This window comes from Bombus pascuorum, chromosome 3, assembly GCF_905332965.1.
Source record: "Bombus pascuorum chromosome 3, iyBomPasc1.1, whole genome shotgun sequence".
NCBI classification, from domain to species: domain Eukaryota; kingdom Metazoa; phylum Arthropoda; class Insecta; order Hymenoptera; family Apidae; genus Bombus; species Bombus pascuorum.
Genome location: NC_083490.1, coordinates 13,325,272 through 13,443,380, shown reverse-complemented (window position 1 = coordinate 13,443,380; position 118,109 = coordinate 13,325,272). Strand labels below are relative to the sequence as shown.

The 118,109-nt window shown below is 33.9% G+C and overlaps 6 protein-coding genes, 1 long non-coding RNA gene and 2 other non-coding genes across 18 annotated transcripts in view; 4 read left to right on the top strand and 5 right to left on the bottom strand.

Annotated features, from left to right (window-relative positions):
• Positions 1–1,050: 1,050 nt before the first annotated feature.
• Positions 1,051–43,160, bottom strand: LOC132905065 (beta-3 adrenergic receptor-like). 3 transcript variants are annotated; one of them, XM_060956012.1, is made up of 10 exons: positions 43,056–43,160; positions 18,316–18,561; positions 15,669–15,865; positions 13,706–13,843; positions 11,359–11,665; positions 9,752–10,000; positions 8,410–8,641; positions 8,072–8,305; positions 7,336–7,616; positions 1,051–3,717 (listed from the first exon to the last, which is right to left on the bottom strand). In XM_060956012.1, exons 2-10 carry the CDS (start codon positions 18,415–18,417, stop codon positions 3,430–3,432), a joined length of 2,028 nt encoding a protein of 675 aa, XP_060811995.1. In that variant the 5' UTR covers positions 18,418–18,561; positions 43,056–43,160; the 3' UTR covers positions 1,051–3,429. The 3 variants fall into 3 exon arrangements, with proteins under 3 accessions (XP_060811995.1, XP_060811994.1, XP_060811996.1); XM_060956011.1 differs by lacking the exon at positions 43,056–43,160 and adding an exon at positions 20,864–21,007; XM_060956013.1 differs by lacking the exons at positions 13,706–13,843; positions 43,056–43,160 and adding an exon at positions 20,864–21,008.
• A 16,819-nt stretch (positions 43,161–59,979) lies between these two features.
• Positions 59,980–63,989, top strand: LOC132905073 (uncharacterized). Its single transcript, XR_009657731.1, has 4 exons — positions 59,980–60,224; positions 61,378–61,491; positions 62,987–63,103; positions 63,756–63,989. It is a non-coding gene; the product is annotated as an uncharacterized LOC132905073 (long non-coding RNA).
• Positions 63,990–86,696: 22,707 nt separating this feature from the next.
• On the bottom strand, positions 86,697–88,901 carry LOC132905686 (SREBP regulating gene protein). 2 transcript variants are annotated; one of them, XM_060957239.1, is made up of 5 exons: positions 88,721–88,901; positions 88,290–88,478; positions 87,928–88,173; positions 87,638–87,853; positions 86,697–87,546 (listed from the first exon to the last, which is right to left on the bottom strand). In XM_060957239.1, exons 2-5 carry the CDS (start codon positions 88,395–88,397, stop codon positions 87,127–87,129), a joined length of 990 nt encoding a protein of 329 aa, XP_060813222.1. In that variant the 5' UTR covers positions 88,398–88,478; positions 88,721–88,901; the 3' UTR covers positions 86,697–87,126. The 2 variants fall into 2 exon arrangements, with proteins under 2 accessions (XP_060813222.1, XP_060813223.1); XM_060957240.1 differs by lacking the exon at positions 88,721–88,901 and having other exon boundaries at positions 87,928–88,197; positions 88,290–88,424.
• Positions 88,902–90,774: 1,873 nt separating this feature from the next.
• On the top strand, positions 90,775–107,325 carry LOC132905062 (uncharacterized). Of its 4 annotated transcripts, none has more exons than XM_060955993.1 (4): positions 90,958–91,032; positions 99,052–99,334; positions 99,595–99,713; positions 102,522–107,325. In XM_060955993.1, exons 2-4 carry the CDS (start codon positions 99,227–99,229, stop codon positions 107,113–107,115), a joined length of 4,821 nt encoding a protein of 1,606 aa, XP_060811976.1. In that variant the 5' UTR covers positions 90,958–91,032; positions 99,052–99,226; the 3' UTR covers positions 107,116–107,325. The 4 variants fall into 4 exon arrangements, with proteins under 4 accessions (XP_060811974.1, XP_060811976.1, XP_060811975.1 ...); XM_060955992.1 differs by lacking the exon at positions 90,958–91,032 and adding an exon at positions 98,522–98,831 and having other exon boundaries at positions 98,914–99,334; XM_060955991.1 differs by lacking the exon at positions 99,052–99,334 and having other exon boundaries at positions 90,775–91,032.
• Positions 107,326–107,386: 61 nt separating this feature from the next.
• On the bottom strand, positions 107,387–108,219 carry LOC132905069 (cytochrome c oxidase subunit 6A, mitochondrial-like). Its single transcript, XM_060956021.1, has 3 exons — positions 108,047–108,219; positions 107,662–107,813; positions 107,387–107,559 (listed from the first exon to the last, which is right to left on the bottom strand). Exons 1-3 carry the CDS (start codon positions 108,147–108,149, stop codon positions 107,476–107,478), a joined length of 339 nt encoding a protein of 112 aa, XP_060812004.1. The 5' UTR covers positions 108,150–108,219; the 3' UTR covers positions 107,387–107,475.
• A 127-nt stretch (positions 108,220–108,346) lies between these two features.
• The window catches only part of LOC132905067 (serine/threonine-protein kinase S6KL), a 68,073-nt gene continuing 58,310 nt past the window's right edge, over positions 108,347–118,109 (top strand). Inside the window, exons 1-8 of one of the 4 annotated variants that reach the window (XM_060956016.1) lie at positions 108,347–108,451; positions 109,538–109,599; positions 109,752–109,846; positions 109,915–110,182; positions 110,282–110,366; positions 110,436–110,543; positions 110,621–110,779; positions 110,857–110,945. In XM_060956016.1, coding sequence (XP_060811999.1) covers positions 109,543–109,599; positions 109,752–109,846; positions 109,915–110,182; positions 110,282–110,366; positions 110,436–110,543; positions 110,621–110,779; positions 110,857–110,945 — 861 coding nt within the window. In that variant the 5' untranslated portion in view covers positions 108,347–108,451; positions 109,538–109,542. Of the gene's footprint in view, positions 108,452–109,414; positions 109,600–109,751; positions 109,847–109,914; positions 110,183–110,281; positions 110,367–110,435; positions 110,544–110,620; positions 110,780–110,856; positions 110,946–118,109 lie in introns of those variants that run through there. The other 3 variants (XM_060956018.1, XM_060956017.1, XM_060956015.1) reach the window with 3 other exon arrangements.
• Positions 111,237–111,308, top strand: Trnaw-cca (transfer RNA tryptophan (anticodon CCA)). The gene has a single exon. It is a non-coding gene; the product is annotated as a tRNA-Trp (tRNA).
• Positions 111,847–111,920, bottom strand: Trnan-guu (transfer RNA asparagine (anticodon GUU)). Its single transcript has one exon. It is a non-coding gene; the product is annotated as a tRNA-Asn (tRNA).
• The window catches only part of LOC132905066 (neurofilament heavy polypeptide-like), a 7,190-nt gene continuing 3,536 nt past the window's right edge, over positions 114,456–118,109 (bottom strand). Inside the window, exons 2-3 of the mRNA XM_060956014.1 lie at positions 115,675–116,237; positions 114,456–115,571 (exon numbers count right to left, since the gene is read on the bottom strand). Of these exons, the coding sequence (XP_060811997.1) occupies positions 114,711–115,571; positions 115,675–116,229 (1,416 nt within the window). The 5' untranslated portion in view covers positions 116,230–116,237 and the 3' untranslated portion in view covers positions 114,456–114,710. The remainder of the gene's footprint in view (positions 115,572–115,674; positions 116,238–118,109) is intronic.

Below are 118,109 nucleotides of genomic sequence, written 5' to 3'. Positions count from 1 at the left end.
CGCGATGAGAAAACATGCCTCTTTCGACTCTGAAAGATGTGCGTGGGACAAAACGATATAATTCTCCTCGAAATTAAAATATTCATCAAAGAAAATTTCATAATAAAAATATTCCCTTGTACATGTTTGTCGTTTTTTCGGAAAACGAAAGAACACTCCTAGCATCTTTAACTTCTGTTCTGATTTTGAATATTTTCTTTTTTTTTTTTTGTATTTATTGAAACAATTATCGTTATGGTTACTGGAAATAATAATTACGGAAATAGATTAATACTTTGAAATGCATCCTCGAGTTCTTTATCGAGAAAATCATGAATTTACTTAATCTAAATTTATCTAATGCTCCAAAATAAGTAGACATAGAACATTTTTCAAAATACCCATTCCATCCTGTTATGAATCTCGCTTCTGACCATTAGATTATCTAAAACTTTGAAAAGTTTGACACCGTTTTTATCGTCAGCTCCTCAATTATTCACGAAATAAATACTTTGAGGAAGGAAGAATAATTTTGTAGTGTTTCGTGGTAGAAGATCTGGCACTTAAAATTCATTTTGTGACCTGTTTGATCGAATAAACAAGTTTCGAAAGTTAGTCCCAGTGGCCGCTGGCATGAAACGGAGGTGATCTTGTAAACAACCTTTGCTAAAATGTATTACAAGTTGGTCAACCGACCAACTTCGGCACGTTGCTCTAATAATGATTCGAAAAATGTTACGTTTAATGGTATCGTTGAGTGCCTTATTAAATGACGAACTGTAACATTCTGCACAATGGTGCCGTTGCTATTGAAGTATTTGCTAATAACATCCAATCAATTTTTTCTTTTCTTTAACAAGCAGATAAAGATGAGATAAAGGAGAAGGGTGAACTGATGGAAATAATGAAGATGGAAATAATTGTTATTAATAATCATTTTTAGGATATTTACTAATGATAGTTTGACTCAGTTTGGCTTATTCCATTATTCTCTGACTTATTATAATTTAGTATTCAGTAATTTTTGATGCTATGCTATGAATCTAAAGAGGAAATAATTACGTAAGACTATTATCTTTTTTAGAACATTTTTTGGTTTTATTTGCACTAACGACGTACACTCAAACATCATTTAAATCGCGATATTTTAACACCATTAACATTAATGTCACACGCGGTACCCGACTAAGTTCTTCACGCCGGAATGATAAAATATTTGTGCTCTATGTTGAGATCAACAAATGACGAGATCGTTTCATTAACTTCTAATTGACAAATTCGAAAGCAAATAGTCCAAGTACTCGCAACATGAATTCACTGCGCTCGTTACGTAATCTTACATCGTGACTGTGCACGCTGTAAATCGAAAAAATTGAGCACAATATAGTAAATTTCTGATGATCAAAATTCGCAGAATCATATCTATCGTATGCAACCTTGTCATATTTTTCTTCGAAAACAATGCTAAAAAAACATTTCAATTGAAACCATTAAAACAACTTCTAGAGGAAATTTCATGAATATGTTGCAAATTAATCGTTAGTCGAACAACATTTGTTTTCTAAATTTTTCGTAACATTCTCTTAGAGTTTAAAAAACGATAAATAATCTTCTTTTTTCCATTTCAACGATTCTTAAAAATTAGAACATTTGAACTTGACATTGTTCATACACTCGCACACGCTCTCATACATACGCGTCAATCATGCATCGTCTACAAAATTCAAAACATCAATTCCAATAACCACCAACATTAATATCGGTTAATTTTTAGGTGATTGTTGCTACACCTAATTGCGAATAAATCCACCGTGCCTGTGTAAACACAGTGGTTGGCCACGATTGTACAAACTTGCTAGTAAAAAGTGTTCGTTCTGTCACTCTTTATTAACGTGTATCTGCTCGTCCACGTGATTGTATTAACTATCTTGATTGTAGTAACTATCGTTTAGTATCAGTGAACTTACAACGGCCGTCTATGTTAATTGCTTCGTGCATCAGTGATCAAATTTCTTTAATATGTTCCTCTCGTTAGCTTGCTCGTTTCCATTCGTGCACGATTTCGTTTGAATTTTAACACGTTTCCTTCTTCGTGTTAAAGTTTCGTTCCACATTTTTAAAATTTCTTAATGAGACGACTATTAAAATATACACATAGCTTCTAAAATATATAGTAATTTGCAAAACATAGACGTTTGAACATTGCCATAGAACAGTTGAAATACACTTAGATTAATATGATTATAAAATTATAAAAGTAGATATAAAATTGAAAAATTGACTTCGCAACAGATTATTGTGTTTATGTCATTTATAGAAATTATAATGTTCAAGTTTTCGCCAAAAATTTTTTCAACTGTATGTTTTAAAAGTTAACAAAAATTCGTTATGCTTTTCAACATTCTACCCGTCAATATCTCTGAAGAGATAAGACGCAACCGTCATACACGTTAGACTGCATAGATAAACGTTAATTTCTTACATTTATTCATCTTATCATCCACAACAGACGGTAAAGCAACTTTCGTCAATATTTAATATTTGCTCCTTCAAATTTTTGTCTTTTACGAATCCATTAATTAGGAACATCAGCAAAAGCGGTGAGGGAAATTATTGCCCGTTATATCGCGAAATTACCACGATAGTAATTCGTACAATTCGTCGAAACGACAAAACGATTCACGTGTCCCAAGTCGACTGATTTCTTACGATATTTCATAGATTTCATCGAGTGTTTTACTATTAAAAGAACTTTCTCGGGTATCGTGATCGTTTGTTACCACTACTTTTTCGCGAAATCTCTGATAGCGAGGGTGATTGCCAAGAAATCCACCGCGAAACTTTCGTCGCGAGATATTACCCGCGAGGTGACGAAGAAAATTATTATTATACAATGAGCTCTTTCGCGCGCGCAAGCTTTTTTCTGTGAGAGTCGCGCGATGCCCGTACGAGGATGATCAACTTTCTTTCCCTCGAACTTTCTACGAAAGGACAAGTTTTTCATTATGGTTGGCGTATAATGTAGATATTCGATCGGGTTTTCTTATTCCAGCGTGACCGCAATGGCCGCAAGAAATCCACGGTTTCCTCGTTAACGCTGCTGTGACTTGTCAGTGAAAGTAGAAAAATATAATTTCAGGATATGTCGACACATTGCAGGTGATATCGAGCATACGGGGACACGATCAGGTTCATCGCCGCTGTTCTTCCTGAATTGAACGCGGACAATCGATCAAAAGTCTCAAAGAACTCGATTCTTTAAAAAGTAACAATTGCTTGCGGTTGTTAATGGGTCGATAACAAATCTCATCCAGCGATCTTGTTTCATCAAGTCGCCTCGAAAAAATTTCCATCGCGTTAAAAAATTACAGTGTCGAACAATAAATTACGGGAAGAAAATGATAATAAATTAGGAACGATGAAAAAGGTACGTTGATCGATTAATCGAACTTAGGATGATGAGGTGAGAAGGGGCCTTCGTTGCGCGGTCTCCTTGCAATTCTGAGGAACATCCGGTTTGCGAATCGTTTTCGATTTCCGCCTCAATTGCTTGCACTTTTCTGCGTCTGCTTCCTCCTCGATCTTCTCGAAATTATCCTCTTCTATGCTCTTGTCCACCATTTCCTTCGATTCGATCTCGTCGACGCTGCTCCAACTGTTGTCGCTCTCGCTGTGCTGTCCCTCCTTCTTGTTGCCATTTATTTTTTCTTTCTCTTTCTCCCGATAGCCACCATTTTCCTGCACATATTATTCGTTACAGTTAGGGTTGCCAATTATAAAATGACTAACGTAGGATAGAGACCATGGAAACTCTGAACTTCTCCGCCTGAAAACCAGACTCTTCTAATTTGTGGATTATGTACAAGATATTAGGTTGTCCGAAAAGTGTCCTTCTTTTATAAACTCGTCTTTTACAACGATGCAACTTTATACAAACATGAAACGTAATCTATCGAACGTTGTGATCTTTATTTTGATAGAACAAAATGGATCATACGTGATTCGATAAAATAATATAAAACGGAAAATGTTATGCATCCATTATTTTCTTATAAAACGAAAGAAACTTTTTGGACAACCTAATATCATTAGGTACAAGATAAAAATTCTGTAGATTGTACATTGAAACCGAATAACTCTGCGTTTGCATTTAGACAGCTTCTGTTGCGTCTAATGCGAACGTAACATTAGAAAATCACTTCTGGAAAAACAAATACATCGCTACCCAGTATATTAGTATAGGCGCTCTGACGTATGACAGATCACCGCTCATATAACATGATAATATAAATGATCGGAGAAAATCAGGAAATCCCCGCGAACGTCCTCAAACGCCTTAAAAACAAAAACAAATCTAGGAAAACCCTGACGGATGGCAACCCTAGTTACAGTGAACATGATGCAATCAGCTATTATACTCTGGAATCGTCTTATGCGAATTGCATTTCCTTATCATGACTTGCCGTATTCTCGAATTATAGACTACACGTGTGTAGCACGATCGTCTTAACACTTACACTATACTTATCTGCTAAAAATTACATGCATGACATGCTTTGAACTATACACGGTGTCTCGATTTAACCAAAGGCAACGAAATATCTCAGAAACTAAGATTTATCGGAAGAAATGCTTTAAACAAAAATTATAGAGTTTGGAAGGAGACATTTCTTGTCGACCTTTGTTGAAGTGATCATCACTTCTGAGAAAATTCTACATCTGGTCTTCGGTTTCTCAAGCGTCTAAGGTCATCGATAGCGCATAGACAAAAGAATGCGTCGAGGAAAGACGATAAGCGGTACACGTGCGACGTTGGTTTCGGCAGTTGTTTTTAGTCTCAGGGTAACGTTGCTAGCGAGAGGATCTGGATCGGCTTACATAGTACCACATATTTTGTAATTTACTATTCACAATATATATACTTTCAATACCTTGCAGTTTGCCCACGCATTTCTTTAATTCCATCCACTGAATAACCTTAACAACCTTGTCTTGGGTCAAGGTCGTTCAGCTGTATCACGGTCAGCTTAGTTTTCCTAAACGGAAACCTCCATCTTTTATTGTGGATTTTGATCATACGACAAACATCAAATACTTCTCGTTCTTATAGATTTTTCGATATGACCTTCTCTTCTAGATATTTGATTTGCAGATTAACCTTCGCTCGGCCAATCGTCTAGCGCATAAATACAGCGTCTATTCCGAGTATGCAAAGAAATTGCTATTTATGCAGAAATGTTTGCTATAGCATCCACAATCTGGATTTAATGTGCTTGTTTATTTTTATGCTAAATTCTGAGAATTCAATTGAGGTAAGAGGAAAGAATAAACGTAAGTGACATATCGACACTCAGTACGAGAGCACATGAACTGCAGTGAGACAATGCAACTTAGTACGACACGCTCGCAGCTCACGTTGAGACTCTATTTCCAAGAATTAGCGGGAATATTCTGAAGCAAAATTCGGCAACAGGTAAAATGGACGAAAGTCGGAACGTTAAAGCGGAACTTCTGTACCTCGCTAAAGCGAGACTTTTGTATCTTATCTTGCCGCGTGGACGCACAGACATTATTCCATCGCTCTATAGTTGAAACAGGAGAGTAGGAGAAGCGAGAGAACTTTTATTGTCGTTACTTCGAGACAACTATCAAGAGATCTGCTTAGACACTATATTTGTTCCTCGAGGGATATTGAAATCATACGTTGGCTAAATCAATGAACGAGGTTTGCGTACAAGAACAAACAGTCAACTACCGGTGATATACGAGCAAGTTACTATTATACTTGTAAAACGGCGAATTATACTCCAAATGATGTAGTAGATATTCTACTGATTCCCGGAGAATGTCATGGAAATTACCGACATGTTTTCTATTTTCATGAGCAATGTCCTAACCGTCACGTCGGCATTCAAATGCTCAGCAGATAATAAATATTGAAAGGAGATTTCAATCGTTCATTACGTCGTAAGAGAAACGGAGAAATGAAATACAAAATGACCCTAGAATTTTAACCGTATTGAGAATGGTTCATTTGAACCCAGATCGAATGAACCATTCTCAATGGATCAAAATCCAGGCATCGAATGCAACACATTCAACATCATGTTTACCGGGTCAACCTCATACAGTTGAACGATAGAGACTACAGATTAAGAATTCGATTTTGTAGATGGGCACTTGATAATTTAGAACAGACAACCAAATTCCTTTGGAATCTTCAACGACGAAGCGACCTTTCATAGCAATGGGTGTCTCAATTGACAAAATTGTCATTATTAGTCACTTGTACATCCATATTGATCCTGACATGTACTCAATTAACATCGCTGTAGCTTACATGTTTAGGTTGGAATATTGAATGGTCAAGTTATCGAATCGCATTTTTTGGATGAGCTATTAACGGTCCAATTTATTTAGATTTTCTGCGAAACTTTTCACCAGGATATATCTTGACGCTTCCACAAGATATTTTGTTAGTGTCTCCATAAGATTAGGATATTCCTTGGTGTGAAATAAGTTCATGAATAAGGACCAGTTTTGTGGCCTCTGAGTTTATCGGATTTTAATCCGCTTAATTTTTACTTATGGACTATGTGAAAAGTGCTATGTAAGAGAATATCGTGAAAATGTAACACACACAAGAAGATGTATTTAAATTAATACGAATTGCATTTTATTAGTTAGTTATCATCACCAGTTACACAGTTTTCTCTGATACTTTCGTAATCGTATGGCCCAAATTGAAAACAAAAATGTTTTGAATAATTCAAGTTGATCTTGATTTTGAAAATCTCATTTCCAAAATCAAATAGCTGAAAAGCAGAAGGCCAAGTCGAAAAATTAATAAGAACAAAAAATGTTTATTTTTGTTCTTCTTTTTATTTTTGGCAATAATCTTAATTTCTAAAATACTTAACACTAGGAATACCACAGCAGTCAAAACGATTGGTTCTACAATTTTATAAATGTGTCAACCCTCGTTTAAGGATCATGGTCCCAGATGGATTAATAATACCAAAAATGTACTACATAACGTGGAATTGCTTCTGTAAGAAAATAATAAATCAATAAATATAAAAATATTCTATTATTACGTATTTTTTGAAGACCAATCATTTTGACTACTTTTGGTAGAAATAGCTTCGTGCTAACTGTTGGTAGTTCTACTGTTAAACGTTCTTCTCGTCACGTTGTCTGTTTGTCACATCGTTAAACCAACAAAAAGTTGTCTGTAATTCATCGATTAACATGCTATAGATACAATTCTTAAGGCTGGGAATCGTTTGCATACAGGTCATTGTAACGTATAGAGATTTTTCAAGTCGGTCTTGGTGTCGTACATCGAACACTTACCATCGCGACCTGCTTGCTGGGCATTGTGGTGGTGGTTGTGGTAGCCGTAGTGTCCGTTGTATCGCTGCTCTCGCTGTTATTGCTCGGTCTGGCGCCAACTAGAAGTGGTCCTTCCTCTAAATTTTTTCCCCGTACAAATCTTCTCGACGCAGGCCACATGTCCGATGCGCTTTTTACATTGGCCTTGACTAGTTTTTGCGCGACACCCGTCGTCCACACGCTCGCCTCGCTGCTTCCCGTGCTGCTATCGCTTCCGGTGCTGCAATGTCGCCATCTCCGTTCTAGGAAACGGGTTCAAAGATCCAGTACCAAATTGTTGAATAATTTATTTTACGTGAAAATTAATCCTTCCAAACATGAATTTTTTAAGTTATGAGAGTAATTATTTTTATTCATTAGTAATAACGATATAACAGTTTTGTAAAGGAGATGTAATGTACTCAAATGTCAGACCAGTTTTACAGAAGATAAATATATTTATCTTTTGGTTAATTAATAGCTTATAAAAGTTCGATCGACATGGAGCATGAAAGGATTATCAAACTTTCTATAGCTAATTTCTAATTTCGTATAACAGTAGTTTTTTCATATCAAATCCATCAAATCAAGCATTCTTAAAAAATGTAAATAGTTCGCAAAGTATTCGAATATTTGTTTGGAAGCAATTTTTTACGAAGCCTGAATGAAATAAAAAGAATAATTTCAATAGAACAGCAAATAAAAGAATAATATATACTGTCGCATGGAAGAGCGTTGGCCAGAATAGGTTTCCTCAACAATGGACTTCCTCCATCTTGGCTATCCTCGCTGTAAGCTCTCGTTATAAGAATCCTTGGACTTCTTCTTGGTGTTTCATTCATTGCTATAGAACAACCAGCGCTCACATCAACTCCAATAAAATCGCTTCTGTAATGAGGACCCATCAGACTGGCTGCGCTCGCGCTCGACCTAACTAATTTACTGCTTTCACCTATACGCATAATGTATAATTATACGTTTCGAAAAGAAAGCAGAGAAGAATTTTATAATCGGAAATCGTAAGCCAAAAATCACATTTAAGTTTGTACTATTAACCTGATTCGGAAGTGGGTACACGAAGTGTATTGCACGAGGCGGCAGGTTGCAATCTGCTTCGATGAAAGCCGAGATTATTGCTGTCGAAACTGTTTCCGGTTCTGCAGGATCCCAACGCCAGCAAGGCTTCGCTGAGTCTTCGTTGCAATGGCGGGAATGGGAAGAAAGAGCCAGTTCCGCTACCGGACGGTCTTCGCGATCCTGCTACGCTCGGTGTCCTCGCTTGAATCTCCTGAATTAGAATCCATTGTCAGCAGCGATCGTTTCCGAATATTAAATTCGGGGAAAAAGAATTTATGGATGACTTGGATTATTCGTTCGCTAAACAGAAGAGATTGAAAAGAAAAATTGAAAGAAAAGACCGTCTTTTACGCTACGGTATTGGAGTATATTGCTCTCTGTAGTTAAAATGTCTTATGCTACATTTTTTTATATTTCAAGATATGTTGAAATATATTTAAAATTCTCCGCGTCTTTTATCTTCCAAATTACATGCTGAGTAAATTATGAAAAGTTGGAAATTAATAGTGGGAAACGATTGAAAAATCTTCTTCTATTCGTATACAATAAATATTCATAGAAATACTTGAGAATCGGTGAAATACGATTTTCCGAAGGTAGTCAGATTGAATAAATCTTCTACTACTGTTACTTTGAATAATTCTCTTATCATTCATTATGAAGGAGAAAGTTAGGAAAAGGTTGAATAATTCTAAGAACTTTTTCTACAAAGTGGAATTTCAAACTTATTAATCTATTGTATTAAAAAGATGTGCATTTTTTCATCATAAAATATCATGGAAGAGAAGATTACAATAGATTCTCTGTAGCAAAGTTATGAAATGAAGTTTTACTGACCTCCAAGGGGATTATATTTGCATAGATTTACTATGATAGAATCTCGAACATTCGTTGATCGACTGTGATCCTTTTGGCCATCATATGTACCGCAAGAAATGTTTCTTTAGAAAGAAAAATTCATTGAAAGTGACTTGAACAACGGCACATACATATCTGGCAGCTATTTAATTGAGTCAATAATTATATAGAAAATGTTATTTCTTACACAATTACGTCGAGTAACAGTAGTCTCTAAGCATGTAAATTGAATCTACCGATACATTTTAGAGTACGAATTCGCTGTACTTTATAATATTTCTTCCATTCTACTTTCTTCAAATTTTCTATGGTCAGATATTTTCACGATCCACTATATTTAGGTACATATTAAAAATTGATAGTTCTAATGTCTAAAATATCTCAAAATAAATATAAAAAGAAAAAAATTTTTTAGAAAAATTCCAAACTAACTGCAAAATTATTTCAAATCATTGATTATTACTTGTTGAAGTTCCGACTTGGTCGCCTTCTTCCGCCAATAATTCTGCACCGATCGTCTAAATGTCTGTGATTTCAAGCCGTAGAGAAGACCGTTGATGGGTGGAGAACAAGCGAGTAGAAGCGAGGCCAACGAAGCAAGTTTGGGATGATCGTAGGAATGCGGCTGATTACCGACGTCGCAAACTTCCCAAAGAATCAGACCGCAGTATGGGAAATAAAGCAAATATAGAGAACCAACCAGTTGCATTACCTAGAAATTCAATATAGCATCGTCGCTATACTCTGTATGGAATAATTTAAATTACAATTTAATTGTGTATCGTTAAACGAATGGGACATTAGCAAATGAAAGGAACTCGTTAAATAGAATTACGTTATTAGTTCGTGATATTGATTGCCAAAGAGTTATTATGGAGGAAAATCAACGCGAGGACAACAGATCGTCGTTATATCGGACAGACAAATTGCGTCATTAAAAAGTACGCGGCAGATAATTGAATGTAAAACTGAACTAAACACACAAGAATTGCCTGGAAGCGATTTTATTGTTCGGTAGAAATTCAATTTCTAGCGGGATTTTGATTTACGTCTTTCAACAAAGCTTTTGATTTAAACTCTACCGGATAATCGATTGGAAATGATTACAATTTTGATTCAACTTTTTGTCAATGGATTTTCCTTTGAACGAAGCTTAATCGACGAAAATCAATTAGAGATTCGTGGAATTGGATATTTTACGTGGATATTAATTAGTTTGAAATATTTAGACGAAATACATAATGCTTATTGTTCCTTGTTTTATGTAATGTTTAATAGCGTTTACACTACGTCAATAAAATCCCTACGAAATCGTTTACATTGAACAGATGCATCAGTATTTGGTCGATCAAATATTTATGCTACTATAAAATTTAACGTTTAAAGGTTGAAAAGCTGTGCAACGGTTGCAATGTTATGAAGCACATATACAAAGGAAGAAATTTAAAATCCTAAAATTGTACTTTTATTTCAGTCTATAATTAAATATGTATGTACATTTCTTAAGTATGTATATTTCTGCATATTATGTGTATTCTATACATTTTTACGCTTTTAAATTTCGCATAAAATGCAGTCTTCCGGCAAAAAAAATCCGTAATATCTTAAAATCAATGCAATTTAAAAGAAATTTGTGAAACGACGCAGAACGGAGCATCGATTCTGAAAAAAAATTTATCAGAATTATACAAAATTTTACAAACTCTAAACATAGCAGGAGCCACAAAAACCATCGAAAATTCTTGACGTAACCTTCAATCTGAAGCTGAACTAGTTAAAAAATTTGATCCGATACTATATATATGTCTTTAATCATCGACGGATCAAATGCCAAATATTAACTGTAAAAGCAACGCATATATCAAATTCAAAGACCTTTCCTCAAAGAGATTTCCTCAAACACACCGTACGTGTCTCCACGAAATTACTGAGATCGTTTCCTTGCTCGAACACGGTTTGCCGTTTGAAATTGTCCACATGACATCATATTATGTCTATCCCGCTGACATCACGCGATGCGAAAATTATGCAGTGCAAACAGAAATTACGCTGATCTCTGGATGTACAAACCGTTTTGGCCGCGCTATGAAAGCGAGGTGGGCTGACGACCGAAGGTGCCGTGACAGTTGGTACGAAAAACGGATTTCGCTGGTGGGTGATGGTCGCTTGGGCGCTCAGAGTGACTTCGTAAATTGCGCTAGCGATTCGATGCCGGTGATAACGCGCTATGCCAAGCACACGCAAATTGCAGATAGTGACGAGGATAGCGGGCAGCGCCAGCCCCAGAATCGCGTAAACAGCCCCGTAAAGCGCCGCCGCTAAGCCCCACGAATCGTTGCTAAAATCTGGTGCGCAGCAGCCCAATCCTGGACTGTATCTGTGGCAACAATCAGCAGGTTGTGACCTTTTTTTGTCATCCGTCTGTATCGTTGTTCTGCTTATTTTTGAGGACCGTTTAGATTGGAGTATTTGGGATAGGGTAGTGATAATAGGAATACAAAACGTCTCGTGTAACTGGTTTAAGCTATATGAAGATCGCGGGAGAAAAACATGATAAGTACAGGTGTTGCGACCGTTCGCGGAGAGACGCGGTCGCGAGGAAACGCGTCAGCGAAAGTCGTAAATTCTCGCTACGATTCGGCTAATCGACGCCGCGAAATGGTCGCTCCCCGCGTTTCGTTTAGGATAACCGGGGTGATTTACTGAATGCAACTTATTCTACGATTGTAGAATAAATATATATTTGTATCACAATAACACTTACAGTTTATATAAGGTGTCGGTTTAAATAGTATCGGAAGTTACCGCTAGAATGTTCGAGTTATATCTTATACAATGTGACTGATTTGGACGCGACCGTACAGAGAGTTTTCGACTGCGACTGATCGGTTAGAATGTTAGATTGCGACTTTACGATGCTTCTCAGTGAGTTCGTTGGACTGAGCGATTGTGGTAGACGTGTTGATTGAATTGACGACGAAGACGAACTGACTTGCTAGTGACGATGCTGTGTCGGAGGTGAGCTAAGGATGGGTGTGTCTAACGCACGGAATCATCTGATTTGTTGATGACAGTTTTTGGTTGGAGAAGTGAGGGTAATAGAAATTGTTTCTCTTGGTTAGTAAGACTATCGATGGACTAGGAAGGGTATTAGCCAACCTTGATGGAAAGTTGGGAGTAGGAGGCATCGCACGTGTGAACACTTAGCGTTCACGTGTTTTCCAGACGCTAACCAGAAACCTTAGAAAACGCTTTCGTGGAAAAGCCCTTGGTTGCAATGAAAGACTTTCGCCAGAGTTTTCTGAGATTTATAGTCAGGCTGCGAGTGTTTTCAAGAGTACGCGATAAGGATGTGCGGACATCTGGCTGCCATCCGTCCGCGATGTGAGGTCCGGCTCAGGTAGAGAGTCGGCCGACGTAACAACAGGCTTGTTCCAAGCAGCGGTTTTTTCGTGTTTAATCTCTACCGCGTTATTTAAGGTATTTGAATATTATTAATACTATTAAACTAAGAAGAAAGAAATTATTTCATGCGATAAAAATTTAAAGAATATGGAATTTATTCTAACTTTCCAGTCGTATTACGTGCATTATGTTCCGATTATTCGACGGTGAAACTATTTTTCTTTTTGCAGGATCTTGAGCAATTTTAAAATGAATCTAATTAGTCCCAACCTTGACACAGTAACGAGCGCAAATAACGCGGATGAAATATTGCTTCGAATAAAGAAATCGAAACTCTATTAGGACTGCATTGAACATTCATCACGCAAAGACTGGCTGGAGAAAAAAACTATCTTCAATTTCTTAATGCTACTAACAAAACTTAGCATCCTTTACGTAAGAAAGAAATGAACGAAGACCCATATAGTTACAAAAGATACATTGAAAATAGAATAAATTGAACAAATTGAACATCGGTGTTTTCTTGTATGGTGATTTATCAACTAATTATATTAATGAACTGACAAGTTACAAGATATAGGCTTTCTATAAATTTACAATGTTAAGATAAATATCATAATCTATTGACTTTGTAAAGCTTACATAAAGTGACTACAACAAGTACTAGCTTGTACACTTTACTTTGAAATGAAGTTTCTTTTTGGTCAAATTTTATACTTCATTTTCATTGTATCAAGTTTTTATCGTCATGTGAAAATACTACCAAGTGCTATGAAATTTAATATATTCGGATCTAATTAATTAGTATGTAAATGTTATAATAAACACACTGATGTATCGATACCATTTTTAGCCATTGTATAGAACTTTCTCTGTTTTATTATGCACTCGCCGTAATTTATCGGCGCAGGTAACTTGCAACTTGTAATTAGTATGTTAATTTCATTAATAACATTAGTTGAATCGTGTAAGAGGATCCAGATTTCGACCAGTTGTCAAACAACAAACGAACCTGTAAGGCGGTACCAGACCCCAGAAGGGCAGCACGCATAAGAACAGAGCCCCTGTCCAAGATGCAGCTAGACCAACCGCAACGCGTCGTGGTGACACTAATGCGGCGTAATGTAGCGGTGCAGCGATCGCGTAATATCTGCACAAAGAATCCCCGCTATTATGGTGTTCAATTGTCACAACTTTAATTATCAAACTCCAGAAAGAAAATTCCTCAACGACGTTCGAAATCGAATCTTTTTATGGCCCTGTCTCCCATTTCATGCGACCGCTTTCAAATGATCACCCTGGAATCGTTGGAATGTAACGTGCATGAGTGAATAATGAAAAAGTGGGTGGCTGAGTCGAGATTGGAGAGGAAAGGTCACGCCACTGTCAAAAAGGAATGCGACAGTTTAAATTCGTATCGGCCATGAATAAAATATCGAACGCGTTCGATCGGTCAGGAATCCGGCTAGCCACGATATTTTCAAGTAGAAGAACTACGCGTGTCTCCTTGTATTTTTATCCTTAACCTTTCGTCATTCCGAAGTTTCTCCTTTGCCTCCCGAACGTGACAAATATTTGTATGTGAACACGTGACTTCAGATCACGTGCAATTCCTTCCTCTTCTAAGTTATATTAAAGTGGTTAAGGATGTTATAATTATACTAACGGTTAAAAGTATCCGGATATTTGTTTGTTTTATCCGATTGATTATTATACTCGAGGTAAAGTAGTAAGATCGTAAAAGTTATGACTTGTATCTCGTCAATTCGGAAATATTTGTTGCTGAACTATTGGAAAGGCGAGAGTGATTTGTTGTTTATACTAAGGGCACGCTATTCATAGAGTATCAGAAAGGAAATTAAAATGATAAATTCTTTCATTGTTTATAACCGTGTATCGAATCCTATAACCACCGTATTAAATCTATTCGTGAAATATTCTTCGCGTAATTTAATAACACCATCTCTTGTATCCTCGACATTTTTATTACGTACTAACAACTTTGCTGACGCTGATAGCAGGAGTAAAATGGCACGATAAAACGTCCCGTACCATGTTCATTATCGATAAACGAGACGCGATGAGATATTATGACATTTACACGTTCTTACGATATGTAATTTGAAGGAGCATCGGCCCTTCTCTCCCTCTGGAATCGTAGATATGAACAGCAATGACGGGATGGTATGCCGAAGGGTTTCTGATTGAATCGAAGATCTGGTGTTGGTTGACGGCCAAAGAGATATCGGGGCTGAATGCTGGGTGCCTCTATTGACATCTTACGTTGAAAAGCTTGGCAGCTTTGTGCTACGTAAGGCTCGTTGAACGTCACCGTGGCACCGAATCGAACTCGATTTTTGTATCGCTTACTATGGGAGAACCAGGGATTTCCAACTCGATGGCCTCCCCGCTTTATGGATGAAGATACATAGATGCTTTTCGAATGCTGATTGATGCGATCCAACGAAATGATTTATTAAATATGTGTATTTGTTGACTATTGTCTCCTTTAAGTAACTTAATTATGGCAATGTGTCAGAATATATTCTCTACATTATCGCGATATAATTTATTGAACATTTAAATTTGTAATCTTTGTTCGCTTATTGTAGACGTTATTTTAATTTTATCATTGTTGTTATTTTTACATAATATCTTATTGTGTCTTTAACACGATTAAATAAAATTAAAATTTGACACAAACGACCAAACTGGACAAATGAAAGATAATATTTTTCCACAATATGGGATTGAAAAATATCATTTTCGTACTTTGAAGTGCTATAAATATAGAACAGCTTTCGAAATTTTATCGGAAATGTTTGTATGAAATTCCCACTACATATAAATCGAATATGAGTCAGTGTATCAGAAATTCACCAAAAAATTCGACGATAAAAGAATTCGATTTCGAATACGAGTTTAATAAAAATAGAACATTTTGAAGAGAGAAAAAGAGTATGTAAAAGGCTTACCTGTCACAGTTCAATCCAGTGACAGTCCAAAGGGCGACTGGATGTAAAAGAGTCAAAAGAAAACCGTGTAAGACACACCAGGTGCCGGCGATTGGCCAGGAACCAGTAGTAAAGATCAGTAATATCAGGCACACAGCCGCCTCCACTGCACCCAAGTGTATCAGCAACAAAGTATTGGCGGTTTGTTGCTGCTGCGTCTGCGGACATCGGTTAACTTGTTAAATAAACTTTCCTATGGCGATCAAAAGTTCCTGTACACCGTGCAATCTTAATTTCCAGCTGGGATCTTGTAATTTAAACTTCTCGCTGTTTGCACGCGATCCCTCTGCCTCGTTCTTAAACGTTACTTCTCGTCGACTTCTTTACACCATACTATACAAAACAACTACAAATGGATAAAAGATAAATTTGCACATCGTTGGTTTTATTTTGGTATTTATGTATTAAACAATCTATCAGCTATTAAACTTTCTTAATTGAATTAGAAAATATTAATCGTAAAAGTCGAATATAAAAGTTAGTCAAGAGAGTATTATCGACATATAGGAGTGCCTGTAAACATTATTTCATCTTATTTTTAGCATATAAAACATAAAATATAGAATAGAGAATACGTAATATTGAAAAAGAGAAAATCATATCAAATATATTAGAATATTTAATATAGGAAGAATTTTCCAGAATATAAAATGCAGAAAGAATGTTCGAATATCTAATACTCTTTTACAATGATATTTCTACGTCAAACATCAGTGAAACTATAATTTCATAAGCAACGAACTTTTATCTAATCCTTTTATTAAACTCGTAGTCGATCGAAGATATACTTTTCAATAGCAAAGGTATTTTATTTGCCATATACCGGACGTATTTGCGCGAAACAATATTGCAAGTCTGACAAGGAACTTCACAAAGCAAAGGAGCGCATTTTATGCGACCTAGTTCGCTGGCTGCCATTCGACGTGTCCACCTTCAATATTATATCGAAAAGCATGCGATCTTTTCTAACCACTGCGCAACCTTGTGTTGTTCAAACTGCCACGGTCAGCCAGTGGCACCCACTGAAATGGATCGCGTAAAAGCACAAGGCTATTTCCAGCGTGGCCACTTTCCTTCCGCGGGTTTCATTCCTTCGTTGAGAAATATGTCATACTTGCGAAAGGAGTGGCTCTCTTTCTCTACCCAAAAGGAAACTGCTTTAAAAGACGGGATTAGCCACCATCTCGCGTTGCTCGAAGCTCGCACAAGATCTCTCTGTCGAAACCTCTCAACTCCGTATTAATTTCTACAATGTGCGAAAGAAATTTTATAATATAAAAAAAGATCTTGGAAAAATCTGCAAGGGCATGAAGCCTACAACCGTTTTATATCCTTTCATAATTTTGAAATAATAAGTTTTACCATACGATGACATTATTTACTGGTCGAGATCAGGATTTGAAACTAATTTTCTTCCATAATTTTGTATCGAAAATTACGATTGCTACTTGATGTTTTATATATTTTTTAGTAATACAATTTAGAACAGATCACACAAAATTAAATCAAATGCCTTAGACAAATATACGTTATGTGTATATGTATCCTAAATTGCAACAAATTTTGTACTGTTAGATCATACTTTAATACTAATGGTTCTTTTATAAAGCATAACTTAACAAATTTTAATCAGATATCCGTGATTACTGGTTCGTGATGAATCTTTGATTATTACTAGATTTAAGGATTTTTAATTACTAGGATCACGAAAAGTTTATCGAAACAAATAACAGATTCCGCAATGTCTTGGCTCTTTGGCAAAATTAATTAAACGCTTATTCGCATGAACGTTTGCGAGGGGACTATAACAATAGTGACCCCTAACTGGATCAAGACGCATTCAAACATAGTAGATAGCGCGCAATCTGTTTAACAACCCAACATGTATTCCTAACCGATACCCATAATTGCTTCGATTCTATTCGGGAGTTGCCAATTCATTCAGGATCCAGACACTTTTCTAATTCAATCAGAAATTCATCGACTCTTTACCTAAACATGATTCCAACGTTTATTAAGGCTGAAAGCTAATGACTTTTCATCGATTTATCGTCTAGCTTTTCGTACGCTATCAAACTTCATTGTATGTCTCCTGTCGCCGATAACACGGCCATCGAAGAAGACTGATAGCCTGAATAATTCCTGCAGTGTCAGTGATCTATTGTCCGCAAACAACCATCCTTTCACCCGTTAAGAATATTCCCAGTTGGAAATACTATACAAATTTAAATTCTTCGATTCCTTAAACGATGCAATTTAGCTGATTTAATTATTCTCCTATATTCCTCCAACAATTTTACACACGAATAAATTGACAGCATAAAATACAATTTTGCTAATATCTATACGAATTTTCTCTTTCTCGGAAAGTCGAGTTCGAAAAGTCTATAAATATAATTCAATAGATTTTGGTAATTAATTTAAAGATCGTTTATCATTTGAACCAAAGAAATATTGTTTATCTAGTCAATTTTTTTCTTCAAAAAGAATTAAAATTTACAACTGACATAGTACATCGAACCAATTAATGATAATAAAAATATAATCTCTCAAAAAGGCTGTCAATTACATGTCGACGAATTATCCATCAGTCAGAACAGTTATTTACCTGTTTGCCCAGTCCAAGAACCACGAGTAGCACAAAACCATTGAGAATAAGACCCAGAGCAGAAACGAAGACGAGAGGCACGCCGAAGGCCCAAGGGACCATTCCTCTTCCCACGCGTGATTTATTCGTCCTCGAAGATGGTTAGCTCCGAGAAGTGGAAGCGGATCTCGGCGATCGTTGTTGCTCAGGTGTCGAACCTTTGTTTAACGATCCACGGCATCATGATGGTGGATGCATCTCAAACATCTGCAACGATAGCCACATATAGATCAATTCATCGAGATAACCGAATTAAAGCGCGTTAATTTCATACGGCTGCCACTCAGACCGGTTTCGAACATGAACAATAACGATTTAGTTATCGTAGATGGCTAATGTTATATCTGTGCAGGATGGTAATTTTAGTGGGAAAGTCGAAACCGAATCGCGTATGATATTACCGAACAACGTGCGCAAATGCGCATCGACTTTTTGGAACTAATTTCGAGGCTAATGGTAATTATTCGATGCTTTGTTTGATGTTGAAATTGCGATTGCGTTTTGCTCGTATTGTTTCTGCAGGATACAGGAGTAACATGTGCTTACGCTGTTATCATCAATCAACGATGTTTGCGCGTATGAAACGATATTGGATATGCTGGCCTTCTTCGATTGAGAATCTTTATAAACGATTCTTAGAATCGTATTAATTTCAAATATAAAGTAGAAGCTCGATTATACCAGAATTATACCACAAGCTCGAATATACCACATTGTTTAATAGAAAACTTAAGGATCGTACCTTGTAAGGATGATTACTAAACAAGAATAGAAAGTGAAAGAAATTATTATATTCTTATTCCGCTCCTGTTTAATATTTATAAAACATCCAAGATAAATGATCTTCTCCCATATGAAAATAAAATGATTCGATTACATCTGAACAATACGTATTATGATTAGCGTGAATAATCAACGTTCTACTGTATTATAACATCTGAAGAGAATTTCATACGGAAGTCAAAACGTCTTTTACAACTGTTATCACGTTCCTACCACGACGTCGTATCGATTCATAAGCTAGGTATCGGTTTGGTCAAGGCCGTTACATCAGGACACGAAAGGTCATCGGTTGTGTGGTAAGGTTCTCGATTCACCGCCAAATATGTCAATTAGCGATGCCCGTTACCACGGAGATATATTGAATAATACATCAGTTGTTGTAGAAACGAATATAGTAACGATTCACTTCCGATTAACATGGAATATTGCATTTTAATCCGGATCGTTACATTCGAACGGTATAATGAAATAGGATACAGAACGTCGTGTACCACTTGGAATTCTCGATAGAATAACGTAAAAACTTAATCACATATGGAGATGTAATATCAAGTTCAGGAAATACGAATCAAAGTTTAAATAGCAAAATATAGAAAATGATCACGAAATTTCTATGAATTCGTTGGTTGCAAACCCCTGGAGGTTCAAGTTCGAGGAAAGGAGCAGGTACTTCTTGTACTCTGACTGCTTTTCCTCTTCTCAGAGATCGTTCATCTTATAAATACAGTTAAAAAATTCAATTCAATTCAGAATATTCTGTTTACTCTTAAAATTTACTTCCAACTCTAAATTGGAAAATCCAAATTTACGTTAAAAAGTTCAAATTGTGATTTAAATAAAACAAATTCTAGTTCTAATTGGTAGGCATTAGCTCGCGCATCATGTCGTATTAAGCGTATATACAGATTGTCGCATCACGTGTACAATATTTGTGAATCTTTGATAACGCTTCAATTTTAAACCATCGTGAAGTATCATCGTTAGCGTTTCAAACTAATGGAATTAGAAATAGAGCCGCTAATAACGGTTTGTCAAAGCGTAGGACTAACAAGTTTTAAGGCTGTCAGGACAAGGATGGGGAGCACGTGAATAACATGGTACAAACACGCTCGATGTACGGTATGATAAGTGCTACTAGTGAAAATTACAACTGACGGCTCAAGGTAATGCAAATGCCGGCTAATCCGCTAATGTCTCCTCGCTGAACGACGCGAGTAAGACACGTTCGCGATAAATCCTGTCAATTGAAAACATTATTATGTACACACCTCGTGTCGGCATTCGTTCAAACAGTTTTTGTTTAAACTTTTGATCACAAAACAAATATATCTAGCATTATATTTATAATAATACAGTTTAAATCTATTCGGCTAATTTCATACTTCGGAAAGAGATTTTATAGAAAAAACTTACGAAAGTAAATAAACGTAATTGTGTAATTACAGAGTAATCCTAGTATAATTACTCATCTCGAACGACGTTCTGCAATTGTTAGAATTTCTATAGAAAAAAAAAATTTAATATCATCTGTCTACTTTAAACAAAAACATTTCTGATTACAAGCCGGCGTTAAATAATCGGTTCGTATTAATCCAAATTTTTGCACATTGGATCGCATTGGTTCAAATCGAACCACGAGATTACAAAAGTTCAAACGAAACCATGCATCACTAGATAAGATACGAAATATAAAATAAACGTACAAATCTGAAAAGAAAATACTTACGAGTATAAATGTGTATGGTTTCTGGAAAGCTTGATACAGAATCAGATCTTATAGAAGACAGTCAATCACGTAGGACGATTGTTTGACAGACTGTGAGTGAGACATGCGTGATATAGGGAGGCGAATGAAGAACAACGAGTCGGAACGAGAACAGATTTCATCGAATTATATATATAATGATGCGTTCCCCTTGTGAATATTGTTTTCCAGATCACGAGCAGCTAGTCGACAGTATAATTTGGTTATACCACCATTCAAGCAGTTCCATTATCGACCATTAGCCGGTTTCAACCTTTATACCGAGACAACTCACGGTACTGTCTACTTCAATCGTTTAGTTCCTTGTTTCAGCAGTCTCGATATTTAATGTACTATACTCGTGCAAAAAGAGGATAAACATGTTCAGTCGTCTACATGCATGTAAAGAATCGTGTGTTGCGAGTCGTTGCTATTATCGTTCAAAAGTTTCTTAATTAATCGGAAAACCAGTGAGAATACAGTAAAAATTCGTGTAAAATTAAATTACCACTGGGATGTTTTATTTGAAGCTTACGATATTTATCGATAATGGAACCTTTGCATTTTACAAATTATGGAAATTTACTTAAATCTTCTATTGAAGATATACAAGATTTATCGATACTTAGGCTTTATATATTGAGTTGCCCGGAAAGTTTGTCTCGATTTTTAAGGAATTTGGTCGACACGAAAGATCATATTGAAAAGTTTTTCGCCAAAAGCCTGAGAGTTTCTGGAAGGATGGAATATTCAAGTTGCGTAAAAGATGGAGAAAGGTTGTAGGACAAAATGGCACCTATATTATTCAATAAATGTATATGAAATCGAAATGTAAATCGGAACGAATTTTCCAGGCGATCCAATATTTTGGAAACTTGCATAGTAAATATGGAAATTCACGCGAACTGTTAATTTCTAAAAATCGAAATTTTCGAAATTGAAAATCCTGTAGATCATTAGTGATATGAACGGCGAATAGATCAATTAAGTAAATGAAGTGAGTTAATGTAAATTAATTACGTTAAAAGAATAACGTGATAACGATGTCATTTAACGATTGAGCTTATAATTAGATGGCCGGGTTTGAATGTTTTATAGAAACATAAAGTACTTATTAAATTTGTCTCTCGCTAATGTTCCCGTCTCGCCATCGTGTTAGCAATTATTTACTCTACTTTCAGCCATTTCGATTCTTATACCATAAAATATTACTCCATTTTTACGGAATTCTGTCCGACTGTTTGCTTAAATAAAATAACGCCATGTAATATAGGTTACTTTTAAAAGATGCAATAAAATTATAAGTCTCAAAGAGATCAATTTGTCAAAGATAAACGGAATCTTAAACGTCGGATTTACGAGAAAATCCGCGAAAAGCTGTGAAGTCACGCGACATTAATCGCCTTTCGTTTTCGTATTCAACATTTTCCTCGCAAAGTAACGCCGTTCCTTTCGTGGAATTGGAAAATCGAGATTTTCATACGAACGAGCGAACAGTGAAAAGAGGCGCGCCTGAAAAAGACTTCTCTTCCATTTTTCGATAGTCGTCCACCGCTTTGAGTTTCTTTCAGCAGCAATGGTAGGAATTTCTTATTTTTTCTTTTCGTTAAAAATACATAAAGTCAAAAAAACTGCATACATTTAAAATAATCGTCAAAAAAATTCTACGTAGGATGAAATTTTTTAGATTCCAGCGTTAGGTTAATATTAAACGTTTTTTACGGTTCTCTATTAAGAGTCTGCTTCAAGCTAGTTTTTTGATAAGATAGGATAGAACGATAAAATTCACAGTTTCACGAAATTACACAAGATGCGTTCGCATCGAAGATTTTTCTTGGTCGATGTGAATTAAAAGAATTCGATTTCCATAAAATTGACTGTGTTAATAAGATGTATACGCAAAGTGCTCGAAGCAGAAACGAATGATGCGTTCGCCTCGTTTTGCGATTCTATTGACGAAAGCTCGTTAATGCTTCTCGCGCAGTATAAATATCTTGCTGTGCTTTCAGACAGAGAATGAGAAAACAGAGATTTAAACGCAGCGAACGTTTCCATTTTAATGGACCATCTATAATATTGTAATGCACGGAGTTCTTATCAATCTGAAGCTAATTTTTCCTGTTGAAAGTTAATTTATCTTAAAAATATGAAAATATAAAGAAGTCGTTTCTGTTACATATCTACATATTTACATATTTCTGTTACATATTTTTATATCCTTATCCTTTGATGCTGTTTATTCGATATATTAATGTTACTGATAAATAATTTATTAGATAATGCAGGCGTCCTTTGGTTCACAAAAAGGATTAAGAATCCGTGAAATATAGAAATTCATACCAAAGTAATAAATATCATTACTTTTGCAAAATTTGATTCCATTATTTAATTCATTTAAATTTAGTTCACTTTGTATTTTGAAGATACCTGAATTGTTAAAGAAAAGTTAATATCTTCTGTTAACATTCTAGTGATAGTAATAGTTATAAAAATAATACACAACAAATATCCAGAAAATTTTTACGTCATTCTTAAATTTCTAGATTTAAACATTAGATTCAATTAGAATTAAACATACGATAAACACTTATTATTCAAGTTATAGTACCACGCCAGAATAATTTAATAATTCTCAATGAGAATGGATTGTAAAATTCTTAAATTTCAAATATGTACTGTATATTGTATAATGAATGTATGTACATGTTGTATAAGATGATACATGTTGAATAAGTTCAATTAATTTGTTAATGGGTATAAGTAATGGACTAGAATGAACTATGTATATTAATATACATATACAATAATATATAACGGATAATGTTTATCGATAAAATCTGTATGTTATAAAACAGACGCTGAGGAATACAATCAATCGGGATAGCTAGGAAAATATTGTTTCTGCCTGTCACGTATATTGTTTATGATTTTATTAATTATTATAAGTTGTACAAGAACTTTCATGACTGACTGTATATCACTTGACCTGAAGTCTGAAGAAGACAAACAAAATTGAAAACAAAATGAAATAATACACGACGCAAATGATTAAATTGTTGTATTTGATACTGACTTAGCATTAGAACATAATCCTGCAATGGATTATCCCTGAATATATAATATGTATGTGCATACATGTTTCAACATATGCTAGAACGAACAGATGCTATAACAAGGTTCTAGAAGCAATTACATACATACGTTCGTTCCTGCGCGCACACACACACACACACAAACCCATGTGCCACTGTACTACATTCTCCAACCATTAAAATCTTCTGAAAATCGTATTTCGTCGATTATGCTATTCCACGTGTAACAAATATCGAGTCATTTAGAATTTGTTGAAAACAATTATAATCGGCGAATAGGGAAGACAAATAAGAGCATGATAGCGTTGCTTGTTGAAAGTTTTCTCATTGAAGCTTCTTTTCACCCCGCGGTAAGCCAGCGAGCGGAAACCAGAGGAACGAAAGTGAAGCTACGCTACATGGTAACCACCACACATAACGAGGAATCCGAGTTTGCGACTATACAGGATATAATTTCGAAACTACAGCCAGCTACGTTTCCTTCCTACGAATTTCCCAGCGTTAGGCTTTCATCTGTTTATTCGGAAACTGAGGGAAGTTTAGAAATAAACTATGGGATAGGGACTCGTTTCGAACAGAACGTGGACAAATTTTTGGGGGTTTTCTGCAGACAATGATTATGATTCTCTTCCCCAGTGGCTGCTATCCTTGGACTGGGATATTATGAGGTCAAATAAAATAGGAAGAAATAGGAAGAGAAATAGATTTTTGTTGATCCACAATCAGTGTGAATTGGTATACGAGCATGGGATTTTGAAGAAACAGAAATGCTTTTTTTTTTAGTAATATCAATATGCGTTCAATATTAAATATAGTATAATAAGTATAAATATTTACATTTATAATTAATATAGAATTTTAATTTAATTAAATTAAATAAATTTAAATTTAAATTAAACAGAATTATAATTAAATATAGAATAATATTAAATATAAATGAATTTCTGCTTTTTATTTGAATTGAAAAATTCTTCCACAGCGTAACTTTATATATTCCGAGGAATCTAAAAGTTACAATTGACAGAAAAAAATTAGGCAAAGCATAACATCTAAAAGAATTATAATCACGATTATATCTTTTCATCTAGGTAACTGCACTTTTCATCAATTTTGAATAAACGAGCATTAATTTCTGATCCCTTAGAACGTAATATCACTCAGAATATTGCGTTTCTCTTGCATTCTTTTTCAAATAACAATTTCATGTTGCATCATTTTTGAAGCGAATTTCATATCATACAATTTACGAAACGCAGAGACTCGTTGAAAAATGCAATATCGGTAAACAGAATATTATCCATTGCTACTGCCATGTGTATGACAAAACAAATTGAAGCACTAGGTGACGAAATAATAATTTACATTTGAAACCGATATCCAATGTTATTTTATTTTATTTTATTTGTATTACCATTTAACGCAAAATTCACACCGATACGTTTAAATCGATAAATCGTTTTTAACAGATATTTAACTAATATTTAAATTACAAAAATAATATAATACTTCAGATACGTTGTAATAAAGAGAATCGTTCCAAATAATTTTGCTGTTATAAATTTATATTTAACGCACATTAACCGTGAATCATTACTTAACAAGTGTCGAAATATTTTATAAAACAATTAAACTAATTTAAAAAGCTGCAGAAAGATTGAGAGAAGTTTTTATCGGCTAGAAAAGTTTCCTTTCACATTCAATCGATTCACGTTATCAGCATCGAACAAATATTTCCTAAAGCGAGAACAGCGGCCCATACGCTCCAGTAGCACCTTCCTATCGATCTTCCACGACGTTCCTCCGCCTTCGATTACACCCTTTCGTCTCGCCGTGCAAAGTGTTTCATGCAACAAGTACTCTAACGATAAATGACACTCGACCAAGGTTTTGAGTATTCCAATAAGACTTTCCACGTTCTCCCGAGAGAGCGAAACTCCCTTCAACCGCCACTCTTCAACCTTTTCCGCTCGACTAACAAAGTAAACGGCTTTACCATCGATTTCCTATGGCGATTTTACTTGACAAATCGGTTTAGTCAAAAGTCTGAAAAAACTAAAAAGATTTACAAGAATCGTCTTTTCATGGTAACTCTGTACCATTAGGGCGTTGATGGATTTTTTCCACGTCTTCTCCATTTGCTAAAGTAAGAGCAAAATTGGAATTTAACCGATTGTAACAAACATGAGTAATAATTTATGTTAATAATAATTAATAATTGTCAGTAGTTTCAGTAAAATAAAACCTATCTTCGTTATTCCTTCTTTACAAAAAACATCGGAAGAAACGAATTTCTACTATTTAATAGCAGACGAAAAATGTATCTTTCGTCCTCAAGGGAATTCGGTTTTTGAGAAATTGATTTCATAAATTCGTTCAAATATCGTTAATAGCTTGTAAATCGTCTCACGGACCACAGGTTAGCCATGGTTTGCGGCAAGGACTTGAAGCCTCGGTGAGAACGAGCCAAATCCTGTTACGAGGCAGCGTTCCACTTTATTAGCCGGCACGGGGACGTCGATCGAACGGAAAATGGCAGAATGCAGCGAGTTATTGCACATCTGCTCGTATGGTGTCCCTTAAAATTCTGAAATGGAAACTGATCGAATAGGCAGACGCGCGACCTATTGAAATATGCATGACGACGTAAACTGTTGCCAGCTTGGAATTCATCCGCCTTCCTATCGCATATCGTTACATATTCCACGCCTCTGCAAAATTGATGAAATTTCAAAGTCTCGTTATGCACGTGTAAACTCGAATGACCACGGAAATGTAGCCTACGACCGGCTATCAAAGTTATTTTAGGTATGCAGTTTTACCACAGCTAATTATTCAAATCTTAAACGGCTGTGAAGCTCGTCAAAAGTTATAGTTTGCCAAATGTCATGCCGGACAAATTGTAAAGCAAAAAGTAAAATAAAATAAAATTTATAGATTAGGGAGCATGGAATAAGTGATCTTTTGTTTAGGCGAAAATTTAGGGGAGAAACCTACCGCCTGAAATGCCATTTTGAACGAAGTTGACCCTTTACACCTCGAACGACGCTTTCATTGCTCACTGTTCTCCAACGAGTAGTCATCTGAGTCGTGTGCTTCCGTGTAAGATTGAGAATATCGACATGTATCATAGGTCATAGGATGGTTTATTGATTTACGTTTGTGAATGAGGGTGGAAACAACGGTGAAGCTTTAAGAGACGAACTGAGATGAATATAACATGAATGTATTGAGAAAGTGATAGAGTAAATTTGGTTTCAAAAGGTAAATAGGATTAAACATGTAAATCTACTGTAATGATAACACTATAGCGTTTTAAATGCGTGATTAGTGTAGTAAACGCTATTTAACCAATAAATTCTGCAGATTTTCATCTTCTTTACATAAGAAGTTACTCCAATTAAGTGCTCACAGAAAACGTAGGATTAAAAAATCTTTCAACTTGTCGTATCGTATAACGAAGTTTTATCATCTGTATCGTCTTATCCATGCGACAGGCCGTGAGAGCTCGTCTGATACTTTGAGTAGTTTACGTATAATCACACATTAAGTAGCTATTCACGAGTTTCAATTTAAACTCACGATGGAACTACGTAAAGTAAAAGCACCCTATTAATAATACATTAACAGCCCCGCGAGAGATCTCCCTCCAATTCAATTTGTCTCCAGAAGACGATCTCTTCTACATTTATATAATTCGCTTAAATAAAACAAAAGAAAAATGGGGAGAAAGAAAAATAAGTATTAGGACGGAAAACTGTGTAAATAAGTGAGGTGAATTAAACGTGTAGATTGTTTGATAAGAAACGAGTAGATGAATTTGTAATAGTCAGTTGTATTAAAATCAGTATAAGTGCAAGAGATAGTATATTCCAAATAATCGTCGCTCGCTCGATGCTATTATGCCGATCGCAGAAAGAATAACCATAATAATCTAGGGATCACGTTCATACATTTATATCAACGGACGTTACAACAAAATGTTGAAGTGATCGCCACTTCTGAGAAAACTCTACATCTGGTCTTCGGTTTCTCAAGTGCTAAGGATATCGATAGCGCTTAGACAAAAGAAGGCGTCGATGACAGACCATAAGCGGTACACGTGCAACGTTGGTTTCGGCGGTTTTTTTAGTCTCAGGGTAACATTAGCTAGCGAGAGGATCTGGATCAGCTTACATTGTATTTCACATTTTGTAATTTACTATTCACAATATATATACTTTCAATACCTTGCAGTTTGCCCACGCATTTCTTTAATTCCATCCACTGAATAACCTTAACACAAAAAGTTAACCTTTTTCTGTAACTGCGGCTGAAGATTACAAGAAACGGCAGTAACAATCTGTCCAGAGTTCGTTCGCCTCTGGACCTTGTAAACCAAAACAATTGTTAGTATTAAAGGTACAATAATATGACTCTCTCTCTCGGATTCGAATTTTCCGTTGACTTTTTCTACGTTCATGTGCCGCTCCTGTTTGGACCTATGAGATTCAACTATGGGGAACAGCAAGTAATTCCAACATAGAAATTCTCCAACGATTCCAATCAAAAACTCTAAGATCCTTAATAGATGCACCTTGGTATGTTACCCCATGTTATCCCACAGTTAAAGGAGAAATATCCAAATTCAGTAACAGATATAATGTAAGAGTTAAGAACCACCAAAACCCAATTACTTGACACGACGGATCAGATTCGCAGACTAAAAAGACATTGCCTTTTAGATTTAAGCATTACATTCAACTAGAATCAAACATACTATAAATTCTTATAATCCAAGTTACAGTACCACTCCAAAATAATTTAGTTATAATTCTCTTGAGAATTGATTGTAAATAGTCTACTAAATAAAAAAAAAAAAATGTGGCGCTACATAAGTTATGACTATACTGCGGATTTTGATGTATTTATAGAAACTTTGAAGATGCAGAATCGCGCAGAATGTACATATTATGAAAACATACGTCAAATATCCGAAGTGTTTTCATAACATAACATAATTTTCTACTAAATTCCACTATTTACATAATATTCTGAAAAATTTGTATGAAGATCCACGGTTTGGTACGACTGACCCAAAAAACGAAACAGATAAATAAACGGTGTATTTATTTTAAAAAAATCACCGCATTAATTTCTGCGCCTAATAATGAACAAATGGAAGCGTCGGAAAAAACCAAAATTTCCCTCGATACACTTTTATCGATACAATAGGCAATAAGGGCATCGTCTATTTATATCTATTTTATACCTATTTTTTGTTGCTCACTTTGTCGCCAGTCAAATCTATATTTGCCACTCCTTAAATTCGTCCTGTAACGACAGCGCGTGATTAATCGCAATTGAACGAACAGACTGGAGTGAAAAAATATCAGGAGAAGGAGGAGGGAAGACAGACCCTCGCGTGTATGAACGATGAGATTCTTGTACGAAGTTAGCGGAGTAAAAAAAGAGAGAGAAAGGAAAAAGAAAATAAACGGCAAACGAGGGTCGAGCTGGCATTATCGAGGATCGTGCACGCAACTCGCGTGATCGTAACGAAGAAGGGGTGAGTTAACGCGAGGAATCCCAGTTAATGCAAAGAAATAGACAGGACGAGTCTTTTCGTCAGACGATTGACATCGATCCATGAAAATGGAACGCGTCAGCGGTAAATACGAAATTCCTAATACGTCGCTCGTAACTCGTGACCCAGAAATTGGTATCGGGAGCGTGTCATACACGCAATGTGACCCTGAATACTTGCGAGACGATTCAAGATAAGTTCCATTAATAGCCGTGCTAATAAGAAGGTTGACGTAGTTGGAATCTTTCACAATCAGATATAATCGTGTAAGTTGGGATTTATTTCCAGGTGATTGTTGTGTTGCGTTATTTTGAACTTCCTTTTACGATATTGAGTACATTGTGAATGTAATTTGTGAGATTTTATTTCTGCAATAGTTTACGAACGAAACATGACTAAAGAATGATGGAATTGATAGAATGGACGAAGATTAATCATAATATGCAACGTTTTGGAAAAGTCTGCGCTAATTTTTGTAGTAAAATAGAAAAGACAAATGGCACATTTTCGTGAATTTTCAGGAGTTGGTAAAGATAACAGAAAAATTTCGATGTCTATTTGCATAACTTTCTATGATAAGAAAGAATCTCGTTCTTTACAGGAGGTTCATTTACATAAACGTTCTGTACACCAGTCTATTTAATTTAATTTAAATTAAACCCACTTTCTGTGTACTATTTTATTACAATCTTCGAAATAAATTTATTCTTCAACTTTTAACAAAAGATAAGCATATAAATCGTAAGCAATGCGTATAAATCAAATTTCACTTCTCTAAAAAAAAAAAAGAATACCTCGAGATCTAAACTAATACGTTCAATTGTAAAAGAGGCTAAACCCTGTCGATGTGAAATGGCTGAAAAATTAATAATTTCCTGTTTTAAATTGATTTACATTTTTTTATTTGTTCCGCCACTCTTCTAACTAACCGATGACGTGCGTATACATTATACGTAGCTAGAAAAATTTACCGAATGTCCAGCTGGATAAATTGTAAAGTACAAATTAAATAATAAAAAAAAAAAGGAAAAACATTATACGTACATGTGTGTGCGTCAACCACCAAAACACTATAATTACTCAACTACTCGACACGTCGGAACAGATCCGCAGGCTAAAAAGACATTACACCTTAGACCTAAGCACTAGATTCAAATAGAATCAAACATATTATAAATACTTATTAATCATGTCATAGTACCACGTCAGATAAATTTACTTAAAATTCTCTAACGAGAATTGATTGTAAAATAAACGCAAATAAAATTTAAAAAAAAATGTGTGTGCATACTATTCAAGATTCGTCGCAAGATCATTGGAACCTGAGAAAGTTGGCCGGATGAAATGGTGAGAAGATAGGTCAAAGACCAATCCGAGGGGAAGCAAGATACGCGTGCACCGATGTGGAAAATGTCTCCTCTTCCGACTCCTACAATATTATCTCTTAAAGTGATGTTCTCCTCCCGAAATTCAGAGATAGATCGAAAACCACGACGTGCAACGTATTTTCAATGAAAATAGATCAAAATTCGAAAAGCCACGTTTCATCGTGTCGTCCTGTGAGGCGATTTTTATTAGCGAATTTCTGGTGGACCGCCAACATGCTGAAAAATCCAAATCAAATTCAAAATCCAATGGACGACAAAGGTTTCCGTTGCTCGTAAACGTGACGCAATTAACGAAATGGAAATTCAATCGAAAAAAAATTATCAGTTGAGATTAAATTAACGTCGAAAAAGCTTCATAACGTAATATTCCGTTGTGGAAATTTGTTGAGGCAACTCAATTGGTAATGAAGTTTAAAGTTACAGAACGTCATTAATGTTGAATTAGTGCGGAAACCTTTGAGTTGACAGAAGCTACTGATGTAGTAATTGTAGTTATAGAAGTTTCAGATCGGTATACATAACTAGCTTAAAATAAGTATTCGAGACGTATTTCCCCTCGTTTTCTCCTTCTAGAGAATCGTTTGAAACATAGGGTGTCCTGAATCGATGATATAACCGATAAGAAGAAAGTAATTCTAATTAAAAGATAAATCGGGGAACATAGAATAAAATATTTTCACGCGACACCCTCTTTTTTTTTAAAAAAGTGGCTTTAGACGCTAATCTCGAATATTTGTACATATTTTAACTCTCTTGCGACCTTTGAACCTTTTACGTCACAATCTCGATTTCGTTTTAATTGAGAAAAAAAATTTTAATGTTTTAGGAGATCTTTAGCGTAAGATTGAGGAAGGAAATTACGAAATATATTTAGAATGAATTTCCTCAGAAAACAAAATCTCGTATGAGAACGCTTTATTCGTAACATAATGTAATATAATATAGTGACTTTATTTATTTGGTAGATTTATTCACAGTGATGAGACAAGAAACTATGATTATTTAATTAGAGCTACTTCTTAATGTAGTAATGTAATAGAACTGAAACAATTTAATTGGTATAAGTAATTAACTTCTGAATGACAACTCACAACTCGCAACTCATGACTAACTCGCAATTTACCAAATGTCCAGCTGGACAAATTGTAAAGTACAAATTAAATAAAAAAAAAAAAAAAAAAAAAAAAAATAGAAAAATGACCAACTCACGGCAATCGACAACCAACAACTTGCAACTGTCTACTCACAACTCGTGACTAACTCCTAATTCATGATTTACTACAATTGATTAACTCTCTCCACCAAAACATTTTTTTCTATCAGTTTAGTATTCCTACCACGCACACGTGTTTCGTAGCTGTCGTCGATCCTTTTTCAAGTACCTATTTTTCTAAAGGGCTACGGGCATATTGCTGGGCCGCATGGCCCATTAGGACTTCGCAAGATTTCTGGTTCGTTTGCACTTTTTCCACGATACTACAATAATAAAACAATAATAGTATAACAGCTTATGTAGGTGTTCAACGACACTTCCTGGGAGCTGCTCAATATCACTACCTAGGCCAAAGTATTCAATGACACTTCGAGAACCGAGGTGGTCCACGACACTTCCTGGGTCGTGAACTTCAGCTGGAAATTTCTTGGCAACGACGAGAACGACGGCGATTTAGTCTACAACGTGCCTTTAACGTAATGACCCTTCGGCCGTGTTGAAGCGATCACTTCTAAGAAAACTCTACATCTGGTCTTCGGTTTTCTCAAGCGCTGAGGCCATCGATAGCGCATAGACAAAAGAATGCGTCGATGACAGACCATAAGTGGTACACGTGCGACGGGCTTCAGGGTTCTTTTAGGTAACATTGCTAGCGTGCGGATCTGGACCAGCTTACATTGTATTCCACACTTTGTACTTTGATATTCACATTATATATATGTCGGGTTGGCGTTAGGGGCGTGTAACGAGTCTTCGCCGGTGTTGTTCATTGTTGTTGCACAAACGTTTATTACACTGATGTAGTTGGTACAAGATTGACAAGCGGCCGCGGTAACTAGACGCTAATGACAATGACCCTAGGTTCGATATGGCGAATCCACGGTCCACGGGATAACGAATATACTTTGCTTCGTAGTCTAAGTCGGACTCGTCTTACTACTCGTGATACAAGGATCGCTTGATTAGCTCTTTGCTAAGACGTAGATTATTCACCGATCGTACAAACACACTAGGCGTATGGCTAATGAGACTGCCAGAAAGAGAATGACTTTCCGTCACGACGACGCTACAGAGGAAAACTATGATGGGATGTACCTAAGGGCACGAGATCATCGGATTCGTCAAAGAAAGCCTCCGCACGGAGGGTGAGGGAAATAGACGTTGCTGTTAATTGGTTAATTTATATGTTGGCGGTTAGAAAAGGATGCTAGCCGCCCTTGATAGAGAGTTCCTAGCAGGAAGCGTCGTACGTGAGCAAATCAGATCTCCCATATCTTCCTGCAATAGATAACAGATTTACGGGCTGATAGAATAAAGACTGTTTGTCAATCTGAAGGACTTTAGTTAACTAAGTCCTAAGATTTGTAGCGGTTCCTCAGGCTATCTGAACATAAACTGTGAATGATGCATCGGCATCTGGCGATCATCTTACCCAAAGAATGGGGTCTGTGTGTGGCGAGCCGCGGGGCCGTTGGAATGTCTTATTGTCAAGTGTCGGCACTGCCAATTCTTTAAAGGAAAGCTATGTAATTTCATATCTCTGTTAGGTGGAACGTTCATCCCGTGACCGTGGCTACGCTTCGGCGACCGGTTGTCGCTTCGAGCCTAAGCTCATTGTCTCAAGTTTCGAATGACTGTGTTTGGGTTATTTCGTAAATGCTACGGTATTGAGGTTTTCCAAGTAACTCCAACGGGGGGCCCGGTGTCCTTTCATCTCCGACATATATATATATATATATATATATATATATATATACTAACAATACCTTACAATTTATCCACGCGTTTCTTTGATTTCACATACATCAAATAACCTTAACAGGCCGTGTCATCAAGTTCACCCTGGCGACGACGGCATCATCCGACTCGAATGACCAAAATGTTAGACCGTTCGTGAAGAGACGCGATCGCAAGGAAGCGCGTCAACAGGAGTCGCAAATTTCCGTTTACAATAATCGACGCCACGAAATGATCGATCCCCTATTTCGTTTAGGATAACAAAGGTGATTGAATTGACTATAACACTGAGTAACAGGTTATAGTCATTCACAGTTTATTCCAAAAACTTGTAGACAAGATAGTTACACTCTGTGCGTATAGATATAAGTTGAATAGGTGACTGATCTAAGGGTGGAAACTCGGTCAAGCGATGTTTACTGTTCTAAAGATGGAAAATCAATCTAGAGATGTTGACTGATCTAAGGATGTAAAACGAGTGAAGTTCGGTGACGATGCTGTAGCGGAAGAAAGCTAGTGATGGGTGTGTCTAGCGCAAGGGACCGTTTCGGATTTAGCCGCCCCCGAGAGGAAGTTGCTAGCGGGAGACACCAAACGTGAGAAAAACCATCTTTCCCGTATTTTCCCGAAGTAGACAATAAATTTAAGGAGTACTTGAAACAAAAGATACTTGTTTGGTCTGAAGGACCTTAACTGTAAAAATGCTAAGATTCATGGTGGGTCCTTAAGACTATAGAGGGTACGCAACAAGGGTGTGTAGACATCTGGCTGCCATATTGACCGCGATGTGGGGCCTGGTTAATGTACAGAGTTACCAGACGTAACAGTAGGTATCATGCTTGTCGATCAAGTTCATTCAATTTTTTTTTTTTTTTTTTTTAATTTATTTTGGTTTTTACAATTTGTCCTGAAGGACATTAGGTAAAGTATTATATCTTATTTATTGGTAAAAAAAAAAATAAAAATAAAATATAGCATGTGGGTGGCTACCCCGAGCGGGGTGCCATCTTCGTGTTTGCTAGGTTATATCTTTTATGAGTTCATTCAATTGTACCACGTATTACACAACACTTTGTATGTATACAATGAACATTATGGAATAAAGTAAACCGATTACAGCGTGCAAATTAGAGTGCAACAGAAACGAGGACAAAAATCGTACGAGCATGTATTCATAAGTAGGTATTTCACATCCTTTAATTTGGCTTGCGGTAGAAACCATTGTCCACACGTGGCCATGCATTCTAATCGCGATCCTCCGGTTCCATCGAGCAATGTAATTAGCCGGGAAAATTCAAGCCATTAACGTATCGTCGTGAAAAAAGGACGAATAAAGCTGCTGAAGATGGGAAAAAAGAGGGAATAATCTTGCTGGAAGTGACGAGCGATGAGATAGAGAGGGTAATAGAGCTGAGAAGCGTTGGAATTGTTCGAACGAACATCCTCTTAAGTAGCCATTTAAAGTCCGCGTTCCGACCACGTGAAATCTCTTTGACTCTCTTGCTCGTCGAAATTTTGTCGCGTTAAAACGGTCACGTTGTGCCAACAACGGTGAAATATTACCACTTCCGAGTCCCGACGAGCTTAGAATGGAATACTATACCGTGGACTAAGTAACTGTGCTTAAATTACACCACGCTAGTTGCTACAAAATGGAAAACTTTCGTCGTAATATTCTTAAGAGGCAATCGCGACACGTACAACGTTTGTCAAAGTAAATTGTACCTCTGGTAAACTTAATGGACTATTGGTCTGTGTTTTCTTGACAGACACCCTGCTGCGAAATAACTACTGCTCACTATGTGCTTTCGAGTGGTTTTTTCAATGGCACATTCTTGAAAAGATGCGTGACAGATCCTGAATCGAGAATATGGCATATGTCGTTTTGTAAGTCAATGAATACTATTTTCTATGGGAAATCTGTTTTTTCTCTACTTTTGTATTTTGCTTTTCTTCTCCTGTTCTCTTTTTTTGTAACCAATGATGTTTGGTATATGTCTAAACTATGTCTATACTGTATGGGACAAGCTATAGATCTGTGTATTCTCTATAAAAAAAGGTATTAAGACACTTAGATCAGAGTTTCCTTTTTTTTTTTTTTTTTTACTTATTTAATTCGTACTTTACAATTTGTCCAACTGGATATTTGGTAAATTTTTCTAGCTTTATTGCTAATTAACATATGTGTTACGTCGCGCGAGATGGTCCGTGTAACGTCCTTCTCGGTCTGGCCGCCGGGGCCTGCCCTTCGTTGCACTGACCCGCAGTGGACCCGGGGAGCCACCATAGGCCGAGTCTTTTTGGCTTAACTTCTATTCACGTGGGTGTTTTCGGTTTATGGGTGGTCCTTTGAGCGGTCCTTGGGTTTGTTGCACGCTCTTGCTGGTTGCGGAGGGGACGGATGTGCCCCGCGAGATAGCTGGTTTTTCCCGGGAGCAAGGACGCCCATGAACCGCATCTGCGGGAGGCTTTTTCCTCGTATTTTGTTTATTAGCATTAACTGTAGTCGGTGGGCATCGCGGATCGTTGCTCTCACTTTTCTGCCGAGGGGTGTGAACGGTGAATCCGCGTTCTTGGTTCGAGGGGGGTACACCCACATCGGGCTTTCCTCCTGAATGGTGCGGGATGGGTCTGTTACTGCTCTTACACACCTCGGATAGTCAACTCTACTGTTCTTTCGCTCATCGGACAGTCAAGTCTGCTATTCTAACAAGTTCTCGGCATTCAACGCGCCAACTCTATCAACCCTCGGGTCAATCATTTTACTTTTCGACACGACGAAGACAAATCATTTCTGTCTACGTTCTAAGTGTTGTAATTTGGTGTAAACATATTTATATTATATAACTGTAGACTACAGTTGTATTAAACAACAAACACCCCTATTATCCCAAAAGAAATAAGGGGATCGCCCTGCTCGTGGTGTCGATTTGTATAACCGTAACGGGAATTTACGACTCCCGTTGACGCGCTACAACGCGATTGCGTCTCCCCGCGACTGGACGAAAATACAATATGGATGGCTACCCCCAGCGGGATACCATCTTCGAGTTTGTCTATTTTACTTCTTTAGTGAGGTCAGTGGAGTGTTTTCTTTTTAGTCTTTTTTTTACATGGGTTTTGCTCGCTTTAGCAGCCAACTGGTTTGAATGTATTGCCATTTCCCTTGTATTTTTTTTTGGTATCTGCCGATTTCTTCTTTGATCATTGGTAAGATCAAAGATTTACCATCCAAATCGGTGGGCTGCTGAAACGAGCACAACTCTCATAAAAAGAAAACTAAAGGGAAAACACCCCACTGCCTTCACTAAAGAAATAAAATAGACAAGTTCAAAGATGGTATCCCACTGGGGGTAGCCATCCACATGTTAATTAGCAATAAAGTTAGAAAAATTTACCGAATATCCAGTTGGACAAATTGTAAAGTACAAATTGAATAATAAAAAAAAATAACTTATCGTATGTATGAGAAACAAAGACAGACAACGCAGTACTTCTACACTCAACATTCACAGATTTAAATATTTATTTTATTTATTTTAAGCTAAGTACTTTCATCATATCAGTATTTTAACACGCACTCTCATAACGTGTGACTAAATGTTAAAAATATTGATTTCCATAAACAGTTTCCGACCTTGATATTCGCGATTGTTGAAGTGATCGTCACTTCTGAGAAAACTCTACATCTGGTCTTCGGTTTCTCAAGCGTCTAAGGTCATCGATAGCGCGTAGACAAAAGAATGCGTCGAGGAAAGACGATAAGCGGTACACGTGCGACGTTGGTTTCGGCAGTTGTTTTTAGTTTCAGGGTAACGTTGCTAGCGAGAGGATCTGGATCGGCTTACATAGTACCACATATTTTGTAATTTACTATTCACAATATATATACTTTCAATACCTTGCAGTTTGCCCACGCATTTCTTTAATTCCATCCACTGAATAACCTTAACAGCGATGAACCAATATATTAAGAAAATGTTCATAGCACATACGCCCACACATTTAAGATGATTTCCATTTCATTTTGAATTTAACTTAAACACGCAAAGTAAAATTACATTATACAAGGCCATATTAAAATCTGTTTGGACCTATGGAATCCAACTATGGCGAACAGCAAGTAATTCCAACATAGAAATTCTTCAACTAATAGATGCACCTTGGCACGTTACCAACGAAACGATACATCACGACTTCAAGATACCCACAGTCAAAGAAGAATTATCCAAATTTAGCAATAGACACAGCACAAGAGTTAACAACCACCAAAACCCTCTAATTACTCAACTACTCGACACGTCGGAACAGATCCGCAGGCTAAAAAGACATTACACCTTAGACCTAAGCACTAAATTCAAATAGAATCAAACATACTATAAACACTTATTAATCGTGTCATAGCACCACGTCAGATAAATTTACTTAAAATTCTCTAACGAGAATTGATTGTAAAATAAACGCAAATAAAAAAAAATTTTTGAATTTATCTTATTTTGCTTGAAAGGAAAAAAGTTTCCTGACAAAAAAAATAAGAATATTCTTGTTTACACGTAAACAGTTATTTCAATTGTATATCGATATTTTCTGTATAAAAATATGTACGTAATAAATTTTTATTACAAATCAGAAAGCAAAATACGACTAAATAAATGTGTAGAATTATAAGGTACTAAAAAAATACGCGGTGGCGGCTTTACATAACTGAGGCACAAAGCGGATGCGCGTAAAAGGACAGAACAAAACAAGAAAAGGAAGTATAATGAAATGAACAATGGTGGCTCTTTTCTCCCTCTTTCTCTGTATCAACCGATATGGACACTACATTCAATAGTCCAAGTAAGGGCATTGACTTTTATGCTATTCCAGAGTATCTTCAAAGAAAAATTGGTCAAATCACTTATGTTCACTGTATCTAGTTATCTTATATTTTATTTTAAATAGAAATTGCAAAGCTTTTAGAATTTTTTTTCTTGCGATGGTGAAAAATATATAGATGCTTTTGTGTACAGATGTTTTTAGTGAAATCGAAACAGGATTTTTAGTATATTAGTGAAAATAGATTGCTCCAGCTATGATCGCTATAAATTAAAATTTATGTTATACATCTGTAGTACTAGCGTTAACATTTAACCAGATTTTTCACTTTTCTTCATTTTCTCTATCTTCACTGAAAAAAGAAAACTGTAACCGTGTCTATTTTTACATAGATCTACAGCCGATCTATATCTATATATGTACGTACATCGACGTAAGCAAAAAAATACAATCGACGTAACCGCAGGGTCGACACGGTGCGCAATTACCGTGGAATCCGGAAATTTTAATTAAATCGACACGGAAATCGTTGGTGAAACGAACATTCTAACAACTCGGTAAAAGTAATTTTCTCTCGATAGCAGATAGACGGTACATTTCTGTGAGTGAAAATCATCGTTAACATTTAACGTGTATTATAACATGTAACGTGTAATTAAGTGCTTGAAGATTTCTTTCAATAAAATAAAATATAATAAGTATAGATGAAAGAAGCACAAAAATTATTAACATGTTTTTATTTAACTGAAAAGATATTACGATTGATCGCGAATAATTTGTTATACGTGGTGATGTGGTAACGAGAAAAATTTTAAATGAACTGTCCTCGATGACAAGCCTTATCAATAACAGCTCTCGTGAAAACCGACGCTTTTTATCTCCGTACAAATTTTTGTTCATATGGCGCTGAATTTGTTACAAACCACGTATTTTTTATTTTTACTTTTAACCGCTACAAGAGCTCGTAAAGATAAAAATAGCATGTTTCAACAGGAAAAAGAAACTGATAAGTCTTCCTATAATATATATGAAAGAAGACTTATCAGTATTATATATATATATCTTTTTTTATTAAAATCCTCTTTCTTCCGTCGAACTTTTCGCTGGTGAAACAACGTTTGAACTTTAACGATTTACAACTTCTAAGGAACAAATCTTTTACAATAGCTTCGCGATTGATTCCTTGAAAGAAAGTACATGAAATTGATACTCTGGAGCACGGGAGGGTTGAAGGTTACTCTCTGTCTACATATAAATTAAAAAAAAATTAACTTTTCGCATGTCTTCTTGTCCTCAGTCTCAGTTTTAATTAAGAATTAAGTTAAAAATGAATTGAAATTATAGAGGTGCAGTTTTAAAATCCAGTATATTGACAACCAATTTTGTACACAAACACGCAAAGAAAAACTCAATTTCGAACAAAGTTTATAATTAACAATACAAATATGGACTGATTATAAATAGATAACGACGAATTGAAAATCATTTATGTACTAGAATTATTCACGTCGCATGCTCGCACGTGAAGCTCAATTAATAGCTCAATTAGTATAAATCATCCTTCTAAAGTTTTTTCTCCTTTTTTCTTTTTTTTTTTATTATTTAATTTATAATTTACAATTTGTCCAGTTGGACATTTGATAAATTCCTTCTAACGTTTCGTAAAAATTCCATCCGGTTATCAAGTTGACACGGTTCGTTCGCACGGCGTTTTATTTTGCTTCGTTCGTTTAATGTTTAACGAAATAATGAAAGAGAAAAAAAGATAGGGGAAGGAAGAATGAATCTGAATAAAAGTATCGATAATTGCGATTGTTAAAACAAAACCAACAGAGTGGAAATGGATTACGTAAGAAATAAACCAGTTCAATTAATATAGCTCGTCGATTAAATTTACTTTTATTGAATTGGCAGAGGAATATTTAAGCGCGTATCAAACGTATTCGACCTGGTAACCTTTTGGCCGATTTCGTGACGTTGCTCCTCCAATAACAAATGACCGAAAGTTATCAAATCAGAAAGGCAAATTGCCAGGTAATAAGAAAACTCCACTTATCTTCGTGGATGTCGATACATAATCTTTTTTGAGGAGAAATAAAATCCACCACCTGACGATTGAATTTCCATATACAGTGGTTCACCAGAGTATTCGAACACCTGCCACAGAATTATTTTATGAATACGTTACGTGCATTACACGAAAGTTTTTTAGATTTCCTCGGCACTCTAATGAACACGAAACACAACTAGAATGGAAATTTACCGAATGTTCAGCTGAAAAAATTGTAATGTACAAATTAAATAATAAAAAAAAAATAAACTATAATGGTAAAATTTGAAACCAGTCCGAAAGAGTACAGAAGTTACAAGACGTTTACTACAAACAGACCTTTAGAGTACTATAGCTCTTAGCAAAAGCAAGAATAACATTTGCATGATTTTAAACAAAAAGTAATCGCTAATAATTCTGGCAGTTGAATGCAACTTTAAAATAAAGAAAAGAGAAAAAACAAATCTTTGCAAGGTGGGCTTCTAATAAATATCATGTACATATAACTTCCATATACATTGTCAGATTCGTTTGGAGTTTTGCCAATGTAATAAAACTAACTTTCATTTATGGTGCTAATTGTTTTTCTTTTTTTTTTATTATTTAATTTGTACTTTACAATTTGTCCAGTTAGACATTCGGTAAATTGTTCTAACTTAATTGATAAATAACATGTGGATGACTACCCCCAGCGGGATATCTTCTTCGAGTTTGACTATTATGGTGCTAATGAAATTGCAAAATGTTTTGTATAATATATGCATAAAAGGTTCCTAATTTCTAGAAGTGTTCGAATAGTCACTGGTGTAGATACATACGTTAACATGTCATATCTTATCATCCAGTTTCTATATTTGCTATATCTTCATTTTCAATATTTCAATATTAAAAAGTCAATATTTACTGTATTGACTTTTCACAGAACGAAATACATATAAATGACATATCATCTGTTATTTATGTATTCGTATCAATTGAGTATATTTAATCGCTGCACTCTTGCCTTTTGTTGTTATATTAATTAGCTTATTAACGGGTTATTAACTTGTCACTTTTATTGCTAATATTGCCTGTTAATTAACGTGAAACATGTGAATTATATTTATCGATTCATTAATCGTTTCGTTTTTCCTTTTTACGCCAGTTAGCCTTTCTGAGAATTTTTGTTTATTATTTATTTAATTTGTATTTTACAATTTGTCCAGCTGGACATCCTTCTGAGAATGCAGCAATCATTTGTCGTCTCCATGAGGACAATTGGAGACTCATTATGGGAATATTAATGATGGTAAATGTTTCCCATATTTCCTTTAATAACAATTAAAATTAATCCAGCAGAAGCTCGATTATCAGAATACCAATTGTAGAATATCAATTAACGGAAAAGGGAATGGCCCTCGTGAAAAAATATATTTATCTTCCTTTATTTTATACGAATAATCGAATAATTAAATTCCTACTGTACTAATAATATTTAGGAGGCGTTATCGATTGGTTTATTATATGAAAATGTGAGCGAGTGAAATTTTTTTATTTGAAATTTCATATCCGTGTTCGTTATGTTACGAAGATTCTCGGTTACACATCAAATAATCGCTCTTGTACATCGTTCAATAAACAAGCTGCAATTTCGTCGAAATTAAATATGAAACGGGTCCGACAAAAAAATGTTGAGATATTTCATTTATGAAGCTTTTTAAATGAGTATGTAGTATCCCACTAGTATAATAATTTCTGTCCTTTTACCGCGAAACCGTAGAATCGTGGATAACAAATTTGTTTCATTTTGCACGAATCAAAAAATTTTTCTACAGAAAAGCGCGCGAGTAAAATCAACTTTACCTCCATCCTTTACGTCGGTGCGACGTATCGTTAAACAAATACCCACAGGTCAATCGGAAATATCTATCTTTATAATGTAAATATTAAACATCTTTTTCATTTTTTTCAAACAGGAGTGCAATATTATTTGTTACTAGAAGCAAATAAGCAGAAGAAAGCAGTTTATAACATAAATATTAAATATCTGCTTATCTTCATCATATCAAAATTAATTATTTTTTTTTTATTTCTCCGTAGGCTCCGTTATTATGTGTTATTTAAAAAAGAAGCAAATAAATCAAACGGATTTGTAATATCAATAAAAATATTTTTCGTGTTTATGATATAAAAATAAAATAAACAAAAAATTATTCGCTATTGAAAAGAAACTAGCAAACAGTAACAAACTTTTTCCATTTGTATTTCCATAATAATCACGATATTTGTTTTTCTATCTCAATTTACTCATAAACTATCCGATTTTTCGCTCACCATTGTGTCCAAAATAAAGACATACTCTCAGTTCCATTGTGTCCTTTCATCGGAGTATCGAATCCGCGTGACGTTTACAGTTTTCACTCATCGTCTCTGTTGAGAATGAAAAAAAAGAGGATATTAACAGAAAAGCCATCATCCATTCTATACACATTTATTCATCTCTGTTTCACGATTATCGAAACATTGTTAGCCGATTTCAAACGAATCATCCTCATCATTATTTATATTATTCTTCAAATTTAAATTTCCTTTAAATAACAATTTTTTTACCTCCATTCTTTTCAAGCATATGAAAGTTATGGTTCATTTTTAAAAAAATTTTTTTCTGGACTTTTTCCCAGACTCGATTAATGGAGTTATGAATAAAAAACGACGGCTTAATTGCGTAATAGCCTTTTCGAGGATGAAGTTACCATGAAATACAGGTCGAATTTGTTTCATGAATAAACTTCTATTGAGATTTATTCGGATCATCGCGCGTCTTCATTTCCTTTATCTCCTCGCCTTGTCACCGTGTCCATTTCATCCTGTTTGATTCAGCTCTGATCGATTCCAGGGATTTTAGTTCAGGCAAGTGAATCGATTCGTGACTTTCCTTCTCGTTCATTTCGAAATACGACGTCATAAGGAGGAGGAAAGTCGAAAAGAAAGAAAGACGCATGATCTGCGAATAAAATTTTCCATCAGAGGATTTTTCCTATCAGCCGACGTGTCTTTCATGTAGATATTAAAGTAGGGGATAACTTGTGAATAAAAGGGGGAAACCGTTGGAGATTAATGGACTGGAACTGGAGGATGTTTTTTTCAATTATCCTTACATCGTCGAAGAAATAAAGGTATCCCTGAAATTGGTGGGTTCGTTTTATATGAGCTGTTTTGGAAGAAATTTTGTACTTGATGCAAATGGTATAAATTGTTCAATTAATAAGAAAAAGGACGAAGAACAGATATAATCGACTGATTTCCTTTGAGTCTATAGCCTACAGTATTTGTAGAAAAATAAAAGTTGAAGACGAATAAAGAAACTTGATAGGAGCAGGAATTCTAATTCCTGGATCGTCGAGCGCCACAAGCTCCTCTTAGCAAGCGAAAGTTCAAAAGCTGAAAGCTGGAATCTTGCTTAAATTCATTGTTGTCGATGGAGCGGATAAAACTATTATTATATAATCATGGAGGAAGCTTTTGAAAGTTCTAGCGCTTGAAGGTTTGAAGTCGTATCTGCTGTGTATTAACGCGATAAACTTTCTTAACTAAAGTTGCGAGTAAAGTTAAGGAAATTCTGAAAATTGTACGTGAAAAGGTCCCAATCATTTTTATCGCTCAAGTAATATCACATCAATGGTAAAATACGAGTTTTGACATAACGAGATCGTAAAAGTCAAAGTAATTAAACTTTAGATTTCGTGACAAGGAGAGAATTGGTAGGAATATAGGTATGTAATTGTACTTTCCGAAATCTTGGTTAGAGCTGTTAACAAGAAATTTTTAATACGAAGTTTTAGTACGTTTTTTTATATATTAAAATAAAAATTTATATTTATATTCGAATATTGTGTAATTACGACTACAGACAAGTTGGATTGAACAATCAATTACACAAGGTATTTGATTTGTATAAAAAGAAATAATCCATTATATAAATTATGTAACTCCAATGAATTTAAAACAGAATGCAATGTAGAAATATATCCTACAAACTCTAAGACACGATCTGTTAGTGCCGCTACTCGGTGCTTTAATTTACGACCTCGTTATATCATGGATCGTATTAATTATATGAGCAACGATACAGAAGTCTCATTTGAATTTTTTCCTTTATGTCTCTCGTTAATGCTTTATTGCAACCGGTAGAAAATTAAAATCTGTATTTTTGATAAGTTTAGACACAATATTATTTACCATCTAGTTCTTTTAATTCTACTAGTCCTATGTTGGTTATTAAAAAGTGACGTCAATCATTTTTCATATTAAAGTGAAGATTCCATAGAGGATTAGAAAATAGATTAAAATATTTTTTAAAATCTATCGAACTAAAGAGAATTACTACTGATACTTATAGATATTATTGAGATATTAAATATAGATATTTATACATATATATAGAGACAGACTAGATATATAGATATTAATTTGGAATTAATGGAAAAATTAACAAGAGTATAGAATTGCAATTGAAAAAATGAAACAAATATTTAGTCTATTTAGGTATATTGTTTATCGTCACCTGTGGGCAAGTTTGTTTTCGTAACGTGAAAGTTATGTGACTGGATTTGTTTCGGTAAATATAACACGATAATAAAGTGAAGAAAAGTACGTGGAGACGAGCTTATGTATCCTGCGAGAAGGATTATGTTTCAGCGCATCTCTCAAAGTAGAAACAGTTAATCTTCATAGATATTACAATATCCAATTAATAAAAAGAATCGTAAAAATTAAGTCTTTCTCAAGTCCTCTCGACTCATCACGCGTGATAACGATATTTTATCAACTTTCCTATCCTTCTTACTTTTACAGCCCATTCGTTACTTCTCTTGCATGAGATCTTCTTCGTGCGACGTACGATGAAACAAAAATGAGAAAACTCAGGAAATAAAGGACACGGTCGAGTTTTGAAATTAATCCTCGCTGTCCCGCGAGATGAATTAGAGAGAGAGGGAGATCGATCGGTCTCAAGTTTCGATACATACACCGTCGGATGGACTATTATATATTACACGTCAGCTACCATACATTGGCGTTGTTAATAGATTTTAATTAATGCCGTTTCTCGGCCAGGTGCACACTGGTCGAATCGCTTAACTACAACATGTTCTCTCACCACCGCCACTACGACTGACTGCGTAAATAATAGAACGAGCCTTTGTCAGGAAAAAGCCTAAGCCACGATACCTCAGACCACCACGAATTATTCACTTTATTCGATATATTTGATCTCCGTAAATAGTCCACGAACGGTATATCGCGAGAATATCGTCAAAATATTCCAACGTAAAATTAGCAAACCTCTTCAGGTCGATATTTCTAGATGGAGAAATAAAGATGCTTCATTATTCTCTAATGAAACGACCAAAAATACATTGATCTTACTAAATAATCGAGTAGCAATATTTAAAGCTTCGTGATAAAAGAAAAGAGGATAACTCATAAATACATGTCTTGTGTATGTGATGATCAGAGATGAAACCATCATACCAATTAGGAATTAAATAGGAAATAAATATTGAGATGTATTTTCATGCAGATATAATAAAAGCCATATTTTGATAATTCTTTATATAAAAGTTACACTCGAAATTAATCACTTGGCATAATATTAAGAAATAAACAAAGTTTTTTTTTTATGAAAATTTTTTTTATTTTATTTTGGTTTTTTACAATTTGTCCTTATGGACATTTGGTAAAGTGTTATATCTTATTAGTGAAAAAAAAATAAAATAAAAATAAATATAGCATGTGGGTGGCTACCCCCAGCGGGGTTAAATAAACAAAGTACATAAAAATTGAGGTTCTTGTGTTCTGGATTGTGTAAAGAATCTATATGCATTCCTCAACACGTATTTATTATTATTATTATTATTATTTAATTTATACTTTACAATTTGTCTAGCTAGACATTTGGTAAATTACACTTGAATGTGGTAAGAACTAAGATCAACCACGCGTTATGTCAAAAGTGTTTGATGAAAATTATGAAAAATGTTTCATAATTATTCATATTAAATATATGTATATAATATTATTGTATTATATATATACCTAACTCCCAATTAAAATGTGACAATTTTTCGTAATGATTTTCCTAGTACTTATGAACGGCAGTGTATATATATTCTCCATAAACTAAATGGTGTGTTAATGGAACTCGTCTTACAGCTTTTACGCGGCTTCATTGGAAAATCTGAGGACCGGAAACATTGTTTCGACGTGGAAGGCCTGATCGAACTTCTCGATATTCGTCGAGCTGTGCGACGAAACGCGATCAGACTACTTTTGGAAACTATCAAACGATTACGAGCAAGCGGGAAAACACCTAAGGAAAGACCTAAACAATCGTAAAACTATTATCGTTATGGCAGTTCAGTAACAACCACCAATGGGGTATCTCTCTACGGGCTATATTTTCACTTTTAATGGGACGAAAGACTTTCCGACTAGATACGTGTGCGAATTGCCGTATTGAGAGTTTTACATTTTACGCGAATCGGTGCCCACGCTCGATTCCGCTCGTTTCCGTTCGATGAGGGAGGCTCTCGAGCAATGACGCGTAACGAGCCATCATAAACGTTTAGAATTTTCTCGAAACAAATCGACCTTCCAGCTTCTACGTTCCGGTTTTCCCCGTTTGCTCGTATGACTGTGCACTTACGAAAATTGATTTTCTTCTATGTATGCAAAGAGTAGAAGAAATATTTGCATTTATAGCCTTTTACGGAACGATTCATGATTTTTTTTCTATGACAAAATATTTTTATCGGAAAACGTTTCAAACACTTTTGACATAACGCGTGGTTGCTATGTCAAATATAAAACGGATATCGATAAGTGTTCGAAATTTTTGTTGGATTTTTTGAAAGCACAGAAATGTAAAAAATGGTTCAATCTGCCTAAGGAGAGTCTTTTTTAAACACTTTTTTTTTGATAATTGAAGATTGCGTTTAATTTAAAGAGAAAAATTTGTGCATCGATGAATTAGGTGGTACGATAATTCTAAAATAGTACAATTAAAAATTTTCTCAATTTAGATCGTTTCCTTTTAAACTGTCCTTCTCTATTTCTCTCCTACTTTTCTGCATTTTATAGATCATAAATTAGAGGGGAATGTTTTTCATAGGTACTTAAATATTTCAAGCAAATGAAATAATAACTTTAACGATAGGAGATAGAAGACTATATTTACTAGCGAACGGTAAAGACAAATGGGACAAATAGCAAAGAATTGAAGCATATGGCGTGATCGTAAAAGTGGGTTATTTGTGGCGTGATTTGCAGTCGTGGAGAAGTAGCCTCGGCTAGCCAAGATCTCCTACCCTCGCTATAATTGTTCAAGTGTCAAAATCATTTTTACTTTTGTTCCGCTTGGCACGTTTTCCGTTTCATAAACCTTTCCGATGTATATCTCTAGGTTACAACCTTACTCGCATCAAAATTGTAAAATCAATCAATGATACTCGAAATTTATTAAGCTATAAATTAACTAAAAAACAGCAGGAACAACGTACGAACAAACATAATAAATTTTCAAAAATTCCACCACATTACTTCGTCTTATGATCTCACAAAGACATGAAAGTTATTGCTGTCATAATTCATTGTAAGGAAACACGATCAAGATTTTTATTTCTCGCTAACGGATACCACTATTCGCTCATCTATTTTTATAATTCCTTCAACCCCTCCGAATGCTCGTTATTGCTCGTTTGCAACGACGCACTTGGACATCATTAGTGAGTTAGAAAAAGCGTAAAGGCCAGTCGAGTTTCTTTTTCTCTGTCCAAACGTCTTTCTATCATTATATTGCAATATATTTACCAAATGTCCAGCTGGACAAATTGTAAAGTACAAATTAAATAATTAAAAAAAATATATTGTAATATTATATTATAGTGTCTAATTTTCTAAGATACTTGCTAACTCATACACGTATAAACCGCATCAAAATTCATCAATCAAAGTGGATCAAATATTTTTTCAAACTCTACTTCCTCTAAAAGTGATGAACGCTTACGCGTATCTTTCCATTCAATAGCGAAACTGTGTAAAAATTGAACAAACCGATTCTTAAAAGTTACTTGCATCAAAAATCAATTACTTTGTTGTGTTTTCTTTCCGATTGACATTAAAAAAAAAAAAAAAAATAGCAGAATCTCCAACAAAAATGTTATCGGTCGTCTTGCACGAGCAGGTTTTTCGAATTTCAGAATCTACTTTTACAAGAAATCGATTGCTTGTGTTCCTTTCAACCGAACTGGACACGTATTTCTTTTCCTTTTTTTTCCAGGACAAAGGGACAAACGTTTTTAACAGAAACGAATGCCAACTACAGACGCACTCTGCGGTTTCCAATCGAAATGTCTTTCGATACGGTTAAAGCTGTGGCGTTTCGATGATGCAACCTTGAGACATGCGCGCCATTGAACGCGAAACGATTGCAATTTGACACGTTCGTCCTTGGAGGGATGCAAATCAGAATTTCGTCCATCGTCCCTGTCCCTTGTCCGCTCGATAAATCTCGAAGATTATTTTTCTCCGCCTCCCCTAAGTGAATTTTTCAAGGTCCGCCTCCGTTCGAGCCAGACACCTCAAGGCCACACGAATCACACAATCTGCTCGCATAGTCGGTGACTCGGTAATTCGCACGAACGCTTTCTTTGATCTAGATTAGACAGCGATACAGATGTTGGTAAAATTAGGGATATTAGATGGCGATTAATGGGCGAGATGCAAAGATACTTTTAGGTGCGAGGAAATACTTTGATAATAATCCCGAAGATATCAGATTTTCTCAACCTCTATCTTGAGTTTTTTACGTCTTTTTTTTTAATTATCTTATATTACATATATTGTATTGATTGTAATGGATTATAAGTTAGAAACCACGTTTATGTATATCCATAAATATATGCAGAGTATGGATGGAGAAAGATAATAAAATAAATATGTCATATCGTGTTAATTATTTTTTAAATAAGTTTGTGTATAGAACTTCTAAAAAAATTCGGAAGTTTTGTAAATGTCTGTCTTTTCTTGTCAAAATTGTTAGATAGACAAACTCGAGGATGGTATCCCGCTGGGGGTAGCCAATCACATGTTAATTAGCAATAAAGTTGGAAAATGTCCCGAATGTCCAGTTGGACAAATTGTAAAGTACAAATTAAATACAAATTAAATACAAATAAAATTAAAAAAAAAATTGTTACATCTCAAGCAGTGTGGTGAAAGTGTTTTCAAGAGTTGACTACAAGAGTTATCTCTTAGCGAAATCTCGGTCTCCTGCAAAAGTATCCAGTTACTCCTCAATTAAATTCTACACCGTTGCTAGTCGACGTTGTTACGAAGTAGATTGAAGAGGATTTTTGTCACTAACGAGAAAGCTTAGCTTGATTACGAGCTTTAGCACTTCCTAGCTCATTAACAACATTATTTCAATAAAACGTACAGAGAAGATCTATTTCTTGTTATCGATATAAATAACATAACAAAGATATTTTTCTTTTTTCCATATTAATACAATTTCCAATATCTGTTACAATTTATTAGTTTCTAGGAGCAACGTAATATCCTCAACATTCTTAGCATGTTTTACGTAGACGTTTTAATAGTAGCATAATTCAATAAATAAATCGAAGAGCCGAGTTCCAATAGAAATGTATTCTTTTAAATTTTGCCAATTACGTCATTTATTGCTCGCTGGCTATAGACTTACAAATTTCCAGGGAAAAGTAAATGGTAAAAAAAGAACTACAAAAGTGGATTTATTTGCAATTTACTTTACAATAGCTCTGAAAGCAAAAATAAATTAATCTAGCGTTTCTAACTTTTTCACCTTTTTCAACTTCTTAACTATGTAAGCGAGAGGGAAATATATAAATATATAAAAATATACGACAATGTTTCTCTTTAAAGCGCTGTTTTCCCTGTTAATTACACTTTCACTTCGATTCATTCGTCAGGCCGACAGATATACTTACATAGAAAGATCTTCCCATAGAAGTTAGGAAAGTTATCTCGGTTAATTTTCTCCGGTTAAAGTTTCGCTGCCTCAGGGAACGATCAAACTTCTCCTTGGGGATACCATCGACATCCTTTCATCTTACCAAATCCTTTGGATTAAACTTATTTCTTACGCTAAATATTTGCGGAATATGCTGCTATATGGAATTTCTACATTAGAATTATTAACCTACATTACGAATGAATATAATCATCAAAATCAATAACTTCTGCTGATTCATTGTATTTTACGATAAGATGTCCAAAATAAACTTCTTTTTATACACGTTAACATGTTTGCTACGGATTCGATTTTTATTTTCTGCATTACTGTATGCTAATGAAAAAATGTTATACGATACCTCTTTTTATATAATTTTGATTTATATATATATAGATCAAAATTATAGTGATTTTTATTTAGATGGATGTACTTATTTACAGTGATTTAAACAGAGAACTATGACTATTTAATTAGAACTTGATGTAGTAATGTGATACAACTAAAGACAACTAACTTTTTTTTTTAAATTGGAATTTACAATTTGTCCAGCTGGACATTTGATAAATTTTTCTAATTTAATTGCTAAATAACAATTCTGGATGACTACCCCCAGCGGAATACCATCTTCGAGTTTAACTATTTTATTTCTTTAGTGAGGTCAGTGGGGTGTTGTGTTTTTAGTCTTCTTTCTACGAGAGTTTTGCTCGCTTCAGCAACCAGCTGGTTTGGATATTTTTTTTTTTTTTTTATTTGGAAGAATTTTAGAAACGATCAATTGTCATTGAGAATTATAAGTAAATTATTCTAGCATGGTACTATGTCGTGTAGGTTTGGATATGTTGCCGTTCTTTCCTTGTATTTTTTGCATTTTCTTCTTTGACCGTTGGTATCACTAAATTTGTTCAGCTACTCAACTTACAACTAACAACTCATAACTCATAAGTAACGATTAACTTGTAGCTTACTCGTAGCTGTAACTAGTCGCAACTCACTCATAATTCCTGATAAAGAGTTAGTCAGATATCTGGGCATGACTCTGGACAGAAGATTGACATGGAAACAACATATCTTAGATAAAACCAAACAACTCAAAGCAAAATTTAAAAAATTCTACTGGCTCGTTGACAGACGCTCCAAGTTAAACATGCAGAGTAAAATAAAGCTATATAAAGCCTGTTTGGATCTATGGACAGATCTATGGGAACAGCAAGTAATTCTAACATAGAAATTCTGCAAACCTTAAAGCCTAATAGATCCCTAATAGATGCACCTTGGCACGTCACCAACGAAACGATACATCATGACTTCAAGATACCCACAGTCAAAGAAGAAATATCAAAATTCAGCAATAAACATAGCACAAGAGTTAACAACCACCAAAACCCTCTAATTACTCAACTACTCGACATGTCGGAACAGACCCGCAGGTTAAAAAGACATTACTAAGCACTAGATTCAAATAGAATCAAGCATATTATAAACACTTATTATGTCATAGTACCACGTCAGATCGCGGGGGGATCTGGTGTGTCGCCTCAGCGGTTCCCGGGCACCCCTCGATCGCAAGAGGGACGGTCATCGTGGAGGTTTTAGTCTGTTGGAGTCCGACACTATCACGCCGCTCTTCCCCCTAGAAGTGGCGGGTGTCCGTGCGGATTTCCTCCACGAAAAAAAAAAAAAAAAAAAAAAAAAAGAAAAACCTCGTAATTCCTACTACGACTATTGGAAATTGACCACTCTCTCCACCAAGACGTCCTTTTTTTTACCAGATCTTTCAGTACTCCTACCACAGCTATGGATGACCCAAAAAATCGTCACGGACATCTTTTTTAATTGTCCAATGTCCTAAAGGTTCACGGACATCTTTTTTAATTGCCCAATGTCCTAAAGGGCCACGGACATATGGTCCATCGCAATTTCCCATCATTTCCGGCCCAACTAAGCTAGAAAAATTTTCCGAATGTCCAGCTAGACAAATTGTAAAGTACAAATTAAATAATAATAAAAAAAATTTTTGCGGTCCGTAAGTACTTTCATTGTTTTTTATCTATGGTTCATCGGGATTTTCCTAAGGATTTTTCTACGATGCTACATATATATATGTCGGAGATGAAAGGACACCGGAGCCTTTTTTTCAGACTGATTGGGAAAGTCCCCAATACTTTAATCCAGACTTTTTATTATAGCCGTACTTAAACAATAAAACTGAGAAATAGCTGTTTATGAGTTAAGTCAATTATGATTATCCGAGATTTACGATAGTGGCCTTGGGCTCGAAGTGACATAATGGGTCACTGAACATAGCCACGGTCACGGGAGGGACGTGTACCTAACAGAGATATAAAATAATTAAATAACTCTCCTTAAAACAGGGATGACCTTGACCTGAGGGATACAGAGGGATACGGAGAGGAGTGTATAAGGGCAGTTGCACTTGGACTGGCTCTGTCCGAGCCAGTCCAATCCGATAAGTTCGACTAGCCCAGTGAACACATCGAGTTCCTAATCGCAATCGTTATCCCGTTGACCGTGTATTCGTTATCGAACCTAAACTCATCGTCACCGACATCTCAATTATTCACTCACCGATATCACTTGTTAACCTTTGCAATACATTCGCTTTAATCAATATCATCTGGTATACAACAATGATGGACAACTCGCAGAAAGATTCATTACACGCCCCGTTTTCCAAAGACGACCCGACATATATATCGCTCGAATCCTGTTACTAAAAAAATAAAAAACAACTGTATAAATTTCAACTCTCCTTTAATATGTGGCGGCATTCGATGACGGAACTTCCCGACAATTTCGCGATACAAAGTGCTATATCATCAAAGTGTAAGGCCGACATGCTTAATGTACCATCGAAATCCCTATGGTTCTTCCGCCGAATATTCGGAAGAATGCATACGCGGCAACGGTCGCAGACATCCAACAAACGCGTGCGTAGTGGGGATATCGAGGGGCAACAAAGAAAAGAATCCGTTTCGAAGAGCGAAGTACGAAGGGTCTAGCGTAACAGTGAAGGAAACACATTGCAGAAGAGTGATTGTTGATCGTTGATCGTTCATCGTTCATCGTTCATCGTTCATCGTTCATCGTTCATCATCGTTCATCGTTCATCGTTCATCGTTCATCGTTCATCATCGTTCATCGTTCATCGTTCATCATCGTTCATCGTTCATCATCGTTCATCGTTCATCATCGTTCATCGTTCATCGTTCATCATCGTTCATCGTTCATCATCGTTCATCGTTCATCGTTCATCATCGTTCATCGTTCATCGTTCATCATCGTTCATCGTTCATCATCGTTCATCGTTCATCATCGTTCATCGTTCATCATCGTTCATCGTTCATCATCGTTCATCGTTCATCGTTCATCGTTCATCGTTCATCGTTCATCGTTGATTGTTGATTGTTGACTGTTACATAAACTTTTTTGTTGAACATTAAGTGTATTTCTTGGGCACTTACACCTTAAACCACCTCAGATACTTAAGATGCTCCGCAAATGAATCATTTTTTAACAATTTTACCCTTAGCATTCTTTCATCGAAGATAATAAAAGAATTTGATAAAAAAAATTAAAACACATAAAAAGAGAAATAACACAATATTGAAATATACATACATCGATGTATTTATGAAAGAAATATCTTAAAAACATAATCGGCCTTGAACCATTCCACCGACAATATTATTTTCTAATTAAAATCAGGAAAGACGCGTGATTTGCTCCACTTACGTGCACCATTTCGTATAAAGTTGATACATCAGAATGAAATTCAATGCGAATAGTAACGAAGCACTCATCCCAAAGAAAAGCACGAAAGCAATTTCTGAACGTTGAAAACGATTGGGGGAAAGACGCTGAGAGCCAAGATCATTAGAATAGTTGGAATGTTAACGAATACGTTCGCACTTTCCAACTGCGAAACAGTTTCGCAATGTCGTTCCGAGAACGACGTGGTGTACTGTAGAGAATTTCCGTGAATGTTGCACAATCGAAACTCGGTGTACATTTCACAGCGAGCGAATCGGACAGAATATCGGAATATTTGTGACAGAGAAGAAAGGATTGATAAATTTATTTCTGGGCACAGCTCTATTCTTCGGAAAGCATACGAGAAAGAAGCACACCTACACTTCCAATACGAATAATTCCAGGCAACATTTAACGTTATACTTAGCTATTTGCGCTCATGTCTTGTAATAAGTTTACGCGGGATGAAGCTTTTGGAAGATTATTTCACAACTCAACCAAGTTCAGATTTCGTTTGTGCTGACAATTTGACAATTTTTCAAGAATTTTTTTTATAAAAATTTGCCTGATTTCAGTAACTAATATACATTCCCCTTTGTAAATATATTAGGATAAGCAAAACTTTATCCTTGAATTTCCTGCGAATTTCTATTGTCATTGAAAAACGATGTCAAGCATTTGATATAAACGTTTATGTAATATAATAGAGACATTGATAAGTTTGCTGGAATTTTTCCAAATTTTTCGAAGGTCTAGAACAGTGAAAAAATTAAACTTGAATATAAACGATTCAGTTTGCTTGCGTAATATGAAGAAATGTTTAGCTACGGTGTTACATAATTCGATGTTACTAAGACCACATTGATGTTAAAATACTACACGCAAAATTGCAACCAGTAGGGATCGCAATTAACCTTTTCAATTTTATGGACGCTTATATGCATCAAGCCAGATTTATTCTCTTCGCCTATAAACACATATATGAGCCAGAAAAAATTGCTGTAGCTGTAGCCTATATAAAGTCTTATATACGCTCAACGAAGTTTATGATGATTTTCTTCCAGCCAAAATGTGCCGCAGCTTTGAAAGCTCAATATAAATTCTTATAAAGGCGTCAAAATCATGTTCACGATAATGCGTGACACAAAAAACGCTTTTACTTTAACCAACGTAAAACTATTGACTTTTTTTATATATTACGATAGTTTTCGACTCGTATAATCGAAAAATGCAAGTTTTAACTTTAAGACTCTCGCTTTAAGCTACGACTTTAAGACAAATGAGCATTTTTAGCGAGTTTTACATGTTATTTTGACGCCATACTAATCGGCAATAGTACGTCCCCAAAAATAAAATTTAATCCGAAAAACCAACCATATTGAAAGAACTACGAGGTGTCTCGTTCTTTTTCTCCTTCGTTTCTCTAATTCGATAAATCATATCTATTCATTTGCCTTATCTTTCCACGTTGGCAAATTCCTTCATTAAAAAAATTTGCCAAATGTCCAGCAAATTAAATAATAAAAAAGCGAATTTCTTCAATTTCCAAATTTCATCATGCGAAAAATATCATGTACGACGCTGAACGAAAAATCTGACAGTCGAATGACAATTCCACGAGCAATCCGTCGGAATGGAGAAACGTTCGTATCTTTTGGAAAATAAATTGCGGCGACGAAATCGTTCGCCATAAGCGCACTGAATGAAAAGGATGTCGCTCGACAGTGTCGCGAGAAAAACGAGCTCAAGGTTAAAACTGCTCGACCGTATACACGGTGTTACGAGCCTTTGCGGCAGCTCGTATCGATCGTAGTGCCGATCGACATGCGATAGCGAGGAAAATCGAACGGAGGTCCTGTCACGGTGAAAGTAACCTCAGCTCACGACGACAAATCACGTTACTCGCGGCCTCCTTCCCAGTTTTCCGCATATCGTGCTACCACCCCTTTTTACAGGCTTTTCTCCTTCGTCCATTATCGAGACAAACCGTCTAGTCGATCTTGATATGACGGATCAGCGCTACACCAGACATCCGACCATGTTGTAAGCAGTTTTCCCCCTTTTCTGCTTGTCTGCGTGTACGCGTTTTAAGGATCATCCTTTCATCTTCCACAATTTTTTCAGGAAATTTTAAAAAGGATTTTCGGGTTAGGATGTCTTGGACGATTCAGGGAATCACGAGGAGAATTATCAGTTATTTTGCTGATGAATATTTCAGAGGAACATCAGGTTCGCTTTAGTTGCTGACGCTTACTGAAAATATTACTTTATCGATAAAGCACTTATGGAATAGTTGGCAAAGACAAAGGCAAATTATGCAAATGTTTCTATAAGTGTCCAAATACTTTCACGAGTCGCTGTATGTAGCAGGAGATAAAGTATTGTACAGTTTTACAGTACAGAAGTAATGTATTTTACAGTTTTAGAACATAGAATTAAGGAAATCAATATTTCCTATATCTTCTATATATTTCAATATATTTAACTCTGTACAGTACATAGGTACTTATAGTAATATCTTTTTTTTTGTTTTTGAAGTAGTTTACAATCAATTCTCTTTGAGAATTGTAAGTAAATTATTCTGGCATGGTACTATAACGTGAATAATAAGTGATTATGGTATGGTTGATTCTAGCTGAATCTAATGCTTCAATCTAGAGAGTAATGTCTTTTTAGCCTGCGGATCTAATCCGTCGTGTCAAGTAATTGAGTAACTAATGGATAGTAATGTAAAACATTACGGTTTAGCCGAAGCAAAAGTTGCTAAAACTTAGTACTATTAATTAATGTGCCCAATTAATTGCAGGCGATTATTAGTTAAAAAGGGAAACCCATAAAATATTAACTGCAACACAGAACATTATTTAATGATACTAAATAACGTACGAATATTTTTGTCGCAGTAATATCTTGCTATTGAATCATCTCTCATTATATATAAGTTACCACACAGTATATCTAATACGTACAGGAACACATACTTGGATATATAGTAATATAGAAAATCTTTCTCTTTTTATTTTTATATTCCAACCGTACGAGTATACGACCTAAAAAAGTCTTTCTACGAAAAAGTTTATGACCGCATGGAAAATATGATTATGCCGTAATCTTTGATATAACGTGTGATAACAATTGAACTTCAAGTTCCATTAGCTTGCCCATAAAATTTGTCGCCTCGATGAGCTTTTATCTAAACAGCAAATGCCTAGGACACCTGACAATCAACACGAGTTCCTCTATGTAGATCGCTTGGAAATTAACTATATTTGACTTACACGATATAATATAACAGAACTCTAGCAAGGTAGGCTAAAGTAGGATCCTTTAGCTGATCCTCTTAAGTGACCTACTACTGCGCACGTGTATCGCATTTGTTACCGAGTTCCGTCGTCTGAATATCGCGAAAGACATTTTCGGGAGACTCTTATCCAAATGATGTTGAGTCGAAGCGATGGAAGTATAATGGATTTTGATAATATATAGGATGTTTCACGCAAATAGGACAAATCATAGATTTAAAATAATGGTAGATAGGATAGAAGATTTTATTAGACACAATGAAATGATTTCAAATGACGTATATTGTGTGGGACACGTGTTTGTTTAAGAATTTTGCGCGTTTTAAAGATCCAAAAGTTATTCCCACTGTTAACAGATTTATGTATCTTTTATACACTTTATGCGACTTTTTTATTCTACATAGAAAGGTATTAATAAGAAAACATATAAAACACATCAGTATATAAGAATAATGTAAAAAATACATAGAGAAATATGTGCATAGTTACATTTGAAAAAATGTTATCAGGTCTTCATTGATATACGAGACTCAACATCTTTTTAAAATTTTTGTTTTTATTTGGAAGAATTTTACAATCAATTTTCATTGAGAATGATAAGTAAATTATTCTGGCGTGGTACTATAACGTGAATAATAAATGTTTATCGTATGTTTGATTCTAGCTGAATCTAATGTTTAAATCTAATTTTTTTTAAATAACCAAAGCCTTTTTAATCTTGAGTATTTCTGTTTAATTTCCTTTAGAATCTTACATTTCCTTTCACTATATCTTTCCCAGTTGAACCAAATACAAGACAATTAAGTTAGAAAAATTTACCAAATATCCAGCTGGTCAAATTATAAAGTACAAATTAAATAATAAAAAAAAAAAAAGAAAAAAAAATACAAGACAGAATATGCCATCTGTTACCAGAAACGTCACGAACCTTTCAAACGGTCTAACAGTATATAGTTTTATCACACATATAACTCTAGGATAGTAAAACTACAGTTACTATGATAGTAAACTAGTCATATTAAAAAGATACCTCAAAATGTGCCAATATAAAAATTTATTGAAAGTTCAAAGAATTTTTCCCATTTATGAAAGGTTTCATACATAGGATCAAAATTGATCTATAAAAGAAAGTTTTAAAAAAAAAGAATAAACACATGCAAGATGTCTATTGAACATAAATTCTATTATTAATCTCGTGTTAGTAGGACAAAGTCGTTCATGACATAGAAAGGCAAAGATTTTTTTTTTTATTTAATTTGTACTTTACAATTTGTCCAGCTGGACATTCGGTAAATTTTTCTAGCTTTATTGTTAATTAACAGGTAGATGGCTACCACCAGAGATACCATCTTCGAGTTTATCTATTTTATTTCTTTAATAAGGTCAGTGGGGTGTTTTCTCCTTAGCCTTCTTAAGGAGCAAGATATCATAGAATAATTTTGAAATCGGGTCCCAAATGTCTATTTTGGGAATAGTTAAATCACATGCAAAGTTTATATCGACCTTATAAGTATAATAAAGCAGCCATAAAGCAGATAAGTTGTCGTATAAACATCGTAAACGGACCAAATAATTACGTATACAATTGCTTCATGTGTATATTGCTTTATGATAGAAGCTTTCGTTATAATAAATTGAGAATTCCAAATGATAACCGCGGGGTGCAATTCATCCAAATAAATCGTATATTTTAGAATTACTTACATTAGAAAACCCGTACGTGCTGTGGACTAGTCGCCAAAATTCGTCGACCAAATTCGACAATTAGAAAGTTTTTTTTTTTGTTTTTATTATTTAATTTGTACTTCACAATTTGTTCAGCTGGACATTCGGTAAATGACTAGAAAGTTGTCAGTAAAATAGATATCGTCGAACAGAATGGATATGGAGAAAACTGTTATAATCACAAAGTAGCTTTAAAAAAATAAAGAAGAAAAGAAGAAAATATTTGTCGCATGTCCTATTAAAAGAACGCCGTACAAAAAGAACGTTCGCCATACCTTTTAACAACGTTAGAAAAAAAGAAAATAAATTCTTCAACTTGACAAGAATGTCGATTAAATCATTCGACGAACTATTAGGCGTAATAAAAGTATCGATAACAGACACAGATAAGAATATGAGATCTTTGCCAACTGGTCGACTATGTATAAAATTGTGTCTGGTCTGCAAAAGAGTTGCTTGTCGTGTGAATTTCCTTGATCGCCACGATCAAATGCGTACGGTCTGATATATTTTCTTGAACCCCATCGGTGGGAATTGATCGACAGTGCGTACAGGTTCTAAAGGCATTAAAATTTAACGGAGAGTTTGTGGGAGAACGAGAGAATATTTGACTATTATCAGATAAGACAGAAATTTCAACTTTTGCACGAGGTAAAACTAAAATAATATTATATGTTAAAATATAAATACTAGAAAATATATGATCTATAAACTCAGAGTAAGTACGAGACGCTTTTAGGCGTCGCATAAACATCGCAGAAACATAAAAAGAGAAGCATATTTATTGCCTGTGAAAAGTAAAACTGTTGTTATCATACAAATTCTACAAATGTCTTAATAGTCCAAGATTTCGAGTTGCTATTTTTATTTTGGAACAAAGACCTCGTCTCCTCCTAAGAATACACACCGTTTCCTACGTGACAGTAGAAAATAAAAAATTTGATATATATAACGTAGGTATTGTATTTATAATTATAAGAGACATTTTTGTAAAAAAGCAAGAATCGTTAAGAACGCTCCTGCCATCGTGAAATTTATTAAATGTATAAACGTCTACATCAAAGTCTACGTCTATTGTTTTTAATAATCTAATTTCTTACGATAATTCGTGTAAATTCTTTATCTTCATCCAAAGCTATTAGAAATGTCTTCTTCGACAATATTACTTATCATTCCGAGAATCGTACAAAAGATACGAAATCTAAACTTTGGAAGCTCAAACCACAAAATAAAATGAACAAATTCGCTTTCAAATTCAACGCGATAAATTGTAAAAAACTGTATACCATTCGTAACTACGCTACGAGCACGTACAATTTCACCTAGTTCATCAGACAAAAGACCGTCTAAATTAAAAGCACTAAATCCACTTTTCGCGCTTGTATCCACGTGCACGGGTTAAAACTGCTATTCGCGTGGCGACGAAAGAAAATAAAACTTTCAGAATGTCCGTGGATGTTGGTTAGTCCGGTTTCTGACCCTTTGGCGTTCCTCGACCTCTAAGAGCACGTTTAACGAACTATGATGAGTTAGAAAGAGTCTCCCTGTTGCATATCGTTTGATTCCGATACAACCGGATTCTAGGATATAAAGAAAAGGAGAAAATAAAAATATTTAAAAATGGAATACCCTAATCGAAGCAGCACGAAATTATAATTGGAGTTTTATCACGGGGAAGGGCAAAACGTAATTCCTGAAATAGGATGAGCATATCAAGGGTGGGATGTAACGATTTTCGATATTTCACGGCGATTAAGTGACTCGTAATCGGACGTAGCCCCTGTAACTTATTACTCTGGCGCAGCTGAGAGAAGCGAAGGCGAGGGCGAGGCTAACGAGAATGCGACTGACAACCCAAGAGTCGAAGATAATGAAGAGAGAGAAAGGAGGACAAGTGTTGGAAGCAATAATGTCGAAGGTAAAAATCAATATCTGATATTTTGGAAGATTACGATTTTGTAAATTGTACAACATGGTTGCATTTGCGGGTGTATTTTGAATAAATAAGTTGATCTTCTTTGGTGGTGGATAATGAATGGATGGTGGACAATGGGTGTGATGAGTCACTGTTCCTATTTCGCTCTATGAAATAGCTTTTTCTTTTTTTTCTTCTTTTTTTATTTGGTAGACTTTTTACAATCAATTCTCATACAGAATTTTAAGTAAATTATTTTGGCGTGGTACTGTAACTTGGATTATAAAAGTTTATAATATGTTTGATTTTAGTTGAGTATAATGCTTCAATCTAAGGGGTATTTCCCTTTTAGTCTGCGGATCTGATCCGTCGTGTCCTGTAATTGGGTTTTGGTGGTTGTTAACTCTTATATTATATCTGTTTCTGAACTTGGATATTTCTTCTTTAACTGTGGGTATCTTAAGGTCGCAATGTATTGTTTCGCTGGTAACATACCAAGGTGCGTCTATTAAGGATCTTAGAGTTTTTGATTGGAATCGTTGGAGAATTTCTAAATAGGAAATAGCTCGAGATAGGAATCGTTCGGCAAGTATCGAATTAATGATTTTGTAAAGTGTTTGGAAATTGAAAATAATTTGATGCGATGTCAGTATAAATTGAGAAGATTCTAAAATAAATTTATCACTTGATATTAATATGGAGAGTTTTCAATTTGGATGTTGTTTTAAACAACAACCTCTTCTGAAATATATTTTGTAAACTAGAACGTCGCGAATATTATTCAAAATGTAAATACTAAATGAAATTTAACGAAGATTATTTTCATAAAAAGGTGAAGAAAAATTGATGAGGAATGTGCATCTCAATGAAATTCATTTTTCTGTTTTCAATAGCCACTTGTTGCTTTATTACCGATAAACACACAATAGTTTCTTTCGAGCATGAAGAAAAATTAATAATAATCATTTGATAAACGAAAATTCTAAATAACGAATATTGAAATTTAAACTGTAAATTTCGATTCATATTTTTCATCCTCAAATATTTTATATACGTTTGAACAAATTAGCAAACAAATCTTTGGATATCGTTGATTATTACCAAATATCAACTATTTTCCTACATCATCGCAGTATGATGAATGTACTGTCGAAAAAGATTGCAAAACATGGAACAAAAATTACAAACATTAAAGTATACTTTTATTTTACTGAAAATGGACAAAGGTTGTATTTGCTACACAAGCCTTTATTTTCCGTGAAAAATAAAAGAATGAAATGACCCAAGGGAACGTCTTTTTAAAAATGTCCGCAGAAAAACATTTTGTTTGTTCGCTTAGAAAAATCTGGTGATATTTTACAGTTTCCCTAAAACGAATTTTACGTTTGATACGAGAAAGAGAAACAGGAAGAACTCTTTAGTTTTGTCCGCCACCGATTCTTAACGTAATAAAAAGCAGAAGCGTCAGATTAATAAAATTGTCGTAACTATGTTACAGAAGGAGACTCGAGAGAAAGCATCGCGGATAAAGGAACCAACCGAGAAGAGGAGAAGCTTAAAAGTAGCGCCACTGGAAAGGAACAAAAAGTTCTGTTCGGCGAGCGTCCAACGTCAGGTCATTGTTATAATTTCGATCGAATTTTTTATTTTGACGAAAGATATTTCGTGATAAGCTTATACCAGATATACAGGGTGGGCTAGCTAATTGGTATCGTCCAAAATATCTGTCTTGTGTTTTGTTGTATGAAAAGATTTTTCAGGACAGAACGACACTATTTCAAGAAGTGCATGTATTAGTGAAAATACTTTTTTCTCAAGTTTACTTTTTTTTACGAAATTTCAACGTTATCAACGAAGATATTCAATACTATACGATGCGCTTTTTAAATTTTCTACTCAAAAATACTAGCATACTTCCGTTAAATTTTAGCTGTGAAATAACACAATGTAAATTGCTATAACTGAAACAGATAAAAAAGCAATGAAAACAAAGAATACAAAAGAGCATCGTTTAAAGTGGAAAAGGGAGGTTTAGAAACAAAAGAAAGATGGGGAAAAGAAGCTTCAATTATCGGTGATTAAAAGTACAAGAGTAATTACAGGTGGTTTTTACTCGAAAAGGGTATTATCGAAATTAGGGGGAAAATTAACGACTACAGGAAAAGATTTGTTTTACAAAGTTCTGTTCCTATTCGTTTCACGAAACAGATAGGAAACATAACTTGCCTAAACTATCGAGAAAGTAGTTTAAGTCCATTTCACCGTAGATAGCAGTCTCGAGGATGGAAGAAAGGATGAGAAAGAAGGTCACGATAGCGATGATAATGAGAACTGTATAAGAATCGAAAGATTATGGCTAAGGCGGCTTATTTATAATTTGTGCGTTCATTTCGTCGCATATATAGCCTGCATCCTGATTGTGACTCTGACTCTTGTGATTGGATATTTTCTAAACGCATCGATATAAGCGATTACGACAAGTAGCTATAGTAGTTGAACAGGTAATAATATTAATGTTATTAATGTTAAAAATTTTTACCTTTGTAAATGCATCGTTATTAAACTGCGAATTTTTCTGCAAATTCATATTTTCATGACTGCAATTAAAAAAGTGAGATTATCTTATTTCTTTGCATATATCATCATCGAGAATTAATGAATATTTTTCTGCATCTAATTGTAAGAAAGAAAATCCCGAATCTTAGAAACAGCGCAACTGAATGTTCGATTGTCATCATAGAGCGGGGAAGAATCTAAGCTATACCGCCGCGTTTGATTATGCTGAAAGGACGCGTCTGTCCGTGTTCCATGCACGGACGTTCTCATTCACGTATTCGGTTGGTCCGTGGTCTCTAAACGACCTTAAGAACAGGTTCTCTCGACCTGATCACTCCTATCGATTCGAATGCCGAATTGAAACTGGACAACGACTTGATGTATCGATTCCATTGCATGTCCCAGTTCCGTCGAACCTGGCACGTTCAGATAAGGACACTAGGAGTCAGCAAGGTAGCTTCTTCCCCTCTGTGACTTACTGACTTGATTTAGGCTTGATGTAAACGAGCAATACGATGCTATTGAGACTTTGCAAGATCTGCATTTTTGCTACTAGGTAGAACAAATATGTACTTTTAACTTTTAATGGGAAATAAATATTAACGACAGCGTTATGTACGATGACATTTAAGATGAAATTTTAAGACTTGGAAAATCTGTGTTACTAATGACAGAACTGTGGGTGGTTGTGCACTCACGATAACGCTATGTGTAAATAATACAATATATCGTTGTTAACGTTTCTTAATATTTCTTAATGTTTTTTAATGTTTTTTAATAATTCAAAGTTATTGTGCTAAATGTATGAAAAGTTAATGAAAAAAAAGTAAATGTAGTTGTTAGCAAAATAATGTTTCTTCTTATTATTATTAACGTATCGTTTATTCGTGTTTGTATCCTTTGCTCAGATTCAAATATTGTTACTAAAAATCGACCATAATGCTACTTATGAATAGTAATGTGAATAAAGTTATAAATCTCTGGTTTAGTATACATATTTAATATACGAATGATATGAATACGGCTTGTAAACGAATTGTAGAAAATATGATTTTATCCTTGGATTAAATCTTTAGAAAGACATATATATCCATTGTATTGGAAATTCCCATCTAGTGAAATCATACATGTTTATATCCATTGCATCAGTGAGTGCATAAAAATATAGAACTACCGAATTGCGGAGCGTCACTGATACGAAATCTTAACGACGTCGCCACATTGTTAACCGATCACGAGTAAACTCGTGTTTCTATGCGCAAACGTTTGTTCATTTCTCCATAAAATAACTGGTGGAACGTGTTAGTTTTTATACGAAATAGCCGGTCAACGTAGACCAATTTACTAAATGTCCAGCTGGACAAATTGTAAAATAAAAATTAACTAATAAAAAAAGAAAAAAAATGTGGACCTGGCACCGAGTCAACAATCGTGATCATAGCGCGTATTCGGATGGAATCAATGCACCTGGCTAAAGCAATCGAACGAACAGACTCTTCATAGTCTTCGTAGATTCTTCAATGCGACCTTGACACGCTTGTTACAGTCTACATCGTGTTCCCTTTCGAAGCATAACACTGTTATTGGCAGTGGTGAAACTTCATTTCGAAGCTGAGGCACATTCAGAACCTCCGTTTTATCGCAAAGTTATTCTTACTAAAGCAATGAAGAAAGGGTATACTGGCGTGAAATATAAAGGATGGGACGATATCACGGAACAAAAGTTCGATTATAGATAATTTCAAGGAAGAGATAACAGATTGCCATTTGTTTTCATAATTTTATGAAATTTCTTATATATTCGAATATATTACTACGATATATTATTACGACGTGCCTTAAATTTTCTTAATGCAGAATTTATTGGACGAATTGCTGGGAAGTACGGAATAAATCGAGTGGTATGGATTTTCATGTCTGCACTATTATTAAGGATGTTGTGTTTGCTTGAAAGCCGTGGAACGTGAGCGTATTAAAATTGTACATCGTTGAAGCATCTGAGATCCTTAGTTTCTTGTAACCAAGTAAATTCATTTGCTTATAATAGGAAAGAACGTTAAAATAATAATTTATCAAATACAAACAATTACATAATTATATCTCCAAAATTATAATAGACAACGATAAATGTTTTTATCAATTCATTTTAGATATTTGAAAATTTTCATATCTTGTAACACGGGTAGAGCGGGAACAGGTCAGTGTAGATTTTATAGCGGAATAATAAATCCTTATCCCGTAACTTTTTTTTAATTACGTGGGTTAAAGTTAAAATTAACTGTTCGCGAGCTGTTCGAGTTCGTAACAAAATTTCATATATCAGAGCTGCAATTGAGAGCGGAATTAAAAATATCGTCTTTAGAAAGCGTAATTTAAAAATTTAATCTGAGGGAAAGAGTCACTTATCGAGTACAGTGCTGGAAGAATTGATTGATATGGATAGTTCCTCTTCAATCAACGAAATTGATAAAAGGATTCAAGTTTAATGAATGGTAATTACTAGGCGTGTCAGTTAAATAGCATTCGTACGTCACAGACTTTTACTGAAGTTGGTTGCCAACGAAACATCTGAACACTTTTCTTCTATGACAAGTTTCAACATTTATATTCAGAAACATGGAACGTTTAAGTATAATTCATCTGTAAATAATTATCTAATAGATATTATTAAAACATGATATTTTAAAATAACGTAATATACAATAATAAAATAATTTATATCAATAACATTCTTATAAATATTATAATAATTATGAATTGCAATAAGCATTGCTTATTTACTTAATGCAATACGAATCTTTATAAGTTGGAGTTCCTATCATCTTTAAAGGACCTCGGTATTGGAAACTAAAGCATTCTTCAATATGAAGAAAGATGAAGTATACTTATGTATATACATATATATATAAACGATACAATACTAGATAGAATACTCGGAGAACACATGAAATTGCAACTTCTATGACGGATTTCGTAAATAAGGTCCAATATATCGATCGAAGGTAGAAATTGATAGTATTGCTTCGAAGATTCAGTAAGATGCACGAAATGAATAAAAGTGATTGTAAAATGACATGATGAATTTTTACAAAGTTTAAAGCTTTAAGCGAATAATTTAACAATTGATCTTTATTGTTTAAGACCTTCGCTGTTACTGATAGATATATTGCGTGGCTTCGATTATATCTAATTAATTGAAAATCTTTTCCACAAATGTTTCTTATTCTTTGAAAATATTTTGTTTAACAGAATCAAATTTTCTAAAATTATCGTCCAGTTCTTAAGAAGAGAATTTTCGAACCATGCTTTATATAATAAAATAATTATATATTCGCGTATTTTACTAAAGCAGCCGCCTTCTTTATACGCATACTAAATTCAGTGGAACAAACTATATACGACGCGACACGTTGGAAACGTAACGAAGTAATTTTATAAGGGTCTGAGTATTGTAACATCTAATCTCTCATGAAAATCAAAGGAAAAGGGGAGCTGCACCTGAAAATACATTAGTTTGTTAATTGCTCGGCTAGATATTAAAATTATCTGGTACAAACATCTTACCGAATAAATATTAATTTAATAGTAATTAATTAGTAAAATATTTTTTTACTTGCATCGTTGTAATAAAATAAATCACGTGCAGAGAAAATCATGGTTAATCTATAATATAATCAGCGTAGGTTGTGATAAGAAATCGATTGGTGTACCATTTTTTATATATTATATATTAATCAAGTCGATAGATAAATAATGATACGAAGAAATTTATCTTTTAAACTACCGATTCAAGTATCATGATAATGCTATTTTTTAGGATTTGAGCTAATCCTCATATACTCATAAATAAGCAAATCCACGTAATTCCTACTGAAACTTAACTTGATTTGCTATCCATTTAAGTCTTAAGGTAGATTTATAGATCTAATATTTTGAAAGGTTACTCTTCTTTCCTATTGGAGCTATTTCTCTATATTTCATACCAATCCAGTATTTCTCCTTAGGCCATTCGCGCACTACCAACAAAACTGTCGCTTTAGCTGTTATACATATATGGCGTTATGCTCTCGTTCACATCAGTCAAAAGTTCAATTTCTTTTTATTCTCATAACGCCATATACGTATAACAGCTAAAGCGACAGTTTTGTCGCTAGTGCGCGCATAACTTTAGGGGTATCATATATAACACCTAAACCTTTTAACCGATAGCACACTCGGCTCGATGAAACAAGTTAAAACAATAGAGAGACAGAAAAACAAAAAGAAACGATGAAAAGCTAATGCACTACAAAGCCCAATAGTAAACAACGATCGTTAACAGCGTTGCATCGATATTTCCTTTACAAACACGCAATTCGCTTGGCGGCTATAAATCTCGAGCTCGATCGAGTGACCAGGGTCAAAGAGGCGGAAACGGCAATCGAGATCGACGTGATCGCGAATCGCTTCTAAATATTTACCGAGCAAACTAACGCATTAGCGTTCGTGGAAATACACAAAGTCGACGTAGCTGGTCATTAGACGCAGCAGAGGGGCTTGTTCCGTGTACGAACCTTTTACAAGGCAGCCTTGACACGTTTCCGCGTATGATCGTCTAATTGTATACTTTAAGAGCACGCAAGTATACAAGGATGTGAAAGAGGGTCGATGATTTCGTGGCGAAACCTCGAAATTTAATGGGTAGCGAGGAGAACAAATAAGTCGCTGAGAAGTTGGCAAAACAAGCAACAACCGGGAACGCTCTCGCCGTTGTCGAAATTGTCCTCGATTTTTATGGAAATTCGATATTATACAACGACAACAGTATTATCGCAGAATTTCAGAAAAGTGAAAGATGCAGAAATACGTATCACATATAGAGATAACGTAAAATATCGGAAATATAATGATCATTATAGGGCGGATTTTATATGTACGAGTGAAAACATTGAGGATGATGCAAGAATGCACAAAATACATGTTCAGATGAATATTGTTAAATATAACACAATTTTACGGTATAACATAAAATTAATGAAATTACATATTTTATAGCGGATTAAAATTTTATTAGCATTTTTCGTACAATTTATTTTTAGCCAACATTTTTTGTACAGATATTGAAATTTCTAAAAAGTTATTCGAACCTCCGTGACATCAATTTATGACTTCAGCAAATCATCTGCCAATCTTGAAGAAAACCTCACTATTCACTCAGAAGTATCCAAAATTTCGAACGAAATTTCTCATGACTTTTTCATCGATATAAATTGACCGATATTACGAATTCAAGGAACAGATTCTAGACGACAATAAACACAGTCCATCTCTAAGTCCAGATAAATCCCTCGAACGTGTTTTAGGCGAAGTCCTGGACGTGGATCCAGCGAAGTTAGATTATATATATATATCGCTCACCCTCAGCCAACGGGTAAATTGAGCATAAGACCCTTATGAGTTCTCTACGGGCTATCACCTATGCTCCGGAACAACCCTTAACCCTCCTGTCATTGGTGTCTGATAAATCGATGAGAATAGAGAAGAAGAAAAAAAGTGAAAAAGAAAGAGAGGGTAGCCTGATTTACGATTACAATTCCATCGTGATCTGATTAAGGATACGTGTAAATGCGTTACACGATAGCTACAGTAATAGAGGTGATCAAGAACACGTATTGATCCGTGCGAGAGATGCTGATTGATATTTGGTCGGGTTGTTAATGAATCATTCGTGTGAATTGGTAAACCGTGAACTGCACGAAATGTGTAAGTACAGCCTAACTCAAAAGCCTTCGGACACTTATTATTAGATTGAAAATGTTGATATCAAGTTTTATCTCTTTATCAAACCTTACATTTTATTTTCTCAGTATAACATTTTTATAGTCGTATGAGATTGTATGCATCAGTGTTGGTCGCCGTTACCGGTCGTCTAACAAGTGCGATGCGACGACCGGATAAGATGACAGCTAATCCAAATTTACATATACAAATTATAAACAGAAGATAAGAATTAGGTTCGAGTTATTTTACCTGCGCGCCGCACCGCGCATACTACTGACGTATATTTTCCCACGGATGAACATTTGTAGACAAAATTATTCATTGTAGTGACAGCGACAGTTTTCTGCGAATATGTTGATCTCCACAGCATATTTCAAAATTATCGAACTCGGAGAGGAGATAGCTTCCCTGCAGTTACAGCGAAAGTACTATTAAACGTTACGAGATTTAACACACTCGGACTTAATTAATTAGTATTTATAATAAATATAAAAGAGTTATGACTTGAGATAATCTTTGGTCATCCTATGTATTATAATATTTTTAAAAAATTGAAATTTTTCAATTTTGAAAAATTGAATATAATATTTTGAAAAATTGAATTAAGAGTTTATAGTATTTTTGATTTTAGTTGAAGTTAATGCTTAAATTTAAAGGGTAATGACTTTTTAGTCTGCGGATCTGATCCGTCGTGTCCAGTAATTGGGTTTTGGTGGTTGTTAACTCTTATATTATATCTGTTACTGAACTTGGATATTTCTTCTTTAACTGTAGGTATCTTAAGGTCGCGATGTATTGTTTCGTTGGTAACATACCAAGATGCATCTATTAAGGATCTTAGAGTTTTTGATTGGAATCGTTGGAGAATTTCTATGTCGGAATTACTCGCTGTTCCCCATAGTTGGATCCCATAGGTCCAAACAGGTTTTAATATGGCTTTATATAGCTTTATTTTAAGTTGAAGCGTCTGCCAATGAACCAGTAGAATTTTTTTAGTTTTAATTTCAGTTGTTTGAATTTATCTACGATGTGCCGTTTTCATGTCATTCTTCTGTCCAGAATCATGTCCAGATATCTGACTGTATCTTTGTTTGGAATTAAAATATCATTTATGGTCACCTATGGGCAGGATTGTTTTCGCAGCGTGAAGGTTATATGACTGGATTTATTTTCATTTATTTTGAAGCGCCATTTGTGGAACCACTTTAATATGAAAGTGATATCAATTTCGGTACCGCCAACACTTTGTACAAAAAGAATTAAAATCAGTGAAAGGTTGCCAGCTTCGTACTTGTAGCACAAACATCTGGACATAACTGTCTTTGGAGCCATGGTAGGGTGGATAACCGCCCGTCTTCGTGCATATACAATATGAACCTGGAGACATTGCCTTCAAGGAGTCAGTTAAATTCACGCAAACAGTCAGAACGGATAATACAAATCGCTTTCATTGGACAATTATTATATCATTTTTACGTTATGGGACTTTAATTATATTATTTATTACTGTTTGTTTTGTTGTATTGTTATCATCATTAATAGTAAAGTTAGCGAACTTCAACGTCGCGATGTAATTATTACACCATTGACGTCACAATACAATAACATTGGACAAGCTTCTGCGAGAAAATACTACGAACTAGTTCAGGGCAGTGGCGTTTACAGTACGTGCTGTAGATTCGGAAATGCCGAACTCGTGTAACTTCGCTTCGACGTTCGTCCATGTCGACGATTGCACAAAGAATGCCCGGAAATACCAGGTATCGCCGTCGCTAAACCTTGGATCTAATTTCAAGTGTTGACGCTTTCTCTTTCCACAGATGAAGATAACGAAGTCTAGACGGCCATTCCAAGTGTTCGAATTTCACATCTTCTTGCATTTCATATGTTCTTTCGTATAGTACAATTTTGTCTTAGGAAGCTATTTCGTACTATGAAAAATAACGAAAATATTTCATCTAGGTCGAAGAAACCATAGTGACGGAAAAAATATTACGTAAATTCTTGCTTCTTCCTATTCCCTTTCATAACTGCGATATTAAAAGACAAAAATTCGATAATCTAATACCTAAAATGACTGGAAAAAAGATCGCAATGCAAATGTATTGCATTGGTAACGAGACATGTAATTGTTCGACACTCAAACGACCAATTAAAATCAGTCGATCGACGATGTCGTTCGTCATCTGTGATAACTTCGTTCAGCGACCCTCAGGTTCGTCTTAAGCCAGAGCAGACAGGAAACGTGCACCGCTAACGACCGCAAGAACGAAGAGGAATTCCAAGCGTATCTGGCGCGACTATCGTCTCAGCAGACGTCCGCGTCCTCTCTTATCGGGAATAAGGTGCCCGACTGTCTGGCCAAGTAGTTTGCTCTGTATCCGAGCCAACTTGCCTCTCGGTGTACACAGAATAACCCTTCCATTTCGTTCTATCCAGCGTGCGTTCTTCCGTCAGGAAGCTTTCTTACGCTTCGTAGATACGCGTCGTTGTGACTCGTTTACGATCGTTCCACCCTTCTACATGGGATAAACAAGCAGTGTACCTGGTTTGTTAGCCTGTTTTGTGCACGCGCCGGGGTTTAATGAATCGAAAAACTTGTTTCAACAGGGTCTTTGCTCGCCTTCCTCTCTATTTAATGGTTGACCTCAAGGAAGAGGGTGAGTTGCCTTCTTGAATCGGGCGAATGGTTCTTCCAAGGTTACACAATGTGAATAATTGATTTTTCAGATCTCTCTGGAGATCCGGAGGGATGACTGGTGGAATGGATGTTTTGTATTGGTAAAGTGATAAATACAAGGCGCTTCGTGTAATTGGATGGAACTCTATCTTATTACGATAGTTAGAAACAGAAGAATATTTCACGAAAGAAAATTAATCATTTAGACACAGTTATTTCGCCTAACTTGATTCTGTGTAACCTTTTAAATGGCTTTCCCAAATTTTATTTAATTGTACATTATAATTTCATTTATAACAAAACTTGCTCAGTCAGGAGATTTCCAAATTTTTAGGGGAGATCTTTATTCTTAATTAAAAACTTCATGTAACTCTAACTATAATTTGTAATATGTTATATTCATGCTCCATTATAATTTAACTAAGGACTTTTATGCATTCATGGGAAATTAAAAAATCATTAGAGTGTTGGTCAAGGGTTATACGATAAACAGAAAGGCAAATGGGGAGAAAAGTTTCACACACTTTGAATTAAATTTCAAGAATTTATGAAATTCTTTTTTCAAATGTGAGTGTGAAATTGAATACTAAAAGAGGCACAATGGGACGAAAATGAAAGTATCGAGAGCAGTTACATCTATCCATTGAAGAGAATATTCGAATAGATACATATGTATGTACTTTAGTACCTACTCTACTATGTGATAGTTAGAACAGGTAAGAAACATGGTAATGATTACGAAGATATAAGGTATATAAGGTACTATTATTCGTTGTACTTGACGTACGAGGCAAGCGACAAATTCAATTGAGATTCTTATCAGTTACCGCAGCCTATGAAATGAAAATCCAATTAGATGTAAAATGAAAGTGTAATTCCATTAACGAAAAAATCGATTACTGCCCACCAACTAATTGTTTCGTTATGAGAAAAAGAACTATATGTAATTATGTAAAATTTAAACGAGCAAACACGTATATTATAACAAAGATTCTTTCAAATCTATTTTCTTCAAACTCAGAAATATACTTGGATGACAGAGAAACGCGGTTTATTAGTCTTAAATTTATTAGAAGTTATTAAAATATTTATTTTGGTGTATCTACTACACCGAGCAAACAACAAAATAAGAAATTCACTTCCTGTTACAAAGTTTTTCGCCCGACGACCGTGAATTACTAGTCGCGACTATTCTATCTGAAGTTTACGAGCGTTTCCGCCGTTCGATATTCGTCTTGGAGACAACAGAACAGGCGTATCGCGTCTGGTATCGCGTAACGCCGCTTTTCTCAAGGAATTTTATATTGCGAAGTGGAAGAATGCAACGTCGATAATTCTGTGTCGAACCACGCTACTTGTCTAGTATCAGACATTTTTATATTTTTATTTTTTACCGAGGAACCACGTTGCTCTTTTTCCATCACGCTTTCTTTGTGTAATTTATTTCCTTCGTGAAGAGCAAACGAAACAAAACAAACATGAATTTTCGATTTTTGACTTGGTGCGAGATAAAATTTGCCATGTCACGAACTGTTATTAGTCATACAAACAAGAGATTGTACCTTTTATACTTTAATCTCTTACGCGTTGTATCTTTTTGTTGAATATCAATAACAATGCTATGGATAAATATCAAATAGTCAGCTGGAATTGTACAATTGTACAAATTGTTCCAGAATAAAGGTACTTATTTCGATCAAATTGTCGAGGTACAGATTTAAGTGAAGGATAATTCAATTGCTTCGTAATTATATAATATAGGATTTTATTTATTCAGAAATATTAGAAATTAGGGTTTCTAATGATTTCTATCCTAAATGATAAGTTTATTGATAGATGGATCTATCATTATTTAACATGAACTAAAAATACAGTAATGTGCTATAACTAAGACGACTAAATGGATAATTCACAACTTACAACTTATAACAACTCGGCTACTCAACTCTCGATTCCCCACAACTCGACTCTTAGTTAACGACTCTCGTAACTCGATTCCTAGTTAACGGTTGCCGATTAATTCCTTTTTGTCTGTTTTCATACCCCCACCACGTACATGTTCCGTAACCGTCCGAGATCATGATCACACAGGCCTTCTTCCGCGTAACTATTCGACTGAAGGACCGACGACGCATTCTGAGTTTGGACTATTGAAGTTTCCCTTTCGGCCTGTCGGAGGCTTTCTCGTAACATTATTTATAGTTTACCCGATATTTCTTAGGCAATACTACAATGGAATTGTAAAAAATAATTTTTTAATCCATATTGACGATGGATGGATCCTCAAATGTAATTAAAGATATTTTTAAGCGTTCATTTTGAAATGGAGGAACGATCGCTTTAAATGGGAATTTTAACTTCTTCTGGAATGAAATAAAACAGAATATTTGTTTTGATATTCAAGAGACAGTGTAGCATAAAACAAATTAGAACAGTTAATTGACTTCGACCTTACGCTTGAATAGAGATCTGGTGGAAATAAAAACCAATGCAGAATTGAATTTGGCACCCTAATAGCGTTCGATTTTACCGAATGTAACTTTGTCTTCTTTTTTCCATCTAGCCATATCTCTTTATTCGATACCAAATTTTTCGATAGCCAAAATATAGACACACGAGGTTTAATAACATTTCACGTTCAATACGTTCGTTACAGCTTCCCAGTATCCTACCATTTTCTATGCTATCAACTCGAAGCTTGGAAACAACAATTGTTTACTCGAAAAGAATCACAAAACCTTGTCAAAGAAAAATAATCAATATTTTTTGATAGTGTGTCTTTCAAATTTAAATTATTTAATTACCCAAATTATTAGAATATCGAGGAGCAACGTAATAGAGAAAGTAAATGTGAAAATAATAATTATTCGACTTTACACCGAATGGCATTAAATTATATAAATGATTTTCAATTTTAAAATTATTATCTAACTAACTAAACGAACTAAAGTTAAACAGGAAGCTTAGATCTTGTTAGTTTTCATAATGACGTCATATGGATAATAAATTTAGCATTATAAAAATATTACAAAATTAATTTATACACCTAATAAAATAACCAAACCCACGGAGATTAGCTCACATTAAAAAAGAAACGTATGCGAAATGTCGCGAATATATTCCAGCGGAGCTAAAATAAAGATTGAAATGTTTTGAATGGCTCGTGTTGATAATAAAAATAACCGTGGCAACGGACACGAACACGTTGATAGTGGTCACTGTAGTCGCTATAGATAACAAAGAAAATCTCGGATCCGTTTCTCGATGTAAATTCAACCGCCGACAACGCACAATAAACTGAACCATACAGCGAAGCATTCAGTCACTTACACGTAAATACTTAGCTGCACCTGATTTTCGTAAACGAACCAAGTACAATCACATTCCACAGAATTCTGCCTTCCATACCTTCTCTATCCTTGGCTCTTCCCATTCGCGAGAAATACGAATGCGTACTCCGATCATTTAACGGTAGGACACGGCGTATCTACGGGCATATGTGACTATAAGTCGGTTAAAAATAGAATCTCGCGTCAAATAATCGTAGATGAAACTCGAAAACGAAACAAACATCGGGTTATCCATTGATCTTCCAAGTTCGATCCAAACCACTGTAATTACAGTTACGTAAGATCACTTGCTTAACACTATAACCGGGACTTTGTTTTTTGTAGGATTGAAATTTATATAGTTTCTGGCTTTGGTTTGAAAACTAAGAATTAATAATCGGATAGTATGAACTGACTACTTAGTATCGGAATAACGATATAGTGACGTGCAAGTTTCCAGGTAAATAAATTGTTTACTTTGAAAAATCTGTTCTGAAAATAAGATCTAAACGAATTTTAACTAATGTTGGATATAGAACGTGATGGAATTTATTTATCGTAGAATCCTTTTTATTTTAAACTTTATGCTCTTGCGTTTTAACGTGGAATTATTTTCAGGATTACTACATCGTATATATGTGTGCAACATTCATACGATAATCACTTATTATTCACGTTATAGTACCACGCCAGAATAATTTACTTATAATTCTCAATGAGAATTGATTGTAAAATTCTTCCAAATAAAAAAAAAATGTATGCGACGTTTAAGTATTTTAATTATATTGTTCGGCTTAGTAGTAAAACGACAGAGATTTTGATACTTCTTATTTCATAATTGATATTGAAGCAACGAGTAGTTAATTAGTATGTGATTAAATTAAAAATTGCAAAACTAGCTGCAATGTACTTATTTCCTACCATTGTGCAAAAAGAACTAAAACAAGAGTTAACTTAAAACTAGTTATTGATCCGAAGTCTTAACTACGTCAAATATTTAATATTAACGTGTTGTCTGGCCATCGATTGTTTTCTATGTTTTATCATTTGCGCTCGCAGTGAAATTTTAATTTTCATACAGCATTCTTTTTATCGGGTTATTAAAGATATTTATTGTACTTTTTCGAAAGACCTTTGAAATAAAATTTGCTTCGATCGATCATATGAAATAGAGAATTTCTGAAACCTTGATATTTCTCTTTATGATCCACCTTATATGGAATAATATTATTTCCATAAAAACACAACAAACAAGCGATTTAAATCATTTTCACAATTCCAATCACTGATGATAAAAGATGAAACTTTCGACTAATAAATTAAAAAAAAAAAGAATGAAATTACAAAACACTCAGCATAATAGCTTCTTACATTTAACTAAAAATTAATAAAAAATAAAATGTCAAAAGTATAACAAATTCAGAAGATACAACTTTCCATCTATCTATGATTCTGTATAATATTTCCTCTGCATAGTTCAAAGTTTGCCTACAACTAAATATTAAATATCGAAAATTAAACATCAAAAACAAATCAAATATCAAGAAATTCAGAGCCATGTCCCTCGTCCCACTTATCATTCCATACTCCCCCATAACATTTGTTCTCATTGTCCTAAGATTCCTCCAAAACTGTTAATTTCCTCCGGAACAGGAAGTGAATTCTTTGCAAAATCTTTGGAGAAATCTAAATTTCTAATCTGGTGTGAGATGAATAGCCAGAGGGATGCACCGGACCGTGCAGAATTGAAATGTAAACCAGACGAGTCTTGACTTCTGCGGGCGTAAAGTTTCGATTGCTGCAACGTCCCCTGTGATACGTAATCGTGGAAGGCGAAAAAAGAAGAAGAAAAAGCTCGAACGGAAGGAAGAAGAGGCGAACGTCTTTACATCGAGGCTGGTTCGCGAAAGGTTGTAGACCTTGCTTGTATGTATTATTAACGCGGTGTACATCGATTTTGTCTGCCTGCCTCCGTAAACTCATTTCCATCGCCGCGGAAACGCTCTTCGAAACGAATCGATCTACCGTCGAGGATTTTCTCGACACCTCACCAAAGAGAAATCGACGTGAATCGTGGACGTCGTGACCGATCGACGGACCGTCCGGTCAACGAAGCGATTTACCAGAGAACGTTTAAATCGAAGGCTTCCACGCGGAGGTGGTGAGTTTATTTGTTTGCAGGCTTTTGCGCGCGGACGTTCCTTTGTAGAGGATTAGCCGTATTGTTCGTTGGAATGTGTAGTATAAGTGATGGAAGAAGTGGAGAAAATGTATGGACGATGCAGTAGAATGAAATGAGTGAAAGGGATTATTAAGCTCTTTCGTATGTGTAACGATTTAGTAACATTAATAAATTATCGAATCTGAAGATATCGTTTGTAAATTTTGATGTTATTAGTTGTAAGTGTTGTAAGTTGTAAAACACGATGACGAGTCGAAAAGTTATAGGAACTTTTTTTTTTATTTGGAAGAATTTTACAATCAACTCTCATTGAGAATTATAATTATTCTGGCGTGGTACTATAAGTTTTTATCGTATGTTTGATTCTAACTGAATCTAATGTTTAAATCTAATAGAAACTTAGTTGGAAATTTTTGTAAGTTTTGAAATATCAGTGATTTTTGTTATAAATTGACGTTATTGGCTACTGATCCGCGATTAGTGTATTTTAATCTATTACTTACTGTTACTATTTCTTTGGAGTATTTACATTTTTCTAACTATTTAATTTTATAAGATTAATATGGTAAAAATAACAATCAATATGAAAGATAATATAGGGAAAGGAAAGAGGTGAATAGAAGAAATAAAGAAAATTAAAACGAGGTGAAATTACTCGTTTACTGCATTTTTAGGTAAAAAAATAAAAAAATAGAATTTGCATGAATATAAATGGACATTAAGAATGTATGAAAGAAGAAGGAGAGAAGATTTCAGTGTCATGGCCATGACAATAGAAAAGAAAATTTATAAGCAAAAACCGTGTCTGATCAATCGTAAATAATAGAAGAAGGACAATAGAAAGAAAAATTAAAGTCGTCGCTTAACATTGTTCAAACAGACATGTAATAAATTAGAAAGTATGAAAGATAACGATACACGAATAAGCCAGGAAAACATCGTACAATGGCGAATAAAAAATATAAAAAGTTAGGAGAGAATCACGGAACAAGACAGAATGTACAGATGAATTTCTTTTTCAATTTCCTCTGCGAGAGAAACAGAATCTGTTTTGTCACTGAGACAAGATTATAAATTCCAGTAACGGAAGCATTACAAAGCAAAAAGTTTCAATGGCATTACGAAGATTAACTGAGTTTACAAACAACCGTAATGCAGAAACACTCTGACGAATATCATAATAACTATTAAAGCTGATTATTCTCAAAGAGAAAGATCAGTAACAATGTTATCACGTCACTGATTAATTTATTAAATAAATTAAAAAGGAATAATAAAGAAAACAACCGTTTCTTTGGAATATTATAATACATCGATTAATAAAATTTCTAATTGTACTCAAATATTCAATTTTATATAGCAAACCTTCTCTCCTAATTTTGTATAAAAAATTCTTTTTTTATAAAAAGAACACTCAAAAGAAAAATAAAAAGAAGATCGCTATACTCTGCACATAAACAAGGTTATATTTCTATTGTCGTAGCCACACAGACAAGATTCGCGTTCATCGGATCACGTCGATCTATTTCGTAGCGCGTCCTAAAATAAAAAAAGTCGAAGCTTGAAAAGAATCGTGCAACTCAACTGAGAACTATTCCACGATGCTGCGGTTCCCGCAAGAAAGAAGATGTCAGCTGTCCGAAAAACGCGTCGATCCCTTTGATCATCCAGAACTCGGAACGTCCGGATCCGATTATCGATTTTAGACTCAATCAAATTCGACGTTCATACCAGAACTCTCCAGAAAAATAAGAGAAAGAATATCTTCCGTATTGAACATATTGTACATAATGTAAAGAGAATCTTCTTGACAGATCCTCTGATAAATCCGAAAGTAATATATTTTATAGTTTAATGATTGAAATACGATAGATTCCATACTCGAATAACATTAAACGATCTAAAGCATTCTGACTATAATTTTAACCCATTTGAAGCCAATGACGTAATACAAAGACGGAATACAGAATTTAAATGACTCATTTACTTCCTTCTCAATCATCTTAAAAAGAGATAAAATGTACATTGCTATTGTGACAAAATTATAAATTCTATTAACAGAAGCTTTACGAAATCAAAATTTCGATAGTATTAAGATTAATCCTGAACTTAGAAACATATGTCATGTTAAGAAGTATCATATTAACCATTCAAATGAATTATCCTTTAGAAAGAATATTTAATAACAATAAACGTCGAGCTACTGTTTAATTCGCTAAAAAAATCCCAAAGAGATTCTAGAGGACTTGTAAAAAAATTATAAAGAAATGTTAAAAAAATGAGTCAGCAAACGACATACCAGTTGTATGTAACTTATTCCATCCTCCAACATAAAGAGAAACGAAAGACCCATTTCCCAAAAATCGTCTTATAACACCATAGTTTCAAAAGGATCGAATAAAACTCGTATGAAAATCCAAAAGGAAGAAAAATCTGAAACTCACCCGAGGATGGTCCCATAATTCGATCCAAGCTACCACCATCAACCACTGCAGCCCGTTGCAGTTCTCCCGAGCATAGCGTCCGGAAGGTACACGAAAAATTCGTGTCTATCGATGATATATCTTGACTGTTTCACCGCGACATGACAAATTCACGCGACGGAGGAACACGATAGAAGTTGCTGGCGCGTCGCGCGGTCGTTGAATAATTCTGTCTCTCCCCTTGGCGGGGGTCCGTCTTGTGGCGCGGAAAGCAGGCTGACAGGTAGCGGCGGCGATCGACTCGTGTCTTCCGTCCGAGCGGATTCTCGAAATCGCGCGCGAGTAGGAGCGACGACGAGCGAGGGTCGTCGCCGTTTGGCCGGGAACAGGCGACCACCCCGCCGTATATCTTCCCTTTGATGCCACGTGCTGGATTTAACGGGCGCCGGGGAAACACGGATGGAGAGGAGAGAACCGAGGGTGGAAAAGGATAAAGATAGAGATAAAGAGAGAGGGAGATTGGTTGAGAGAACTACGTCGGCGCAAGGCGTCGTGACGCCTACACCGACGCGCGCAGTGCGCGCCTCTGTGTGTTTCGAAGAGCAGAGGGAAGCTACCTTCCTCGATCGGTGGATCACGCACGTGGATCGAGAATCAATTCCTTGCGGTTTGAAGAAGACGGTTTTCTTGCTGGTACAAACCTGTTAACACGAGAAGATAAGTTAACTCGTTATTCGGTTTATTACTGTTTTGGATTTATTTATTTAGAGATCTTCTGTTTTTATACATGTCATTCCGTTTGTATTGGCAATTAATAAATTGTATGATAAATACATTCGTGTAGTTAAGGAAGGATTTCATACATACGAGGATATTCATTATTTATGATGTATTCAAAAACATATTAATACGTATTACAAACAATGGGTGTATGGAATCCTTTTATAAATATGTCCATTGTCTGTATAATATTTATTGTTTATATAGAATGACATTTGGTTCAAAGAAAAATTAATTCTACATATACGTGCACATATGTATGCGCCAGTATTTTTAAAAAGGTAAAGATTCGATGATGAGTTCATTATTTAAAAAACTGAAAGAATCTGTAACGAAGAAATCAAGATATTGTATAATTTTCTTATAATGGAATTTATTGTAATATTGGAACTACAAGATAGATATGTTAAGCTTTTATCTAATCTTAAAGAAAGAATTAAAAAAGAATCTTCAATGGGATTGTATAAGAAATTACAAATATACATAAATATCCATAAATACACAAAAAAGATTATAAAACCTTCATTGGCGTTGAGAAATTCAGAATCGCACATTACATCTCATTTGAATCAATTTTTTATTTCAAAATAAACGTTTTCCTACAATGAAGGATCCTATATATTATTCGTCGAGTCGATTCCCAATGCTCACTGAAAATTTATGAAATAGCTCGTACTTTACCATATTCACTCGAACAGGAAACCTTTCTTTGCATTATGCATGTATCTATGTTCGAAAACAACATTTTTCCAACCAAACTTGCGGCAAACTCTGTGATACACGTTCGTACACGGAAATCGATTATTTAATAATATATTAACGTATTTAATACATACAACATGCCCCCCAATTTAATGTCAAAACATCGGGAATCTGTAAGGGATCGATAAACTAATTGTAAATGAAGAAAGAAAAAAAAGTTTTCGTTTGCTCATTTATTTATTTACGCTTATTTGTTCGTGCTATTGTCTATTTTATGAAGATACTGTTCAAAATTCTGACTCTCTGCAACAATGCAAACATTACATCTAACATTGACCGTTCTAATTGCAGCTAGATATTGCCCTAGAGATATCCGGTGCAGTACAGCTATGATTCGGTCTCTTGGAATATACAAGTGTAAGTAAATAATTAAAAGAACGAGAACGTTTTTGTTTTTGTTTCTTTTTCCGCGATTGTCTCCAGAACGAAGTTAAAACGTCTTGATATTTAAATTGAGGACACCCTATATATAACTCCTTCATAAATCAACAAAATATTTATGATTTAATACATTTTAAGTGACTAATTGCACATGTGCAATTGACCATAAATTAATAAGTGATAATAATTAATTGACCATATAAATTAATAAGTTTCATATATTATTTAAATTGATATTACGTACTGCAGGTTCCTACTTTAAATTTTTATAATACATACGTTTTTACTTAATCGTTAATAAAGATAGATATTACTATTATGGAAGAAATATAACATTTTATGAAGGGAATTTAAATAAGAAGACAGGGCCAACGAAAATTACTTATATCCATTGTAAATCTTTCATTTTTCTTATGTCAAACGAAAAGACAATGTTTCCAACACTATTGAAACAACTTCTAAATACATCCTTACTATCTTCAAAAGTATATACATCTCAAATCGCCATTTCTGAGCAATCAAAACGGAAATCAATAGAATTATCGCGATGAAGCGAGAAAGAGTGGTCTTATTATTCGAGAAGATCGTTCAAGGATCTGCTCGATTCGCTCGCCAAATTCAATTCAGACTTGGAAGGCAGATGGTTGTAAGTTACAAGCGTAGCCGGTCTGATTAATTCGAACAATAGTTTCGAGGTACAATAGACCGATATCTAGTGATGACAATGGAAGTTTAAAATGCTCTGACTCTATTAAAGTATAACTGGACCGCGACGTAAACTTTGTCCGCTTCCCATTAACTAATTGTTTTCGTGACGTTATGGTTTCCCGTCGGTGGAAGTTATGGAAATGAACCTGACCCATGCATCAGATATCCTAGCAATTCGATTTTCTACGTTTTCGAATTCCCATTGTCCTTGTTCCGTACCGACGGCGTACGAAAAAGAATAGGAGAGGAGGATCTGCATTTCCAATGAAGACCTCCCGTCGACACTGCAATTTGTCTGTCCAGTCAATTTGATTGTTCACTTACTGTACGCCCTTTTTCTGTAAATCCACGAAGAGTTTGACACAACGAAAAAATCTGAAATCCCGATCGTGCTAAAAAAACTGAGGACAATGATCGATGTTGTTATTGAGAAGTTGAAGAAGTAAAGTAACTTTTTCTTTCCTTATAATTTTTATCGTTTAAACTAATTAAGATATCAAAGATTAACTCTGCTGCATTCTTCACAGCGTTCTGAATTAATCATATTTTTCAGTCGTTACAAAATTTCTTAACTTTGAAGAAGATGAAAAGAATCATTAATGACATACTTAATTTCTCGTTTCAACGGCATGCTAAATATTTACTTAAAATATTAAAAGATTTTTTTCTTGCTCAAATGAGAGAGAGAGAGAGAGACATCGTCTCCTGAGATTTTTCGTGATTATAGTGGGCGTTCGGCAACAGCTGGTAGAAAATTTATGAGATGGTTCAATAAACCAAAATACGAGAAAAAAGAAGAATAACAGAACTCGCGTTTTAGACTTCGTTTTCTAGTTATTGACATTCGAAAATCGATGTGTATACGTGTTTATATCTGCGCATGTGTATCTGTGTTCGAATGTAACGCTGCACTTTCCTACCCGCCGAATTAATTAGGTAAAACTGTCGGAAAAACTTTCGGAAGTAGCTTTCATAGCACGCTTGGTTGTTGGAAATACAATGGACATAAAAAATAAATGGAAAAAGCATTATTACAATTGATGAATGAAATTGCTCTGAATGCTAAATATCCGATTCAAAAATAGCTTCCACTTTGAAATACGAGTGTCGTAAAATTATAATTATTTACGAAACTCATACTTTCGTTTCTTCGAACGATACAATATGTGAATATTAGGTGTTTACTATTTTAGTAATAAAAATTTAAAAATATTGTAGTTCGATGAAAAATATATCGATACTACTTTGAATTGGTTGGGAAACGATAAATAAAAGATAAATAAAGATAATAAAGATTTACGTGTATACATACTCCAATATCCTTCTCTCTTCCTTGATAACAAAAACCACATTAAAAACGAGAAAACGACAGTTTTACGGAAAAGCCAATATTATTGTCAGCTGCTTCAATAGGTCTCTTTACTATTTTCGTTTATATTCGGAAATGTTATTTCAATTGGAAGAAAAGATCATAAGTATTCGCGGACACTGCGATTAATTTGAAAGAGCTCAACTTTCGACATTTATAGAATCAGTTTTAAATATCACTGAACGAAATTCAAACGGGGAATGAGAAAAAAATTGTTCATAGTTTAACGAAGTACTAGCAGCTTAATCTAGGATGTTATCGCGAAACGATAGTGCTAGACCGCAAGCAAACATGTTTACAGTCTGCATGTTGGAAATACTTTCTACAACTTGTTTAGAAAATCTTTTATCCAGGGAAAAATAAACACGAACCACTTGTTCTGTGATATTTTTTTTTTTGAGAAATTTTAGTTTGATGATATTTAATTTATTGACTACATAATCTCTCCCTAAATCCACTTATTTTTGTCGTCCTAGTTAGGAGTAATATTTCTAACTAATCATTTTTTTATTCATTACAATAGTTACTAAAAGATAAAAAATAAAAAATAATATCATACCTTTTATAAAACTTTACTGAATTCTTTCTTGCTATATACATATATATTTCATCCCGTTAATGAAATTTCGAAAATGTTTCATCTAATTCGTTTATCAATTTTTGTTGCAGCATTATCTCAGAATAAAAATCCTATAAAGAAAAAAAAAAACAAATAGCAGAAATGCTATATTTCAAAAGGTGAACCAGACTGAGGTTAACTCAGCTATTATTTTATGGAAAAAATAAATACCTGTTGGTCTCTCGTTTGATACCAAAAGAGATCTTCGTCGGATGACACCAAAAGTACACCGATCTCCGTAAAACATTCAAAATCAAATAAATCAATAAGCGATAAAATAAAATGGATTTACGAGACACAAAAGAAATAAAAATAAATTTCTTGCGATATAAACCAGCCACGAAGAGTTTCGAAAATGACTGACATTTTAAATACGCAGCAACATGAATAATAGGACGTGTTCAAAAATTGCGAAGAATGTCGATATATGCCACGGAATTCCAATTTTATCAGCCACAATCAATGCGTGCATACAGACATTACATATTGTTTGCTTAATTATTCAACAGTAGCGTAAGCTTGGAATTTAAATAATTAATTACATTATCCCACAATTGGAAATGAATCGTTGTATCTCACCAGTAGCTGATTTATTATTCGTTCGTTAGTCATCATCATAGACGTCGTATTTGGGGGCTGATCTTATTTTTCTGATACTTATATATGTAATTATCTGCCCGGATTCGTGACGACGTTGTGATTAACAAATCGATGTGATCCAGCGATGAAATCCATGTAATGGCTTGATTATGATGAACGATGTGAAGAAAATAGATCATGACGAAATTTTCCGTGAAAATATACAAAATAGAAGTATTCTCGATGTTGTGGAGGCTTTCACCGAGACAAATATCACGACTATGTATAGTATGCTGATTACAAAACCTTCTAATATCGGATTTAGTGCTTTAAGTAATATCGATTTCCTTTTTGTCCTCGTAGAATACGAGAACACTCGATTTTATCAAGTATTTTACTGGAAAATTAGAATTTATACAATCTTCTTATTGTAAGATATAGAATGTTCCTTTTTTTCTAAAAAAAATCAAAATTTCTTATTATTTTTTCAACAATACAATTTCTTCAAATTTTTCTTAATAGCCGAAAATTTAATTTTTGTTCGAAAATATAAATTTAAAGAAAATTAAAATATAAATTGTTGAATATAATGAAAGTTTACGGTTAAAATTATTTAAATTTTGTAACATGAAATGTAAAATTTATGACTAAATATTGTCGAATAGTGTATAAATCGTTACGGTTAGCCAGTGCCATTTGTTCCAGTGCCAAAGTAATTTTTGTTCTTAATTATCATAATAAACCTATCTCCAAGCGAATGTTTCAAATGTTATGATATCATCCAAACACTTTTAATTTTCCAATTTAATACTTTCATTGATTTCAGATCAATACTGATTTCTTTTTACCTTCAGGAGCTAAATAAAAACTTTTATAAGAATTTTGTAAATTTTTTCAAATCTAATTTTTGGAAATATCAATTTACTGTATCTCTTCCTCCTTTAGGGGATTGCTTAATCTTCGATTTCTATGTTTTCAATTTTCGGAATTTATATCATTTTCCTTTAAGGTGTTGCTTCCTGGCACACATATGTTTGGATTTGTAGAATCAGACCACTTTCACCGTACGATTCAAACACATTTTTATACAAACTTGAATATAATCTGTCACTTCAAATCACGAAATACATATAGTTCTTTTCAAAAAATTTACTCAAGACCACGTACCGGACATACCTCAAAATGGGACCAGGCGACATGGTTTTTCTTCATTTCTTTCTAATTCGCGAATCAGACATGAATAAATTACAAAGATGGAAGCAATCCATTTCTTGCTATCACTCAGTAATAAAATGTTTATATTCAGACATATGTCATAAATCAAAGAATAAAAATCAAGTCGTTGCTTTTAGTTTTTAAAATTATTATCGATAAAAATTAGATGAGTAAAATTCAGAATCGAATGGAAAACTTCCTCTTCACTGTAGCATTAGCTACCAGAATCTATAACGTTACAAATCCAACCCCGTACGCTGATCACAAACATTATACGATAAATTTAGCTTATATTTCAAGGTGGTTGTACGTGAAAGTAATAATCAAATATCGGTAAACGATTGTTACACGATAGTAAAAGCGAATCGTTGTTTGCATGTATAAGTAGGCAGAAAGGAGAGAAGAGGGTAAGTAATGGCATAACAGAAAAAGATGCAACAACAACAGAGTTGTCGTCATTATTATTGTATGAATCAACATCACGACGATGTCTTTGATGTGAATATGGTGGTTGAAGAGTGTAACAATGCTTCGAATGTGGATCTTTATAGGTATTTTCGTGCCGGACGCTTGCGCTGGAAGTACGACACGCAGCCAGACAAACTTGAAAACGGTCTAGATTTCGAAGCCGTTTCTTCACTACATCTTGGTCCCTGTGTGCTTTATGATTGTCTCTAAGTAAACCTAATAGCACATCCTTCCTCCCCTTTATTTGCTGTTAATAACAATGTGTCATTAATACTTCTGTTATTCTCTATAATTAAAAAAAAAAAGAAAGAAAAGAAAAAGGAAAAAGTAAAAGCCACCTTGCCAGGATGTAGGCAGCAGGAAACACAATATTCATAGATAGCACAGCACCCTTGAGCATTACATGTTTTACAACTATACCTCTCTTTCTTGGCTATAGTTGATGTATCCTCATTTTTATTAGAATCTTTTTGTTCCATATTACAACAACCATTAGGCAAAATTTCTTGTCTAGAGCATACAATACCACGCTCATCTACTATTAGAACTTTGCCCTATCAGAACGATAAAAAGTCAGAATCTCACTTAATTTAACATATTATTTTCATTATCCCAGAATATAATGTACCTGTATGGAATTACGACAAGGATGAACCATAGTATCGGTGTCATTTAAATTTGACACTGCTTCCACGTTTAATGGATTCTCGTTTGCCCCTTGATCAACAATTGCCATCTGCCACAGTGGTGGTTTACCAGATGCTCTCAATTGCTCCGATAATGCATCATCATCAGAAATTAAGTCATCGTTATTGTCATTAATTAGCATAGGATCCATGTCATCAAGATCATTATCCAAAGCAAATGTCTTTTTCTAGAGATCAGATAATATTCTGTTCTAAATTTCAAATTAAAATTCATATGTTTGGTCATGCAAACTTTCATATACTTATAATATATATTTCAATACAATTTTCCGATATTGTTTACCTCGTTACGAAAAAGTGAAAAGGCGCAGTAGGTAAGAGACAAAGCAAAGATGAGCCCAAGTACGAGGCGCCGTCTAATGATCCTGAACAGACTGCCACAACTCGGCATTCTTTCCACTTGTTGCAATTTATTCTCGTATTTTTATTCGACATTAAATTTCCAGTTTTCTATTCCAGCACATGATCGTAACTGATAGCACAAAGTAATTTTATTTAACTATTTCTGCTATAAAATTTTGTGTGCAATTAAAAATGCTAATCGCATGAAAAATATCAAAGTGTAAATTGATATACAAATTACATTCGGTATGGCATGAATTGATATAAAGAAAGTGTGGAAAATTTTTTTTATATTATGTTGTTATGTTGTTATGTTGTAGGTTATGTTGTTTTTGTTCTAGTCACGTTGCAAACGTTTTGCGAAACGCTTACCCATCTTCAAATGTGAATAGTTTAATTGTTATAACATAAACTTTTTATCAATCAATTGTATAATCAACAAGACAGACCGATATTTCGTTATAAAATTTATTAAGTTCTTGTCACCGAATGTCCAAATAGTGATATAAGAAGTACATTGGCCTGCTCAATATGGCAGTAAAGTCGGCAGTACATTACGTTAGATGTCACTGCTTGTTGAATTAAGAATTTGATATCGACGTATGATATTATGAACTAATTAAATTTCAATTATATCTATATACATATATGTATGTACATACATATGTGAAATTTATTATTTTATAAAATAGATTCATATTGCTAAAAGTTTATAGGTAATAAAATTAAATTTGTAACTTCTTTTATGTCGGATGACCATTAATCTTTCTAATACATATTTTTTAATTTCGATTATAGAAACTGAATGCATAGTTCTGAAGTTTAATTTTTGATATCAAACAAAAATATGATTTGCGATCATAAAATATTTTTCTGATTTGGGAAATTTAAAAAACATTTGCAATCTTTGAAACAACTGAACTTAGTTATTTTCTATAAATGTACATCCCTATGATAAAGTAAAATTAGTAAAAATTATGATATCCTATCTGAGAAATAAAAGGTTATAATAATGCAATTTGGAGTGATACAGTGGGCAATATCATTAACAATTTTATGCGTTATTTTTGTCATTATTATTTTTTTTATTATTCAACTTGGCAAACGAGACCGTAATCTTGAACTCCAGACCTCAACTAAACATTAAAAACCCTGGTGTGTTTGAAACATTTTTTCAACCCATTTCACGTTCAGATTATTATAATTAACAATATTATAAAAGTTAATTTCTTTTGTTGTTCATAACAAATAAGTACAAAATAATTATTCTTTATTATGAAGTGCTTTTATAAAAGTCAACCTCATTTCGAAAACAAACAATTCGTCAATTTTTTAATTGTAATCAATAGCTTTATCTATTTTTCAGACAAAATGTTACAGCTGCCACCTAATTAATTAGCAACAACTTTATAGAATTAGATAGCAAAGGTATTACTAATATATTTCAACTATTCAATTCATTATGATATCAACGATCGTTTGTGCAACAGCAATATCCCATAACAATGCAAGTCAACCAAGTACGTAATAAGAAATTAAATATCAAGATTTATATTTTTATATTGGGTTTTGCTACTTTAGAATTTGGAATTTTTTAATTTCAATATTATTTATCTTATACAATTTTATTATCATTTCGTTACCGATTAAAATTGTATCATTTAATTATAGATTTCACAAAAACAATTCGTTTTCGGAAGAATCACATATGTAAACAAAGACATTCAATCGTCTTTTTTTTCGTTAGCGTATTTGAGCTTAAATCTAGAGATAGTTTATAGTTCCAAGAACTAGTACCCCACTATTGATTCTTACCATTAGAATATAAGACATAATTCATTCACTATTTTTAGTGCTATTCTTAAATTTAATGTACAATAATCGTTCGTAAAATGTTTCATAAATTTTCATAATTTGCATTGCCAAATATATGGTTTACATTTTCACTTTTCTATGGTTATATTTAGTAAATACAATTTATATGCAAATTATCTAACAACATTAATCTCTAATATGTTATCTCAAGGTTACTTTCTATTTAGGGAACCATTATTAAACATGACGTTATATATATTCTTCAAAGAATTGGGTGAAAAATACTTCAAAGGACACTTATTTTCATATAAAGTCATAGACTTGCAGCATTGTATATATTTCGTAGAAGCGGCGTTTAAGCATAATGAGGCATAATCCTTAAAGGAAAATACAATTGTAAAACAAGAGACTCTAATTACCGTAAATAATATAACGTAAAGAAAATACTCATTATCTCATTCCTTTGTATTTCAGTGTGGTCGTGGCAAACGTAACAAATTGTGACCAATTAGAGACTAGAAGACTAGAAATCGCTTCAAGTGGTTAGTTACACATCCCCACCAAATTATAAAGGTCCAGGTCCAGGATCTCTTCAGACAGTCTGCGTACACCAACAGCCGAGAAACGTCAGGTAGTTGGGTAGTACTGCATGCAAGATGCAACAGAAGAAGACAGTTCAACTTGATATACTGGATACTGAATACCATAACGCAAATATCAGAATAAATCGATTGTGTCCCGGTTGCAACTTAAACAAATTGGAGGAAAGGATCATATTGTGCTTGAAACATTCGTTGCCGTGGATTCAAAGAAAAGAAACGCTGCAAGCGTTAGACATTTGTAGGAGGTGCAGGCAAGCGTTGTACAAGGTATTATTTTTTAACTGAGAAGTTACAGGTCTAAAAAACTATTAGGTATAGTTCTTGTACTTGATTGCTTGATATAGAGAAAGAATTCGAAATTTCGAATTGATTTTTAGTAGTAGTAGAAGATTCTTTGTTCTTGAAGATTCATTGAAGATAGATTATAAAGTGATATGTGTTTTTGTGATTCTGTGATTTTGTAAAATTAAGTGAGTGGATGATACTGGTAGAATTAGGCAAAGTGATAGTTCGTTTGATTGCAAGAATAGTGCAAGTTACATTTTTAATCGTTGGTATCTGAAGCATCTGAATTCGTTAGTTGTTTCGTCTTTTTGTTTAATATATATGTTCATTTATGTCAAAAAGTTGGAACTATTGGATATTATTAATTCACAAGTGAACAATTTTATTAGTTTACATTTTCAATATATTATTAGTAATAATAAGCATCATGTAAAAATACATAGTAGAAATTGAATTATGTATTGTTAATTGTGAAAAACGAAAAAAAAAGAAGCTGTGAGACTTGCGTATCAGGGTGCTGTTAGCTTTCTGCATTGCTTTCGTTTTATTCGTAAAATAATTAATAATTAAAATATGGTCATAAGGATATCACTATTTCTACATTATATTTAATGAATTTTATGGAAATTTTATTGGATTCTTTACAATTATTTTACATGAATGTATGTAATTATGTCGTGCAGAAAACTTCTGTTGGTATATACGTATGTGCTATTCATTCAAGGGAAGATGTATGTTGGTAAACATATAAATTGATCACAGATGTTAGACAAATACTTGAAAACTAGGAAGTAGTCAAACATAGTGTTATTTGATTTCCTGGTAATTTACAAAATATTTATGCCTGACATATATACTTTAGTTACTTTACAAGGTACTTGTTTGGTTTTTCTTCTTTTTATAACATCATTATTTGAAACTATCAGCTCAGTAAAAATTATTTAAAAAAAATTTTTTTTTATTAGTCATTTAATTACTAAGTAAAAACAATCCAAATTCGTAGCTTTAGCATAATGGAAGATATTACTTTTATTATATGATTCATAGAGTTTTATTGCATTAATATGTACATATTTCTAACTAAAAAGTATTCGTCTTTCGTTCTTCGAGTTTATTCTGGCAGATATACTGTTACATCAAATTTCTCGGAATTGTTTGTCGCTGAAGAGGAGTAATATGATGCAATAACCTTACCCCAAAGGAATTAGAGAATGATAGAATTACGTATATATAAACCAGTTTTTTTTTATTTTATTTTGGTTATTTTACAATTTGTCCTTGCGGACATTTGGTAAAGTGTTATATCTTGTTGGTGAAGAAAAAAAAATATATATATAAATAAAAAATAATATAGCATGTGGGCGGCTACCCCCAGTGGGGTGCCAGCTTCGTTTTTTTCTAAGTTATATCTTTTATGATATAAACCAGTTAAATACAATCTTTAAATACAAACTTATATATTTTTATAAATATCATAGTATAGTTTTGGGGATTGAAATCACGCTTGGAAAAAATGCAAATAGTCAAATGATAGTTCGTGACATATCTCGGAAATGCTACTAAATCAGTGCTATTGATAAAGACCGATCGTTATTACCATGTGGAGGAATGAAAAGTGAAGTGTTTTCTTTACTCTAGATTCTCTAGCTAGGGAGTCGTAAACCGCAGGGATTATTTTTATTTGAAAACACTTGAAATGACACTTATTTCAAATAAGTTATTTATTTTAATATAACTGCAGTGCTTAGATAAAAGTTAATTAAATAAACTATTTATATTAGATTTAAATTAATTAAATAAAAATATATTTTTAAAATTGATTAATATTAATATCAACGAGGTTCTCTGAAGGGTTGCAGTTAATTAAAATGCAGGTCTTTCTTGATATAACTTTTCTTACAGAGTTGTGTTTGATTAAAGCAATTGTGTACAAGTTTGTTGTAACTAACTTCTTTGGACTCTGCAAGATTTTTTTTCGGATTACTGATGCTGTCTTTTCGGAACTCGTGTTTAAACAGACCTGCAAGTAGAATGTGGGGAAAAATTGTTATAAATGTGAGAACCTTCTTTCATAGTGAGATCAAAGATAAGAGAGGAATAGCTTTTTCCCATCAGGAGGAAAACGTAAAAACTAGAAAAAAATTTAAACATCTTATATGGCGATGATGAGAACTGTGTATTTAGATGTCGTCATTATGACAGTAAGGATTATGTATTTAAGTATTCAACGCGCTATTGATTAATACTTTTAGGTCTAATTGAAGAATTTATTTTTATCTTTCAAATTTGTATTATGAGTAAAAGTTAATAGAGAATTTTCATCTAATACTTACACTTTTTACAATCAGAAAGAAAGGAATTCTCAGTCGCTGATTGAGTTTTTATAACTAGATTGTTAGTATGATGGCGGACATCGAAAGTTACCTCGGATATTGGAATAGTTATCAGGCGCAATAAGTGTTATTAATAAATCTTTTTTGAAGTTGCACTGATGTAAACGTCACTGTAACGCCGTGAAATGTTTAACGCCTGTGTTATCAAAACATGAAGGGACATAAGCGAGGGTCTGTTATTAGTTTTCTATCCTATCGTATCTTTTTATCAGATAAGGCGGAAGACAAGTCTGTAAGAAAATGTGAAGCTTCGAACCTTCGAAATTTTTTTTTTAGTTTATTTTGGTTTTTACAATTTGTCCTGAAGGACATTTGGTAAAGTGTTATATCTTTTTTTTTTTTTAGTTTATTTTTGGTTTTTACAATTTGTCCTGAAGGACATTTGGTAAAGTGTTATATTTTTTTTTTTTTTTTTTTTTTTTTTTTAGTTTATTTGTGGTTCTTACAATTTGTCCTGAAGGACATTTGGTAAAGTGTTATATCTTATTGGTAAAAAAAAATAAAAATAAAATATAGCATGTGGGTGGCCACCCCCAGCGGGGTGCCTTCGAACCTTTGCCTTTGGGTTGTATAGCTATATATAGACATAGACAGTGCGAAGCTGCTGCACGGCTAGTCAACGATTGTCGGTTTTTTTGCGAGATTAACCACTTGCGTTACCAATAAACTTACGGTTGCGTGTGCCGTGCGCTACAATATAACACGCGGTGAGGCATTACTTCGTCGCGTCTGCGAGTACAATCTTTTAAGCAGCTCCTCAGTGCGTTGGTAGTCCCTGGTCTTAGATTCTTACATAAAGTACATTTTGAAGTACATACATCCATGTGAGATATTGTATTGATTCTGATATATTTCCAAGATATCGATAACTCTATGTAACGCCGTGCACTCTGGTACTGTAGCTCCTCTTTTTTATTTCTGTGACAAATGCCTATTGACGTGGTATACATGTTGCTAGCGATTTTGGAACAAAATGTGCGTGGCACGTCTTTCTAGCGTAAGTGGCTGAAGTAGCAACTCCTTTGTCGATTCGTTTGAGCACATATTAAAACAACTTTGTCAAAAACATTAGCAATAGGTTATGGAACGGATGACTTCGCTACTATTTTTAAGTTTTATTTTTTTACACGCATTCTTGTCATATATCGTTAAGTTTCGCTTATGGTCAGGAAAACTCCTGATTTTCGACGATTTAACGAAAATGTCTGAGTCAAACTTTATATCTTGCTTATCTTTAATTTATTTCTATATTGCAGTCGTCTTTTATATAATTCTAGAATCCACTGTCGTCGCCTTTGTCTTTGTATTCTCATATTTTTAAAAATTCAGCAAATTGCCCCCCAGTGTTCACCAGCTGTTTTTCTTCAAAATGGAACAATGTGAATTCGGCTTAAGGCACAAGGCCACTTGGGAAGTTTATAGTATCGAGGCAGCTTGGTGGTATCCGTAAAAAGGGAAAGCCAGGACACTTAAATATGCCATAAATTAAGTCCTTTCCCATACTACTTCATGGGCTAGAGGAATCTAACGTTTGTGCAACTGCAAATTTGTCTTTCGTTTTTGCTTACAACCCAGACACCAAGTATCTTCTTGATACCATCTGCCTGAATCTGTTAATGATTATAATTCGGAAATTTATCGAATGAGCTTAGGTCAAAAGGTGAGAAACTTAAGTGGCTAGTCGTTACTATTTTTATTAGTTTTTGAAATGGATTTCATAAAATAAACTTTTACGATGGAGTCAAGTACGGAGAATTCTACTTCGCCATGTCCTTGAAATTTCTTGAAGAGCATGCAGAAGACAGAAAGGTCTTTTATTCCAAATATTTATCTATGCAATGCAGGAGAAAATTGCAATTGTGCTGAATATGTAGCACTTAGGGCACGATGATTTATGTGAAACATCTGAGTGCACCGCTCCTGAGAATTTTGAAGAAGTTATGTTTTTCATATGCATATAATAAACTCACGATCCGTTCCACCATAAAACTTTGCAACATTCATAATATATGGGAAACCAAAATATCACGCTTAGGTAAAACGTCATCGTAACTCTATCGAATGAAAAGTGTGTTTGAAAAACGCATCGCGTTTGTCAAAAGTCATCAGTCTAGTGAGACTGGACTAAAGTCCTGGACCAAAGAAGGCATTAATTCTGTTTGACATTACTTCGAAGTTATTCTTACTCCTTGCATTGTTAGTACGTCAAAACTTTTACGTCGCAGCATTTACACACTTACGTAATATGATATCACTCATTCATTATCGGATAATTAGGTCATTATCGGATCTTGGTACTCTGGGGATCGGTTGCTCTGATAAGCATATAGCCTGAATTCTTGGATGTTTCTAGAACGATTGAAGAAGCTTCAAAGTGATCAATATTATAGTGACTTTTATATATTTATCTACAAAGATGAAACAGGAAACTATGTCTATTTAATTAGAGCTATTTCTTAATGTAGTAATGTAATACAATTAAATTGGTACAACTAATCAATTTCTTCGTGACAACTCACGACTCCCAACTCACAAAAATCGACAACTCGCAAATGAAGTACTCACGATTCGTGACTAACTGCCAACTAAGTCCAACTAAGTACTAACTTTCTCCGCCAAAACATCCCTTTATCACAGTTGTTGTATTTCCATCATATACACGTGTTCCGCAGACGTTTATGATCACAGATGGTCACGTATGCCTTTTTCAAGTACCTATTTCTCTGAAGGACTGTGGACATACAGATGGGCCACATGGTCCATTGGAATTTCCCGTCCCTTCTGGCATTTCCACTTTCTACCTGCACTGTAGTTCATTGAGTCTTTCTTAAATGATTTTTCCATCATATTCCAATATTATATCTAATATATTGATAACAGTTTCGTATTATTCAAGCATGTAATGTAAAAATATTTTCATAATATTTCGTTTATAGCATCCATTGCTTTTTTTACTGTTTTATTTAACAATAGTCCATATACTTATAAGATACCGCATGAAATATAAAAGACGCGAATTCGTATTTCCGGTCCCCAAAGCGTTAGTAGTAAAGTCTACACATTTAACTGAATCTACTAGCATAATTACTCGGAATTGCGACGCATATTGTGAAAATAAATTTTCGAATAATAAAAATGTCGTATATATTGCAGAAATTATTCACGTACTACCCAAATGTTTCTCGCGTACCACTGGTCATCTATATCGTTTGTCTGTTATAAATATTTAGTAAATTACAATTTTATAAACGTTCGTATCATATTCATGGACAACAAAGAAGAATGATCTTAAGAGCTTTACTGTTATCCTATAATAAAACGTTATTGATAGACTTATCAATAGTATTATAATACTCCCTGGTACTTGACCAAATAAGATTCTAACCCATAGCTAAGTAACGCGACACAATAAGCGATTATATCCGCTAGTTAATTTAAAGAATATTTCAGTGATCTGTATCATATTTTGCTATTTCATAAATCAGTTATCAATATTGCTTTCTTTTGATAAAGATTGGCAATTGTAATCAGTTTTGCATTGTGTTATTTGTTTTAAATTATGTTATAATATTGATATTTTTTTTAATCATAAACGTATTAACTAAGAGACACTTAACAACTCGTTTGATAAACACGTGTGTATCAAATTTTTAAATATTTATATATTAAAAATATTTTAAATATTTATATTTAAATATTATAGCAAGCATACATCTAAGTATAAATTGTGGAAGAATTGATGCTCATATAATAACAATAGAAATTACAGTGCGAGTATCCTGGTTACCTATAATAATAACAATTCTAAGTATGCATCTGATATATAAATATATACATTCTGCTTTATCAACAATCTTAGATCACCGCAACCGTCTAAGATTAATTCAAACTAAAGCATTTGCAATCAATGATTTAAAAAAAATAAAAGATTAAACATAAAAAAAAACTTCTTATGGATTCTATTCCTTGAACTTTAAGAATGTATCTGCCTGATGTATACATAATATACGTTTTGCTACATCAACATATTTCTTAGATTACCGTATCCTTCTCAGTTTACGCGTGACAAACTGCTGGCATTGCTCCTACATTTTCTAGTAATCGCGTTATTAATTCAAATTAAAGCATTTTCAATCAATAATTAAAAAAGATAAAAAATTAAACATCAAAGAAATTCATTATGGATTCTATTCCTTGAACTCTAAATATGCATCTGCCTAATACATACGTATATACATTCTGCTATATCAACATTTTTCTTAGATTACCGTATCCGTCTCAGCTTACGCGCGACGAACTGCTGGCACTGCTCCTGCGTTTTCTAGTAATCGCATTATTAATTCAAATTAAAGCATTTTCAATCAATGATTAGGAAAGATAAAAAATTAAATATCAAAGAAATTCCTTATGGATTTTATTCCTTGAATTGTTGTCCTTATACCAGATTACTCGTAGTGCAGTTTATCTTGCTATATTTCGAGCATCAGTTCTTCCACAATTTATACACACTTAATTATATAATATACTAATTAGTATAATAAAATAATTATTTATATAATTATATAATAATATATATAATATACACGCGATATTCTCACAGATTTATCATTTTTGCGTCACTTCTAAGTATATACTTTATTTTGACAAAAAAGCTCCATTGATGCAACTATAATTATTTTCATTAGTAATTCTCGAGGATTGTTTTATATATGCAGCTTTGTTTAGTTATCTATTCGCATATTTATATTCGCATTATCTACTGCTACTGCAATTATGCGATTCGACCAAAGTTCAATACGTGTTTGTATAGGAGGGCACGAAAGGAAGCTGTTGGTATAAAACAGATAAAATTTCTGTTTGATTATGATTTCCGTGACGGTGACGCAATATTCCTATATAAATGGGGGTAGAGAGTTCGGAGAATTCAGTATAAATCGTGCCTTTGGGCGAGTGATAAGTTTCATAGCAAAAGTATAAAATTGCTTTCGAATCACTATCACGCTTGCTTTATAATTGTTGTATCAATATCTTCTTTGCGAATAAAAGCCATACGGTTTTAATATATCGAAGACTTTATTCTAAAAGAAATGTCATGTTGTGCACTGGCATTATGAAAATTGTGAATATGAATAATAATAATTTAACAGGTGTGTGATATCGTCATTTCTTATAATAAAAGCCTATTGATAATTCGTAAAAAATAATTTTATGATCTTGCATGCACAGAATGTATGAAGGATATATTTTATAATTAGAAAGAAAGTAGCAACCCTGAAATAAACCGACACCACTTGCCAAATTTCATTTTCTCATTAAATATATAATATTAGTGCGATAAACGTCTTTATGACCAAAATGTACGCGTTTCAAAATCTAAGAAGACGTCTGGTAAAAATATGATTATTATCTTGATGCTTTTTGCATGTTTCCAATTACATAGTTAACGAACGATTTACCAATGTTATAACAGGATTTTATTTAAATAAAATCAACTTCTATCGCCGTCTTATTTTTTCTTTTCTCAACTGCACGTTTCAAACAAAAGACGATTGGAGGGGAGAGGGTTATAAGGAAAAATCGCCACTAAGTCCTCAGAATCGTTGCACAGATATGATGATCGCGAGACAACTTTGATATCCGACTGGCCGATCGTTCGTTTGGAGCAACGTAACACTGTGTTTACCAACTTGTTTCACCTGTCACTAACCAGCTGAACTGCGTATGTCCTATTCGTCCGAAACGTTTAATACACGAAGGAGCAAGAGAGAAAGTATATCATTGGAATGATGTCCAAAAACACACAAACGGGAGCCATGAACTATGACAACCTCGCGTTAAAATGCTGGCTTTACTGCATCGGACCAGTCCGCCGTTGCGAAGAGCTGAAAAAGGTGCGGTTTATACTCACGATCGATCCTTCTGGCAAATTGCAAAGATATTTTATACGTTGTCCACAATGCTGTATTGTACATGTAAAAAGTGGAATGATCAAAATCACCTGACTAAAAGAAACGAATGTAACGAAAACATGAACGAGAGACGCTCGTCTTCTTTTTTCTTCGAGTATTTTTTTTTTTGCATATTTAGAAATAGAAAACCGTTGACGATGTCGCGGGAATATAACCATAAAACACGATGGCGATTGTTTCAGTTGAAAGCGGATCTACAGAATCTTGGATTATCACGTAGACAGGTACATCAAGGCTTGATACAATTAGCGACGAAGCCGCATGTAGTCCTTACGCGGCAGATACCATATAGAAAATATAGGTAAGTTTGCAATTATTGAGTCGATAATAGGAATAGGATGAATATTCTGTCCTTTTGATTCTTGTTTAGCAAGTAAGGCCCAATTATTCTGTATATACTGTAAAATAAATTTTACCTACATATATTGATATGATAAGAGGCCTTTTATCAATAATTGTTTGGTATAAGATATAGTATGTACGCATATGTGCGTTTATTCGATTAATCAGAGGAAGTGATGTAATTATAACTTTAATGTAAACAAAACCATAACACAATTATCAGTTGTTAATGTTCCTTTGATTTTTTTTATTGATTTTAATAACATCAATCTATAAACCCTATTGTATACAAAACCCTATTATACAAGTTAGTGATTTAACATATATTCAAATAGTATATTGTGATTAGAAAAGATTTGTTATGTTATTACACTTCACAGTATATGATGTAAAATAGATCTAAAGTAGAAGAACAGAAATAGAATGATTTTTGTGACATTAATTGATCATAAATGTTATGAGAGTTGTGTTCTAAATACGCTTCTCTACCTATACCAATTTTTCCCCTAATTATTTGCTCTATTAAGTGCAAACACGGTTATCATTAATCATACATATATCTTTTTTATTCAACAATATCGTAACTGAATCAGTGAAACGTAGAGCAATACTCACCAACGGTAAGGTATATCAAAATTTGTACTATTATATGACAATCAATTATTTTAATACAGACACATAGTTGCTGTTCTGAAAGGATATAAAGAAAAATTTAAATTTTGTCGCATTTTAGATTTTCTCTAATTTAATATTTATTGTAATTCAATATTTACTTGGAAAATAGTCATGCGCGCACTGTCAAAATCGAACTAATTCGAAATCTGGGAACTAATAATTAGTATAAACTGATTATTTAGTTCTAGTATAATGGTATACTTATTAGATACAGTAATACAATAATAAGCAAATGAAATAAAATTTTGAAAATTGTACGTATGTGTGTACGTAATTTGTGTGCAAATTATATAGATCTTTCTTCCGGTATATGTAGGAGGAATGCGCACGACAAACAATATGTCTTGAAAACTTACGGACATATAATACTATCTAGGATCTAGGACTCCATATAGGTACACAATTCACATGGAAACAGCACATCAAATCAATAATAGACAAAATACAGACAGCAAGGAGACAAATGCACCGGCTAACAAGTCGAAAATCCGAATGAAGCACAGAAAACAAATTAAAAATATACAAAACAATGATAAAACTAATCTGGACGTACGGAATTCCACTATGGGGAACAGCAGCAATGAGCCATATAAGCAAAATTGAGACAATACAAGCTAAAATTCTTAGAACGATAGTAAACGCCCCACGATACGTTAGAAACGAGAACATTCGGAAAGACCTGGGAATACCAACGGTCAAGGAGGAGATCAGCAGATTTGCAAGAAGGTACAGAGAAAGAATAGCAACGCACCCGAACCGGCTGGCAGCGGAAACAAACAACACAACAAACATTGAAAGAAGATTAAACAAGAAACACCCAACAGATCTCATAAAGGATATAATCTAGCAAACACGAAGATGGTACCCCGCTGGGGGTAGCCACCCACAAGCTATATTTTTATATAATATTGTGCAAACGCTTTGAGTCAGCTACACTCTACAATAGTGATGTCATAATGACCTCATTATAATCATATTTTTAGAAATAACAATGCGATGTTACATAAAAATGGGTCTTTAGATATTTCTTTTATGATGTTTTTGGTTCATAAGTCTTTTAGAAATATTTCCTGTAAAAAATTCTTAAATTAAATGTTACAAGCAACTGTAACAATTTAAAATAAGCTATGAAAAAGAAGGAAATCAAAGACAGATAAATTAGTTGAAATACTGAAGGAGGAAATTTATTGAAAAAATTATTTGTCAAAATCCTGAAAAAAAAATTAATCAATATTTCATGAGCGAATTCTTGACAATTCTCGAATAAAATATCTCTTAAGAAATAACTAGATTTTATATAGTATTAAGTATCTTTATATTCATTTGTAGAGACAAGTCTATTTATTTAGTGGTTGGTCTAAGATTTTTACACATTGTATATGCTAGTATACATGTTCGATTTATGCATATATAATATATAAACATACATATATACATTACAGTCATGTTTTCCAATTATCATTCAATAAATAACACATTGTATGCTGTAGCTTATTAGTTGATCACTTTGAATATTGGAAGACAAGTACTATTAATAACTAACTTATGACATTATACAATACCATGACCCACAATAAGAATAAGGAACCATTTAAATGAAAATAATTGTAAACAACAATTAGGAACAAATAAAAAACATTTATCGGATGACTCGAAGAAATGCGATGTTCCGTTAAAATTGTTGGTTTTAGCTTATTGCGATTATTATTGCGAACAATTTATGTACAATTGATGTTATTTCTATAATAATCAAAGAATTAAATTTTCTAAATCGTGGCTAAGAATTGGTTTACTTCCGATATGTAGTTAGGCTTTCGAAAAAAGTGTGAAATTGAAGTTGTGAAAACTTGTGGAGCTTAAAACATATAAGAGAAATAAATAATTAAAAACCTTAATTTATTTATTTTCATGGTATTTAACTCGAAAATGATACAGAATATATAAAATTGATGAATGATATTACAGAATATATAAAATTTCTTAAGTTATTGAAGGAGATTGATTTTAAAACAGCTTAATTTTATACATATCGTAAAACATTTTTAACTTAATTTTGAAGTAGTACTCTCATTTTATTATATTTACGTTTCAGATTTAAAAACTTGTCGGAAGATGAAAGAGGAAAGAATATCATTGATAATCTCAGAACAAACGCTTTAAATTTGCGTCCGCAAAGTGGAGATATACATAAATCAAACAGGACGGAAAGATTTATCAAAGAAGAGAACAAATATATAAAAAAAACGGATGGTGTGACAGCATATGAAACTGCATTGATAAGCAGCAATCGAGAATTATTCGTACCAAACATATGTTATAAGTTAAAAAATCCATTAGCAACAATGCATTCCTTTGATGAAACGCTAAAACAGTTGGATGAAAATATTTCCTCGAAAATGAGAGTGGATGAAGAATTCACTAATATAAGAAAACTGGAAAATAATGTAGTTTCAAGTAAAAAATGTGATAAAAATGAAAATCATCATTGTATTCGTGAATATGAAGATACTAAAAAAATCCAAGAAATTTCTAATTTAATATCGGACAAAGTAGGTTCAAAGGGAATATTAATGTTTAATAAATATAAAAAAAAACACATTGAATCTAAATTGAAACTAAATTCTTGTTTTGCCAAGAAAGTAAATGATTCTATAAAATCAGACGATTATAAGAAAGTACATACTAAAAGCATAAAATCGGATATCTGCAAAAAATTACATAATGATAAGAAGATCATAGATATCAAAGTGAATTCTATACCAAACAAAAATACATACTCTAAAAATGAGGACAGTACATTAAATTGTAGCCATAACATTAAAGAAGTAACAAAGATGAGAGAAAATACACATAAAAGAAAGCTGTGTAAACTAGTTTCAGATAAGCATAAAGAAATTGCCAAAAAAAAAAGAAAAATAAAAGATAAATTCCGAAAATATTTTGGAGATTGTATAAGTATTAGTGAAGATGAACAAGAGCAAAATATTATAGAAGAAAAATTTAGAAAGACAAGAGAAAAGGATTCTGTTGATTCTTGTGAGTCTGGAGTGTATGTTGCTGAAAGAAATATAACTATGACTGCTGCCCATGTTGATATAATTCAGAAATCAAATGACGATATATTTCGGGGGTTTGCTAATGTTGATGCAAGTCATAAACCAAATGATGATATATCTCAAAGGACCATTGCTAATCTTGATATAATTCATAAATTGAATAAGAATACATCTCAGGAGACCATCGTTAATGTTGACACAAATTATGAATTAAATGAAGATACATCTCAGAGGACCATTGTCAATGCTGATGTAATTCATGAATCAGATGAAGATACATCTCAGGGGACTATTCTCAATGTTGATACAATACCTGAATCAAATGAAATTACGGGAAATACAAATAATAAAACTACTAATCAAATTGAAGATGCAACAAATTTTGTGGAAATTGAATGTAATAAATTACAAAATAATACATATGAAAACAAAATACATAATATTGATATAGAGAAAAAAGAACTATCTCGAAATAAGAAATTCATCAATTTTTCTGAGAAGAATAATATTGAGAAAAGTAAACATGCATCAAGTGTTACAGATATATTCCAAATAACTGAGCAATCAAAAGTTAATGTTTCTACAGCACAAATAAAAGCAACAACAGAGATAAATAATACATTACCTTCTGACATTCCAGAAATTTGTATCTCAAATCATGATACAGTAGCTATAAGTAAAAATTTTTCTGGATCTGAAAGAAGTAATTTAGATACAAAAGATTTTCATATGAGATCTTTTAAAACTTGTCAGATCAGATCAAATGGAAATGTTCTTAGTATTCAAGAAAGTGACACGAATGCAGATGTTGATATAAATTCAAATTTAAAAAAATTGTCAGAAATACAAATTAATTGTAGTCAATGTGTTACAGAAAAAATATTAAATTTTATTGAAGAAGATAAAGAAGTACAATTATCTTCTAATACAAATAAAACTGATAATGTTATTTCTACAAATAATGTATCTAATGTGAAAAATAATGAGAATAAATTAGCAGTGAAAAATTTTGAATTAAGTATCTCGGACAAGAAAGACATTCAATCCAATAAGTTATCTCAAGGTAAATTAAGAGTTTTATCTAGTGCAGAACTAGGTGCCAGATGGTGCCCCACACCTATAAACAGTGTTACATCTAATGTTCAATTTTCACATAACAATACAGAAACTCAAACAGTACCTGAAACAATAGTTTCAGTTATTGCACCTGTATCTGAAACTGTTAATCAAACAACAATTCCTGAGAATATTTACAATTTTTCACAATCTGTGTATGTAAAGATACGTAATTTAATTCAGAATAAACGGATATTTCCAATTAATAATTTAAATTATGATAAATTACTAGATATGGAATTCCAAAAATTAAGAAAATTGTCGAATACTGACGATTTTATTAATCTAACAAAAGGAGTTGTAACTATACTTAACAAAGAAATGTTACTAACTCCACCACTAACATTAGACGAGTTGTTTTATTATGCACCATCAGTCAAATCCTATTATGTCCAAATTTTAAACAAAAATAAGACTACAATAAATAGTCTGAATGAATATCAAACTGTAACATCTGTAGGTGTTCCAAACCAAATAACATTGAATCAAAATAGATGTTGCAATGCACAAGTACCACAGAATATATGGGCTTCATCTGTACAATCCAGGTTACAATATTTACTTTCTACTTCTTCTGAACAAGATCAAGCACTTCGCCTCAACATTGTTCCAAACCAACCTCAGCAGAATTTTCAAGAACAAATAGTCTTACCCTTGCAAAATAATGTTGTTCAAAGCAACGCATTGGTAAATCCCATTACTATGAATAATAGCGGCCATAACAATATGCATCAACATACTTATAGAATGCAAGTACATGCAAATTTTACTCAACAAAAAGTTTCAAATGTTAATTTTGCTAAGCAGAATCCAGTAATAGGTATGCATGCTAGGCAAAGCTATCCCTTGCAATATTCCTTATTTCCACCTACTGGAAGAAATCAATTAGGAGTACATACTTCTGTAGCAGTTACAAATGCATCATCTATGAACCAACAATATGTTTCATCTGTTTTTATACCACAAACAAATACATATTGTAATGTAAATGTACCAAATTATACCATACAGCAAAATATGAACTCAACACATATGTCACAGGGAACTCAGTTACAAGGTGTCTCACGATCTGTATCACCAAATCGTAACATATCACAACCTGTACAAACTATGGTTGCAATGAATATATCAAATTCTGTACCAAAAAATTCACAACACATTGAACAGAAACATCGAAACGTAGTTCCTCGAAAAAGGATACCAATGGAAGCTCTACAAAATCGTACATTTAAGCAAGTAGCATCACCTCAACAATTAAAAAAGAAAAGTACACTCAGACGATTAAAAAAGAAAGAAAATCTGCAAGTTTCACTAGAATCAACAACAAACCTATTCGATATATTGAAATATATCTCTGATATCCAGAAACTTATATTACTGAAACAACTAAACTACTACTTTGGTTGTACCACTTGGTTACAACAACAGTTTACATCAGAAAAATGGGATGAAATTTATTCACAGAGATCTGCATTACTTCATTTCCAAACACTCCTAAAACATCTAGTAGAAAAAACAATAAAAAACCTTTTACCAGATAAATCTCAAACAAATATACTTAAAAATATTGAAATTGATGTTCCAAAAGTGATACAAATAACAGTACAAGAAAACAATGGAATATGTTGTCAAGTTGAAGCATCTAAAAGCAACCAAAAACAGTATAATGCAATGGATATTAAACAAAATTGCACAAATTATGAAAAAAATTCAAATGTTACAATAACACAAAACCAATGTGAAAAAGAACATGAAACAACTGATAATTCACAGACAAACAGTTCTTCGATTAAGCAGAATTTACAAAGTCATCAAACATCAGATGTTGATGTATGTCAAGAGAATAAAGTGGGAAGGGAACCAAACAGCTCTAAAAATATATATAATTCAAATACCAAAGAACAGAATTTAGATGAGTCAACAAAAATAACTGAAAATATTCCTCAAATAGTCAAAGAAAAGTTATCAGCACTATCAAATATGAAATTGCTTAAGAAAGACATCCTGCAGCAGTTAAATCCTCACCTAGTTACTGTAGAAATTTCTTCTAAGAATGATCAAGTAACTGTTGTTGATACTTATGCTAATAGTGAAAATATACCAAAATCCGAAGAACCTGAAGAATATCAAGAACATCAACACTTAAAAGGTACTATTACTGATGACTTAACAGTATCTTCATTCAAATCTCCAAATAACATTGAATATTTTAATAATAAGGAATCGCACAACGCTTCATTGGAGAGACCTCCCACAACTTATATTAAGGATGTTAGAAGTATATCAATGGAAGCATATTTAAGAATTGGTGTAACTAATAATGTTCCTACAAATACTATGGAAGAAAATATTGAAGAAGAAGAAATTAAAATATGTTTATATTGTGGCAAACCTAGTACTGTAGCATGTATAATCTGTTTAGAAGCTAAATATTGTTCTAAAGAATGTTCTCAATTGCATTGGGGAGATCATTATAAAGATTGCTCACCTGTAGAAAGGAGTATATCTTTATAATTGGAACTTAGTATTATTTGTTATCTTATTGTCATGAGAACCTACAGTTACGCAGCTATAGTTTTGTGTTAATCAGTATTGATGTCTTTGGTTAGAATATAAGGATATTAATATAGATTTTTTTTATTAATGTTATAAATTATTATTTTTGACAAAAAAATGAACATGTCTATTGTATTTAGATATAAAAAATAAACATCTAAAATAATAGTTGAATTGTTTTTAACATGTAATTATAGATATATGTGGATTCTGATCAACTAAATATATATACACTTCACTAAATTCAAATTTATTTCTTTGTGTTTTCAGCAATACAGATTAAACACATACAAACTATATACTAATTCTATTAAATAGTTACTCTTCGTAACCAATACCAGGTATATAATTTTTTTTGGCATTATGAAAGAGTGAATGTTTTCCATCCTTCCATGGGAAAGCCTACACAAAAACAAAAATGATTAAATCCTGCGACAGTATTTAGTACTTTTGCAACTATTTTAGTATTTTTAATTATTTATTTTCATCCTATTTAAATCTTACCTTATTCATTATTTTCATATACGGATAGTGAATGAACTCTGGAGGTGGTTCATGATTTTCTTCACGAATTTTAATGTAACAATTAACCATAGCAACTCCCAATAAAGGAAAACCCACAAAAAAGGCGAGAAACTTAAATATTTTAACAGTATCTAAAATCAAGTGGAATGGCAAATTATACTTATGTAACCATAGATTTCTAACTTTTAATAGAATTACAAATTTTCACATTAATGCTAAAACAGGATATAGATAAGGAATACTCTTTATTTTAGATTTTGTAATAAAATACGCTTTGATGAAGTAAAAAGTTTAAAGAATCAAATCTTTCATTTTCACATTTTTGTCATTAAAAATCTTGTAAATAGAATTTTTTATAATTTACCGTTGGAAACTGGATGTTGAAGTTGTTCCACTGTTTTTATATATTCTGCCATACCCCGTGTGAAAGTACGGCCAAATTGACCTACCCTTAGTATCTTCGACATTTTGTCCGAAAGAGGAGTACAACGCAAGGAAGAAGTACAGATACTGATTTTGTTCAATTACATCACTACATGTATATATGTCTCAATTTTCAGCGTAATTATTTTATTTCTCTACAGATGTCACTCAATGTTTCTCCAGAAATAAAGTCAACATTACTCGTCGCTGATAAGTCGGTCTACTACCAAGCAGTATCCTCGTCTCTGGTGGTATGTAAATATGTATATGCTATTCAGCTATTATAAAAATTTTGAGAAAATTTAGAAGTTTCAATTCTGTTTTCCAGGTTGATTACAATCAATAAGTATGTAATTTAAATAATTAAAATAAATGAAAAGATGGAAAAATTATAAAAGAGAAAGATTGATCAAAATAGTAACAAATTCCATTGAAAGTTTTATGTAAGTTTAATTTGGTGTTTATTCTTTACAATAGAGTGAAAAATCAATCGTTTTCATTTCTCTACGAAGAGCACATAAATATTATTGTTAACATTTAATAAATATTGAATTACCTTTTTAACGTATTTTTATAATTAGGATATTAAAGTTATACATTATTTTCAAATAATGGAAGATAAATTTTTACATGTGTGTGTGTATGTGTATGTACATGCTAGTTTATATTGGAAAAATATATATTTACAAGAAAATAGATCCATTTTCTACGTCATTTATATAGCGATAAATCACGTGATATTTTATCCGTTATTGTAATTTCTAATAATTCAAATCGTATGCAGTACTCCATATAATATCTGTTTCATCTCTTCTCTTTTTGATTGAAATAGAAAAATTATTTTTTTTTATCAGGGTATGTTTATAAAGTAATTTAACAATAATAATACTTAAATGGCACGTTTTAGTAATATTACTTACATACATATATTTAAAATTATGATCAAGTGCAATAAATTTCTTGGTATGATTCACTTCAATCATACCTTAGATAAAATACATAGTATTCGGACATTTTAAAATGATTAATACATATTTTACTAATTCAATGTATGAATAATTATATATAATAGCTAAAATATTAATGTATACAACTGTTTTATCAAAATAATTAATTATGATTTGTTTTTGGTGTAGTATCAATTCTTGAAATGCAAAATATACATACATATATATATGTATTACATACAGCAATACACATACAGATGCATAATAATTTTTATAATAATGGTTTTATAATAAATTTTATTATTAATGATAAAACTATATTAATTTAACTAAGTATCAAACTTATTCTGTTCTAAAAATAAATATACACATGGCACGTTCTATAACGCATTTAAGATAAATAAATGAATGTGAAAGAAATGATTATTTATTATGCTTATTCAATGAATAAAGCAAGATGTTGAATAAAAATTAATATTTTTCAGTTCGAATGGGTAATTCTATCACAAAAAATAATTATCACAATAATCAGAAGTATACTAGTCAGGTATATATCATTTAAAATTGTAAATAAAACATAGGTTATAAATTATAACCTATATGATGTAGATAATATTGTTAATAAGATCAACTACTTATATATAATTGTATCTCAATTGATAAAGATTAATAAATACTATTATAATATTTTTTATGCAGTATAGCCTTAGTGATATAATTGGTGGAAGTTGCATTGGATCAACGCAACCTTCGCAGAAAGAAACTAAATCATGGTCTCGTGCTTCTTGCAGAAGGTAATTGTAATATTTTATAATTTTTATGCGTTTAATAATCCGTATGTAATAAGTATTTGATTTTATAGCTGGAGCGAAGGTACATTATATGATCCATTGGGTACTTCGAAAACATTGTGGCCTGTATCACGTTGTCAGGCTATGTTTCTTCCAGAATTTCAAATAAGACAAGTATCTCTGCAAAATGCCTATATATTTTTAAGCACAATAGCCAAAGGAGCTTATGGAAAAGTATATAAAATTCAGAAACAAGATACTGGAGAATTTTTTGCTTTAAAAGTAATAAGTAAAGCTAAAGTGGTTGCAGAAAATGGTATAATGCAGGCTAAACAGGAAGTATGTATGCTTTTAAAATTGAAGGCATGTTTATTTTCACTTTGTACTATAATTGAATTCATACATATATTCAATATATTTTATTCATATATTCAATAGGTATCAATACAAAAATTGGTTGGTCATCATCCATTTATATTAGATTGCTCTCACAGGTGGCAAGGAAGGAAAACATTGTACATATGTAAGCTTATTGTAATTATGTTATTATTAGTTATTGTTAAATATGTTTTTTAATGTGCATTAATTCTAGTAACTAACTATGTTGGTGGGGGAGAGTTATTTTCATTAGTCGAGCAATGTGGTTCTCTGCCTGAAAATATAGTTAGAATATATGTAGCAGAAGTTGCTTTAGCTATTGGTAAATATACATTGTTTTGAAGTGATAATTCAATATGAGATAGAATTTATATGTGTCTCTGTTATTGTGTGTTAAAGATTTTTTGCACAATGCTGGTGTTGTACATAGAGATATAAAAGCCACAAATGTTCTATTGGATGACGAAGGTCATGCTATAATTATTGATTTTGGTCTTGCAAAGTGGTTAAATCATACAGAAAGAACACATACGCTTTGTGGAACTCCAGAATATATGGGCAAGTACAAAAATATACATAAAATATAAAAATTATATCAACTATAACTATTTTTCACTTGATGTATTTTGTTATAGCACCAGAAATATTCAGTAGACAGTATTATGGACAAGAGGTAGATTGGTGGTCATTGGGAGTACTAGCTTGTTTCATGCTTACAAATCAGGTATGTATGATATATATATATATATTTTTCTTTTCTTTTTTCCATTAAAGTAATTTTAAATATGACATGAAATGTACTATCAACATACTAACATTGGAATTACAATCATTTCAATACAAGAAGTAGAAGATAAAACCTGAAGTATAGTAGAAAACATATTTTAAAATATAAATTGATGCATTTATTAAAAACAAAGGCGATAGTCTCAATATGCTACTCTATTCCATATACTGTTATAACAATGTTAGTATCTGTAGGTTATAACTATCTTCAAAGACAGTGCAGTCCGTGGACTCCGTGGCGCAACGGTAGCGCGTCTGACTCCAGATCAGAAGGTTGCGTGTTCAAATCACGTCGGGGTCAAAGTTTATTTTTATAATTTATTTTTTTTACATTTGACATGCGGAATATGAAGTAAATTTTATAGGTTTATTTTTATTTGAATAAAGATTATATTTATTGTTATTATTTATCATTTTATGAAATCGGTAAATTTCTTTCTATGCATAATATATGTAGAAGAGCAGTTATGCAATTTTTATGAACTTTTATATTTTATATATGTAGCAAAATTGAATAAATGATCAATTTTCTTTTGGTAATTGGTAGACAGTTTTTGACTTTTTAAAAATAGTAAGTGATTTTTTTTTATACCATTTTATCTTAAAATGCGTAACTATTAACTGAGAATATACAATTAATATTACAGAGAGTTTTCTATAATATATTTGCTGTTTTAACATTTAAACTAATTTCTAAGAGTTTGTATCTAAACAATGTTTAATATTTTAATAAGTATGTTTCCAGTGTTCTAGAATATTAAGGAGTGATTAATATTGTTAATGATATTAAAAAAAAGCACTAAATTACAGTAGAATTTGTTTAGGATCAAAAAATAATTCGCCCCCGGGTGGGCTCGAACCACCAACCTTTCGGTTAACAGCCGAACGCGCTAGCCGATTGCGCCACGGAGGCAGTTGAACGGGAAGTTCTTTTCAAGTCTTTTGTTGCTGTTTCCTATCTTTAAATGTTAATTTTGTTATATGCTTTTATTTTGTAATTTATTATTTACAATATTTCTTCTATCTTAATGAAATATTTTATATAAGAAGAATTACTTTTAATTCGTTGCATGTTATAAGATCTTATGATAGATTGAATCTTTTGGTAGAAGTTTCATCGCGGTTCATAAAAAGAAATATTTTTGCTCGTATTTCATATATTTATTATTATATATACTTATACTCATCATTAAACATTAATACATTTTTTTTATTTCTTTTTGAATTGGACACTTTGTTATACATTCAGAATTATTTATTTAAGAATAGTTATTAAATAACTTACAAGATATGTATATTGTTGAGTAGGTCGTTTCTAGAATATTGTGTGTTAACAGTATTAATATATATAATATAATAATAATTAAATTGAATTTTATAACAATATGCGATTTCGATATGAAACATCGAATTATTACTATGATAAAATTAAAATCATTGTCATTCATCAAATTAAATTATCTATAAGCATAATTACACAAAACCAAACATTAATTGCGACATCTAGAAAATAACATATGGAATGTTATTGGAACGGTTGTTTAAATATAATAATTAAACACCGTCATGAAACCATCGGTATGCAAATATTTATGCAAATTATTTCTTATTCTTATGGATATTATTAAAGAAATGAAACCTGAACAGGAAATTGTTTCATCTAGTAAATCTTCTAACGAGTGTTTTGTATATTTCACATATCTTTGCACATTATATATATTTTTGCATTTCCAAATTCTCAATAAATGCATAAAAGTCCGCAGTCAAATTGTCATATGTGTCATATTATACGTTTCGTATTGTATCGAGGAACACATAGATGTCGTGGAACTAAGTTCCAAGTAGAGACGTAATTATTTTCCTGTGAACCGTGTCTCGTATACTTTTCGTCGGCCGTTCTTGCGTAAAAGCATGCAACGGGCACTCGAATTGAAGAAATCCAACGAGCGTATCTCTCTGGCTCATTGCAAAATCCTTCAGTGCCTTGACATTTTCGCTGGGTCCACTCACCTCGCGTATCCTCAGTGTTTACAAAGCGTGTTCTCGGGCACGTTAACTTTTCATACGGCCTTTTGATGAATCGACGTATGTGCCACGTCATGTCATGAAGAAATGTCGTCGTACCTGGCGCGACCACCATATCATCGTTAACCATGAGATTCACGCGAATCTTTGACTCTTGTGCAATTGCATTCTCGATAGAAAACGATTCATCGTTACTTAGACTTTTTTTCAGGAACCAGCCATAATACGTAAATTACGACAAAAGTGTAAACACATATTTTACTTTAGAAGATCTGGTTTTATCAATGACTCGATTTAACATTTTAAGATCGTTTACTGCTTTGATTTGAGATTTCAAGATTATATCCTGATCAACGATTTAGCTTGAAATTTTAAGATTATATTTTGGTCAATGATTTTTATTAAAGATTTTTATTTTCTCATTTCTATTTGATATCTGTGATCGAATATTCAAAGAAACAGGTTTGAAGTAGTGAATTTTGTAATCTTGTTTTCTCGATGATAAATAATGACACGATTCGAATGAATTGTATCGACTATCCTCTTGCAAATGTTAATCCTGATGCATTCGGATCCTTCGTTCTTAATTTTGTTCTTCTAATAAATGAGAAGGAAGGATTTTTTAAATTCAAAGATAACTAGATGCATGCAAGGAGGGAAAATTGTCAACAACACGTTGTCCACAGTAATAATAATAATTATTATTATAACGATGATAGCAATAATACAAATAATAATATTAATAATAGCGATACTGGTACTAAATCGTAATAATAATAATAATATTAATAATAATAATGACACGTATCTCTAAAAAAAAAAAGAAGACAGAGTCGAGCTACATACTAGTTTTATTGGGATGAGGTTGTGGTTGTGGTTCGTGTGTGGTTTTTTGAGAGGAAAAAAAATAAAGAGGAGTCTTGGGGTTGGGGGATTTGGGATGAGGATACTAAAATATCAGGGGCCGGTTTCGTCCCCGCGGACAGATCGCGGTGTCCGCCGGGACGAAGAAAAGGATGATTCCTGGCGTGTGCCAAGTCAGATCCTTAAGGGTGACCACGTGTTCCTGATAGATGATTTTTCTTGTGTCTATTTCTTCTTTGAACACTCGATCGAGTCTTCGTTATCTCCATCATCGTCGTCGTCTTCATCATCGTTGTTCTCATGAATGTTATTCCGATGTGTCCTAAGTTAAAAATCCTTCACAGCCAGGCCGCCACGTGATCATCCTGCCCCGAGTCGATGAATTTTTTCTCTCGGAATCGTAGCGCGCCGGGGGAAGTTTTGGTCCCTGCCACAGAATTGATCGCGCAATCTCTCTCTCCCATTCACACCGATATACACTCTCACTCCGTCTCGTTCTCTCTCTCCCGTTCCCGTTCATACTTCCTCTGACGTACACGCTCTCTCCCGCTCGTTTTGCTTTATCTGGGCCGAACAACTCGCGCATCCTTCTTCATCTTCTTATTCATCATTTTTTTTTTGTGAGTTTTTTCCTTGTTTCTTCTTTTTCAAAATGTTTTATCCCATTTTTATCTGGTCGATGGTGATGAACGCAAAATGGTCTGGACGAGTGGCGAGCTAGTATCCGCGCTTCGTTCGATGTTATTTGATTTCTTCGGGGCTGTTCTTCTTCGTCTTCCCGCCTCTCGCTGCGACCGCTATTTCAATTGTTCACTTATACTGTCAGTTCTTGCGGTTTAGGCAGCAATTCGGGCTTGGACTCTTCAGCTGGTTTGGACTCCTGTTTGGAGGAGGACTCCTCGGAGGATTTCTCTTCCTCGCTGCCCTTGCTTTCCTTCTTCTCAGCCGATTTTTCTTCAGAAGATTCGTCTGATTTCGCTTCTTTCGCTTCTTTCGCGGCTTCCTGCTGTTTCTGTGGTTCTTCCTTCTTTTCCTCGGCTTGTTCAGACTTTGCTTGAGGCTGAGCTTCCGCGGTTTCGCGTTTAGCCTGGCTAGATTCGGCTGATTTGGCCGCCGATTGTTCTACAGATTCTTGAACGTTACTGGAAGCAGAGGCTGCAGCAGATACTTCGGCGCTCTTTGCTTCCTTTTCGGGTTGAGCAGCGGCTTCAGCAGGCTTCTCCTCGGTCTTGGCCGATTCCTCGGGGCTGATTGCAGGTTGTTCGATCGCTGGTTGTTCGAGAGGAAGCTGAATCTTCTCGTTCTTGGCAGCTGGTTTGTTCTCTTCTGGGGATTTAGCCTGATCTTGTTGGCTCTTTTCAGCTTCAACAGCTGGCTGTTCTATTTTCTTCTCTTCCGGAGCAGCTACCTCGGCGTCGCGGGTCACACGGTCGGGTTTGTCCTCAGCCTTCTTTTCCTGTTCCTCTTGTGGCTTCTCGAGCTTCTTTTCCTCTGCAGCTGGCTGAGCCTTTTCTTCCGATTCGGAAGCTGCTGAGCTAGCCTCATCGTCTTTTCTCACGCTTGGTTTCGCTTCCTCAGCTTTCTTTTCTTCCTTTGCTTCTTCCTTAGCAGCTTCTCCGCTTTTCTCTGCTGAATCTACTTGCTCGGAGCTTTTGCCCTCTGGGACTATAGCCTTCTGTAATATAAACACGATCCAGTTAAGAAAACCAAATTCTATCGTCTACAACAGCAAAGAAACTCAAATATCGTAATTATATCATAATACAATTCAAACTTACAACAACGGGTTGCTCTACTAGAATATCAGCATCAGCCTGTTTCTTTTCTTGCGGAACAACTTGCACTACAGTTTCGTGAGATTCGGAAGCCGCCTGCTTCAGACTTTCTTCCTCCTTCTTGACTTCTTGAGCCTGTTCAGGCTTTTGTTCTTGCTCAGGTTGTTGAGCCTCCTGTGGTTGTTGTTGCGGCTGCAGTTGCTCAGGCTTCTTATCCTGGCTAGCTTCCTCCTTTTTCTCCTCGGGTTTTGCTTGTTGAGCCTCCTCTTTCTTCTCCTCAGCCTTTTCAGACAATTGAGCGTTTTCACCCGCGGGTTCGCTCCTCACGCTTGGCTTCTCAGCTTCGGCAGGTTTCGCTTCGGCAGGCGCCGGTTCAGCGGCCTCCACGTTTGGTGCTGCAACAGCTTCAGGAGCTACTGGAATCCCTGAGTTGCTTGGGTTCGCCGATTTTTCGAGAGGAACTACTTGGAGAGGTTCCTGGTTCTCAGCTACGGGCATCGAGAGCACCGTTTTCTGGCCGAGCAGGCACAGTATCGTTATTACGAGTAACTTCGTCATTTTGATATCTGTAAATGAAAACGGAGCTTTTGGTAATTCGTTCTCTTTCGATTTCTATATTAATATTAGAACTATCAGAGTGATGGAAATATCCGATTTACAATTTTGCATATAATTTTTTAAAGAATTTGAACAATTTTTTCTTTGCACTAGGTTTTCTAGGTTTTCAATTATTTGGGGGTCAATATCTTTGGTACAAATTTCGTTCATATAATTATATATTTCGATACAATGCTTTTATATATCTTCTATTTTGATCTTTTTTGGTACGAATTGCATTTTATACTTATATTTTATAATTATATTTAACGTTGATAAATTTAATGAACACTACGAAAGCGGAGCTTTAGTTATATTTTTATAATGAATTACAAATATCAAGCTTAATAATCATCCTGTTAATTCGAAGGGACAGAAAGTCACGACTATCAGATACTAACGTATATGAAAGAAAATCAAAGATAACATTGTACCCTAATGCATAAATCTCATCGTAAACGATCATTCAATCTCGACCAACCGGATGTAGAACCCGAACTAAAGTTATCACGGATCGGAAACACCGTAAAGATTTAGAAATAATGTCATGTCGGACAGAAAGGTTCTAGCATGTATGGAGCGTAGAGAGAGGAAACGAGGGACGTTTCTCGCAATCTTCCAGTTAGGAGAGCGGACGTGAGTACACGAGCTCCTCTTTCGTACTTGGCATGAATGGAGAACGCGGCCGCATGAATGGACCGCCGATAGACGCGCGAGACGAAAAGCAGGCTGCGCGTCAGAATGTGACATACAGAGAGAGAGAGAGAGAGAGAGAGAGAGAGAGAGAGAGAGAGAGAGAGAGAGAGAGAGAGAGAGAGAGAGAGAGAGAGAGAGAGAGAGAGAGAGAGAGAGAGAGAGAGAGAGAGAAGGAAAGAATGAAAATTGAAAGATGGACAAGGGGCTGCTAGAGGAATCGGCAGGAGGGAGAGGGACGTAGGTGACATTGAACCGAATGCATTGAACAAGACGAGCGTTATGGAACTAATGACAGGATGCGTGTCCCTCGCGTTCGTTACGCGCGCACATTCGCGCGATTTCTCCGCATGATCGCGTCTTCTTCTTCGTTCTACGCATTGTTCTTCTCGTTTCTTCACGAATGAACGCGTGTTCTTCAACGGATGTTAGGAATAGCTGGAAGGGTGCTGAGAGTATCTGAGATTTCATTGGACAATTATTTCTTCATAGGTTGTACCAGAGGAGATTATATTGGATTGTCAGAGTATTTTGAAGATTTCCAATAGAGAATCTTCGAATGTTTTGGTTACTTGAAGATTTTCAATGAGGAGGTTTCGACTTAATTATTTGAAGATTTTTAATAATAGAAGCTTTGAGTTGAATATTCGAAGATCTTCAATATGGGAATTGACTTCGAGGTGGATAAATAGATAAATAAAAGGAGAACGAAAGAGAATGAACGTTGTTGCGTGTATCGCGAACGGAAAGTGAAACATGGGTGTAACTTCCGCAATAGGTGGAAACGGAAGGCGAGAGAGGACATTGTTTGGTTGGATGGAAATCGAGTCGTTGCAACGATCAAGATATGCCTCGAAAAAAAGCAGAACATTGTTCATCTGTCATATCGCGAACCATGAAAGTACTAAAAAATATACATTCCCAATCGTGAGTTCTAACTATTTTATTATAAATCTGTCATTTATAAGCTGTATCTGTATGTACACGTTGTTATTGTACGAGCTTATGACCAGCAGTGTGCCTATATAAACCTATATGCGCATAATCGAACCCGCTTAAGTCTAATTATAAAACGTCGACCACTATCAGGAAGCTCATCGTCGTGTAAATCGATTCCGCTGCGCACATCGGTATCGTATGGTCGTTAC

Coding starts and splice junctions, on each gene's coding strand:
- LOC132905065 (XM_060956012.1), bottom strand. CDS start 18,417: ATGGTCCCTTGGGCCTTCGGCGTGCCTCTCGTCTTCGTTTCTGCTCTG. Junction 11,666..13,705: donor GGTCTGGTACCGCCTTACAG/GTTCGTTTGTTG, acceptor TTGTTGCCACAG/ATACAGTCCAGGATTGGGCT. Junction 10,001..11,358: donor TTCATAGCGCGGCCAAAACG/GTTTGTACATCC, acceptor TTGAATTTCTAG/GTAATGCAACTGGTTGGTTC.
- LOC132905686 (XM_060957239.1), bottom strand. CDS start 88,397: ATGCCGAGTTGTGGCAGTCTGTTCAGGATCATTAGACGGCGCCTCGTA. Junction 88,174..88,289: donor TTTCACTTTTTCGTAACGAG/GTAAACAATATC, acceptor TCTGATCTCTAG/AAAAAGACATTTGCTTTGGA. Junction 87,854..87,927: donor CTTGTCGTAATTCCATACAG/GTACATTATATT, acceptor TCGTTCTGATAG/GGCAAAGTTCTAATAGTAGA.
- LOC132905062 (XM_060955989.1), top strand. CDS start 99,283: ATGCTGGCTTTACTGCATCGGACCAGTCCGCCGTTGCGAAGAGCTGAA. Junction 99,714..102,521: donor ATACCATATAGAAAATATAG/GTAAGTTTGCAA, acceptor TTTACGTTTCAG/ATTTAAAAACTTGTCGGAAG.
- LOC132905069 (XM_060956021.1), bottom strand. CDS start 108,149: ATGTCGAAGATACTAAGGGTAGGTCAATTTGGCCGTACTTTCACACGG. Junction 107,814..108,046: donor TCAACATCCAGTTTCCAACG/GTAAATTATAAA, acceptor ACTTGATTTTAG/ATACTGTTAAAATATTTAAG. Junction 107,560..107,661: donor ATATGAAAATAATGAATAAG/GTAAGATTTAAA, acceptor GTTTTTGTGTAG/GCTTTCCCATGGAAGGATGG.